The 140,497-nt window shown below is 36.4% G+C and overlaps 1 protein-coding gene across 7 annotated transcripts; it reads left to right on the top strand.

Moving 5' to 3' along the window:
- Positions 1 to 35,281: 35,281 nt before the first annotated feature.
- Positions 35,282 to 139,118, top strand: LOC149567550 (Haloacid dehalogenase-like hydrolase (HAD) superfamily protein). 7 transcript variants are annotated; one of them, XM_089820764.1, is made up of 11 exons: positions 35,348 to 35,465; positions 35,674 to 35,766; positions 35,897 to 35,923; positions 36,084 to 36,198; positions 36,311 to 36,435; positions 80,175 to 80,244; positions 80,478 to 80,637; positions 81,774 to 81,855; positions 107,420 to 107,651; positions 108,293 to 108,357; positions 138,619 to 139,118. In XM_089820764.1, exons 4-11 carry the CDS (start codon positions 36,141 to 36,143, stop codon positions 138,871 to 138,873), a joined length of 1,047 nt encoding a protein of 348 aa, XP_089676890.1. In that variant the 5' UTR covers positions 35,348 to 35,465; positions 35,674 to 35,766; positions 35,897 to 35,923; positions 36,084 to 36,140; the 3' UTR covers positions 138,874 to 139,118. The 7 variants fall into 7 exon arrangements, with proteins under 7 accessions (XP_089676893.1, XP_089676889.1, XP_089676894.1 ...); XM_089820768.1 differs by lacking the exon at positions 35,674 to 35,766 and having other exon boundaries at positions 35,322 to 35,465; positions 35,873 to 35,923; positions 107,420 to 107,639; XM_089820769.1 differs by having other exon boundaries at positions 35,360 to 35,465; positions 35,674 to 35,923; positions 107,420 to 107,639.
- Positions 139,119 to 140,497: the final 1,379 nt, after the last annotated feature.

Below are 140,497 nucleotides of genomic sequence, written 5' to 3'. Positions count from 1 at the left end.
AGTTGAAGTTGAAGAGAGAGAAACACTCATGTTCATACCATATTGCTTGTGTACAAGATGACCACAAGGTTATGGTCAATGAGTAATGCTCAATGAAGTTCAAGATTGGAAGCTACCAGCATGAGGTACTATGTGATATCATACTTATTGAAATATGTCATATGTTGTTGGGTAGGTCATGGCAGTTTGATAAGCATGTTGTACACAATGGGTGAGTAAATACCTACATTTTGACCAAGGATGGAGTGAAACATAAGTTGAAGCCATTGAAGGATAAAGAAGAAAAGTTATGTAGAGCTACCAGAATATGTTTTTTTGATGGAAAATAGTTTATCAAAGGTATGAAGCATGAGCATGTGTGTTTTGCTATAATTCCAACAAATAGTAAAGAAGAAGTAGAGGAGGTACCTGTAGAAGTTGCAAATATGTTGGGAGAATTTTCAAATATTGTATCAGATAATGTACCTAATGGATTGCCCCCAATTAGGAAGATTAGTCACTAGATGGATTTGGTTCTAGGAGCCAGTTTGCCAAACAAAGTGGTGCATAGAATGATACTAACCAAAAAGTGAAGAGTTAAACAGACAAGTTCATGAGTTGTTGTAGAAAGGGTTGATTCAAGAGAGTCTAAGTCCATGTGTTATACTAGTAGTATTAGAACCAAAGAAAAATGGAGAATGGAGGATGTGCATAGATTCTCGTACTATCAACAAGATCACAATCAAGTATAGATTTCTATTGCCAAGGATGGATGATGTTATGGAAGTCTAACAAAGTTGCAAATGCTCTTAGTAGAAGACAACTTTTACTAATAGAAATGTAGATAGAGGTGGTTGGATTCAAGAAACTTAGTACTTTGTGTCAAGATGATCCTAATTTTGGTGAAGCATGGAAGGCTTGTACAGAACCTGTTACACTTGATAGTACAAGGTGGTTGGATTTCATGATCCAGGATAGAATTTTGTTCAAAGAAAGCCAATTGTGCATTCCTAGAAGTTCAATTAGAGAGAATCTCATCAAGGAGAAGCATAGTGGAGGATTGGTTGGATATTTTGGTAGGGATAAAACCATAGCTTTGGTTGCTGAAAATTATTATTGGCCACAATTGCAGCAAGATGTGAAGAAGTTTGTACAAAGTTGCAAAGTATGTCAGATGGCAAAAGGTGTGAAGCAGAATACAAGATTGTATCAGCCATTACCTATACCAGAGAAGTTGTGGGAGGATGTTAGCATGGATTTTGTTCTTGGATTACTGTGGACTTAGTGTGGGCATGATTTTATTTTTGTGGTGGTTGACAGGTTTTCAAAGATGGCACATTTTATTCCTTGCAAGAGGACTAGTGATGTTGTTTATGTTGCAGAATTATTTTTCAAAGAAGTGGTGTGACTACATGGCCTACCAAAGAGTATAGTTTCAAATCAAGTTACAAAATTTGTTGAGTATTTTTGGCATACATTGTGGAAGAAGTTGAAGATAGATTTGAATTTTAGTTCATCACATCATCCATAGACTAATGGAAAGATAGAAGTTGTAAATCGTAGTTTGGGAAACTTGCTAAGATGTTTGGTTGGAGACAAGCCAAAAGGATGGGATTTGATTTTACCACAAGAAGAATTTGCATATAATAATTCTATAAATAGGAGTACTAGTAAATCACCATTCCAAATTGTATATGGAAGTAGTTCCATAAATACTTCCAAATAGAGGTAGTTGGATAAAGGAGAGATAAGTAGTGCTAAAGCAAAAGATTTTGTTGAACATTTTAAGAACATCTATGTAATGATCTATACCAAGAGGCCACTAAACAAAACCCTAAATTTAATACACGGCTAAAGTATATTGCTGAAATAAGGAAATAATAGTGCCAATGTATTCATTCAATAAAAACCAAATATTTTTACAAATGATATGTCAATTTTCAGCACTGAAACATTATGACTTGGCACATCATAGATAACCCTAACTGGCTATATACAATTGAGGATTTATTACAACTACAAACTGAAATGAGAACCTAGATTGATTAGATACTAGAGATTGACTGCTGAAGATGATATGGTGAAAGTGTGGCTCCACTTGAAACTCTAAATCAACAATTAAGCACAACTGAAAGGACTAAAATATCATTCCCACAGCTGCAATAATTTAGGTGATCTCTCACACCCTCAAAATTGCATACCAATTGAGAGTTTTTGTTCTCAAAGGCCAATTGTGACTACTTGCAGAAACCCTAGCCTCCACAACACACATAAGCAAAAATCAATAATAAATCTTGATGATAGGCAATGAGCCCTCAATGCCTATTTTTTTTTTTTTTTTCTTGATAGGTCGGCCTCCTTTTTATTTATTCATCGCTTCTTCCAGCAACCTCTAGAAGATTGTTTTATTTAATAATTTTATAAAATATCACTTTATTGAGTTAATTAAATATAAAGTTATCTTGCAATATATTTTTATTGATAACTTTATAAACAATTTAACTCTTCCAAAAAAATGGGGACATTACAGGTCTACCCCTCCTAAAATTGCTTGTCCTCAAGCAATCTTAATGCTGGATGCTGCAAAATCACTTCTCCCTCCCAAGTAGCATCTTCAATAGGTAAATCTTTCCACTTAACTAGATACTCTCTGATTACTCTCATGCGAAGCTGCTTCTCTCTACTATCCAGAATGGATTCTGGCACTAAGATCAATTTCCCCTCATCATCCAAGGGAGGTAATACTGTAGAAGGCATCACATTCTGACCCAACGCCTTTTTGAGGCATCATGCATGAAACACATTGTGAACTCTACTATCTATGGGAAGCTCCAACTCATAAGCCACCTCACCAACTCGTTTGATGATCTTGAATGGTCCATAATAGCGTGGCTTGAGTTTCTCTGCACCACTCTTCTTGAGAGTGGACTACTTATATGGTTGCAACATGAGGTAAACCATATCATTTACCTCAAAACTACACTCAGTCCTCTTCTTGTCTGCATACTGCTTTCGCTAGTTCTGAGCTCTAGCAATGTTGTCTCTGAGAGTAGCAACTATATCCTTACTTTCCTGTAATAGTTCACTTGCACGGGGTACTCGACTGTCTCCCAACAATAAATCTAAGAAACTAGGTGCTTCATAACCATAAAGTGCCATGAAGGGTGTCATTTGTATAGTCATATGATATGTAGTATTGTAACAATACTCACAAAGATATATCCATCTGAGCCAAGCTCGTTGTTGAGCTGCCACATAATTCCTCAAATACCCATCCACCCATTTTTTTACAATCTTTGTTTGACCATCAGTCTATGGGTAATAACTGGTACTAGGTGTAAGCTTAGTGCCACACAATCGAAATATCTCCTGCCAAAAGTGACTCATGAAGCGATTGTCCCTGTCACTCACAATGCTCTGAGGCAAACCGTGTAATCTAAAAATATCCCTAAACATATGATATGTAGTATTCTAACTGCTTATATGGTTGCAACATGAACAAAACCCTAAATTTAATACATGGCTAAAGTATATTGCTGAAATAAGGAAATAATAGTGCCAATGTATTCATTCAATGAAAACCAAATATTTTTACAAATGATATGTCAATTTTCAGCACTAAAACATTATGACTTGGCACATTACAGATAACCCTAACTAGTTGTATATAATTGAGAATTTATTACAACTACAAACTGAAATGAGAACCTGGATTGATTAAATACTGGAGATTGACTGTTGAAGATGATATGGTGAAAGTGCAGCTCCACTTGAAACTCCAAATCAACAATTAAGCACAAGTGAAAGGACTAAAATATCCTTCCCACAGCTGCAATAATTCAGGTGATCTCTCACACCCTCAAAATTGCATACCAATTGAAAGTTTTCATTCTCAATGGCCAATTGTGACTACTTGCAGAAACCCTAGGCTCCACAACGCACATAAGCAAAAATCAATAATAAATCTCAATGATAGGCAATGAGCCCTCAATGCCTATTTATTTATTTTCTTCTCGATAGGTTGGCCTCTTTTTTATTTATTCATCACTTCTTCTAGCAACCTCTAGAAGATTGTTTTATTTAATGATTTTATAAAATATCACTTTATTGAGTTAATTAAATATAAAGTTATCTTGTAATATATTTTTATTGATAACTTTATAAATAATTTAACTCTTCCAAAAAAATGGGGACATTATAATCAATGAGGAGGTGAGGAAGCACATCATAAAGATGAATACACAGTATAAGGCTAAGGAAGATGTGAAAAGGAGGTATAAGGAATTTTAGATTGGAGATGAAGTCATGGTTCATTTGAGGAAGGAGCATTTTCAAGTGGGTACATACAATAAGTTGATAAAGAAGTTTGGCTCATGCAAGATAGTGAAAAGGCATGATTCTAGAAATACTTATGAAGTGGAGTTGCCTACTAAATTGAATATTTCAATAGTATTTAGTATTTCAAATTTGAGATATTACTATGAAGGAGGTGATGGAGATGAAGTTGCAGAAGCACAATGGAGTATTCCACTAGCTAGTTCAACTACAAAGGAGATTGAAGAGATACTAGACAGTCATGTTGGCAAAAGTACAAGGAACAGAACTTATGGGGGATACCTGGTCAAATGGAAAGGAAGGCCAGTAGAGAATTCATCATGGCTAGAAAAGGAGGAGATTAATCATCCTGGTTCTCCTCTGAACGCTTGAGACGTGACACGGTCACTTCACAAATTACCTCGGATGTCTGATGCCGGAGCATCCTGGGTGTAAGAGCAATCTTGCATCACCCAAAAAATATTTGTATTTTAGTCGTTTATATTTTAATAAGGACTATTAGATAGGTTGTCATATGAGCTTGGATGTTCTCATTTTCTACATGAAGGTTCATTTTAGAGTTGTAAGCCTATCATAAAAATTGCATTGCTCAAGCATAAGTATCAGAGAAGTTATTGCAGATTTTTGGTGGAAAAATTTGTAGAAAAATCTTCAAGCTCACCATTGGAGGCCTTAGAGTGCCTGGATGAGGTTCGAAAACTCGATGGAAGGGCACTAGCACCATTCCAAGCTTTTAGATTAGGAGCTGGCATTTTCAAGAAGTGGTTATAGTAGCCAATCATAGCAATGTTTTGTGAGTTATGGCCTTTCAAAGTTGGGCTACTTGAAATATCTAAAATAATTGTCAAAGATATATTTGGCCAACTCTATATGTATTTTTAGGGTCTGTCGGCCCTAGATATTAAGTTTCAATATCTAGAACCTTCCCAGGTGGCATAAAATTACTTATTTAAGAAAGGCCTAAACATTATCTAGAATAACTCTAGGGTGATAGTTCATAGCTTGTCTTGCAAATTATTGTAATAAAGGCACCCATGTGGGTTAGCATATTATACTTGAGAATTCTATAATTCTACATTTGTGGTGCAAATAAGAAGTCCATATTTTGTTCTCACATTGGCTGTTGTTTCTTTGTTTTTGTTAAGAGTTTATGGTTTTAAGGAGAGCGTCCTTCATCAAGTTTTCAAACAAGCAACAATACAAATATTGAAGAGAAACTAATCAAAAACATTGAAAGAGAAAATAGTAAGGAACAATCAAAGATAAGAACTATGGCACAAAACATGGAAGAAGGTATATTGGAAAGCAGACATAAATTTGAGGAAGATGTCATAAATTTGCAACAATGTGAGCACTATATAAGTCATTATATTATTTTAGACAATATAAAGGAAAACATGAAGGAATATTATCAGCTCATTAATGAATTTCTATTGATGCATAATGATTTGCAGAATTAGATCACTTTGTGGAAAAATCCCATAAAGAACACTTGAACAAAATTCTAAGTAAATAAAGAACAAAAGAAAACAAAAATGAGAAGTCTCCAAGTATGGAACAAAAAACATTTGGACAAGGGGGAGAAATAAAAACAAGTTTAGAAATATGTCCCTTAGAACAAATAAGCACAAAAGAACAAACTAAAGAAAATCATGTAACTTTAGAACTCCCTAGCTCATCTCAAGAATAGAGTTTGTATTTAGATAAAAATAGGATGACACCCCTAAGAAACTACAAAGAACATCGAGAAAAAAGAAAGGTGATTGAACCAAATGTAGAAGATAAGGCTCTAAAAGAAAACATCAAGGAAGTACAAACACCACCTCCTTCAAATAATAATAGTTGCAAGTTCAAAAAAATGTTCAACAAATATAGACTGGTCAACAAGACACAATTTCTCCAAAAGATATAGAGGATCAATTATCAGAAAATGTAAAGGAAAGAGCAAAGCAATTAGGCCAGGTAAGGAAAAAACTTACTAAATTATGGCATACACCAGTTGGTGGGAAAAAATCATCTTGAGGAAGCTATCTTTGAACTAACATTAGGCAGAAAGGGAAGCATAATTTGTAATTAATTTCCTAAGAACATAGAAACACTCATTAAGTTACATAGAATAGATGACTTAGATAAAGAAGTCTTCCTTGAGGTCCTTGATTCTAAATTAGAAGATGAATAAAGTGAAGAAGCGATAAAGGAGAAAAGTTGGTTAATTGAAAGAATCATGGAAATGGATAAGGAGGAATTTAAAGATAAGGATTTAGAGGATAATATAGAAAAACTCAATTCAACATAGACTAAGGAAAATAGTGTATCAGTGTTAGATAAAAACAACCTTAGACATTCAAGTAGGATTAGGGGAAGAAGCTTGTAGATATGTTTCTATTGAGATAGATGCATTTTAAAGAGAATTTGAATTGATAAATCAAGAAGAGTTTCCAAATAATTGGAATTTGAATAATCTAGACAAGAATAAAGTAGGAAAAACCAAAATTGGGAGGAGTTTGGGATCCAAGAAATAGAAGAATTTTAGAAAGATATGGACAAAATAAATCAAGTAAATAATTAAATTAAGAAAATAATAGGTAGAGATTCAAACAAGGATGATAGAGAAGTTAGTAAATCAATTATGAAAGAATTAGAAAAAGAATATGCAGATAAAGAAGAACATGAATCTATTGCTACAAGTGTGCAAAACACTGGTAAGAATTTAGATAACCTTGGTATCGTAGAAAATTTGTAAGGCTTATAATATCCAAAATGTGGAAAACAAAACAAAAAGAGAGGAAGAAAATCCTTAGTTGAACACAGAGATACTACAAGTCTAGCTAGTAATCAAGAAAAGATTAACAATCTTCTAAATGTAGGGAAGGGGAAGTTCCTTCCCACAAAACCATGAAGCTAACAACATGTAATGTAAGGAACCTAAATGCCCCTAACAAAAAGTCCTTACTTAAGCACAATTTAAAAATATTTGAATAAGATATAATATTAATACTAGAATCAAAATGTAACAAAGAAGAATGAGAAGAACTTAGAATGAAACTAGGTGTTTGGAAAATGGAATTAGTTAATTTAGTAGGGACCTTAGGTGGGATTGGTATTATATGGGAGTTGAGGAGGGTAGATTTAATCCTACTTGTATCCAATAATAATTGGATGGGGGGAGAGTAAAAAGATTCAAAAGAAAAATCAATTGCTACTTATCAATTTGTATGGGCCATCACCAACAATGAATAAGAAAGAGATATGGAATGAGACTAGTAATTATCTAGAATTAAATCCACAAGAAAATGTTTTATTGGGGGAGATTTTAATGCAATTTTAGATTTAGGAGAAAAATTAGGTGGATCCATGACCATTAACCAAGTTATGTTAGACTTCAAAGCATGGTTTGATAAAGATAACCTTTATTAAAATTCTAACATCTAACAAAGTCTTTGCATGTAATAATAGATGAGCCAACTTTTGCAATATAGTAGAAAGATTGGACAAATTTATATTTAAAGGAAATTTAATAACTTTTAATCATCATTTCAATACAATCATTCTCCATTATGCAGGATCTGATCACTATCTGGTTAGACTAGAAAATAGGCAAATCACAAAAACCATCAAGAAATCCATTTAAGTGTGAAAAATATAGTTTCTAGATATAAAAAGTCTTAATAATATATATCAATGGTGGTACGAAGAGAAATTTGAAGGATCAAGGATGTTCTGTTTTATAACCAAATTGAAATCATTAAAGGAAAAAATTAAAAAATTAGAATAAAGACCATTTTGATAATATATTTAAAGAAAAATAAGAGAATGAAGAAGAAGAACTTAAATGAAGAAAACATTAGGGTAAGATTGGATAGTGAAAAATATTATAAAGAAAAAGAATTTCTAGCTAAACAAGAAAATATCCTAGCAAAAGAAGAAATAATATCCTAGCAAAAGAAGAAATATTTTGGAAACAAAAATCAAGAGAAACATATTTGTTAGAAGGTGATAGAAATACAAAATATTTTTATAATAGTACTATTAATTAATAGAAGAAATATAAATAGAATAAAAAAATCAAGGATAACACATGAAGGGTAATTGAAAACCCAAATGAGATAGCAGAAACTTTTGTGAATTATTGCACAAATATTCTTAATAACTTTGAATCTTTAAATTTAATAGTAAAACTTGAATAATAAATTTACTAAAGAAGAAACTAAAGAAGCCCTCTTTCAAATGAACCCTGATAAATCTCTGGGCCCTAATAGCTTTCAAGTCTTTTTCTTTCAAAAACGTTGGGATTCTTGGAAGATGACTTCTGGAAGGCTATTAAGGTGACTAGGTTTTCTAGATCACTTATAACTAAGATTAATAATACATTCCTAACTTTAATTTCAAAGAAAATAGAACATATGGATCCAGGAAATTTTAGACACATAGCCTTATGTATCACAATCTACAAAATACTTTCAAAAGCATTAGCTAACATACTTTAAAAAGTATTACCAAAGATCATTTTAGAGGAACAGACAAGTTTTGTTCCTAATAGGCCAATTCTTGATGGTATTATCATAATTGAAGAATTAACATTCATTTTGTTCAAATTATTTAGGAGTCTTGTATGCTAATGAAGCTAGATATCCTAAAATCCTATGATAAAGTGGATTGGAGATTCTTATGCAAAACACTTGATGATTTTGGATTCTCTCAGCAATGAGTCAACCTAATATACAATTGTATTTTGAAACCAAAAATTTCCCTTCTCATAAATGGCACCCCTGAAGGCTTTTTTAACATTTTTAGAGGTATCAAACAAGGGATCCTATATCGCCTTTTCTCTTCATTATTATGGTAAAAAAAAATTACTGAGCTATAATAAAGGCTCAAAATGAAAGGAAAATTAGAGGAATCATAGTAACTAAGGAGATACCTAAAATAAAACATCAACAATTTGAAAATGATACAATTATACTAGGAGAAAGCACTTTGGAAGAAGCTCAAAATTTTAAGCAAATAATAAATAAATATATGGAATAGTCTGGGCAAAAAGTAAATACTAATAAATCGGAAATTTTCTTTATTAATACCAAAGAGGAGATGGAGAGAGAAATTTGTAGAATAATGAAATTCAAAAAAAGAACCTTTCCATGCAAATACCTTGGTATTCAGCTTGAAAAAGGTAGTAGAGATAGCAAAGTATATTGTGATGTGATTTTAGAAAAATTGGATTAAAAGATAGGAAGTTGGAAAGGGAAATGGTTAGCTAAAGTTTGTAGAATGACTATGATCAAAGAAATAGTATCAACCATCCCCACATATCATATTTCATGTCTTCCCCTACCCAAAGGTGTAACAAGAAAATTAGATTCTAACTTTAAAAGATTCTTTTGGAAAGGAACTGAAGATAAGAAAAAACCAAGCTTTGATAAAATGAGACAATTTATGTAGACCTGAATATTTTGGAGGCCTAGAAATTGAATTGGAAAAAAGAGGCATTAGGGAAAATACTTATTTGGAGAATATTTATTGAACATAATAGTAAATGGGCCAAAATTTCATATCATAAATTGTTTTACAATAATAATCCTCTGTCTTTGTTCAAAACTAAAAATCCTCCAAAATGTTCAAGTATTTGGAACTTTATGTTGAACTATCATCCAATAATAGCTAATAACTTAACTTGGGATATCGATTTAGGGCATGATGATTTATTTTGGGATGGGCTCCCATCTCTAGATAGTGTAAATCTACTTATAAACATAAAAAAACACTTTATCATCTTTGTGGGGTAAGAATGTGAGTGATTATAAAATTAAAATTAATGATAATCATTATGGAGGATGGAAATGGAAAAGCATAGATGAAACTCCACTTTAATCATAGGAAAAGTGCATTTTTAATCAAATTTTAATAACCAGACAAGCAAATCATAAAGAAAGGAAAGATAAATTAATTTGGGGCGCCTCAAAAGACAGAAATTATAAAGTCAAACTAGGGTATGAAAAGATAATTAATGTTAGAAACTTACAATTGGAATAATTGTTGTTTTGTCATTGATGTCAAATCTATTGATGCGACATGTTACTACCTATTCTAAATGTCATATCTATTTGATTGATGAAAAGGATTTGAGAAATTTCTCATAACAATAGCACCTAGAGCAAAGGTTGAGTTATGAAAAGGAAGCTATAACGAACATTTGATTAGATACACTTTGATAAGGAAAAGTGATTGTTTATGTCTAGAAAGTTATGGCAAGCTGAGAAATAAGGTTAATGGAAAATGAATATTGAATGATGCTAGTGTCAACCAAGCCATAATTAGTGCTAAGAAAATCTAGCATTGACCAAGCATCAGTATCGACCAAGCAAGCTAGTCGATGCCCAACTAGAAAGTTTTATAGTGAGTGAGTGTTTAGTGATGACCAAGTGTCAGAACTTAGTGATTGCCAACTAACATTATTGAAGATGAATTCAAGGAAATCGTGATTCCCAGTCGACTCAGTTGATTTCTTGGGAGATGGAAACCATGTTGAAGATAATATTGATGAGTTGGATCATTAAATTCAAGGTGAGGATTAGGTAAATACCTAATAGAAAAATTCCAAAGAAGTTTCTAAAAGAAGATCAAGAAGATGGACATATATAGTGAATCATGTTGAACCTAATCATAAACCCTAAGATCTACAGTGATCATGGAAAATGAAAAAGCAAGAATTTTCTATTTAAAGAGGCACATAGCTGAATAATATATGTGTGTGCAGGTGCATATGTGAAGAGAGATATATAGAGAAAGGTGGATTAGAGACACACAAGTGTGAGAGTAAATACGAAGCTAAAAGTGATTGCTTACACAAATGTTGCTGATAGTGATAAGTGAAATCTAACCAAGAAGGCATAAGTGTTGTTGAAGAGGAAAGACTAGTTTTTTGAAGGGTTTTTGAATGAATCTGTTGGAATATTCAAATATGGAAAGAGTACTTATGAGAGGGGGGGGTGAATCAGAAGTATCACACTTTAGCCAATAAAAATTTTAGGTGGATGTAAATTGCATACATGTAAATACATCAAGTAAACATGAAACTAAATACATGCATCAACAACACATAACACTGAAATTTGGTAACCCAGAAACCCTCCAGGAATAAGAAGGTAAAACTAGGGTGGGGATGATACCCACAAAAATTACTGCAGCAATATTATTCAACCACTTCCGATGGTCTGCCCTATTAAAGGTCTGCCCTGTTAAAGGCTTTACACTGTATTAATAGTGACCTGGTTAGAGGCTTTACAAACACTTTACATGAAGTGTCACCCTGTTAAAGGATTTAATCACCTAATTAAAGGATCTACGAAGTAGCTGTTAAGCTAACCTATCACCATAGGATTTTCATTCTAATACAATTGCTAGAAATTATTAGGTATAATGAACCTGATAGATTACAATCCTTGATTGTTGAATGCAGGCACCTGCTCCGCTTTCTTTGATCTTGATCCTTTTTGTGATCTGATAACCCTCACTTCTGAAAATATATTTCCTTGTACACCCTTGTATGTCCACTCATATTTTTACAATGAAATTTTGTCTTCCTTATAAAGACATTTGAGAATATAGGGTTAGGTATGGATCTACGATCCACATTGAATCTCAATTTCTCGCTCAATACTTGTCTTTTGTTGATTGGTTGCATGCCTTTCCAAGTTTTCCAATTGGCTGCATGCAAATTGCATAGGAAATGTAAAAGATTCATTCTTATCTCTATATCTTTCGAGATTTATCTTATGTTGGCTACAAAAATAGTTTACATCATAATTTGTGCAATCACAAACTCTTATGTTGATATCTTGAGTTACTTGACTCCTGAGGCATTGCTGATGCTAGGCACATGTTATTTTTGGGATAGCTCGGCACCTAAACAAAACTGTATCACTCGGCACCTATTGTTACTTGGCACTTGTTAACACTCGGCTCAGCACTTGTTAAGTGGAAAAATGGTTAAGTGTATTGACACTTAGTTGTCAAAATTATTCTTTAAACTAACAATCTCCCCCTTTGACATGAGTGACAAAAACACTTAACTAAGATCCTTATGACTCCTTGTTAGTTGATCCTGTATGTACACTTCAGTGATTTCTGTCCTGTTTCTGCATTCTGACTAATCAAAATTTGTCAAAACTCAAAATTTTCTATCTCCCCCTTTTATCATACTTATCATTTCATTCTTGTACTTAACTCCCCCATACTTAATCTCTTCTTATCACTCCCCCATACTTATTCTCCCCCTTTTTGACACTTATATCAAGGGTCTTACAAGGAAATTCCATACTTGGCCAAAAATGTACTATTTACTTCAAGGATTACCTTCAGAGCTGCATCCCAATTTGCTAGTGCAACATCCAATGACTTATGTTGGATGGAAATCTCTGCTGCTAGGTGTACAAGTCCATCAGATGAAGAAAGATTGGGGTCTTTCTTGAGGACTGTCTCTGCATTTATCTGCTCCTTGTGAAGTAGTTCCAAATGAGGAGTTATTGAGGATTGAATTTGCATCAATTTAGCTTTTGTGGTTGCCTCCTCTACTGCTAAGATAGCTAACTCTCTTTGTGTGTGAAGCAATTGGGAAAAATGCTTCTCACTCTGAGCTGGATTTGTGGGGAGTTGCATGCTAGAAATCTTCAGATTGTTCTCCGAGCTCAGTATTTTTTGGCTAGTGTCCTGTGTGAATGTGGAAAAATCACACAACTTGTTGTACAGGGAAAAGATGTTTCCTAGTATAGTTTTAACTATTTTAATTTTCTTTGCCAGTTCTACTTGTGACAGTGTTATATCACCGGATATTTTATTATTTACCTTGCCTTGGAACTTCCTTTCTGACCATTCGAGCAATTTGGCATTTGTTTTCGAGTCTTCACTAGTCACCTGGTCAACTATATCAGATAGTTGCTCTATAATTGGTCTTGACTCATCTGGAGACTATAAGCAGAAAGCTTCTGTGAATATGTCTTTGATTTCATTCAAGGTAAGCTTATGCTTCTGTTCTTTTCTTAGTGCTTCTTTTCTCCTTCTTCTGTCCAATGCACTCTGAATTTCATTGATCTTCTCTTCAATGAGAGTGTTAGATTCATAATATGGGATCTTTATTTCTTCATCAAGCTCAGGAACTCCATAGTGAAGTTTCCTGACTGCCTTTGATGAGCTTGAGCCTGGTGTCCTGATTTGTAGTTGTAACCCATCAGTACTCGGCTGCTGAAGTACTCCTCCTTCTTCTTTGTCTCATCTTTTTCTTCAGCTTGGGTATCCCTTTTATGATTGCTAGGTGGGGTTGAACTTGTTGGTTGTTCAGATGTTTCTTTTATTTCCCCTGCTGTTGTACTCAGCATTTGAAGTGTATAAGTGACTACACTTGGTGGAGGTGGTGGTGGAAGAAATAGAATACCAGTAGTTTGTATGGTTGAGGGTGGTAATTGTGCTTTTACCTTGACTATCTTTGTTTTAACTTCTGGATTCTGTAATTCATCAACACTGACCAATATAGGATTTGAACTTAATTTTGCCACTAGTGATGATTGGTCAAGGATTTCTAAATCCTTTGTAGTTAATGGATTGATGTTTGGATTTGAAGTGTCTATAACATCTTTTATTTTTATAATATCTGCAGGTGTGATGGTGGCATGAGGAGGACTAGGAGGAGATACCTGTGTGTCTTGCACACTTTGATCTTGTGGCTCAGCTGTATCTTTCTCTTCCTCTTTCTCCTCTGTATGTGCCTTTTCTTCCTTTTCTTCTTCACTCTTCTTCTCCACTTGTTCCTTCTCTTTTTCCTTGGTTCTTGACACCTTCTTTTCTCTTAACTTGGCACTTTCCTTTGCCTTATATTCTTCATTTTACACATCTTCTATTTTCTTGTAAACTATTTTCCACAATCTTGTGGATTTTGTAACTACCTCTTCAATTTTATTCTATAATATGTTGAATGCTCTATGCTTGGGAGTGAATCTATTATTATGTCTTTTTACTGCATTTGTTACTTGATCTCTAGACAAATTAGGAAACAATCTTGCTAATGTTGACTCCCTTATCTCCCTTTCCATTTGTAAAAAAAAATGCCATTTATCCTCTACAATTTTGTACAATTCTTTAGGCATTGATTCATCTAATTTTAGAGGTGTGTGTTTATATTCAGTCATCATAGCATACACAAATTTTTCTAATTTATTTTGCTCTTCTTTTGTGAGCTTAGAAAAATTCAGGTTCTTTAAACCTTTCAAATCATCATTCCTAATTTTTGAACATAATTTATCAACAGCAGTCTGAGGTTTGTGTCTTACCACTTGAAATTGACTGTTGTCCTCTGACTCTGTCTTCTCCTCATCTATTTCAAGCTAGGCAACAAATTTTCTTTTCTTAGACTCGACAGTAGTCTTCTTTGCATCTTTCTTCTTTCCTTTTTCCTCCTCTTGGGCTTTTTGTGCTACAACCCTTGTTGTAGGTCTCTTTGGTGCAGGAGCAGCTACTTTCTTTCCCTTGGATTGAGGAGCAGGAGGAGTTGTGGCCTTTCTTTTAACTTGTGCTTCCTCGGCTTCTTCTTCCTCAGCACTTTCCTCTTTATCTTCTCCTAACCCTTGAGTCAGACCTTGAGGTTTATCTCCCTCTTCTTCAATGTCTTCTCCTTCCTCTTCCACTGTTCCTTCTTCTTCAACACCAAATTTTCTCTTGATTTGTCTCACCATTTTTTCTTTCTTCTTTACTACAGAAGCAGTCTTCAAATCTGTTAACACCCTTGATTTAACAACATCATAGGTTCCAAAAGCTTTTACATTTTTATCAGCTTCTTCTGCAAGGAGGGTTGTTATCACTGCAGAAGCTTGATCAATATCAAGTTCATAACCTAGTGGCCTAAGCCATCTTACTCTAGGTATAACTACTTGTATATAGGTATAATCTATATCTACAAGAAAACAAATGTCCTTTTCATATTTCTCAGTCAATGAGACTGGAATCCTCATTCTTTGTTTCATGGACTTTTTGAATTTCTCAAAGTAACTAGTCATTTGGGCATCAAAATTTTCACCCATCTGTTCAATGCATCCATTGATTTGTTCAACAATTGTTTTGTCTGGACTCCATCTTACCTTACCCACAGAAGGAAATTTTTTGTCAGATAGAAAAATATGCACACCAAAACTTATCCAAATTTGCACTGATCTCCCTTGCTCTTCCTTATAGCTCCCAGATTTTCATTAATCTGTTGAAACATGAGCTCTGCTAGATCATAAGTGTGATCCTTTTTAATTATCTTGTATGCAACATCAACTGCTATACAAGGTACATTGTTTAACCTGCTTGATTGATAGAATTTGTGTGAAATGATTCTCATAGCAAAATCTAGTAGGGGATCTGTGACTGTGTCAATAGTCATTCCTCTATTATTCCATTTAACACGTGTTTTTCTCTTTTACTTCCCTTTTGTCACTTCGCAGGGTCTTTGGCCGATCTAGGGTTGGAATACCAGTAACCCTATGAACAGTTTTCTTGGTGAATTTTACTGGCCCTGACTCTAACCAAAAGGCTCCATCGTGTATTTTGCTCAAAACTATCCGTATCCATTCAATTTTGAAAATAATAAGAAATTCTAGGGTTTTGGTTAATCCTTTTCTTTCTATTATTGAGAACTCATCTTTCAGTCTTTTGTTCTCACATAGCTTGTCATATGCATTGTAGATTTCTAAATCTCCTATGGCTCCAATTTTGCAGTTATAACATTTGCGAACATCTTGGACCATAACAACTTTATCAAGAATAACTGATAATGCACCTGCGGGATCATTCTTGTATGCTACTTTTGGAATGGGCTTGAATTTAGGTTGTTTAACTTCATTTCTGACCAGCCGTATTTCATGACTCTCTCTACCCTTAGTGGTTCCTGACCCAGATGCCATTGTTTTCCAAACTAGGGTTTACGATTTAAACAAGTTTATAAATTCTACATAGCTCAACACTTAAGTAAAATACCTCAAATCGATGAAACTTGTCCTGAATCGCTATTGAAATCTTCACAAATTGCTTATGAGCTGACCTTGATCTTCTCCGCTCTTCTTGACTTTGCTTCTCGTTTGAATAGTGGGAAAATGATCGAAAATCAAATTTATGTACCCTTCAAAATAGAGTAATTAATGCTTAGTGCGCTGACAACTATCTACTCGGCACCTGAAGGGTTTCAACATGACTCAGCACCCATTGTGTTTCACTTTGCTCGGCTCCTATTGATGTTTCACAGCTCGGCATCATCTATCAACTCGGTCGCTGTTAGCAACTCAACACCTGAAGACAACTTTGATAGATCTTGCAAAATTCTCAATTTTGACTTAGCATCTTTGCTTATGCTGATTTCTTCTTTGCAGTTCTTTTATGTCTTGGGACCGATGTATGATGTAACTTGGTTTATCAATCCCACACACTTATTCTTGCTTAATTTGATGACGTGTGATCACTTGACCTATTAGGTGAAGTGATCTCTGCACTTGACGTGCCATACTCATCTTTTTTCTTCCATGTCTTATTCATTTCACTTCTGATATGTCCAACATCTATCTTTGCCTTTCCATTGCTGAACTCAGAACTTGATGCCTTTGACCTTGTTGGATAGTTTCTGCTGATATGACCAATTTTCAAACAACTGAAACATGTAGTTTGATTCAACCATCTTTTGTAGTTCCCTCTGAAATGTGTTCTTATGTAGTTTTGTGGTATATGTCCATATTCTTGACAATAGTGACATTTATGCCTGGTGTTGTAATCCCAATGATAATGACTTTCATTCTCTTCTGTTTTTGTTGGTTGATTTGATGTCCACATATGTTTTGATCTGCACTCAAATGCCCTGTGTCCATACTTTTTGAAATTATAACAATGTCCATCAAATCTTTGAGTCCTTGTGACATTGGATCTGCAATTTTGTGTCATATGTCCTTGCATGTTGCACTTGTGACAGAAACTCTTATTTTTGGGTGTGTTTGATTGATTGAATCTTCTACTCCTACACACATTTTTTGTATGCCCCTTCTTATCACATTAATGACAAGTGGGTTTTGAATTCTTACCTTTGTCACTTCTTTGTTCAGCATTCTTTGATGATTCCCCAACTTCAGTGCTATTGTATCCTAGTCCTGATGTATCATGGGCAGATTTTGGGGATTTCAGCAACTGTTCAAAATACTTGATAGCTTCACTTGACTTGTTGAGATTCTCTGCTACCTCTTTTTCTCTATTCAATTCATTTTGCATTTGTTCATTTTGCATCTTCAAAGTAGAGATCTCAATATCTTTCACATTGAGTTCATGATGAAGGTTCATCATTTGGGCAAGTGTATCCATCTGCATGTTTGAGATCCTTGTCAATTCAGTACATTTTTCTTCAAGTCTGTTTGCAAGATTTCTTTTGTCATTTTCCATCATGACCTTATCATCAACTGCTCTTTTCTTTTGTTCAGTAATTTCACATATCATTATGGCCTATGATTCATGTTCCATCTTGAGAGATCTTATCTCCTCTGTTTGAACTTTGTTTTTCTCCATCAGTTCTGCTATTGCTGCATCAAACTCTTTAGTGTCTCCATTGGAAAATATGTTGTTGGTATCAATCTCCTTATAGTTTATCTCATTTTCAGCTATGGCTAGATCCTTCCTTTTTTTTAATGAATTTCTCAACTTGTTTCTAAATTCCTCCAAGCTATGCAGAGAAAGTTGCACATCTATCACCTGATTTTCAATGATCTTTCCAAGTTTGAAAGCTTCCATCTTTAGATCTTTTCCTCCAAGCTGTTAGGCTTTTCCTTGTGAGAACCTGAATTAGCTCTGATACCAATTGTTGGAATATTCAAATATGGAAAGAGTACTTATGAGAGCGGGGGGGTGAATCAGAAGTATCACACTTTAGCCAATAAAACTTTTAGGTGGAAGTAAATTGCATACATGTAAATACATCAAGTAAACATGAAACTATATACATGCATCAACAACACATAACACTGGAATTTGGTAACCCAGAAACCCTCCAGGAATAAGAAGGTAAAACTAGGGTGGGGATGATACCCACAAAAATTATTGCAGCAATATTATTCAACCACTTCCAATGGTCTGCCCTGTTAAAGGCTTTACACTGTATTAATAGTGACCTGGTTAGAGGCTTTACAAACACTTTACATGAAGTGTCACCCTGTTAAAGGATTTAATCACCTAATTAAAGGATCTACGAAGTAGCTGTTAAGCTAACCTATCACCATAGGATTTTCATTCTAATACAATTGCTAGAAAGTATTAGGTATAATGAACCTGATAAATTACAATCCTTGATTGCTGAATGCAGGCACCTATTCCGCTTTCTCTGATCTTGATCCTTTTTGTGATCTGATAACCCTCACTTCTAAAAATAGATTTCCTTGTGCACCCTTGTATGTCCATTCATATTTTTACAATGAAATTTTGTCTTCCTTATAAAGACATTTGAGAATTTAGGGTTAGGTATGGATCTACGATCCACATTGAATCTCAATTTCTCGCTCAATACTTGTCTTTTGCTGATTGGTTGCATGCCTTTCCAAGTTTTCCAATTGGTTGCATGCAAATTGCATAGGAAATGTAAAAGATTTGTTCTTATCTCTATATCTTTCGAGATTTATCTTATGTCGGCTACAAAAATAGCTTACATCATAGTTTATGCAATCACAAACTCTTATGCTGATATCTTGAGTTACTCGGCTCCTGAGGCATTGCTGATGCTCGACACATGTTGTTTTTGAGATAGCTTGGCACCTAAACAAAACTGTATCACTCGACACCTACTGTTACTCGGCACTTGTTAAAACTCGACACTTCTTAACACTCGGCACTTGTTAACACTCGGCTCAACACTTGTTAAGTGGAAAAATGGTTAAGTGTATTGACACTCAGTTGTCAAAATTATTCTTTAAACTAACAAAATGAAGAATAAGGATGAAAATGGAGAACTTATTAGTGAATCAAAACCTAAACTGAACAAAAATATAAACTTGCAAAGTGAGTTGTAATCACATAGATAAACACCTATTGTTTTCTTTCTAATCATTGTAAATAGTTTGTATTGAAATCCTTTTAACAAAGGTTGACCTAATGCTCATTTGAAAGACTTAATAGTCTAAGTAAATCCTTTCACAAGGTGACATTCTAAATGGAATGATCAAAGTCCTCTGACAAGGCCACTCCTAAAAGGGTGATTAAATCCTCTAATCAAGTCAAATTTAACAGTGTGTATTGTAACCTTTAATATGGTTAGCTCCTAATAGAGCTTACTTTGAAAGAGTGAAAAATTGGTGACATGTTGCTAATGGTTTTTCCCAAATTGGGTTTTTGTTGCAAGAGCATCATGGTCGTCATGTTATCCTGCTGATTCTGTTGGTCATCGCCAAGTTACAACAATTATTGAGTGCTAGCAAATTTTTAGTCATTGCCAAGTTGAATTTATCCCACATCATGTAAACAATAAGGTTAGTGTGTTATCCCATCTCACTTTGTAGTTTGTGTCGAGTTATCCAGTGTGTGTTGAGTGTTCCTTCATGTGTCAAGTGTTCCTATTGGTACGAAGCTTTCTTGTATGTGATGAGTGCCAGAATTAGTTTTCTATGTCTGTTTCCAGTTTGGGTTGACTTGGTATGTATTTAATTTTGTGATGGGTAAAAAATAGTTGTTGAGAGCTGACTTATGGATTTGTTATGCATTTAATGTAAGGGTTTATTTAGTTAGTCATTTGTAATAGGTTGACTTGTGGCCATGCAATTATTTAAGGGGATATTGGGTAGAGTCTTAATCATAATTTCAGTTGGAGTCTTAGCATGAAGTATCTTGAAGATAGAAGTTTTCATTTGAGTCTGGTGATTTGTTCTTCTTTGAGAGATTTATTCTTCTTTGTAATGGTCGTAACCCAAAAGACTATATATTCAGGCATGTTGGATGTAAATTTCTTGATTCGAATATATGAAATATTGTCTCTCTAGATCTGAATCTCATTTCTCTTGTTCATTTTTCTATTGTGTATTTGTTTGCTAGTTTCTGGATCACCATCTCCTTTGGGGATTCTCTTTCCTTGCATTGCTTTAGTTGGTATCAGAGCTCAATTTTTGTTGAGTGTGCAAGAAGATCACCAAAGTGTGAGGCAGTTTGTACTAGGACCTTGGTTGGGTGAAGTTTATTAGAGAAGGATTTTGATTTTGGAAGTCCTAGCTTGTTGGTGAATTTGGTGTAGGGTTACAGATCTGTGGATTTGGCCTACACTTATAGAGGACTTACCATTCAATTTTTGTATGTGCAAAGATGGTTTGTGGAAGGAGAGATGTGGATCCAGAATTATTTGACATGATGAGGAAACTTGCAGCTACAATAGAAGCTATTGAGTTAGTGCAAAATTGTGGGAGACATCTTGATGATGTTGAGAGCAATGAATATGATTCTTTTTGGGATGATTTACATTAAAGGATTGATGATCTGGAAGAGTCTGATTTGAGTTGGCATTTGAGGATTAAAAAGAAGGTTGTTTGGCCAATTAAAAAGATTATGAAGAGAAAAAGATAGATCGTGGAAGTGAATGATGATTTTTCTGAAATGGAGGAAGTATATTTTGGTTTTCATGGGCAAATGGATAGATCTGACATGGAAATTGTAGAGCATCTTGTTGTGTGCAATGAGAATGTTGAAGAAGGGAGTTTTCCTTATGTTGGTAAGGATTTGGATGTTGTTATTTAGAATGATGTTAATGAAGACTTATCTATTAATGTTGTTATGGATCTAGAGTTATATATTCATTCTGTTATGGATCTTATTGATCTAGATATTGCTCGTGATAAGAAGATAGATTTACTTGCTGGTAATGAGGTTGAGGGTTTTAGAGATGTTATTGATGTGGATTTACATGATGATGTTGTTGCTAATATGGATCTGCACTTATATGTTGCTACTAAGATGCTGAAGGATATAGATGTTGTTGCTAATGTGGATTTTCATGATGTTGATGATCTATATGTTGTTGGAAGAATGAATATATATACTATTATGCATATGGATGACATAGGGTTATTGTTTCATGTTCCTGATATGGATTCAGTTACTGTTGATTTGGTGGAGGATTCCTATATAATGAACTTATATGCTTTTGCTATGATGGATCTAAGTTCATATATTACTATTGATTGGGTTTATGATTTGGATGTTGTTGTTGATCTAGTTTTCATCTATGAGGATGTTGTTATGCATGATGGTGATGATAAGTTGTAGATGGAGCATTGTAATTTTTAGTTGAGTTTTTATGTTGATTGGTTGGATGAGATTCTAATTTTTGAATGGATGAAGCATAGATGGTTGATTTTCAGATTTGATCTTTTATTCGTGATGGAGTGGAAAATTTTTTTTGAAGATGAAGTTGAGTGCATAATTTTCTTTCAAAAGCAAAATGTGGGACACATTTTTATATTTACTTGGGGAGTTTGATATAGGAGTATTTGAGGTTTTTCCCATTTACCTTCACAGTCTGATGTAGGAGCATCATTGCCATCATGTTATCCCATTGATTATGTTGGTCATTGTCAAGTTATAAAAATTGTCGAGTGCTAGTAAATTTTTAGTCATTGCTGAGTTGAAGTTATCCCACGTCATGTTAACACTCGGGTTAGTGTGTTATCCCATCTCACTTTGTAGTGTGTGCCAAGTTATCCAGTGTGTGCCGAGTTATCATGTATGTCCTGAGTGCTAGTATTAATTTTTTGTGCTTTTTTCCAATTTGGGTCAACCTGGCACACATTTAATTTTGCGATGGGTATTTAATATTTGTCAAGAGCTAACTTGTGGCTTTGTTGTGCATTTAATGTAAGGATTTATTTAGTTAGTCATTTTTAATAGGCTGACTTGTGGCCATGCAAGTATTTAAGGGGATCTTGTATAGAGTCTTAATCATAATTTTTAGTTGAGGAGTCTTAGCATGGAGTAGCTTGAAGATAGAAGTTTGCATTTGAGTCTAGAGATCTATTCTTCTTTGTAATGGTTGTAACCCAAAAGGTTGTACATCTGAGCATGTTGGACGTAAATTCTTGATTTGAATATATGAAATATTGTCTCTCTAGATCTAAATCTCATTCCTCTTGTTCCTTTTTCTATTGTGTGTTTGTTTGCTAGTTTCTAGATCACCTCATTTTGGGGTACATCCAGATTAGTGACTAATTCTAGAGCTATTAACAAAATCACAGTGAAATATATGTTTCTTATGCCAAGGATGGATGCCATAATGGATTGTTTGTGTGGAGCAAAGTATTTTACCAAGATTGATTTTAAGAGTGGCTATCATCATATCAGAATCAGAGAAGGAGATAAATGGAAGACTACTTTCAATACAAAAGATGGTTTGTATAAATGGTTGATTATGCCTTTTGGTTTGACTAGTGCACCTAGTACTTTCATGAGGTTGATGAATGAAGTTCTAAAAGATTCTTCGATAAGTTTGTGATTGTTTTTTTTTGGCAAAAGTGGACTAACCGCTGAATATATTAATTTTAAATAAATATGATTCAAAGAGCTCATCTGGGAAAGAATCACTAAGAAAACCCAATATCCTTTCTCATACAAAATATTATCGATATTTACACCTTATATATCAAAAATTAACTATTCATCTTACAAATAAGAGAATATCTTTCCTCCCAAAGTTTCAAAATATGAACAATTGTAGATACCATCATCATAATTCACTAGTTTCAATCACATTTCAAAATTACAAAAACGTATTACAAAACCATTATTAGTCTTTTAAAATTTCACATTCTACCCTAAGAGAAGTCACTCGATCATCTATCACTAAATCCTCCCCTGACTTGCAAACTGAAACATCAGCAACCAAATGCAACCAAGGACGAAGACTAACACCCATGTTTAACATATTGGAATCTAACCCATCTACCACCTTCTTAGTCGATGTTGAAGCCACATGGTCACTAATAGCCTGCTCAACATGTAGACCTCACCTAAGGCTTTGAGAAGTTCTATGCTTCTAGGGAGAGACCCCTGCAACCATGTCCACACCAATTTTACCAGCATAACCAATATTGGATAAAACTAGCATGTCCAATATAGCATAGCCTATATGCTTCACCAGCTCTTGGAGCTGGTAACACATAGCCCTAGTCGTGGTTTGAAGAGTCGTCTTCGTAATGCGAGAATTTTGCATGGCAAATGACTTTTGTAGAGCATCATACATAACCAAAATTAATGTTTCCTTAAAAGTTGGGAATTTTGAAACAACCCACCAACCAATACGTGCTTGAACCCAAAATCATGCTTATGCAACAGCATTTTCAACTTGTTGTCATTCCAATAATGTGGTATAACAACCTTTCTTGCCAAACCTTCTAACAGGGGAATTGACTATAATAAATCCATGGCATTCGAGAAGAAGATGGACACCACATTAAAAGGAAAAAAAAGTGGTGACTAGGAGAGGATAAAATTTCATCCCCAGTTACTTGTCAAATACACCTACGAATTGAATTGGGAGTTAATGTAAAATATCAAAGCCAATACCCTATCGTCAATTTGCAAAGGCAAGACACCTTCATCTTCATTTGGGATTAACCAAACACGATAGTTCTTAGGTAATAGAGAACTATAGTAATGGCTACAAGACTCATATTTGAAGCAATAGTCCGTCGAAAATGCCATAGTTCAGAAGATGAAAATCAAGCAATGATCAAACTGCTAGAATATGAGAAATAGAATGACAAAAACCTCTGATATAAATGCAAAAAATGAATGCTTCATTATACTCGAGCATGTACCATAATTACCCAACACATGTTACTTCTCATGGAAAAATCAAAGGACAAAAACATTGTGAAAAAATAGCATTTTCAATCTCCTTGGTGATCTCACACCAGGCCAAGGTACAACACGTGGCCAATTCGTGATACAATTATATGCACATGACATCTGCAGGCAATGAACTTGACAACAAGGATATAATTGATATGATATTCAATCACGTCACCCATTATGCTTTATTGGAAAATTAAAATATGGGTCATTATTACTTACCATTGATAATCCACTAACTCATTAGAAATCAATTTTTGCAAATATTTATATTGCTCTATGGATGTGGCAGGATGTGATGTAAAATCTGTAATCACATCACAACCTAGATTAGAGAGGCAATCCACAACTTTATTCCCTTCTCTAAATGTGTGCAAAATTATCACTTCAGTAATTTGGTCAATTAAATGCTAAATTTGTTGTAGGATATAGTGAAGTTGCCACAATGAAATTTGCCTCTTAATACACACATTAACTATAACTAAGGAATCACCTTCAATTTAGACATGTTGAAATTCCCCTTTTCTTGACAAGAAGTAATCTTGAAAACAAATCTTTGGCCTCTACTATATTGTTGGTCCTAGAAGGAAGGGGGCCATTGAGATTGCCTGTACATAAGTCCCATCAAAATTAAGCTTCACAAATCCTAATTGTGGAGGTTGCCAATGGACTGAGGATCTATCAATTTTTTCTTGATTTATTTTTACTTTGACTCCTACTGGAATAGATATTCATTTCCATTCACGGATGATATGACCATCCCATGTAGTAATAGGTGGATTGATTTTACAATTATGTACACTGGCAATAGTAGTCTCTAATATCGATCCTTCAATGTCCTCTAAGACCTTTTCTAAGTTTGAGAAATATTTTTTGAAAATCCTCTTATTTCTTTCCCACCAAATCAACCAAATTACTAATGCAGGAGTGCATTTCTAGATTCCCCCAAAGAATGCATCAGGAAAGAGGATAGGCCATGCTTGAAAAAATCCCAAATTTTATTGTACAATGGGGTAGAGTAATTTAATTTTTGGAGAACAAACATCCAACACTGATATACAAATTGACAACTTGCAAAGAGATGATCCGTTGATTCATATTCATCTTCAAAAAGTACATATTTAAAAGGAGGAGCAACATTTAACCTTTCCAAACAATCACTTGTTAAGATCCTATTCTTAATAGCTAACCATGTAAAACACCCATCATTTGGTAACACCATATTATTCCAACAAAACATATATGCTCTCGAAGGATTTTTCTCCAATGCAATACTTTGAAGTAGTTTATAGCCTTCTTTAATTGAATATTTCCCATTATTAGCTAGTAGCCATATTAATTCATCCTCGTATTTGGAAATGAATGTTGTTCTACCCCTCAATATCATACGAAAGAGATGTTTGGTTTGGATATCTAAAGTGAGCTGATCCAGATCTTTCCAAATAACTCTCCTTGAATGGAGACAGACTACATCTATGAAATGAATAACAAGACTTCCCCAAGCTAATTCTGAAGCAGTCAACATCTCTTGAATATTTGGAAGAGTGATAAGTAGGGGTTGACCATTCCAAGAGTCTCTCCAAAAGTTAATCTTATCCCCATAATTTAATTCCCAAGAGATGAACTTGAGGATAAAATCTCTAGAGGCAATCATAAAATCCAATATAACAGATCCCTTAGGGGGTTTAACATGGAGAAAATTCTGTGTGGATCAATATTATCTAGATATTTCTATTGCATTATTTGACACCATGTGGATTGTGGTTTACAATACATCTGCCATACCAGCTTACCCCCAAAAGCTTTATTCCTCAATGCCAAGTCATGCACACCTACACCCCCAGCTGTAGGAGAATGGGCCATATCTTGAAGAGATATCAAGGGAATTTTCTTTTCATTTGTCATATTTCCCACCTAAAGCAAGCCTCTAATTAATTTCTGAATTTGAACTAAGACTACCAAAGGGGCCTGTAGGACTACCAAATAATAGTTTGGGATTTTTGAAAGTACTGATTTTATAAGTAAAATTTTACCTAAAAGTAAAAGCCATCTAACTTTCGAAGACACCACTTTGCTCTTAATTCTTTGGAAAACACTTTCCCAGTAACTGGTCTTATTAGAACCCATATAAAAAGTAATGCCTAGATAAGTGGACAGAAAAGTATCCTTAGAGAAGCCTAAAATTTAAAAAATCTTGACTAAGATGGCTCTATTAGTATTAAATAAAATGATCTTAGATTTTTGAGAATTAATTTTCTACCCTGATACCTCTAAGTATAACTGTAAAGTTTTCGTAATCTGCTTAGCCTCTGAAACTTGTGAAGCTCCAAAAAGTAGAGTGTTATCAGCAAACAAAGAATGTGTGGCCGAGATAGATGTACCCCAATTTTTTCTCCTTTCCTTTTATCCATCAAGTGATGATGCTTAATAATTTTGTTAAAAGCTTTTGCCATGATAATGAATAATGCCAGAAAAATTGGATCTCCTTATCTCACACCTTGAGTAGAGGTGAAGAAACCTGATGCAGATCCATTGATAATTACTGAAAACCAAGCTCCTGAGATGCATGCTTTTATCCACTTACACCAATACTTTGAAAAACCCATCTTCTAAAGCACTAGTTAAAGACAGGACCAACATACTCTTTCATAGGCCTTCTGCATGACTAACTTGATAACAAAATTGGATGACTGGTTAATGTTGATAGAATGAAGAACTTCATGAGCAACCATTGCTCCCTCCATTATTTCTCTACTTGGGACAAACCCTCCTTGTTCGGGGGAAATAATATGTGGGAGAAGATGTAAATAAATAGCTTTGGAGACAATTTTGTATGTTAAGGTGCAAAGAGAGATTGGGTAGAAATCAACAAAGGTTTTGGGCTCCTTAATTTTTGGAATTAATACAATATTTTGTAGAGTTGAAATACTTGAGCATAAATATGGTTTTATGAGATTCTTCAATAGCTACAAGTAAATCCCAACCAAGAAAATCCCAACAACTTTGAAATAATAGTGCAGTAAATTCGTCCGGGCTTGGAGCTTTCTCAGGAGGAAATGAAAATACAACCTCTCTCAATTCTTGCAAGGTGAAAGGAGCCATAAGTTATGTATTCTCATCCGCAAACACCATTATTGGGATAGAATGAAGGAGATCATCCAATTGCAAAGGAAGGGGATATGGGTATCCTGTAAGAGTGAGAAGATTTGAAAAAAACTTGACAATTTCATCTCTAATTCGCTAAGCATTAGATAAAATATTTATTGATTTTGATGCTTTGATTTGAAAGATAGTTTGAGCTATTCATTTTTTATGTATGGATGCATGATTTTTTTTTTGTATTTTTATCTCCTTGTTTTAACCATACTTCTCTAGACTTTTAACACCAATATTCTTGCTCCCTACTACACAATTCCTCCCACTCTTGTTGAAGACATTTTTGCTTGACATAGTTATCATAATTCATCCCCTGTTGAATGGTGATATTATAGATTTCCTCTAGTTGTAGCTTTACTGCATCATTCTACTTGAAAACATTCTTAAAAATGTGTTGATTCTAGTTTTTGATATGAGCCTTAACATGTTTTAGTTTACATGCAAATTGGTGCATCCTAGATCGTGATACAAAAGGAGCACTGCCCCACAGTTGTTTTACAAGTGGCAAGAAGTGTGGATGTCACAACCACATTCTTTCAAATTTAAAAGAAGCCTTATGCTGATCCTGATTGACACATACTAGTTTGTTGATATTGATGGAAATTGGAAAATGATTAGAGTCTGGAATTGACAATATTTCTGACTGAAATCGATAATTACCTAATTTCCAATCATTAGATAGAAAAATCTATCCAATCGTACTGCAATTTGTGTAAAACCCACCCTCCTATTTGTCCATGTAAAATTAGCATTCAGAGGTTTAAAATCCATGAGATCATTATTTTTCACAAATTATGAATTTTTTTGAATAGTTTTAAGAGGAGGGCAGATGTCGCCAACCTTCTCTTCATGATTTAGGATTGCATTAAAATCACCTTCCAAAATAACTTGATGAGAATTTTGCATTTGAATTAACTGAGAAAGCTTATCCCAAATTTTATTCTTATCATGTGAAGAAGAAGGACCATATACATTTATCAAAGTGTAGGAAATGTCAAAGTTTGACATCTTTAGCACTTGATAGTTGGAATGTTGAAGGATAATCTGTCCTTGAATTAATAATGGATTCCATAGAACAACAAGACCACTGGAAGCTCCACTACTAGGGGAATGAATTGAAGACCACTTCGGCCATTTAGCTAAGGTATTATCAAATGAGTCTTGTGATAATTTGGTATCTTGTAACATAACAATATGGACTTTCATGTTTACAATTGACTGGTGAATTAGATTCCTTTTGTCATATGCCTTTGACATTCCATGAGTTAATTTTCATTGTTGACAAGGAGAAACCTTTGCTCTCTTCATCACTCTTTTGGAAATAACAAACTTATCATTGAGTGACGATTGTATCCCTGATACAATCTCATATCTAGTTTTAGAACCTTTAGGTCTACCTCTTGATTTGGGTGCCTTGAAATAAGATTGATGTTGAGAAGGAGACTGAACAATTGAGAAATTTTGATGGTGATCAAAAGAACTCAAGGTATTATGGGAATGTAATTCAAATTGATCCCTAGAAGCCTCTATCTCCCCCAAGATTGTGTCCTCATGTTGATAGGCCAAACCGTTAGTTACTTGTTGAAGTAAACACTCCTCCACTCCTAAAGGGTCATTGATGGTGAGAGAATCCAATAATAGATCCACTTTATCAACTTGGCCTATATTCTCCTCAAGATCTGTAATCTTATAGCAGTTAGCATTCTTAGGAGTAATCTGGCTATTCCAAAACTTAAATTCCTTTAGCAAGTCATCAAGATCATAAGGCATCTAATTACCTATATTGCATCCTACTTTCTCTACTATCTCAAAAATAATAGTAGAAGTAATTGAAGAAACAATCTGATCACCAATTTGAAGTGCTTTCCAATCTACAAATTGATCTTTGACAATCAAATGCTAAGCTTTATACAAGACCAATGAAGAATCTACTTTGATGATTGATTTTGCAATAATGTTGGAACCTTGTTGTATAGAGGGAGTTTTAATGTCATAGTAGTATGATAATCCTTAGAATGGACAGGAAAGCCTCGAAGGAAAAACAAAAGAGTTTTGAAACCAAGAAAGAACTCAAAACCTGTAGCATTACTCATGACCAAACTATTATGTTCCTGTAATGAATCCTTAGGAGCAATGTCATGTTCTGGAAATACTTTGTTCACACATAAGTTGGGACCTGAACAATGATCTGAACATACAACTTGTACTCCTTGATTTGAATGTTGGCATTAAGAATTGAAATTCCCTAATCTTGTTTGAAATTTATTAACCATTTGCTCATCTTAAACTTTAAGGGACTAATTCCATACACCCCTGATTTTATAAAAATGTGTGTGGGGAAAGATTTCTACATGTCTAGAAGCAAGCAAACTCAAATATTGAGGTGTGGACGATCGTAAGGTCATGTTTAATAAAGATTCCTAATTTATTAGCTAGAATTTCAATAATTTGGTTGTCTTGATACTCAAGAGGTAATAATGGGAATGAGATCTAGTAAAGATAAAAATGAATATTAGTAGTCTGAACTTTGAAATTAGGAGTCCAAACCATAGTGAAAAGACTCACCCCACAACAAAACCAACTTTTTTGCTTATGAGCAAAATCCCTAGACATCTTAGAATAAAAAAAAGCTACAAAGAATTGAGATTCCAAATCAATATAAAAGATATCTCTAAGGCCTGACCATGAAGAAAAAGCCCATGCTTTCACTATTGACATATCAGTCAAGTTTTTTATTAGTGACACACACACTTATTCAGATTCTATACAACTACTGAGCTCTTTGAATAGTTTACAATGTTTGCCATGTAATTTAGTAGCCACTGAGCTTCTACACTTGCTACCGAGTCCTTTGGACCAGCTTCAGTGGTTACCAAGCATTGCAGTATCTACCGAGTTATCAGTTCATGCAATTTGAAGATAGTGCTACTCGAGCTACTCCATGGTAATGAAGTAATTCAATGTTTTCTGAGTTGCACAATATCTACTGAGTCACCAGTGTAGACCAAGTTCAAGACTACTTGAAAGTGATTAGTATGGACCGAGCTTCTACGTTTACCAAGAGCATGACGATGCCAAGCAGTGACAATGGATGCTGAGTATCAGAACCTCACTGAGTCAGTCTTTAGAACCTGAGTATCTTCATGTGGGCCAACTTTATAATATTTGTGTTAACTTGTGTCATGACTGACCTTTGTAATTTTGTAAATTGGATTGGTATATATATGTGATGTATTGTATCATATCCAACATTGTATGTAATGTAATATGCAATGTGTAATGCAAGTGCAAGATGCGAATATGAAATAAATGCAACAGATAAAGAATTGTAAAGGCCATATCAGCATAAGGAGTAGCAGTGACAAATCTATCACAGAAAGGTGATCAGTACACCAAGGAATCTCTATCAACAAACTTAGTTGCAAGTCAGAGATCTACTGCTTCATCCTAATAGGTGAATCCGTCAAAATCCTCTAACAAGGTAGACCTAATAGTCTTTTCTAAATCTCTTTATCGAGTGCATACTTCATTGTATGTTTGTAAATCCTCTCACAAGGTGGACCTAGTGGTCCTATTTGCTCCTACTAGGGCAGATCATTAGAAGTGATCAATGTAAGCCTTAACAGGCCAACTTTATGCTATAGTGCTAAAGTTTGTGGGTATCATCCCCACCCTAATTTTACTTTCTATTTGAAAGGTTTTTGGGTCACCAAAACTTTGTGTTCAAGTGTTGTGAATTTTTTTATATTTTTAGTTTCTCATGCATGCAAATTAGATCAGATATGATGAATTAAATGCTCAATGGTTTATTGGATTAAGAATTGAAATTGGTGAAAGTTTTAGAAGTTACTTATTCACCCCTCCCCTTTTAGTAACTTAGCATAGTCTTGAATATTTTCAACAATTGGTATCAAAGCATCTTGGTTCTTACAAGAAAGTATAACAGCTTGATCAAAGATCAAGGATATGGAGATATTTAGACTTGACAAAGCTATTGACAATGAAAAGTTGGATTTGGAAATGGCCATTGCACAACTCAAGAAAGCTAAGGAGCGACTTTCCCAATCCTTGAAAAGAAGAAAGGAACCTGCAAATCAAATAAATGATAATCTCTACATTGAAGAAAGAATTAAAGATTTTTTTCCCTTCAAGCAGTTTAGATGAAGCAAATGATGCAATCAAAGAACTCCTAGAAAAGAATGGCTCCTTGCAAGAAGAAGTAAGAGAACTGAAAAGAGAACAAGAAATTTAGTCAGTAAGGTTATGTGAAGTCTTGGAGCAGAAAAACAAGATAAAAGAAGAAATGGATGGAAGAAACAATGAGATCTAGAACCAATCCATTTAGCATGCAGACCTTGTTGATCATTAGCTCTCCAAATGAGGAAATCATGAGCCAAAGATAGATCAATGAAAGATTAAGAAATGATCTAAATTTTTAAAGACAAATCAATGAAAGAATAAGAAATGAGTTGAGATGTAAAAAACAAATTAGTGAAAGATTGAAAAATGACCTAAACACTGAGAAGCAAATCAATGAAAGGATGACGAAATCTCAAGCAGACATGGTTCAACTGAATGAGCAAAACCTCTATAGGCAAAAAGGAAAAGTAGGAATTGGATACAAAAAAGAAGGTGAATCCTCCAAAAAAGGTGCTCAAAAGAATCAAAGACCTACTTGCAATCACAATTAGTAATAATTTGAGGAATAGTTTCAAGAAGCTCCTTTCTGTCTAGTAGAATCAACATTCAAATCAACATAAAGAGAGAGGAGAAGAAAGAAACCATCTCCCTTGTGATTTCATTTTCATTAGTTATTTTATCCATTCCCTTTTCTAAGCTAGAAATTTGATTCCTAGCTCTATGCTTCATGGTAGTTAGATAAAAAAAATTAGTATTTCAGTCACCTTCCTTAAGCCATATTGATCTAGTTCTCTGCCTCCACAAGGTTTCTTCTCTTGATACAAGATCATGGTAACTAACTAGCTTCTCATTCTCTTCCTTTAACAACTATGCTGAGTAACTATCAAACTAAATTATGTCTTGAATGTTCTTTAATTCCATTTTCAAATTAGATTTACCTTTAAAGATATCTCGAAAAGAACTCTTGTTCCACTCTTTTACCTTGTTTTTCACATTTTAAAGTTTTTTAGCAACACAGAAAAGGGTCGTACCATCAATATTGATATTCCACCATCCTTTAAAAAATGTAAGAAAGTTAGGATGTTGCATCCATGTTTTCTCAAACCTAAAAGGAAAAATTCTTCCTTACTTGAAGAGGATCCACTTCAATCAGTAGTGGAAAGTGGTTAGAAGCAACCTTCTGGATGAAAGAAAGGGCACCAACAAAATCTTGGGTCCAATCAAGGTATATAAGGACCCTATCTAGATGGGCTTGAATACAACTATCTCCAGTTCTTTTATTACTCCAGGTGAAATCTATCCCTTGGAGGTCCATATCCATTGATCCCTCCTTGTTAATAAAATCCATTATATCCAATATTCCTTCTAGCTAACTTGGATTACCTCCCTTTTTTTTCATGTTCATAAAGAGGAACGTTAAAGTCCCCTAGCATAATCCATCTACCATTATAATCTAAAATTTTAAGCTTAGATACAGAATTCTAGAACTTTTTCCTCACACTTTTATTTTTAGGAGCATATATATTTACCACATACCAGTAGGTTCCCAGAGTTAAATTATGGATCTTCACCGCAGTAAAGTGTTTGCTTGAATCCATCAAAGTCCCAGAGATCATAGAATGTTTCCACATGATCAGAGTGCCACTTGAGGCCCCTTTAGAACTACTAGCCAAAAGACCATAGTTATTCAAAGATTTAAAAATTTCTGCCTTTCCTTTCTCCATTTCTATTTCCTGAATCACCATAATATCCGACTTGTGATCCCGAACAAAATTCCTAACTACATCTCGTTTATGGATGCTATTCATCCCCCTTACATTCCAAGATGTGATATTCATTACTTTTTAGGGGTAAAATCCATAATAGTAGCTTGTTTCCCATCAACTATATTCTGCGTACTTTCTGTTTCTCTCTTATTTTTAATAGTCTTTCTACTCACTTTTCTTGGAGATCCAACATTAGCTTTAACTTTTGGTAATGCTATCTCCAATTTCTTTCTTCTAGTTGCAACTCTTGATGACAAGACTATTGAGGAAGCCTCCTTCTCAACCTTCTTCCTTTGTCCACTTCTCTATTTAAGTTCTTCTTTACCAACTTTATGTTCCCTTGGTAAGATTGGATTCTCAAGGTTAAAACTAGGGACATAATCAGTCGAAATTGACTCCTCAAGTAGAGGTTCCAATAATGGGGGGTTACCTCCATCAAGGGAATCCTCCACATAATCATTCAAGATATCATTTAGATCTCCTTTATCTTCCTCTTAAATTTCACCTTCCTCAAAATCCCCTTCCTCTTCATCATTTCCCAGTTCCTCACCCTTATTCAGAGTAGTAACCATTTGGTCCTGTGTCCTCACCATTTCCTCATTTACCTGTGGGATAGAGGGAAGACTTTCCTCCACTCCCAACACCTTACTACCATCCTCCGATTACATCCCACTCTCATCAGCCTTATCCTGATTGCTTAGAGTTCCCCCAAGTTGTATCACCTTAGATATTGACTTTCCTTTTGTTAATTTAGGTTTCATACCAATTTTGGAGCCTTCTTTTCCACTATCCCCACCTTTTTTACATTTTCGGTTTCTGTGGACAATTTTTTGCCTAGTGACCCATCTTCTTGCAGAAGAAACAAGCATTTAGAAGATCTTCGAAAACAACCTCTTGAGTCCATTTTCCTAGTTTAGAGATTATGTCCACCTTCTGAGGTAATTCTTTTAGTTGAGCAACCTTAACATAGATCCTAGCAAACATAAGCCTCAACCTCAAGGTAGTCATATTGTCAATTGCAATAAGTTCACCAAAGGATCTAGCAATCCCTTTAAAAATATCTTCATGCCAAAACTCCAATGGGAGTCTAACCCAAACATGAGTAGTGAGAAAGAAATCATCCGACAGGTCTAGATTTGGTTCCCATTTTTTGGCTGTAAGGGAACTTCTTCCAAAGTACCATGGGCCCCCACATAATAATTTATTTAGATCCTCCTTACAAGTGAATAAAAAGAAAAAGAAAATTCTAGTCATAATAGCAATGTCAACCTGACCTCGAAGGGCTCATTTCCTTTTTATCATATTCCTCAAGGAATCAATATCTAGTCGGGCCTCCAAAAATTTCCCAACTAGGGTTAAATCCATTGATGATATAGAGAAACCAATGATCGGGTCCGGAACAAATATCCGGAACTCACCTTTCTCCTAGCAAGATTTAGATGTAATAGGGGGGAAAGTTGACTTACTTGTTGGCCTTTTTCCAAAAAGGGAAGACCACTTCCGTCCTCCAACTTCATTCGCATCCTCTTCACGAGCCGGATCACATGAATTCTCGATGTCTCAACATCCCCATGCCTTCTTGAAATAAACCCCAGTAATACTTTGTCTTCTTCCTTCTCATGGGAACCACCTAGAATGTCATTCCCAACATTGCCATTACTAGAGTCCACATCCACACGCCCTACAATTCAGTTGCCAATTCCTACAGCCAAATTGCCGCCAAGAAACTCTACCATTCCCGCATAAGATTACGTCATTATGGTGTTATGATTGTAATGTTCTAACATATTACATCATTATGTTATTAATGTTATGTTAAAAAATGTATCATGTTTTTTATTATAGAATTGGTTGTTCTAGTTCCCTAGTTGAACGTTACAATACTTGCCATAGTGCTTAAGCTAGACATGATGGAAGTTCATGATTGTGTCAACTGGTCATTCCTATTTTCGGTTTGAGAAGATATAGTTTTGAATTGAACAGGGTAAAATGGATATATACTAAATTTTGTATGCACTCACTATTTTGTATCGACTCTCAATTAAGTGCAGTCAATTACACTTAATACGAAGGAGAAACTACAATATAAATACGCAGCGGTCGCAAAGAGTGCACGTACAAAAATCTTGCTGCTCGCCGGCCTAGCAACCGGGAGAACACTACCTTTTGATGACGGAATATTGTTGGACTGGATTTTGATGCTAATCACAGTTGAAGGTGAGTCCCTCTAACTCCTTGTTTCATTTGCAGGCACTTAAACCCTTCCAACAATGTACTTCGTCTGCTGACTTTGCGTCAATTTAGTGACAAGTATCTTCGCCACACGCGCTAATAACTTGTTCAATAAGATTGTCTTCCTTCAATGTTGAGCTCTGCAACAATCGCACGACGCTAATATGTATCAGCACGGAACTTCTAAATGCAGCAATTAGCAAATGATGAACCTTGTGCATATAAGTTTAGGTCTAATCACCTTGACTCCGCCTCCTTAGTCTACCAAAGAGAGAAATTTGCAGACGTATCTTTTTAGTGAAAAGATTTCAAATCATTGAAAATGTTGCTCTAGATTACAAAAATAGTAATTATGCTACTGAAGGCTTCGAGAAATTTATTTCCTTAATCAGACTTCAAACCTTTAATTGACAAAGACAAAGTGAAATGGTCAACAAATACAGGTATCAAGCTCCTGGAAACTCACTGCACACCTGTTTCACGTTATTAGTTTTTATAAACTAGTGGGCTCCTATTCACTTCACTTTTACTGATTTTGAAATAACTATCCACCTGCACTAACTTTTGTGTCAGCTTAGTTTAATCAATAATTTTGTGTTGCAGAAAGTACCACCATTATCATTTTGGGGCCCTGTTTATGCAGAATTGAACCTCTCTCCCATGACATTTGCTGTTCGAATAGGCTCTTTGGTACCGGAGCACAGTCATACTTGTCCAAGTGAGCACAATTTTCAGGCATAATCTTTGCCTATCTGGAGGGTGGATCTCTTTGGGCATACGGGACTACTTTTATTGAGGAGTGCCTAATATAATGTTATAATTAATGGCAGAAATACATCAGAGAAAACATCACTTTAGAAGCATGCCGAAAACATTTGCTGTTGCAACAAAAGAAAATCAAAATTTTCAAAGTTTGAGTGGTCTTAGGGACTTGGCACAGTCTCATCATTATAAGGTACGCTTATCTGAAAGCTAGACCTTTTGGTTGAGAGGCTAATCTGTTTATTATATATCTTACTGTAATCAGTTGATTTTTGTTTACAAACTTCTAGTTTATAGGCAAGTTCAGACGTTGGAGGGTAAATTTTATCTGTAACTATGACAAGGAATGTTACGATTTAGGGAGACTTGTCAAATCATCATTAGTAAGGAATTTTACTGCAAAGATTGAAACATGAACATCATCCAAGAGATAGCTTAGATGTTTAATCAATTTGACCGTAGTTAATACATTATGACTTGGGCTGTTACAATTTGAGGTGGCTCGTCAAATTATCATCACCAAGGAATCATACAACAAAGATTTTTATATATGAACATCATCTAAGAGATATCAAAGATCTTTAATCAATTTGATCATAATTCAAAAATTTGGACTTGGCAAAATCTCTTTTAGACCCAAATTTTATTTGGGTCTGATAATTTGCTCAAATATTTAAATAATAAAATTCACATAAATTTGTATACATTTTTTTTAGAAATATGTATAAAGCTAAACTTAAACAAGTCACAAGTAGTTTGCCTTGTTATATTTACAAGTCCTATTAATATAAAATATGGGTTCAAAACAATTTTTTTGTTTTGTTCTTTTCAAAAGCTTAAGAGCCTGAGGACAGAAACCTGTTGTGGAGTAGAAGGGCAGCACCCCTTGTGACAGTTTGAGGGCACAACCAAGGTTGTGGGATTGAGAGTTCTCATTTTTAGTGTGTTCCCATTGCGGAATATGGCGAGGTTGAAGGGTGGAGCCTTCTCCGCCAAGTCTAAATTAAAGCTCTTTAGGATCACATAGAACTTTAGACTTGTGAGTATTTATTGATTTTGTTAATGTGTAGGAGGAGTGAGAACTGAGAGAAAAATGTGAAAATTGGTTATTATTATATGACTGGGGTGAGTTTTTCCCATTGACTCACAAATTTTAGCAACTAAATCTTGGAAACTTGTCTTTGAAACTCAAAAAGCTCGGGGTCAAATAACACAGGACAAGAAATTTCTCATGAATACTCAGTGGGTTTTCATTCTATGAATGTAAACCATCAAGGAATGGAGAGACTACGTGAGACACTGTTTAGAAGAGATGATTGAGAATCTTTTTAATCTATTCCCATTAATACGGTTCTTCTCTTGTAAAACAAATTTATGTACGGTATTGATGGTTACATCGAAATCTGAATGACTTTATATTCAACAACCCTTTTTTGCCATGAACAACCTTTGGTTTCTCAATTGATTTCTCATCTCAGAGTAATCTTTAGCTTTTCATTAAACAACACAACTTTTTTCACTTCGAATCTCACATGAACTACAAAACATTAATAATTTGCTTGGAAATGAATGTTGATATTTGATATTAAATGGACAACTTTTGTATTGATACACAACCAACTCAACCGTGATACACCATATTGTTGTACCAATCATATAGATGATAAGAAGATACATGGTGAATATTATATGATAATATGTAAAAGGTTGTTATATTTTTAGCTTAATGATAGTGGTAGCAGTTTTGCAATTCACCATCTTCTTTTTTGTTCTTGGTACAAATATGAATCATTATCAGGTAAGAAAATTTAGACCAAGAATGAAGGGAAAAACTAAGTGGTGTATAAAGAAAACTCTTTTGAGAATGGAAAGAATAAGACTAAAATGGAGAGAATGATAGTTCTTCAGTAAAAGAGCTCTGCAACCCATAAGACACCAATCGGAGAATGGCATTTGGGGGAAGAGCAAATCATGGAGGAAAGATACATCGTCAAACAACAATCTGCAAATACTGGCAAAGGTGAGTTTATGGGAGTTTTCTGCAACCAAAGAATAAAGGAATCCTAGCTGGGCAGACAGATCATAGTCGAATAATTTCAAGGAATGTTTTGGTCCCCAGATATAGAAAGCTTGATCCTAGAAAGACAAGAAAAGATGAAGGAAGATTAAAGGACGCACATAGGAAAATAAATTTCACAAATCAAATTTTCTTTAATTTCAGGGCACAAGGCTCGCTTGAGAAAGGTGAGAAAGAGATTAGAACAGAAAGTTAGAAAGGAAAATCAAATAAAACTCAGAAGGGCAGAATGATGGACAAAAATTAGGAAATCCCCTACATTCGTTCCCTAATAAGTTACCCATCTTTCCAACAACAAAATCTGGACATTTGTTTAATCCCTGTTTTCCAAGGAAGGCATGGTCACTCTACTATTGGAAGATTTTCTCTAGAAGGAACTTTATTATGAAACAAATAAATGAAAGGCATGGTATTGCAGACAAATCTCAAGTAGGTAGCTTTGCAAATAGAAAGGGAATGGTTCAAAATGAGTGGCAACAATCAGATTGTAGAATGGGAAGGGGAGGATATTTTGAGAGCAATTCCAAAAAAAAATCAAAACTCCACTGTTTACTTTCTCAATTGGTGGAAAGATCAAACAAGAAAGAATAATGGGTCAAAAAGATGGATTGAAAAGAAAAAGGAAATCGATGAAGATAAACAACATTTGATTGAGGAAAGATATAATGGAGATAACTTAGAGGGTTTGGTCAAGGATGCTTCAAAGAGGAAGAGAGCAGATGAGTCAAACCATATCAATTCAAGCATATCGTTCTTAGAAGAGCTTCTTCTTGCACATAATAACCATGTGAGTCAAATGGCATTTAGCTGCAAGTTTTGGAATATTTCCATTTCATTTAGTGAGCTTTCCTGATTGATTGGGGAAAACTGGTTAGATGAGGAAAAGAAAGCCTTCCTAGATAGTAGAAGAAGTATGTTTATAGTTATCTTCAATTCTAAGGAAGAGAAAAATAGAGTTTTAAAAAATAAACGTTAGTTTTATAGAATTTTAGGACTTCACATGCAAAATTGGACCTCAAACTTCTCTATTGAAAATATTAATGTTAATTTTATACCATTTTGGGTTCAGTTTCATAATCTACCCATGGAATATAGGGATGCAAACATCCTTGAAATCATAGGCAATAAATTGGGGTTTTCTTAACAATTGATCCCTTTGCAATTTTTTAAAATTTACACCTAGGGTTTACATTCTTCTAGATACTGGTAAAATCCTTCCATCCTCCTTCAGAATCACTTCCAGATATGGTGAATGGGTATAAATGATCTTCTGTGAGAAAAAAGAAAACGTTTGTAGCAATTTCAATCTACTAGATCATTTATCTACTCAATGTGTTGGAATGCTAGGCAGAAAGGTATTCCCTGGGAATCAGATTTCTCCTATATCAGTGACTCAGATTTAGATATAATTGAAAGCAGAGATGCAGGTTTATATGTTCCTAGAAATCCAAAAAAGGGAAATGGTTAAGGACATTTTTTTCAAGAGAGTTTTGTTAGAGAAGAATGTCAAGGTAGAATTTTTTCAAGATTCATCAAGTAGCAGTTTGGTGTGGAGGAATAAGAATAAGATCATTAATCTATCACAAGCTAATATCTTACCACTTTTGTGGACAACATATTGGAATATACAAAGATATCAAGATATGGCAATGAACGATTTTATAATGAGTGGAAGTGATCAAGGATACGAGAAGCCAAAGTGGGATACTAACAGGTACACACTTTTTTAAAGTGCGATAGCAGTAATGTTAAGAAATGATGTAACATTGAAACAATATGGGAAGGAAAAGCAAAACAAAATTTTTCATGCAGATCTAAAAGTTATGCTGGAAAATGCTTAATAGGTCTCTGCTGTGGACAATTTAAGTTGGATAATAGATCAAGGGATAATACAAATTCAGGGTTATTTTTTCAAGCATCTGGGTATGCCTTTAGTAGATGAAGGAGATGCATTGTTAACCATGGTTATGCCTTAAGGGGAAAAGAGGACTTTAAACAATCCGGGTAGCAAAAGTTCTAAATTCAAATTGACAGATAAAAATTACCAAACAGATATTGTGTCTTCCCTTTTGGAAGATCATGAAAAATTATTCATAACAGAAATAGGAGTAAACTGGAATTTAGAAGATAAATACATGAGAATAAGATTATGCCTCAAAGATTCTAAAGGTTTGAAAATTTGCAGAATATCTGCTTTTGTTTAGGGGTATTAAAGAAGAAAATTTCAGATTTCTTCCACTTAATAAATTGTCCTAAAACAACACCTAAAGCTCTAGGGTCTCCTTCATCACATGAGCTTCTTGCCCAGTTGCTTCCCCTCCCAAAAATGTATCATCAACAAACTAAAGGCGGGTAAGGGGATCTACCCCTTTCTGCAACCTTAACACCCTTCCATGCCCTTTGTTCATTCCGTGCACTTACGATTCCTCCTAAAACCTCTGCCATAATAATAAACAAGAAGGGGGATAGTGGGGTCACCTTGTAGAATCCCTTTCTTTGTTTCAAAGAAACCTTGTGGGTTCCCATCAATCAAAACCAAGAATCTAGGAGTTTCAATGTAGCTCTTAACCCAATCATCACCAAACCTTTGCAAAATATCAATAAAAAAGCCCCTATCCACCTCACCATATGCTCTTTTATATCCAACTTTACCATCATCCTTTATGCTTTTGTCAATCTCATAGCGTGAATTGCTTCATGAGCTATGATAACACCTTCAAAAATAGACCTGCGTCGGGAGAAGCCACTTTGTTTATAAGATATGACCCCATCTAACACCTTCTTTAGCCTATTAGCAATAACTTCAGAGATAACCTTATAGATTGTGTTACAAAGGGAAATCAGTGTGAAGTCTTCAAAGGTGTTGATAACATTCCTCTTTGGAATCAAAGTAATGAAGATTTTATTGAAGTCCCTAAAAGAAAAGCCACCTTTACGTGATTCTTCTACAATATTGAGAAGGCCAAATTTAAAAACATCCCATAAATGCTCAAAAACATAGCCAGAAAACCATATGGACCAGGAGCTTTGTCACTTTCCAACCTAAACAAAGCCTGCTTCACTTCCTCCAAGGGGACCACATTCATTGACATCTGATTTTGGGCTTCAAAAATACATTTAGGGATAATCTCTAAAATCTCATGCCATTGCTAGTTACTTCCTCATCCCTTTCCTTATAACTTGAGACAAATCTAAATGCCTCCCTCATGATTTCTTCTACCTTCTCTAGGTCTTGTACATTCTCATCTTTGATAGATATATATTTTTTAAATTTCTAGCCCTCCTAATCTTTATTGAATTGTGGAAAACTTGGTGTTTTTGTCACCGTCCTTTAACAATGGTTCCCATGATTTTTGCCTCCAATATATTTCTTCACTAGCTAGGATTTCCTTATATTCCTTGTTCAATTTTTGTTCTAATTTAAAACCTTGATCACCCATACCATTTTCTATCACATGTGTATGCAAAACATTTAACACCCCCTCCAATCTAAATTTTTCCACAAAAATGTTCTTAAAATGAACCCTGTTCCATTCCTTTAGCTTCTCTTTAAGAAACTACAATTTTTTGAGAAAAAGAAAGCTTTATTACCTATTGTCCTTGGGGCTATTGACCACCAATCTCAAATTAGAGCATCAAATCCTTCCATCCTCAACCACATTGCTTCGAACTTAAAGGGACACCTATCAGGGCTTCATCCTCCTGAATTCTGAGATTGATTGGATAGTGATTTGAACTTATTATAGGTGAAATATATGCCTCACCTATCCAACCACTGTGCTGCCCAATCCACTGCTATTAAACATCTTTCCAGTTTCTCAGTTATATTTTCGAATCTCACTCTCTTATTCGTCTAGGTGAACTAACCCTTCTTGAATGATACCTCAATCAGCTCATTCTTTGAAACAAAGTTGTTAAAATATATGCTGCCCCTCTTTAGGCATCCCCAACCTCCTTTTTTATCCAAAGGGTTAAGAAGAGCATTAAAATCTCCCCCTCCCCCAATATAATAATATCCTCTTGATTCCTTTCCAAAATCTCAGATAACTCATTCCACAAGACTTGTTTAAGGGCACAACTGTTTGAACCATATACATTAATAACTAGAAATATGAAATTTAACTTTTTTGATTCTAGTCTCAAGCATTGCCATCCTCTTGCTTGTTTAACCACTTTAATGTGCACTCTAACCACATCAGGTCTTGTTTGATCAAGACATCTTTTGATCAAACAAATCTTGTTAGGGGCATTGTAGCCCCTGACATTCCATGAAAGGAGATCTCAAAAGTTTGGTTTGGTTTGCAACATTCCCAACCATCTCCAATTTCATCTTGTGGTTTTTGGACCCCTCTTCCACTTTTTCACTTTTGGCTTAGAGATAGAGGAAGTTGTTTGTTCTATAGAGCTATATTCTTCAATCCCCAGAGTTTCAAAAAATTCCCATCTCATCTCCCTCCTCATCTTGTGAGCCATAGTTTGAGTCCAAATCAACACTATTCCTTGCATTATCTTTAATTCCTTCTTGAGAGCTCTCCAAAGTCCACATAGGGGATATCTTAGTGTCTTTAAAGATTGGTTCCACTATCTTACTTGTCCCCCTCAGCTTGCTAAGGCCTCCATTTTCCACATTTTGCAAAAAAATAAAACATACACCTTGCTTTAGTCTTGCTACAATATCTTCAATTGGCCCCTCATCCAACTGCTTATCTTTACTATTGCCTTTTGATAAAGTATCTAGGATATCCATATTCCTTCCATCTACATAAGAACCTTGCTCTCTATTCACCAAAATGTTCCAAACTGTTCCACTAATCCCTTTATCATTGCTACCGACTTTTTCATTTGGCATCTTTTCTTTCCTATCCTTGATCAAATCCAAATTTTCCACCATCCTTCCCCCCTCTACCTCCAAATATTGAGAGAAAGGGGTTTCCTTAACCACTTGAATTGAACTATCCCAATCCAAGACTACATCTCTCCCTTCTATCACTAGAACAAAGGTTTGATCAATTGCCTCTAGGTGAGACCATTCCCTTCCTTCAATATCTTCTATCTTACAATAAGTATATTTCAATGTATGGTCCTCTCATTCTATTTGGTTCCTTTTTGATTGGCCTTCCCTTTCATCCACAAGCCTTATTATTTCATCATCGAGTCTATCTAATTCTGACCCTTTTCCCTTATTCTACAAAACCCTATCCCTTCTTTCTATCTCATCCCTATCTCCATTTTCTGCAATAAGAGTGTCTCCACTCCCCTTTCAAGGATCCTAATATGAAAAAATTAGGATGTACATCACACATCTGCCTCCATCCTAATATCCTAGGGCAAACCTATAGAGGTCCTTGGAATCCAAAACCTCCTCATGCCTAATAAGAGTTCCTATTGAATCGCCTATCATTTTGATCATCTCTTTTGCCCAATATTCTTGTGGGAGGTTATGTAGACAAAACCATATAGGGACACTCTTCAGGATCAAAGTTTTGAGACCACTCTTTGATGTAAAGACCGTTCCCATCAATCAAATATGGTCTATTTGTCATAATCCAATCCCTGTCCTCCTTTGAGATGCAAATTAGCAAAAGAAAACGATTGGCCAGTGTCCTTAGAGAGATCACACATCCCTAGTTCTCATCACACCATTCTTTAACTCTAGCCAAAGATGGCTATGGACTTAACCATATCATAACTAAAGCCTTTTCCTCCAAAAATTCTACAAATTCCAACCATTGTTTATTGTTTATGCTATGCGAAGGAAGAAAATCTACATATTCCGACAATTGTTTATTGTTTATGCTATGCGAAGGAAGAAATTCTACCGATTCCAGCCATTGTTTATTGTTTATTCTAAGAGAAGGAAGGAATTCTACAGATTGCAACGATTGCTTATTGTTTATACTAAGCGAAGGACCTTTGGCATAAATGATGTTTTCGCTTACCTCGATTGTTTTTGGTTCACTTGGCTTCTTCGAGTTTGGTTGCCAAAATTTTGGAGTGATTTTTTGAAACTTGAAATCCTTTGGAATATGAAAAAAATCTTCTCCCATAGGGTGCCCTTTGGGCACATTCTCTCGTTCCTTGCCATTCCTAGATTTCGGGTAAGGGTTCCATTGATGCAACTTTAACCATAGACACCCTCTTTTTTCCATCCTTTATTTGATCCAAAAACTTAGCATGCCCTCATTGGTTGAAAGGCCATCTGCTTTGCATTTGGTTTGCATAGTGCCAACCTCCATGTTTTTGAAAATCACCTCTTCCTTGCCATTGTAGATCCTCCATCGCAGATCCAATATACAACTAACAATTTATCTAGACTTAATTATATAAATACATTACATATATATTCATAAGTATACAATTAATATATTCATAACAAATTGATAAACCTATATATTTCCAAGTCCTATTACTATTGACTTATAAAAGGGAGATTGTAATGTTACCAAGGAGGGGCTTGTATAAATCCAAATCCCAGAATAGGGTAGGGATCAATGACCCCAAGGCCTTGTGGGCATTGTGTCAAGAAAGACTTAAGTGCTTGGATTTGTAAACTTTGAGGGAATCCCTTGCAAAGTTGGTATCTAGGCAACTTGGTTAATACCTACTCCTTTTGTCTTGAGCTGGAATAATAATAAGGCTGGATATGAGTGTTAAAGATAACATAAATCTAATGAGATGATTGACCAATCCTATTAGAGACTTAACAAACCAAACCCTAATTGAGAAATATAAGATAAATCAAGTCAGGTTCCATCAGGGGATATTACACTAATGAGAAATGAAATAGTTGATTTTACTCAATTGCTTCTTCCTTGGCTATGAGGATGGATCCTCATCCTTTCCCTTACCCTTGTTGTTACCTTTTCCTTTATATCCATACATATATTGAATAGGGCTAAATTATCACCACCACTCTTCTTGTTGGCTTTTTATTCCATTTGGGTTTCCTCTTGCATAGATTCATCACATAGACTTTCGAAAGAAGGAAGATTCTCTTGAGCACAAATGTCTTAACAAATGATTGCCATGAAGATGAGAACTCATTCAAAGCCAAGTTTGCCAGCTTTGCATCTTCAACTTTCTTTCCAACTACTTCAAGTTGGTCATGACATTTTGTGAGCTTGATTAGGTAACAAGTAATTGAATTTGATCTAGACATCTTTACCAGTCCAAGTTTATTTTGCAATATCATCTTCCTATTAATGTTTTCAATCTGGTAAATACTAACAAGAGTGTCAAACATCTCCCTAGCTGTTTTCTTTAATACCAAATGAGGACCTAAGTGATCCTTGATCATCTGCTTTGCCTTCATCTCTTTCTTCATGTGAGTTGTCAACTACAGTGCATTGGTGGGTGTAGGCTCTACATCGTTAACTTTTTGCCAAAGACCATTTTCTTCCAACAACAAAGTCGCCTTGCCTTTCCATGGCAACAAGTTTAATGAACTGTCTAGTCTATCCTCAAATCTGAGGTTACTTGATGCCATTATTTTTTTTGCTCCACTGAAAAACTTCTAGATTAAGAATTAATAAACTGCTAAATGAAATTGCATATACCCATTTCAGTGCCCTAGTTATTGCTGCAGACCCTAGCCACTTCCATAGCCACTAGTTTAAACTTTTGTCGAATACTTAAACCCTAGGTGTCACATCATAAAGTTTTGCACAAAACTAGCAATCTAGATGCTTTTAGTCATGGTCTGCTGAACTCTTACATATGAATAAACCAAGGTTGAAGTTAACCAAAATATATTAAAACAATGACATGGATCTTTGTAAAAAACTGTGAATTTTAATTGAAATATTCTTGCGTTTTCTTAACAAAGAAAGTTGTGATTTTATATAAAACCCCACCCTAGATTTTTATACAAAACTTGCATGGTTTTCCATGGGAAAGCTTGCATCATTTTCAATTTATCTTGGCTGTGATTTTCCTTGAAAAGAAGTTTGTTAATTTGCATTAAAAAATGGCTTGTTTTTCGTAAAAATAATTACAAGATTTTAAACAAAAAAAATCCTTAAAGTTCCTTCTCCTAGATATGTGATTTTTCTCTTGCATTTATTTTCTTTGATACCATGTAGAGTTTTCAACAAGGTGACTAAAGACCTGATGTTAAATAAATCAAATTTATTTTCTTAACATTTGATCAACTACGCAACAGCTGAAACTTCAAAATGCAGAAGCATAAAACAAATACACATTTGCACCTTCAAATCAGCTTTTCATTCCTATAAAAAAGTACAAGAAAACCTTTACGTGTTATTCAATACTCAGCAGGATGGTAATCTACAACATGTATTATGTTGTATCTGTATATTACATTTTTCTATCTTGCTTCTATCTCTATACTATTCAACTAAAAATCTAATCTTCCAAAAAGCAACCTTATCTCCTACAAGAGATGAGTTGGAAGATAAATCTAAGTCATTAATGTATATTGACACTTTTTAAGACTCATTTGAATTAAAGAATTTCACATTTGACTAGAATTGAATTGTAAAATTGTTGTCCTCAATTTTAGCTTCACAAAATTGGGGCAACCCTATTCAATTTTCTTATGGATTCGTAGGCACATCCTCTAAATTTCAAATGTATTGATAAAGAATCATAAAGTCAATTCGTTATACCCTGAATTGAACTCAGCATTGTTCTATCTTGCATTTCTTTTGAAGGTTGCTGACGAGTTGAATCCCAAATTATTTGCTAGTAAGAGTTTTTCTTCTTTGACTACAAACACTCGATATTTGACAAACTTTCGCATCCCCTCTTCATTTTTCTTTTTTGTTGTAAATAGTTTCTAGTCTTGTTTTTGCCTTAGGTGAATATCCCTGGGAATTCCCCTCGTTTCGAGCTAACTTAGGTCGAAATCCGAGTTGTCTAGCTCAAGTTATAAGAGAAGAAGTGGGGTTTTTAAGGACAACTACATATCTCAATTTTAAAGACCTCGTAAAAGTGGGTTTTTAATTGGTGAAAGCATGATAAAAATTGTATTTAATAGTTAAAGTGGATTTTGTGGCCCATTTTATAATTTCAACTCATTCTAAGTTGATTTGATTATAGTTTTTATGTTTTATGAAAAAAACCTATTTCAAGACTATTTTCATTTTACTTTATTAAAAGCTATAGTTAGTTATTAAATATAATTGCATAAGACACTTGAATGCACTTAAGTGGGATTTTTATTAAATATTGCATATATCCACATGCAAATGCCTACATGAAAACCCACTTTCAGTAAATTATAAGTCCCAACATCATTAAAGTGCACTTTTCAATGCAATAGCACATTTTAATGTGTTAATTGGGTTTTTAATATGCATATATTTAAAACTTATTAAATCAATTTTAAGTGTCAAAGTCTAACCCATTTACATATGTTTTTGCATATATAAGTTCAAATGTTTTAATACATTTTAAGTGGATTTTTTCAAACATATTAATATGCACTTTTAAAATTGCCACTTAAGGGGACTTTTGAGATCAATTTACATGTTATTATAACATGCAAATACATGTTTTAAGTGAGTTTTCACTTAAGTAAACTAAAAGTGGTGTTTTTTTGACTCTATTGCATATGTTTTTGGTAAAAGAAAACCTATTTCTATAAGCCAAAACTAGAAGTGGCGAATTTTGACCCCATTACACACATTTTAAATGTTAAAAGAACATGTATATGCATTGAAAACCCCGTTTTTCACTTAAAGAACATAAGTGGTGATTTTTCATGCAATAACATGTTTTGTTTAAAACATGTTTTTAAGCAAGAGTTGTGATTTAAGACCCATTTGCATATCATTTAAACATGCAAATGGCTTCTAAAAAATCCATTTTTATGGCTTGTAGTGCATTAAAATCCAAAGTGGCGATTTTTCCAGCCATTGCATATGTTCTGAACATGCAAATGCAACCAAAAAGTGGTTTTACTTCATAATATGAGGCTTTTCGATCAAACACCTCAAAGTGGCGATTTTTTGCCCAAAAACACATGTTTTTGGCTCTCAAAACTTCATATTTTGGGTGTTTTTCTACAAAAATGGATTTTGCAGCCTTCAAATGCTCGTATCTTAAGCAATACTTGGTTGTTTTTGATGGTCTATGGGTCGTTTTTGCCTAAAATCACCCAAAGAACACATTGGGCTACTAAAAAAGGGAGTCTGTTGAGTGTTTTCTTCATTTCTCAACCTATCTAGGGCACGTTTTTGCTAAATAATGCCTTACTTTTGAGCAATTTGCACCATTAAAACAGAAAGTGTTTGGATCAAGGTAAGTTTGAAAGCATTTCCCATCCTTCCTAGCTTGCATTCAAGTCTTTTAAATCACTTGATATGCATTGGATGCCTTTTTCCAAATTCTTTGCATATTGCACATTGCTTGGTCAGTTGCTAAAGTGCAATTTTTTGCTCTAAATTCCTACATGTGGCAAGCTACGAATTTTGACTCATCTCTTGCAAGGATTGAGTCAAGATTCAAACTCTATTTAACACTTTATCTTGCAATCTTTCTAAATCCAAGAAATCTCGTTGATTGCATTTTCAGATTTTTCACAAGTATTTAAACCACTTCTTCTCTTGCCTCTTGATAAAAGGGTATGATTCCTTATTATTTTTCATAAGTTTTTTGTTGTATATATTTTTTATGTTGTGTATGCAAGTCTCATCATTTCCATTTTCAGATTTGCATTTTTTTTGTATATGTCAAGTTGTTTCTTCTATTCTTTCGTCTGCTTCTTCAAGTTGCATATGCAAGGTCCCATTTACTTGCTGCATATGCAGTCAGGGTAAAATCCTGTTCTATTATGGAAGCAAGTCCCTTATTTTCCCTCATGAGAATGCAAGCGTAATTTCCACCAATATGCATTCCATGAACATACATGTGGCAGCTCTATAGTTGAAAAAGAATTTCTCACATGCTTACCGGATACATAGCATGACTTGTACCTATTAAAGAATGTTATGTTTCCATTTCATTACACTCTATTCCTCATTTGCACATTTTTAAGTTCGTTGTCCGCATATGCAATCCACTTCAAACAACTCGTGTTTGGCTATTCTAGCCATCTTTGAGCCATTCTGAGTGACCCATTTGCTCATTCTCTCTCTGCAATCATCTCATACACTTTCCCTATTCATCCTTTTCCGAAATCCGTGTTTCTACACAGCAAAAGCTTGCTATGGACTCTTCATATGATGATGTTCTTACACTATGGAACTTCCATATAACAGTTGCACAAGTACATCACTCTGCAATGTCAAAAGAGCTTGCATCAGCAAAAGGCAATGATAAGAAAAAGATGAAGTGCGAGTATGACCAGTACAACAACTCCATCCCACCATCACAAGTAACTTCCTACAATGTTGAGGTTCGAGATACGAATGTAGCGCACATGGATATGGAAGATTTTCTCATAAGAGACAATGCTAAAGTCACTGAGAATATGACTTGGATCAAACAAAGTCATATTCATTTGCTATCTACCTTTTCCTATGGCAGCTCATGAACCTGATTCATCCTTGCATGCGCTAGACATTTTGATGCAACCTCTAGAACTATCAGGGACTAAGATGACAATACCATCAATAATCTTGATCCAGAGACTATTGATCGGATTTTTCATGTTCCTCAAACTCCATTTGTCACAAGCATCACTAGACAAAATGTTTGGAGTGAAGATAGTTCTTACTACATCAAACTCATTAATGACAACCGGCTGATTCAAAGGAGACCTAACCTTTCGCTAAAGGCATTCGGAGGTCAGAGTTCAAGAAGGAGATCAATGATCTTATCACATTGCTTAGCCGTCTAGCTGGGCTCAAGGATTCAAATTTTTCATATGCTTTAAGAAAATAGCAGTAGGAAGATTATATGTAAAGAGCAATTATATTGTAAGTACATATAACATGTCCGTGTACAATCAACTCATGTAGTCAAATTGCAATAGAATTAGGCATGCAATTTTGAATAAGTCAATTAGTTAGTTAGGAGTTTGTTAGAGAATAAGTCAAAGTGGTTGAGGAGTTCCTCTTTTCCTTCTGTTTTTCTCTGTCCTATTTTCCTATATGAAGGATAGAGCTCATTGTAAATAATCATCTTTTGCTTTATAGAAGAAGGCTGGGCTTGTATCGGCTTTCTATTTCTTGTTGTAAATCACCGAAGTGAATAAAGAAGCAAGTTTTCCCAAACTTTGTGTTGTGAGGCTTGGAATCAATCTTTGTTTCTTATGTTGCATTGATTAATTTATCTTTGTTACTTCTCTTTTTGTGAAGCATTTGAGCATTTGGTGTTGTTCTTGAAAGACTTTGAGCTTTCAGAGACAAGATTGCTAAGTTTGATAGTGGCTGCAATTATTAGGATTTAAAGACTTTGAGCTTTACTTCTTAGTATATTACTTCATATCAGAATAGTTGAACAAAGACTTTGAGCTTTGTTAGCTGTTCGCCCTTTTGTTTCAAGAAGGTTGCCTGTAAGAGACTTTGGGGTCTTGCTCTCACCCACACAAGTCAAGCTATAACTGCTGTCTTAATGTTGTTCTTACGTCAATTATTAAGCCACCGCTATTATTGTAGCAATAGATTCATTTTGTTAGATTGCAATTAGTAGTTGTTAGTGTAAGATCATTCCTGAAAGAAGAGGAATAGATCCAGCGAATCATCCATTTGTCAATTCTAGTTGGGTTTTTGTTGTAGCCACCTACAGTAAGAAGGGAGCCTCCCCTATTGCTGAGAGGAGAGATTTATCTCACTACACTGTTGCCTAAAATTCCCATTTTGTAAGCTATGGTCACAATGGCTTACAAATTTTTAGCCGACAAAAATAGAATAACTTGAATTGATTGAATCATTTCCAACTTGTCCACATTTTATCCTATACAACCTAAAGCTCAATAGTAATTTGGAACCCTACTCATAGTTAGCTGTAGCTCAACCCTTGTCTTAGAATGTTGTAGCTGTACCTTTATTCTATAAGGCAATGACTCCTTTGGCTCAAAATAACAATCTATCTTTTGTAAAAATGGTGGTACCTGATGGAGCCCAAAAATTTAGGTCTCTATTTGTGAAATAATGTTGAAAACTTTATAATATTATCATTGAGTGGGATGCCACAACAACTAATACAAATATCATGATTTGATGAAGTTCCATATATATCAGTGATAGCAGAAGAATGAAAGAAGTTACAAGAGTTTCACATAATATAGGCGATGAAGAAGGGTTGAGATATAATAGTCAGTGATATCACCGGAGGCAAACACTTGGGCAACATGTATATACCTCAGCATTTCATCATTCATATTTATAAGGATGTAAAGGACTGTGACTTCCAGATTTGTCAAAATAGAAATATCACAATGTAACTATGAACAAGTCAAAGCATATACAAAGATCACCATGAAAGTAAAAGCATCATACAACACCATCCTATACATATCTGATATCAGGCAACCACCTGTGCAAGGTGATATGATGATCATATCCGATAAAGGAGTAACAAGCACGCTGAAAGATCCAGAATTCTATGTGATTATCCAACATTTTAGTCAATATTTGTGTATGATGGAAATATCTGCAATCAGGATGCTGTAAAGAAACAGAGATGAGCAGATTTATACACAATATAAATACAATTGAAAGAAAGAGAATTGAAATTAAAAATCACAACGATGAAGATGGGATATTATTATCCAGATCACCAACACAGAGTGTGCAGCGATGAGACAAAATGCAGAGGATGGCAGTATATAAGACAAAATTATAACATAATCCAAGTATTGTCAAGGATTTGGAAAATAATTCAGCGTATAAAAGACGTGGTAAGAGACAAAGGCTGCAATAAATTGAGAAAGGCATGATTGAGAAGGGAGCCACGAATAGAGGCAGACTGAGCATGAATGAGACTGAAGATAAAAAGCACAACAACAAATTTGTAATCGAGAAAAGGATGAGTTCTTTGGTTGTGAGTCAGTGATAAAATAGAGGCCTGGCAATAAAGATCATTGTGCCCATCATGAAGATTCCATGTGAGATTTATGATTGGAAATTTTTTCTATCACCCAATAATAATTCCACAAATATTCTGCGATTACTGAACCTGGAGATGCTCGGAGGAAAAGACTAGATTTTTTATGGAAAATACCTAACAGTGACTTGAGACCTATTTCTGATCAACTTGGGAGATGTGATACTAAGAGTTTGTTCATGCAGATAACCAAAGGTCGTGTGTAGGCATGGTTAATATTTGCAATTCATTCGCAATGGACAATCAAGAGATAATAATCGTCTCTATTTAACATTGAAGAAGACTCCTTGAAAATGGGGAAAATCACGGAACTATTATGGGTTAGAAGAAGAGAATTCAAAATGTTCTCAATTGTTGATGACTTGATTCCAAAGCTTTTATATGTGCTAGCAGATAAGTAAACCCAGAGCTGTGATGAGAATGAACAATATCACCGTGAAGTGTTAATATTAAAATCGTGCGCTAATCATTGGGGATGTGTATGCGGCGTTTCTAATTAAGATCGAATTATAATACATGATCATCCGATAGAAGATAATTAAATTTGATAAATCAAAATATAATTTACTTTGGTCAAGAGACGATGTGACTTTTAATTGTGAAAAGTCATGATTTATTATATTGGCAAATATGAATATTGGAAAAAAATGAGACATTCAAAGGGAGACATATTCGAACATTTTATATTAAGTAAGAAGCATTTTATATTTATTCGTATGGAGGAGAAATAAGGGCTTAAATATGACTTGTAATATAAATTCATTTATTTTATTTTAATAATAAAATAAAATGTCTATGTTTATTTCTAAATGGCATGGAGATTTAAATTGCAGATGATTCGTCCTTTGTATTTTTTTTTAAAAATTCTGTATACAATTTAAATATCGGATAAGTGGACATAGTGATTTAGCATCTTGAATAGGATCATCATAGATATAGTGATATATAATTGTTTCCGTATCTGTGTCTAGCTTGTCTCCCTACCAGAGGAGTTAAAGTTCAATCTGGACTAATTTAAGATTGCATAAATATTTGATCTGTCACATCTTGATTATTTAATTGTTGGCAGTATAAGTGCATAGAACATTATAAAGTTGTATGTGAAAATTGACTGAAGTTGACTCTATTGCCCAAATGAGTAGAGGCATTGGTCTTTTTATTATTGAAGTCAGAAAATCTATATCTTTCTTCCTACAAGCATAAAATTCATTATTGTGAAACATTATACAAAACATCCAACTATTTTAAACACTCGGCATTCAGTTTCATATTAATTGAGTTCGAGGACCTTGCCAGCTAGAGAACTCCAAAAGCTTAAATTTACTTTAGAAAAGCTTTGAATCAAGTGATCAGGTTCGAGGAGAAGGTCTACCCACCTAGTTGTAGCGTACCCGAAGTGCAGGAGAATCAAGGTGATTCTCGTTCGTTGGCCAGAACTGATTACGAAATCCTATCGGAGAAGTGGTAGGCTCTTGGATTTCTAGTCTGCGGTTTTGGGAACCGATAGTACCCTCATTGTGTGTGTTCTAGTTGCTATATAGATTAATTACATCTAAGTTAGTTCCTAAGAAGTTGTCTTCTTTTTTGAGCTAAGGAGAAGGTTGTATCTTATGAAGGTGAGGTCATTTAGGTCTTTTGTGTCAATTTGGTGTGTTCTTTTTTTTGTGTGAATGGCCTCATTCTAGTTGTGCACACTTCTAGAAATACAAGGAGGTTGAGACAAAATGTGAAGGGTTAGCTTTTGAATATTTGAGGCATTTCCAATCCAATCTTCCCAACGATCAACTACATAGAAAATTTTCAAAAGTTGGTTAGCCCGCAATAGCTGAAGTTACAAGTGAAGACTCACTTTTTTGTTACTTGGTGCTTGGGTGGTTCTCCCTCAGATAGCCAATGGTCAAGAAAAGGTTTTTCTCTAATCTACTAGTAATTTATTAGCTTCCCCTAATTAGATCCCTTGTAACACGCTCAAGGATCATATCCTTTATGTATGTTGAGAGACCCTCCATAACCTCTCCATTGATATCTGTAAAGTCCTCTTAAAAAGATGGGTTTAAGGTGGTATCTTGCTACATGAATGGGTTTATGGAATTGATTGTTCCACCTCCAATCAATTATCTCCTAAACAGATTCAGATTTGGTTGTCCCCTTTATAGTAGTTTTGGATGGCCTATTTGGCATTGTCAATGGCCTCATTAATGTAATCTAGTAGATTTTGCTCCACATCCACTAAGCACAAAACCCTCACTGAAGCTTTGTTCTCTACAAAATAGAGTTATGATTGAAATAATTATATTTAAAGAATAAAAATTAAAGGCTACAATTTAAAATTTCAATTCAAGTTTGAAGTTCCCTTCTTTATCTTCTTAGCTCTCTTCCCATAGATATCATAAAAAGATCTCTGTGTTCTTTTCATGAATCTTCTTTGAATATGTAATAATCCTCCCGAGAAGGCATTGAACAATAGCCTATTATATGCTATCCAGCCTCCCAAAAGGAAAAATAATTAATAAAACCATTTTCTATCTATGTGAAACACGGGTTATAAGATGTGTCTAAAGAAAGGATTTGGTAAGGAAGTTATTCGACCAAGGAGGATTATTTCTATGTTCTATAATTCAATTCTTGAAGGCTTGCTGAGTCTGGGAATCATATCAATTTCGGTGGTATGCATAGGGACCACCCTGATTTGGAATACACATTATATAGAAAACACGTGCAAATTTAAATAAGACAACCCATTACTTATATACTGATACTCGCGAATTCAAAGAAGTCATTCCCTGCATATTAATGCAAATTAGCAATGATACATTAATAATAATTGGTGAATTTAGGACGCATGCAATAAGATTATTGCTGCCTAGGAGAAAGGCAATCAGTTTGATCAAAGAATTTATCAGTTAGTTAATAGTATTGTTAATGAACAAGGAATAAATCTGATTAGGGAAATGATTAATTAAGCTGTTTTAAAGAGACATGGTTGAGGACATACAACTCCTCACACCATGCCCACTTGATAGCTATTACAGGAAGTCTCAGTTCATAAAAGAGGGATGGAAGACTTGTGCTTGTTAATCATTGAAACTCAGATCTCAGTGCTCAAGGAGCCTATGATCTGCTATATATTTGGAAGGTTTATTACCACCAACTACATGGCTTTGGACATATGAAGAACGAAAGTATCAAGCAGAAACAGGATCCAAGAAATCGCATTATCACAAAGAAATCATACTGGAAGAGTGATCAGTTTCAGGAAATTACACGATTAGAAATCAATGAATATGGAAGACTGATAAGTTCCAGGATCCCATTCTTTCATACACCAAGACCCATTCATTCATATGATCATAAGAAAGTAAACCAGAAATGGTGATCGTATCATCATTAGGATTGGGTCCTCTATTTCTTCACATAGTAAGCAAAATCTACGATCATTTCCTTGTCTAATTACTCTGCAGATCAGAACTCAGACGTATTCATATTAAGATAGAATCAAAACATTTATACATTGAAACGATAATCCTTAGCAGCTTCATGCTTTTGATAAATAGTATATAATAAGTTATTCATACACTCAAGAAGGATCATTGCTAGATAGAAATTGTATGACTCATTCTGACTCCTATTATTCTAATCAAGTTGTTGGTACAATATCATAATTGCCTCTTGATAGCATTGCTTAACCAACTATAGATAATTTTTTCAGAGAGCCCACAAAGGCCATTACAGAATAAGATGATTTGAACTCTTCTTGGCTCACAAATATGTGCTTCAAAGATTTCGGTAATGTACAAATTCTCTGCAAGATGAGGAATTTAGTGTCAAATTGTCTCACACTTGCTCTGCTTTCCTCTTTGTGTGCTCTTTGATAATACTTAGAATTCAATAAATTCAATAATTTTTGCCTATGCTCTCGAAGAGAAAGTCAAGGCATTAGGTGCAAAAATTGTGGAGTGCCTCTTTTGTAGTAGTTTCCTTGTGACAGCACATGTTTTTCATTCTCGATGACCACTTGCATTACATTTTAATGTCCACCACTAACAAAGTCTCCTCCAACATTATACCCATGTTCTTTGCATTCTTTACCTTATTTGAGAGGTTTATGGAATTCACTTTCATTTTGTCCACTCGTACAAAAGTATGGTGTAATCCACTCTTGCACAACTATTGGTGTGGTCCTTTTATGTTTTGGATTTGTGATTGCTTTCTGGAGCAGCGAGCCACTTATGTTGTATGTAGAGCGCACCCTTTTACTTTTTCTTGCAACTGTCAACGCTATGATTTAATTGTTCCAATCGAGCTCTTTGCAATGTTGAAAAGAAGATTCTTGTAGAACCAATATTCAGCACAAGTCACGTTTACTTCCTTGTGCTTCTCTTTGTTCCATGATGTACCATCAAGTGAAGGTTGTGATCCATGTGGTTTCATGGAACGACAAATCCTGCAAGTGATGAAGCAGATGTGTTGTGAATAGAGGGACCACAATTGAAGCCCACAATTTTTGTTATATCCACCTTGGCTTCCCTCACCATGTGAGAATTCATGATTACTACTATTCCTTACTGGTCTCATAGTTCTTTTGGTCCAGTGGTAGAAGGGCCACTTTCATCTCATGTTCTACCTTTGGTGCTAGGTCAGGACACATTTGGCCAATATAATGTGTGAGGTGGTACTGGTGGGCCATGGCAATCACTGTCTCAACTCATCTTTAAGCTTCAATAGTCGCAAGTAATAGTCCTCATGGTTGGTTGTATTATGCTATGCTTCCAAGGAGTGTCATTTCCTCCAAAGGCTGAGCTTCCACTTCCCAATGCTGTTGTGTGCTAAATGCAAACCTAACATTTATAATATTAGACAAAAACATTTTAATCTAGGATAAAAAGGAACACTTGAAATTAAACAAAGATGCTTTAAACCCCACACAACAGCATCAATTCAAATTTCAAATCATTTTGAACATGAAGTAAATAATATTAAAATTGAAGCAAAACAACATTTTATGATTCCATAAATTAATTAAAGCCTAAACAGGTAAAAATAAGCTTTTTCCCTCGAATTATAATTCATTAAAAGAAAAATTAATTATTCAATCATAAAAAAAATAGACCGGTCCTTGGAGAGGTTTAACATAGCCAAAGAGATGCTAAAAAAATGTCAGATGCGTCAAATCCTTCAAGCTCTGAAATTTCAAACACGAGCTGAAAGGAGGCTTAACTGGATACCTTCATTGCCTTTCTTGTGAGCTAGATATTTTGATTTTCTTGGAATCACCTTAACTTCTTTGGTCAGAGATTTCAAGTATCTTTGAAACCTGGGTAAGCAAAGATGAAACTGAAAACAGTTGAATGCCTGGTCGCCTGAGAGGCATTGAATTATTAGCTCAGAATCCTAATAAATCATTAGATTCTGAAGGTTCTTCTATTGTGAGAAGGCGGGCAAACTTTCAGCCCTCAAGCTTAACAACACTATTTTAACCATTGAACTCTATATGCAGTGGCAGTATGAGGTTGGATTTTGAGGTTTCATCAAAGAAGAGAGCAGGATATTACACACATATTTGCAGAGGGTGACAGCCAACTGAAGAGTTGCTTATATGGACGGAAGCCACAAGCTTCTATTTTTTGAGAAATCGAAGCTCTGCTCTAGATAGGTCTGTCAGTTTTTTCTTTTTTCTGAAATGGACAATAATAAAATGCAAATACCATTCAACAACATGAAAACTGTTTTGAATAGTTTGTGACAGTGTAAATGCAGCCTTTAAGAATGAAATAAAATGCTTGAAATGCTTCGGAAAAAAGAAAAGAAAAATTAATCTGGAACTCCAAAAATTGCGTGATCTCAATCCTTGAATCATCTTCATAATTGTTTGATTGTTAAGCAAATGCAGTGTGAGGAGGGTTAAATTCATTTTTGAAGAGCAAAGATCCCATTTTCCTGCTTTTTCGCTATGTTTTTCAACATTTGTGTTTGACAAGACTGGTGATGACTCACTGATCTCTTGTAATGAGTTGCCTTAGTGGACTCACCAAAATCAGGTTGCACATGTGTCTGTGAGTTTCTTGTTTGTCAATTGACCGAGTACATGGTGAGTTCTGCTATGCAAAAGACAGGTATAATTTCTCAAAGAAGGATGATTCCTTAAGGAGAAACTCAATTTTGATTGTGAGTCACACAGTAAACTACAGTCAATCGGTAGGTTACACTATCCAAGTGTAGTGACTTTGAATCCATCTTAACTTCACAGACCACTAACACATACAAAATCACCTCTAACTGGATCTTCCCATATGCACTGTTACATCCCTATATTTTCTTAATTATGAAATATTCATTAAAGCCGTTGTGACTTCATGCAAAATTGAGTTGATTGGTTAAATTAGTTTATTGTTATGGATTCATGTGAAATGGAAGTGGTGGTTATTCGTTATAATTTCATGGTAACTTCGAATAGTGGTTAACTGTTATGATGTTATGTGAATTAGAAATGGATAGCTAATATAATTACTTTTATAGTGATTTTGATTTTATTAAATAATGGGAAATATGTTATTACCATGGTAAACCTCTTTTCGAGGAATGTGATGAGGGGGGGAGCATTGCCTGAGAGGGAATTGGGCATGAAGGCACCACCTACCTTTGAGTTAACAGGTACGAGTCCTAAACCGCCATGGTCAAGGGAAAACTTGACTAAACAAGCAAGGGTATACCAAGAGATCACCATGAGCTAAACGGGTCAATACACTTATTAAAATAATGAAAACAAATGAACTAAGAACAAATGTTACCTTAAGGGAGCGAGTCAATCCGTCTGATAGACATACATACATACATACTTACATACATATATATGTATGCATGTATTCGTATATTCAAATATGACACAATGTAGGTATATGTAAACTTAAAATATAATGTATACACAAGATATGTTATACAATATATACGTAAATATAACGTAAACATGTAGGAATAATACATGTATATATGTATGAATATATGTAAATATGACAGATACCATAATAATAAAACATGAAGAGTAAAGTTATTAATTTTATTCCATTTTATGACAAGTTTTATTATATTTTCCATCGGACTATATTTCTATTTCTTCCATCTGGCCTTTTTTTAATTTTTTTTTTCCAATGGCCTATAATGTTTTTGATTAGATAAACAAGTTTTACAGGGACCCTGAAACCCAAGAGTTCAAACATTAACATGGCTGATAATAAGCATGAAAAGCCCAGCCAAAAAAGTTCCAGTTCAAAGGCTGAAAATAAGCACAAGGCCCAACCGACAAACAAAAACCAAAGAAAAGACTAGGAACAGAAACAACAAGAAACGACCAGGGCAAAAGCCCTTACAAAAAGCCAAAGCACAGAAAGAAACAAAAGAACAGACAGAGGATTAGTCCTCGTTCTTTCTCTCCAGGTCTTGCATGACCTGAGCTGCCTCATAGGCCAACTTGTTCTCCTCAGCCTCTTGTTGGTGTGCCCTTAGATCCTCCTGGCCCTGACCATTGTTGGTGTTGTCCTTTGCAGTGTCGACCCCCATTCTGGCTTCTACCCTGTCTTTACCATCCTCATCATCCTTCATAACTCTGCCTTTGATCCAGCCCATTAAAGATATGAGGTTGCTGTTAATGGAGCTTAGCATCGAAATCATCTGATTCGAGAGATTATGATTGTAGACTTCGAGGTTGTTAATCCTTCTCTCCACCAGACTAAGCCTCTCACCGTTGCCTTCTCTTTTATTAGAGTCCGCTCCATTCCTGTTGTCCTCCATATGACCCACCTGCTCTTTGACCTCCTCCAGCTCATGGAAAAGCCACTTGATTGATCTGAAGTTATCAATCATGCTATTATGGGCATTGTTCAAGAGGTTCAGCTCGGTTTCCCTAGCTTTGTCCGAAATAGCCACAATCGCCGGGTCAATGAGTTCTTCAAGCCTCATCTCTTCTTGGTCATCGACGAGGACCTACAGGATCATGGCCTCTCTAAAAAAGCCCATTTTCGAGGTCCTGACTTTAAAGTTTTTACAAGCTTTCCTCCTGTTATTTACCTGCACCTCTCCACCCTCAGTCTCAGAAACCAAATTATGGTCCTCGGGATGAGCATGAATATGGATAGGAGAAAGAGGCAGCAAAGACATGTCCCGTTCTTGTTGCATTTTCTCATCCTCCAAACCCTCCCTTTTGCGTTTCTTCTCTCCCCGGTCATCCTTATTTTCCACCTGCATCTCCATTTCCTCCTCTTTCATCTCCACATCCTCCTCCTCATCACTGTCATCCTTCACATCCTTCACAGTATGCTTCTGCCCTTGATCCCTAGGACTTTTTCTACTGGGGGTGATGGAGGAAGGCGAGTTCTTGACCAGATGGGTAGCTTTTTTATCAGCGGAAGAAATCACGTCATCCTCAGAGTTAAAGCTCTGAATGTCATCCAAATCAAAAGAGAATTTAGAGCTTCCAGAGGTCACATTCTCAGTCTGAGGGGGAGCCTTGCTTATAGTCTGAGCCTTAAAATGCTCATAAATAAGCAACAGGAGCCCCTCATGCAATGCGGGGTTATCAGTAGGCTTCTTTTTGAAGCTAACCACCGCTTTGCTCAAAGAAGTTAACAAGTAAAAAGGAAACGAAATTTTACGACTCTGCCGAAAATGATTCAAGAGAACAAAGTGGTGGGTACGAGCCCTATCAAACCTAGGGTCCAAAGTAATATACTCTATAACAGCTCTCAGAACATACCTCCACAGTTTCTTCATGGTGTCAGGAACATAGTACGTGTCAATCTTCTTCAGGGCTTTCAGTTCCTTCTCATCCTTAACAAAATCCCGCACAACATTATCCGAGAGCTTCTTGTCCTGGAAAAACTTAAAACCCTCAATCGGGATTTCAGAGACGGTCGAAATCACCTCCTCAGTGATCATGAAAGAAACCCCATTCACCTTCATTCTACCATCCTTCCATGAACCAACCATACTATTGGTCACCTCCTGATCAAAGCCATGCAATTTCGTGATGTATCTGGTAATCCCGCCCTGATCCAGCTACTCCCAAACTTTATCCCTGCTCTTCCATTTCTCAATTTCACCCACTAGTTCCTTTCTAGACCTTTCGCCAACCATATTTGCACTCTGCACACCCTCAATTCTCATATGCACCTCGCACTGCAACAGATTGGAACCTCTGTGAATAAGTAGAATGTAGAAAGAATTAACCCTTCTGTTGCTCCTATTGTAAATGAAATAAACGACCCACAAAGCGTGTCGATTATTCTATAATAAATTGCAGTAATTACAAATTCCCATGCTAACTTTTTGGGAAGTACCCTTTCCCCTTAATCCATTCATACTCATAATTGCCCATTGATCTTCTCTGTACTTCCTTGGATCTTGTCTAGTTCGATCATGCTTTTAACTTTCGCCGGCAAAGTTATCCCGGGATGCCAAGTCATAATTTGGCTTGCGTTGACCCCAATATTAGCAAACTTGTCAGCAACCGGGTTAGCTTCTTGGAAAATGTGAGTGATGTGGACTCTTCTGAATTTGGCAAGAGTCTCACGAGTCTCATCAATAAGATTCGCAATCGACCATGATGGCTGAGAGTTGCCATTAATACATTTTATAATGTTGTTCGAATCCCCTTCAAGCCAAAGATTAGTAATGCCAATTTCAAAAGCCAGTTTGACGGCATTACATGTAGCATTCGCTTCCACAAAGTGGTTAGTTTGATAGCCCAACGGAAGGGAAAAAGCCGCAATACCATCTCCATTTTCGTTCCTTATTATGCCTCCACTTCCCGAGGAACTAGGATTTCCCTTGGACGCTCCATCGAAGTTGGCTTTATGCCAACCTTCCGGGGGGAGAAGCCATTTGGCTTCCTGTCTTTTCATCTTTCTGTCTTTTGCCTTATCCTTATTTCTGCCACCTAATTCTATATCTCCCCCTTTCCTTACTGAATAGTTTTCCTTAATGTTAGCAAATATTTTCTTTCCTATAACTTTAGCCGGCTCCTCTTTATCTCTGAAGATTCTGTTATTTCTCTCCTTCTAGATGCTCCAACAGAAATGAGGTAGGATCTAGGAACTTAATTCCTGAAGATGAGACCTATTGAACATACAATTCCATTGACAGAAGAGATCCAGAAGGTTAAAAGGCACACACCAACTGAAGCCCAAGTCCTGGGTAAGGAAAACCCAAACCTCCCTGGAGAAAGAGCAATGAATGAACAAGTGATTGCCAGTCTCCGTCTGATCTTTACATAACACACATCTGCTAGGCATTATATGACCTCTTTTAATGAGGTTATCCTGGGTAAGGATTTTGTCTTGTAGAGCTAACCAATAGAACATATTAATTTTTGGAATGAGGCCAAGAATCCAAGCCCTCGACCAAGGAGGAATCTCTTTTAATCTCCAAAGGGCCAAGTACCCAGAGGCGGCAGTATATTGCCCATTGGCGTTATCTCCCCAGACCAACTCATCCCTGTTGTTATTTAGGGCCATAGAGTTAAGCTTAATCATAATAGGGTTAAGATCTTCAGAGATGACGGAAAGGTCTATCCATCCCTGGTCGTTCCTATAGTTACTTTTTGCCCAAAAAGGTTGATGCAGTCATTAACCCAGACCTCATAGCTGGGGTTGTTCAAAAGGGGGCCCTGGATAAGCTAGCTATCGGACTAGAACTGGATATCCTCCCCATTGCCCAGTTTCCAAGATACTCTAGAATTTGCCAGGTCCCTGGCTTTTAAAAAACCATTCCAAACAGCGGATCCTCTTGGGATATCTTCGCTGAAGAGGGTAAACTGTTTAGAGGGTCTCTTAATACTGTTTAGAGGGTCTCTTAATATACTTATTCTCCATAATATCTCTCCATTCCCCTGTGCTGCTGAAGATACACCATATTTGCTTAGCCAAAAGAGCCTTGTTGAGATGAGTTAGCTTCTTGATACCTAGACCCCCATATTTCTTAGGGAGGCAAACTTTTTCCCAAGCAACAAGAGGATATCTTTTATTCTTTTCAGCCCCCATCCATAAGAAGTCTCTCTGAATTTTTTCCATTCTCTCAGCAAATTTCACAGGGATCACAAAGAGGCTCAAAGCATAAACAGGCAAGTTCTGAAGGGTGGATTTAACCAGTTGGCATTTTCCAGCTTGGCTAAGAGAGGCCCCTTTCCAACCAACCAGCTTCTTACTAAATCTATCCATAATACCATTCTAGAAAGAATCAGGAGGATTCGTGCCCAAGGGCAGCCCAAGATAGGTAGAGGGAAGCTTCCCCACACTGCATCCCAGAATTCTGGATATTTTCTTCTGTCTGTACTTAGGGGTGTTGTTAAAGAAAATAAAGCTCTTCTCCCAGTTGATGAGCTGCCCCATCCCTTTGGAGTAGATATCCAAGATGTCCTTCATAGCCTTAGCCTCCGTAGCAGAAGCCTTCCCTCCCATGATGGTATCATCCACAAATTGTTGATGCGAAAAAGGGGCACTTTTAGAAGAAGGTTTAAAACCTTTGATTCTCCCTTCCTTCTTCTTCTCAATAAGTTTGCCTAAACATTCCGCCAAGATAATGAAGAGAATAGGCGAAAGAGGATCCCCCTGACGAAGGCCACGAGTGGGTTTGGAAAAATCGAAGGGGGATCCATTAACTAAAACTGCAAGAGATGAAGTAGACACCAGCTGAGATATTAGTTTACAAGTTTTGTCTTCAAACCCAAAAGCCTTAAGCACCCTATCTAGGAAAGACCAGTCGACCCTGTCATAGGCTTTAGAAAGGTCCAGTTTAAGTAACATCCCTTCCCTTTTGCCAGCTTCCATAGAGTGAATCACTTCATGCACCATCATTATGGAGTCTAAGATTTGTCTGCCTGGGACAAAACCAGTTTGTTGATGAGAAATAATCAGAGGGAGGAGTTTAAGCAGCCTGGAAGTAAGAGCCTTTGAAATGATCTTGTAGAAAGAGTTGCAAAGACTAATTGGTCTAAACTTGTCCAAGGAGTTGGCTCCAGGAATTTTAGGAATGAGAACTAAAAAAGTTGAGTTAATCTCCTTAAGAATGCTTCTTGCCCCAAAGAATTCCTGAACAGCTTGAACCACATCCTTCATCAAAATAGGCCAAAACAATTGGAAAAGAAAGACAGGAAGCCATCAGGGCCAGGCGATTTATTTGCCGGCAGAGAGAAGAGAGCTTCTTTACTTCCGACTCAGAGGGAATGGCTCGAAGCAGTTTATTATGGTGAGGAAGGATGACCTGAGGGATACAACAGACAAGGTCATCCTGATCCACTTTGGAAAGCAAGGGATCCCAAGACAACAGGGAGGAGAAGAAAGAAACAGCCTCAAATGATATATCCTCATCCTTGGTCAGCAATCCCTGTCCTTTCTTTAAACCTGTGATTCTGTTGTTTGCACGATGTTTAAGAGTAGTGAGATGAAAAAACTTCGTATTCTGATCTCCCTCTTTGAACTAGTTAACCCTTGATCTTTGCCTCCAGAACTTCTCCTCTTTACTGATAATATTGTGTAAATCTGAGAGGATAGACAACTCAACCTCCCTGTTTAACTCATCATACCCTTCCTCCTGAATTGAGTTTTGGATAGCAAAAAGATTGTCAGTTAGGACTTCCTTCTCTAAGAAAATGTGACCAAAATCAGTCTTGTTCCAAGCTTTAACCATCCTTTTAACATTGCAAAGTTTTCTAGCTACCCTGAACATAGCTGTTTCTTCCAAATCAATACTCCACTAGAGCTTAACCTTGTCTAAAAGGTCAGGGTGGGAGGTCCACATTTTTTCAAAACGAAAAGAGGGATGCCTTTTGGGACCTATAGGAACAACCGAAAGGGAAATAGGGGAGTGGTCAGAACCCACTCTGGGAAAAATAGCTAATTTACAAGAGGAGGTCTTCAGCCAATCGGGATTGATGAGAGCCCTATCCAGTCTGACCTGAATACAGTCCTGACCAATGCGTTTATTTGACCAAGTAAAGGCACCTCCCATGAGGTCCATATCCAAAAAAGCCAGATCATTAATGAAGTTTGCAAGGTCAGTTTTGCTTTCCCAGTCTGGAGGCAGACCTCCCTTCTTCTCCTCATCCAACAGAGGAGTGTTAAAGTCACCCATAATAATACCTTTCTTTAAATTGCTGTTCTGCACTAGACTTCGAGCTTTGGTCCAGTAAATCTTTCTTTCTCTCTTATTGATGGGAGCATATAAGTTCATCAGGAACCAGCATTCATTGGAAGGGATATGGGAGACTTTGCACAAAAGAATATTACCATCATTGTAGGTTGCTTCCATTCTAAAATTTTTGGTATTACAAAGGGTCAGCAGACCCCCAGAGGCACCATCAGAGTTCGAAGCCTCCCCACTCATCCAGTTGCTAAACTTAATCTTCCCCAAAAAATCCTTTTTCATCTTAGTTTCCTTGATCATCAAGATGTCCGGTCTCTGATCTCTGATCAGGTTCCTGATAATTTCTTGTTTATGGGCTCCATTAAGGCCCCTAATATTCCATGATATGATCTTCATGATAAATTCTTGGAACACTCCTGAATAGTTCTCTGGAATCCATTCGCCAAGCTTCTTCTGGTCTCCTCCTCTTTGGCTTCCTTCTCAGATTTTTTGCCTCTTTTGGCCGCTGAGCCTACATCCAATTTGTAGCTGCTTCTAGTCTCCACCGGAGAGGCCTGAGAAGGTGCTCTAACATTTTTCTTCTTGGGCTTTGGGGAAAGAACTTCACCCTTCATGCCAAAATTCAACGATCTGGAAGCCTTGAGGGTAGACTTTGGATTGGTTGGATGAAAATCCCACTGGTCCAGTTCCGTAACCAATACATCCAACATTCCTGTGCTGGTCCCGCCAGCTAAAGAGGAAACAAGATTTTCCTCTGGGTCTTGATAGATGATAATATCCCTATTAACTCCATCATTCTCCACCTCTATGGGAGCCAGGGGCATCCTACCCCCAAAAAGTGGAGAACTTAACAACTGTCACCTGAGCAGCCTGTTGAGGGGTAATCTTGCCTTCCTCATCTCCAGAATCCAGCCTTCCCTCTGCCAGAGCACCCTCAGTCAGTTGGGGTTGATCAATAGTTTCTTCTCTAATGACAAGAGAGGAGATCGGGGCAGGCATCGACAGCTCAGCCTGAGGACCCGTCTTATCATCCGTGCCCAGAGGTAGAGAGGAATCAAAAGGTTGCATTTGATTTACCTTCTGAGAATCTTCTGTCACCTTAATGATCGCCGAAATCGGAGCCTTTTGGCCCTGGATGGTGGTCTTTTTTCTCCAGACTTTCTTGACCCTAACAAGAGAAGCTGCAGAGGGATTCTTCTTCTTAACTGACTTTGCTTTCGGGCGTTGAAAAGCCTTATGGCCTGTCTTAAAACAGTGAAAACATCCAAAAGGGACACTCTCATAGTCCAATTGCTGAATATGAGTGCCAAGTTTGGACTGAAAGCACACCACTTCAGGCATATCATCCCCTTCCCTAACATCTATACAGATCCTTGCATAGGTCAGCCTGCTCTTAGACGCAGTAGTTGGGTCAATGGAGAGAAGCTCTCCAAAAGAACTGGCCACACCCATAAACACATCCTCACTCCAGAACTCCAAGGGCAGCTCAGGGAGTCTAATCCATACTGGAGCTTGCTGAAAGAAAGATTCATTTAAATCCAATTTAGAGGACCATTTTTGCAGCACCAGGGTAGCCCTTTCAATGGTCCAGGGTCCTTTACACAGGATGTTAGCCATATCCTCTTTACAAGTGAATTCAAAAGAAAGAAATCCCTTTGCCATAGCAGTAACACTGACCTGCCCTTTTAGACTCCATTTCTTCGTTGTAAAGGACCGGACTACATCAATGTTTTGTCTCTGACCCATAAACTTCCCCACAAGAGTGGCAGCCATCATAGTTATGTTGTGGTCAACAATTTCGTCTGGAATGGCAATCATGCATGATCCTTTTTCCAGACCAGACAATCTTAATCGGAGGGAAAGAGGACTTACCTGAAGGCTTAACACCAAAGAGTGAGGCCCATCTCACTGGGAGATTCCTTGGACTGTCCTCCTTGGAAAGCGATTCTGGCACATGCTAGGTACCATCGGCATCACGTGAGACCCCATTCCCAGACTCCACCTTGCCACAGTCAGCCTGGGTACTATCCTGTGAGACTGGGATCCGAGATCCACCTCCCTGAGATTTCTCGCCCGACGCTAGGTTTGAAATTTGAGCAAGCGCATCCCGATCTCTCCTATTCCCACTCCCCAGTCCGCTCCCCTTACCACTAGCTCCACGTGGGTCCCTATCCCCAGACTTCGCCTCTCCACAGTCAGCTTGGATTCCATCCTGCGGACCTGGATTCCGAGATCCACCTCCTTGAGATTTCCCGCCCGATGCCAGGTTTGAAATTTGAACATGCACTTCCTGTTCGCCCCCCTTACTGCCCATTGTTCGCTGTAGATACAATTGTTCTCTCTTTATCTTATGTGCTCATTTCCTTTGAAATGTTTCTCTTCTTGGGGGCATCTCACATTGTAAATGTTCTTGGTAGATGTATAATGGCCTATAATGTTATTGCTTTATTGGCCATGTGTTAATATCGGCCTTCTTGTCGTGACTCTTGAATGTAACTCCCATCTTCACTACCTTTCCTCTATTTTGCACATAACTTTCTTCGGGAGAGCTTATGTTTTTACAGTGCATACATTTGGGCAGAAGCTTTTCTTATCATACCTACAAATTGCCTTCATAGCAGTGAACACTTCCATATTTGTGATTGCATTCATATTAGCCATTATTCATATCAGTGATTTGCATTCACAGTGCCGTTAATTCATGTTTACCGTACAGGTAAGATAAATGAATGCATACAGACCATAGAACACGAACAACAAACTCCTTTTATTATATTCGCATATGCCAGAACATTACATTATGCTTCCTAATATCCGTGATAAAGGATTAATGATAGAAGATGATTTACAATGATCCCAGATGGGATATAAATACTATTGCCGAACCTTCCCGAAGGAGTCCATCGGCCACAACATTACATTTGCTACAAACTATTTACCCGTTGGCTACAAAATACAAAACACCGACGACAGTCAATCCGTCGGCTACAAAAACACCGTAGGAACCATCCAGTCGGCTGACACCATCCGCCCCAAAAAAACAGTCATCTCCTGACGACTAACAAAATTAGGAGACAACTTACAGACAACAGAAGAAATACTAGAGAGAAGGGGGCGTCCCAGAAGTGTGCTGCTGGCGATGTAACTCATACACCTGCTCTGTCCTGATGTGGAGATCTGTCTGAATCTGAGACTTAACCTCGACGGCCTCCTTTAGAAGAAGCGCTGCATCCATAGCTTGCCTCCTAGCTAACTGCATCTCATGCTCAGCCGCATCCTTATCTCGGACCGCCGCCTCTGTTCCTTGCCTAGCCACGGTCCCTCTCCTATATCGCTGCTGCCATATTTGCCAGTAGGGCTGCCCGCTCTACAGCCCATGCTGCTTGCTGGTTGGCCAAGTCGGTGGCTAGCTTCAGTCTAGCCTCACTCTTAGCTGCCAATGATCTCTTTGCTGCAACCCTGTCCGCCTCCGCACGCTGACGACCATAGTAAACATCCTTGTACAATCCCACAATCTCATGTGCCAGCTTCATCATAGGGGTGTCACTGGGTCCCAACTCCAGCTTAGTAGCCCAATCTGCCAACATCTCAGCTGTCTCCACCGTCGGTTAGCCCCTGTCTACAAAACAAGTCTGAAATCATCGAGGACAGATCCCATGGATATATGCTCTGATCAAATGCCACTCCCTCCGCCGAGTCAGGGCCTGAATTGCCACATCGTGTCCCTTCTTCAACGTAGACTTCATAGTCCTGAAGTAATTCGGGCACCTGTCCTCATCCGACTCGTAATCCTCTTTGGCGAAGTCCTCCAATGACCATTCCGCATCACTGTTCTCCTCCTCATTAGCGGGAGTCATGCCCACATCCGGTGCCGCCTTCTCTACTGTCGGCACAACCACGGCATGTGGCATTCCCTCCTCCTGAAACTGAGGCTCTGGTACTGCCGGTGATGTTCCCGAATGCCTAGGAGACTGAATGGACGAACCCCGCTTGGCCGGAGTGAGTCGGAACTGCTGCCTCAAAAACACACTAGCTCTATCCATCACCTCTGGTTGGTCTGACTGCGCGAGCTCCATGTTCTCCTCCGGTACTGGCTGGGCTGACTCGACCTCTGCTAAAAAAGATGACGAAACAGTGACAACTGCATCACAATCAATGACCTCCAATCGAACTTGTAGCTTAGGCTCCGGCGGTGGCAACTGTGCTCTCTGTGAGACTGCGACGGTGACATCTGCTGGTACAACTGGAATCACCTCCGCTATAGCTGTCGGCAATATCTCGGCGACTGTCCGCGGGACAACATCTGTTGCTATCTGTGGGACCATCTCCGTCATTGTCCATGGGACACTTGCCTCCGCCGGAGGAGTCATAAGGACTGGAGCATGGCGCTGACCAATCGGCGGAATGACTGTCGGAAAGGTAGTTAAGTGCGTTGAAGTTGACAGCTGAGGAGGGGTAAAGAATGTGGGCGCACTACCCCTTGCCTCACCACTAACTTCCGCCGATGTGCTCACCTCTTCTTACACGGACTCATCCTCGTCACTCACCGAAGTGCCCTCCTGTCCGCTATCTGTCTCACCGGAAGCATCCAGTCCGCAAAGTACTTTCTTGTGGCCTGCTGCTGATCCTCCTGTATCCAAATGTCGCCAATAGAATATGGGAGGCTCCTTGTCTGCCAACTTGCCCTTGGGAGGAGCCTCAAAATCATCTAGTGGAATCTAGCTAGCTGCAGCCTCCAGAAACAGCCCGATGGCATGGTGCGGCATAAAAAATGTTTGGTGCTGAAGCATCATGAATTCCTCCATCCTGTCGGCAAGCACTGAGGCCCAATCATATACCACTCCCTGCATAATACCATTCATAAACACAATCTGTGGCAATGCTATATCTGAAGCTCGAGTGGCGCCTGTCAACCTGCTCTTGATGACGTCCATGATACACCGCTAGTGACCCTCCCAAATAAAGTCCCTGCGAAGCCCTCTACACTTTGACCCCTGAACCGCTGCCTCCCTCTCCACGGGTGTAAGGTCCCTGCATACTAGATCTATCCAATGCTCCTTCCGTTCTCGTGAGAGTTTATGGTTCTTGATCTCCACTTTCTTACCATCTGGGCTAGGGATGCCGAACACCCTGGTGAAATCCCTAGGTTTAAAGGACACCGTCATCTGCTGCTTCTTGTACAGGAATGTACTTGTTTTGCTTGTGGCGCTATATGTCTTTATCATGGTGCGCAATACTGATTCGAACAATCGGATGGAGAAGATGGGAAGCTGGATGGCCCAATGCACCTGTGCCCACGTCAGAATCTGTTTAATTTGGTCTACCTCCAGGGTCTCCTGCCACCACCTCCAGCATTCGCTCCCACTAAGACTCTCGAACTGGACGGTCAGATCCTCCTTGGTTTTTTGTTTCTTGCTGCTGGAACCGGAGGGGCCTGCAACTCGAATCCTAGATGCCAAAACCCTTGAATTCTTTTCCATATTTGCTGCCAATTGACTCAACTGACTCTTCCACGGCTTTCGCTTGCCTGCTGACTCCATGCAAAAATGGCTTATTTCTCCTTTTATTTGTTTCCTCTGTCCATTACAAAAAATCTCACTTTGGATGTGTCGAACTCACCTTTCCCACGGATCGTTACGGTAGCAGATAACCACTGGAGTAGTCCGACCCAAATGAGAAACCCAGGCAATTCTTGGGGCAGTGAAAACAATCAAAACGTCTCCTTCGAATTTCCTCCCTGCAACCACGATACTATCTCGACATGCAATATCAGAACCTCCAATCCCGTTTCTTCAACTATTACATCTCATGGGCAAGGCCAAGTGAGATCCTCCAATCAAAACTAGCACTTGATAACCCATTGACACAGTTCAGTTCAAGATTTTCAAAACCCGCCGGTAGAAATGCTTGCGTTGATATAGCCACCAAAAAAAAAACAGACATTAGGTTGCGTATAAGGTGCTTGGGTGAACGTCTAGGCTTTGGTGGAGAAGACGTCACCAACTGCTCATCATAATGTCTACTAATCGAATGCTAAGTGGTGAAATGGATGTTCATGCAACGGTATGAATAGCTTCAACGCACTTATGTCAGAGCGCAGATCCGTCTTGACGTCCTGTGCGATCTCTTAGCCCCTGTTACTGACGCAGACTTCTTTGCTCCTCCCGTTGAGAACTGCTACCCCTGCACGATTCAATTTCCTTCTGGCAGCGAATGGCAGAAAAAACATGCTTTTTGTTTTATTTGTCTCTATTTCCCCGCGGAGAAGTCTGGCACAACTGGTTGGAGGAGGGAATTGACCGGCAGGAATCTGGCGGAGGAGTTAAAAAAATTGGAGCCTGCGGACAGGTTGCCTGTGGGGCTTTTTATTTACCCGCGGACAAACTGTTTGCGGGCCTTTGCCTTTCCCACCTGCGGACAGACTGCTGCCCGCGGGCTTTTCATTTACCTGCGGACAGACTGTCCGCGGGGCCTCTTTTTTTTTATTTTAAATTTAAATTAAATTAAAAAAAAAAAAAAGAAATTAAATAACAGAGGTACCTCCAGTTGGCGTCGCCGCGTCACAGTCCTTTAATGACAACAACAGAGGATTCATGTGAGCACTAGGCGACGACGACATCCTTCTTGTGCGGCATTTTTTTAGTTTGGATCCGTTAACCGCCTGAGCCATCTCCTGTCTGTCCAAGGTCGCAAGTTTGATTGCTCCATTGTCGCCAACCTCCCGGATCTGGTATGGTCCAACCCACCGCACCTTGAATTTTCCCGGCTTGATTTCATTGCGGCCATCATACTTCAATACTAACTGTCCCAGTTGGAATCTGCTACGTTTCAGATGCTTATCATGCCAGATCTTGCGTCTGTTCTGTGCCACTTCCGTCGCCCACTGTGCCAGCAATCGCTTCTCCTCCAACTTATTCAGATTGCTTAACCGCTCTTGTAAGCTTCCATCGTCATCCAACTTGTTTTCCAATGCTATTCGGAGACTCGAGATCATGAATTCTGTTGGGACTACTGCTTCCTGTCCAAACATTAACTGGAATGGTGTGTGCCCTGTTGTCACCTTGTATGCCGTGCGGTAAGCCCACAGGGCAGCGGGTAAGTTTTCCTCCCAATCAGCACCTTCAACCGCACAAGATTTGTAGATGATGGATACTAGGATTTTATTGGTGGCCTCCGCCTGTCCGTTTGCTCTTGGATAGTACGGACTCGACAGTGAATGATAAATCTTAAACTGAGTGGTGAGCAGTCGAATAACATGATTAACAAAATGACCTCCCCTATCACTTGTTAATTGTAACGGGATTCCATACCTGGTAATGATCTGTTCATAAATAAATTTCGCAGTGTTGACGGTCGAGTTATCTAGTAACGCACGTGCCTCCACCCACTTGGTCAGGTACTCCATTGCAACAATGATGTACCGGCATCGTCGAGTCTTGCTCACCCTCAGTGGTCCAATGAAATCTAATCCCTATCTCTCAAAAAGTTCCTGCACATGTGAGGGGTGAAGTGGCATGAAATCTCTCTTCAGCGGCTTCCCGGCCCGTTGGCAAGTGTCACATCTGACGACCCATTCCCACGCGTCATTGTACACCGTTGGCCACCAGAGACCTGCGAGCAATATCTTCCTTGCAGTGGTGTCGGGCCCCATGCGTCCTCCCGCGGGACCCTCATGTGCTTCTTTTAACACTTGCGGTATCTCCTCTTCTAGCACACACCGCCGAAGAATATGATCCGGCCCCATTTTGTAGAGCAATCCATTGATCAATTGAAACGTACAACTCTGATTATCATCTTGCGCCTATCATTCGGTGATATCCTCATGGGAAACTGTCCTGTTGACAGGTACTCGCCAATATTCCTGTACCATTCCTGCAGTACCCCAATTTGAAACAGCTGCGCGTCAGGGAAGTCATCATTCACACCCTCCGCTGGTTCCCTTGTTTTGATCCGCGACAGGTGGTCGGCACTGACATGTTTTTTTCCTGGCCGAACAATGATTTTGAAAGTGAATTCCTGGAACAAGAGTAGCCATCTACTGATCCTCCCTTGGATGACAGGTTTATTAATCATGTACAATAGGGCCTGGTGATCAACATAGAACACAAATGGTGTAGCAAGCAAATAATGGCGGAATTTTTGCACAACATAGACCGTTCCCAATGCTTCTCTTTCAGTTGTGCTGTAGTTTGCTCGGCCTTTGATAACAACCGGCTGGCAAAGTATATTGGGTGATCCAGTCCGTGATTACCAGTTTGTGCCAAGGTCGCACTGATCACATAGTTGGAGGCATCCACATGAACATGAAACTCTTTATTCCAGTCCAGATATGCCAGGATGGGTGCCATAGCCAGTCGTACCTTTAGCCCTTCAAATGCCTCGTTTTGCTCTTTATCCCATCTAAATGATTCTTCCTTGCAGGTTAACTTATCTAACGGTTGGGACACCTTGGCAAAATTTTTAATAAATCTCTTGTAATAACCTATATGCCCGAGAAAAGATTTTACCTCCGTCACATTAGTAGATGGCTGCATTTCAAGAATGACTCTCACCTTGTCGGGATCCGTCTTTAATCCTTCCTTACAGACAATGTGTCCGAGTAGTCTTTCGTGTGGAACCATGAATCTGCACTTCTTGGGATTCAACGCTAGCCGGGCTTTGCGACATCTCTCCATGCATTCACCAAGTGCTGCCAGGTGTCCGTCCTCCGTGCTAAATATTGACTAATCATCCAGGAAGGCTTTGAAGTTTCCCATGGACATCCTGTCGAAGATATGCAGTATAATCCGCTGGAATGTGGTTGACGCGTTACACAACCCAAATGGCATCCGGTTGTACGAGTAGACCCCATCTTTGACGACAAATGTTGTCTTCAACTTATCCTCCTTCGCTATAGAAATCTGATTGTATCCGGAGAACTCGTCCATAAAAGAGTAGATTTCATGTCCTGCGACCTCCTCCAGAATGCTATCTATGAATGGAATCGGAAAAGGGTCCTTGATTGTTATTGCATTCAGGCATCTGAAATTGACGCATATCCGGATCTAAGTAGTATCCTTCTTCAATGAGATGACTATCGGCGACACCCATTCGCTGGTCTGTACCTTGAAGATAATGCCAGCTTCTAGCATCCGGTTGATTTCCTCCGTAACCCATGCCGCATAGCTCTTGTTCATCCTGTAGGGTCGCTTTCGTACAGGTACAACTCCCTCCACCAGCGGGATGCGGTGCACACATAATTCCGGCGGTACTCCCTTGAGGTCCTTGTATGTCCATGCAAACACATCCTTGTAGTCCATAAATATCTTGAATGCCGCGGCCTTGAGTACTGGATCCCAATTATCTCCGACTAGTATGTTCTTCGGCTCTGCCTCGTCCCCCAAATTCATCGTTTGCAACGTAGCTTCATTATACTTGATTGTCTCCCCTTCACTGAATGCATGGGCGGGTGTAACATCCAATGGTGCCTCCCCCTCCTTTACTTCACTAAACTCCTTCGGATATTCGTTCTCAATCGATAGAACATTGCAGCTGTGAAATAATTCATAGTCCTCCATTTGCCAGTGGTAGAGACCGTTGACGGAATCCAAGTCGTCATCCGTTGATCCCCCGTCCAATTGGAGGACGCCCTCCTGATCTGGTTCCATCCGTTGTCTACCTTCATCCTCCTCTCCCTCAGAATCTAACGACAGGGCCTCTTCCCCTACCATTTGGGTATGCAGATCAATGACGAATCGGTGGCCTTTACTTTCCAGTGATAAGGTGTTCTTCTTCTAGTCGTGTCGGGCTCTTGCTTCGATAAGCCACCCACGGCCCAGGATGGTGTCATAGCCTTTCCTCTTCAACGGAATCCCCGCGAAATCCATTAGGAACGGCTGAGTGCCAATGGTTACCGACTGTGCCATGAGAATACCCAGTGGTTTAATGCCATGTTGATCGGCGGTCAGCAGCTGAAATCTCGGAGGCCACCATGTCGGTTGTCCAAGTTTCCTCCAGGTATCTTTTGGTAATACATTTACGCCGGACCCTCCGTCAACTATTGTGTCTGTGAGAACATGTCCAAGGATCCCCATCTCGACGACTGCAGGGTGCCGTCCGGATGTCAGCGCTAGCAACATCTAAGCTTCTTCTACAGTAATTTCCTTTTCCTTCCCTCGACTTGGTTCTCCCGGTGACTTTTCCTTCCTTTGACTTGATTCTCTTGCAATATTTGAAAGAGCAGATCGAAGTTGAGGCATGGTGAGAAGCAAATCATTTACCTTTACTCGCACCTCCGTTTGCAAAATTTGCCGAACTATGTTTTGTTTTGCGGAATTCCTCGCTGAAGTGCCGGTAGTGTCCGGAAGTGTTGCTGCTTGGGATACTTTTCCAACCTCTGCCTGTGCTTCCGCAAATTTCCTCTTTTCTTCGGCGGGGTCCGGGTATTCTTTTGCTTGTTGCCGCGTAATTGCCAGAACTTCTTCCTCATCCGCCTCGACAGTGATCAAGTTCACTCCGGATTTCAGACACTTTGAGTCATCGTGATCGCCGGGTCCGCACCATCGGCATAATAGTTGAGGTGTATTCGCCGTTGGACACTCCCGCGCAAAATGCCCCCACAAGTTACATGCGTGGCACTGAATAATCGGCCGTCCATTTGCATCATACTGGATCCGGCTTCTGCTCGTATTGGTATTGTTATTGTTGTTGTTATTGTTCTGTCCACGCCGATTATTCCTGTATCCTCCGGATGTAGCACCGGCGGTATTCGTGTTTCCGCTACTACTCGACGGGGAAGTCTCCTGTGTGAGAAGCACTTGCGGAGATCCTCTAGTCTTCATGTTAAAGGGGCACTCTTTTGTCGAATGGCCCATGATCTAACAAATGTCACAAAATTGGTTCTTTGGACACGATCCTTTAGTATGACCGTCGGTCTTACACTCCGTGCACCACAACTCATTGCTTTTTGGCTCCTTTTGCATGTTTTTAAACTCCTTCATCATGCGAACCATATCCTTTTGTAGGGCACGAACCTTCTTGTTGTTGCCTTCGTCGTCGCTGCTATCATCTCTGGCAGGCTCGTCGTCATCAGAGTCAGAGGAGCTAGTTTTCTTCTTCTTTGTCTTCTGCTCAATTTCAAGGTCCAGTGCTCTGTTATACGCATCCACATATGACGACGGTGGCACAATTTTCATTTTCCTCCGCAACTTCGAGCGTAGGCCGTCCATGAACCATCTTTTCTGCAATCCGTCCGCTGGCTTGCTTTCCATTTTGTTTATTAAGTCTTTTAATCTCTTGGCGTAGACGCGGACAATTTCGTGGGTCCCTTGTTTGGTATTGAAAATCTCTGCTACGGTTTCATTATCATCCCGCAAGAGTTTAAATTCTGCCAGGGACTCCTTTTTAATGTTATCCCAGCTATTTAGCTTTTGTGGATCTGTATCCGAAAACCAATCAATCGCCACACCTCGTAGGGTTGCCGAAAATTGCCTGACCCATTCGTTGGCATCTGTGATTCCATTTGCCCGCTAGATCATCTCACATGTCTTACAATGTTGGATGGGGTTGGCTGTACCATTGCCCTCAAACTTCGGCAGCTTTTCTTTGGGTCCTGCCATCACAACTGAATTTGGTAGAGAGGCGTTACTAGGTCCTGCAACACTGGCACTATTTACTCCAACACCGAAGGTTTGCACTCCCGCACCGACGGTCTGCACTTCCACACCGGAGGTCTGAACTCCCACACCGGCAGTCTGAACTCCCACACCGACGGTCTGCACTCCCACACCGGAGGTGTCAACAGCTGCGAACCTTGGTGAAGAAGAAGGATCTTCTGAAGTTGTTTCCCGCAGAAGTCTATCTTGGACGAAGAGGTCACTCCACGCTCGTGCTCCCTCGGCGCTGCGAGCCGTGTGAGTTGATGCTCTTCCGTTTGAATTTTCCTCCGTCGGCAAACACAAATTCAAGAACTCCTCCCGTGCTTCTTCCACCAATTCTACCCGCTGCCGAGTCTCCTCCAACAATTCTTCGACGCTTCGGTTTCCGTCGGCAATCTTCTGAAATCTCCGTTGGCGTTCGGCTTGCTGTGCCAGAATTAAATTCTCTTGCGCAGTACGGATTCCATCCTTTCCCTTGACCTTATTCCGATCCTTGTTAAGCTGATTTGGCATTAATCTTCATTCCTCCTACCTTCCAGATTCATAAGGCAACGACGCCAAATGTTTATCGTACAGGTAAGATAAATGAACGCATACAGACCATAGAACACGAACAACAAACTCCTTTTATTATATTTGCATATGCCAGAACATTACACTATGCTTCCTAATATCCGTGATAAAGGATTAATGATAGAAGATGATGATTTACAATGATCCTAGACGGGATATAAATACTACCGCCGAACCTTCCCAAAGGAGTCCGTCGGCGACAACATTACATCTGCTACAAACTATTTACCCGTCGGCTACAAAATACAAAACACTGACGACAGTCAATCCGTCGGCTACAAAAACACCGCCGGAACCATCCATTCGGCTGACAATTCATATCTGTGATTGCATTCATTTTAGCCATGTTCATATTGATTTGCTTTCATAGTGATGTTGATTATATTTGCAATTACTTGCATTGGTGATTATTTTTAGTACCTGCATCTTTCTTATTGGTGATTGTTATCACACCTACGATTGCTAGAGGCCTGATATTCTATAGTCAAGGAGCTGTGCCAAGCATTACAAGTTTTTACCAGCATTTGAGAGTGACCAAACCTTTGTTCACAAGCCAGGTCATGCATTCTTTCTGCACATCTCCTCTCTTTATTTCTGATTTTAGGCTCTGAGTTTAAGCACTTAGCATAAATAAATGTTAATGACATGAATAGAGCCAGACAGACTAGGGTCCAAAGTTGGCTGCTATGACTGCATAGATGATTGTTAAAGTACATAAAATCAATTTGAATTCTTCTGCTGTATATGATTCTTTTTTTTTAGAATTTTAAATTAAAAGAGGAACAATTCAGTACTGTGCAATTCTTATATAGGGCCCTAATCCATACGTCTCTGAGATAAGGAGAGGCACCCTTAGAGAGAGTCAAAGGTAAAAATTTATGAAATGCCAATGAACCTTTCTTTATACATGTGTCATAAGCCCAGGTTGGGCAAAGAAAAACTTGTCTGTAGTAATCAGACTTTAATCGACAGCCACACCAAGATTCATCAAGAATGACCAACAAGGTCGAGATGAAGAGTGTAGGCAGATAACAAATGATTTATGTGAATATAAGCTGCAAGATAAAAGGTGGATAATCAGTACTAAACTAAACTGGAAAAAAAAAAGTAAGCAAACCAAACGAAGTCAGCTCATGGAGGTCCAAGGGTACAATTCTCGTTGTCAAGTCGAGCGGTGGGTGATTGAGCACATAGTGTCCATGTAAATCCCTGGCTAGGGCAGGTTTAGTGGCTTGATATGCTGCTGTTATCACTGGATGTCAGGATAGCTTGCAGTCGGATGGATGGGTTGATGAAAGGTATTCACAGCCTAGCCGGCTGTGAGTTGACTCTCTAACACCAAGATGCTCAGTGGCAAGATAGGGGTGTTCCATGCCTAATCCCAAGCAGGGAGGACTTTTCCCAATAGAGATTGTGTGGATATACTCAGGGTCCGCGGTCGAGAGGTTAAGCCCTTGACAATGCTTCTCCTCTCCTAATGCCAGGACTTGCTCAACACAAAGGGATCTGCATTCATGTCACCATCTTTTACCGGATATTTTACTTATGTATTTATTTTTCAAAGTTTTGCTGAAGTATGGTCAGTTAGTTGTTAATGTTACGATCTTATTTTTCCAAATGTTAAATTAAGTAATTGAATTAAACTGTCTTTCATTCTAATAATATGAGTAGTTAACTAGAATACTGTTAATTTCTGTTGTAACCGTTAATCCTTTTCACATAATTATGTAAAGTGGCCGTTGTGACTATCTTTCATGCATATAAATTAAGGAAAGTGGTGTGTTTTTATTTATATTAAATTGTTGGAAAATTAGCTTGTTACATGCACTTATTGACTGACTAGATCTGAGTTTAACCGAGTTTCACCTTTAAGTAGATCTAGATAATTAATTCTCTACTCACTAGACTATTGTCAGTTACTAACACTAAACCTTAATTTAGTCTTATAATGCAGTGTTATGGCTAGTTTACCTCTCTTAAAATTTAGAAATAACTTCTGAAAAAGAGGAACCCTAAAACATCACCAAAAATGGTAGTCTAATAAACTAAATAATATAAAGTAAGCTCTAATGTATCTATAACATTATGATCTTCTTTTTGCACTTATCAACAATGTTGAATTCATTTGATTGTCAGAGAGAGTAAGGTGCTATGTATCTACAGAATGTTGGTTTGAATGGACAGCTTCTGATGTAAAATGTCAGATATTTTCTCATAAGTAGATTTAGTTGAAGTTGGTGGTGTGTGAGTCAGACTCTAATTCATATCGGCTTATGCAGACTGCTATTGGTCCCCAATTAAGAAAATGAAGTTTCTAAGAAACATTCTAATTGCTACATAATTTGAGTTTGATGGTTGCATAATCTATTCGTTACTTAAGTTTGCTTGAGGTTTGAAATGATCTGAAGTTTAGCTTAGACAGTAATTCAGTCATAAAGCCGCCAATTCAAACTCTTTCTGCCACCTAAAATTGTTTACTGAATATGTCTCATGCATAGGCAGGCTTGGCTTCTGGACCAATTTGGAGTCCTTCATGATGGGCAGAGACCTTATCCAGGAGCTGTTGCAACTTGTATGTTCAGCCCACCTAAGAATGTTTGCCTCTTTGTTGTAGTTGAATTCCATTTAATTAGTTCTTCAGCATATTCCAAATAAATTGATTTTTAGTTCACTGACAGATGATTTTCATAGGATTATAACCACTTACATAAATTGATTTGCATTGTGTTAATGAAATATATATTCAAAATTAAGATATAACCTCTTTATAAACCTTATATCCACTCTAATGAGTTGATTGGACAGTGGAACAGCTGGCACATTCTGGTGCACAGATGGTTATCGTGAGTAATTCTTCAAGGCGTTCGTGGGTAACAATGGAGAAGATGAAAAAACTAGGATTTGATCCCTCTCTCTTTGTTGGTGCTATAACCAGTGGGGAGTTGACTCATCAGTTTCTTCTGAGGTAGTGTCCTGACTCTTCTGTCTAATTAAAGTGGATGAAATTCACTTTATTCTTCCTAGTAAAAGTATATTGTTTTGTTCTAAATTGCCAAAGGTAGCTTATAGTGCCCAGTCAATGTTTTATGTGGAAGACAAGTACAGTCCACCATGAACTGCACATAGTGTCTTATTCAAACTGAAATTAAAAAAGTATATCAAATTTTAAACTTAAGAGGTATATATTGATTTTTTATTGTTGCTATTTAAGGAATTATGGGATGTAACATTGTTATTTATGTTTTATCCAATGAATCCAAAAATTTGACCATATAAAACTGATTGGGGGTGGTTTTGTAATAGTTTTTTACAGAATTTAAGTGCTGCTTCTTTTCGTGGAAAATAAATGATTTGATAATGACTATAGCAAATATGTATCAGGAAAGTGAAGTTGTCCAAAGGGGCCTTGGGACTATGGAGGCTTTGTGTGCTAAAACAAAAGTGAAGAAAGCATTTTAAAAATATATTTGTCGGGAAGAAATTATTTTATTATTTGCTTTGATATCTCATTAGCAGTATTCTCTTTAATTGCATATCCTGATTTAGTCTAATTCCACACTTTCTGTTTGATATAATTTTCCTCTAATTTGCCAAACAAAAGCAGATAATATGAGCATTCTAACTTCTAAGTTCTTAAAAATGGTCATATTTCTTTGGTTGCAAGTTGCAACTGATTTGGTAAGCCTTGTACACATATGTTCATTTCATTGGAAATGCCATGTTGTACTTTGATGCACTTTTCATTCTGCAAATTATTCACACTTGAAAGACACAATGGTAGTATTTTCACTTATTAACTGCAGAAACTATTACCTTTATGATATTATCTTTGGTAATCAAGACATTAGTATAGTTGTTACACACTATGTCAGACTGTTGTGGGGATTATGACATGGGCAGTATGCTTAAATGAGACAATGCCAGGAAATACCAGTTAGCTTATCAGAATGATGTCCAAACAAGTCCAGTCCCAGTTGAACTTCATAATGCTTCTCTAGTACTTTTATTTCCCTATATTAGTGTACCATGATTATCTACTAACTATGCCTTGAAATGAATTAAAGATTCCTCTAATGCCAATGCTTTATTTTGTAACAATAGGAGGGATGATCCTTGGTTTGCAGCGCTGGGCCGACATTGTATTCATATGACATGGAGCGATCGAGGTGCAATATCCCTTGAGGTCTGTCTGTCTTCATTGTCTTTGGAGAATCTTATTTCAAGGTAGATGCTTAGTCAACGGAATCTGTGAGTAGGATTAAAAATAAGTTCTGACAGATAAATGTAATAGTATAACTTATTTTCTAGTGGAAAACAACTGAAACGTGGTAATCTATTAATTATTGGGTTAAAAAAAGATAAGTCAATAGCCAGAAGATTGTGCCTCTTATATGCAAAATAGGTCAAACCAATGTAATAATCCTTACCAGAAAATATAATCATTCATATAGAGATGAAATAGAAATGGCAGTTAATTGGAGATTTGTTCTAGTTTAATTCGTTTGGGACAATACAAAGCGGAACAGCATGTGAGGAAAAACCTTTCTTGAAACTAGAAGGAGAAGCTCCCTTGTAAGATAAAGGCTTAAATAAAAATCCTTAAATACTGAACCATGGACAAGGCCTTTACTTTCTTACAATGTGCACATGATTTTTTTACTGGGATTTAAAATATGCAATGCAATAAGCTTTAGTTGCACCATCCTTGGCTCCCTGGTATCAACACAAGCCTGAAATAGCTCACCCACTTACAAAGAAAATACCTTTTTCTAATGACCTAAAAATACAATTAACCTAATGTGTAAATACAATCTCTGGCTAGATATTTAGAGACCAAAAGTTATATATAATCATGATTGAAGAGAAGCCTTCAAATTGAAGATCAAACTTGATTCTATGAATCAAATCAAACACTTGGACATAAATACTCTTGCCATCAGTATTCTAATTAATAGTAATCACAATACAAAGCTTGCAATCATCATTAGCCTTCATTCAATTCATAAAATGAGTCACACATAATGTAACCTAAAGTCACATGAGTAATAAACTCATGTATATTATAACAACTCTATTCTAATATTCAACTCTGAGAGTCTGAACAATGATTTCAGCAGCTATTGTAGCAGAAACTCACCTCTAGAAATTTTGTGCCGATAGTGCTCATTTATAAGTTTTGACAAACTTTGCATGTTCATGCAATCAATTAGTCAACATATTTTGCATGTCCGTGCAATTTATTGAAGATCATTACAAAAGTAAGTTAACTAAATGTTTGTCAAAAGTAGGTTGCTTGGAAGCAATCAATCTCTAAATATCAAAAACTTAAATTTTTTTTTTTTTTCAAAATGAGAAATCTAGTAATAGAATTCTCCCAACACTAGCTTCCTGCGATTGACAGCTATAGCTAAAAATTGCATTTCTGAAAAATCATATGGCCTTTTCTTTTCTACAAGTTACGGCTCCACAACTAACTCTTCTGAAATTTTAGAAATATTGAATTGCATTCTTTATCTCTGATTCTCTTGGCAACACAGCAGAGCTCATCTGGACAACCTGAATACCTATCACATCTGCAATGTCCCCTTTCTGAAACTTTATATTATAATAAAATTAAAATATAAAAATAGACAATAATAAATTATAGTATATATAATTTAAGTACAACTCAACTAGTTTTCTTTTCTGATTAGAAATGATCTCGTGACGGTTTCTCCAATATATCTCAGCTCAGACATATTGGTACATAAAACAAGTTAGATTAACCAAGAATTAAGAATTTGATGTTACCCAATTGACATAAATAACAATAAATGTTGAGCCACTCCTCATCACTAAATATCCCGGGAACTATCATGTATTCTAAAGATTTGAGAATAAGATTATTGCTATTTAGAAGGACAGAGCACGTGTGATTAACCAACAACTATTACTCATTGAAGTACAATAAGGAATTACTGCAAGTAAGTTGGCAGTGATTAGAACTACAAGAGTGATTTGTATTATTCATGATAAGGTGTGCTACTGTAGGGAATTGCATTTAAAGATTGCCACCACAGTTTTGAGAACTCAAAAATAAATTAAAAAAAACTAAAAATAAAAATAAAAATATATGGAGAGAGAGAGAGAGAGAGAGAGAGAGAGAGAGAGAGAGCATCGCTGGTAGACAGGCGGCTGCTGGAAACTTATGGGCGACTAAATTGGCTAGTACTATTAAAGTATTCTGGTTTATGTATTAAGGAAGTGTGTGACTCCTTGGAAATTATTATACTGTTGAAGTAGACTCCTTAGGCAGAAGAAGGAAAAATCCTATATCTCATTAGATTACCATTGTTTGGAATAGTAAATTCATTTGTTAATATTTATGAAAAGATATGTAACTCCTTATAAAATATTGTGTCCCTTCAAATTATAACTATTAGCAAAAGAGATATAATTTGAGTGAAGGACTGTGAAGGAAAGGTATGGGGGAAATAGATAAGCGGAGTATGGATCAGAATTAGAATATCTAATCAGATCAACAAAAGGACAATAGTAGGAGCAACAGATATAATGAAGTAAATTAATATTATTATAGCAGCCATCCTCATTAGGGAATGATTAAAATTCATAAAGGGGAGAATTTATCATATGAAAACTTGTTATTAGCAAAGAGGTATAATCTGGACCCTATATGAAAGGTTGTGTTTATTATCATCAAAGAGACATACAAAAATAAGGATCAATATGGAATGGAATGAACACTTATCTCTTCTTTTAAACCATAAGGATGAATATCTAAGAAGAGAGAATAAAGACATTTAATCAATCAGATTAAAAGATAGATATCTGAATAAATGCAGCAGATCAGACTGCTGTTAGGAAAACAGAAGACTGATATAATTGGTCTCTTGTTTGTTAGGAAGTATAATATTACACATTGCTACTGTTATGTATATATATGTGGGTGTGTTTGTATATGTATATATATGTGTGTGTATATCTATCTATCTATCTATCTATATATATATATATATATATATACAGTAGATATTAATATACTAGCCATTCATCACTTGCTATAGCTCCTCAAGAGGATAGGTTGGTGTTTTGTAGGGAGAGGCATGGTAAATCCTCACAAGGTAGGTGAATCCCAAGATGCGATATGGATAGGGTCTTGAAGCCTTGAGGGAGCCTATTTGTAGATTGGTGTCCAAGTGCCCTATGACAAGTAAATCCCCATTCTCCTTAAAGTTGATGTTTAGGAGAGAAGTAAAGAATTGGGGCTTAAGTATGTTAATTGTTAAATGTATTACGAGTCGTTAATTGTTAAATGTATTATGAGTCATTAATTGTTTCTTAATTCAATCTGATTTAAATGCATAGAAATGTATGTTAATCATTGGATAGTGGTAGTCTTCTAGTAAGGGATATTACAAAGACTAAGTTGAATTTCCATGTGATGTCCCCTTTTTGAATTAGGATTTAACAATAAATAACATTAATAAAAAAAGAATATAAAAACTTAAAAATAAATAAACAAATAAATAATAATAAATTATAATATAATACAATTACAAGGAAACTATGTATCTCAAGCTAAGTAATGAGAATTGGAATCGGCAAGGCTGAATCAAATCGCGAATCAGCCATGAATTGACCACTAATTGGCAAAATAAAAGAACCCTTGAACAATTTAAAACTTATTTCATGCACCCTTTATAGAATATAACTTAAACACACTATAACATCATCAAATAGAAGTAAACATACATAAACATAGAACATAAATGATAACTTCATCACATATGTAACTACATTACACGTAACATGTAAATTGTAGGCTATAGCTGAAGTAAATAGAAATCATAGGATCATAATGATTCAAATCATAGAATGTATGTAAGGTGAAGATCCATAAGACACCAAATCATAAATGTATGTAAGAATCTAAGATGAAGATCCATGAAACGTATGTCTATTAGTATCTGTAAACAAAATGAAAAAACAAGGCTCTAGCTCAAGCCTCATCATCATCCTCAGCCTCTGAGTATCCTGTCTACCTTCTAGAAAGGCGTCTAAGGTAGGTCCTTGAGGATTGCTGAGCCATAGCCCCTGCATATAAGATGGGCTCATGAACAACGTCACCGGGCCCTATGTTTGTGCATGCACTTGTGCGTCTGCCAATGCCTGAATGTGCTCTAGCTGCCTCCTCTGCCACAACCGCAACCTCAATCTCAACCTCTCTATCTACCTAGTCAACCCACTCATGGTCTTCCTTAGTGAAGACTGGATCCACAGCCTCAATGAGCCACTCTAATTTTGGATCATTCTTCTCTAAAATGATCGGAGAGGAGTTAGCGCACAAAATATGTCTGATCCTAAGATGGAGGTTGTAATGAATAAAGACAAGATCATTTGACCTTTGCACAGACAACCTATTTCTCCTCTTCGTGTGGATATGCTCAAGCATGGACCAACTGCGCTCACATGTAGAAGTGTTGCTTGGCAAACTCAGAATACAGATGGCAATTTTCAGAAGTTTTGGGTTGTGGGTTCAAACATTTCCCACCATCTATTTGAAATTAGGGAAAACAAAAAGAATTAGCCTCATTTACAACTTAAAAATTACAAAATTAAAAATTAAAATGCACAACTTATAAGCCATAAACTTAAGATTCAAGATTATATTATTTTTACCTGGTTGTATTGTTGTCCGAGCATCTATGGCCATCCCACTAGAGAAAATTGACCCTTCTTTATTATTGAATTTGTCTAGTTCAATAGTTGCAGTTGTGCTATCCTCATCACTGCTCAACCTCTGGATCATTGTATATAGGCCAGTGAGAACCTCCTCATCCGCCTTGAAGTCAGGACGGAAACGAAATGCCAGATTTAGATAATAAGCTACTGCATGGATGGGTTAATGGAGCTGATTCTACCATCTCCTATCAATGATCTCCCAAATGGGGGCATACTTCTCCTGCACTCCTACATATTGGGCTCTAATGGCCTCCTTGACCCTATCCATGCCCTCATATATGTAGCCCACAGAGGGCTTCTCCCCATCAATAGTTCATAGAGGAGATACGAGGGGCTCAATGACTTACATATAATTTAAAAAGAACATTTGAGTCAAAACTTAAATATAAAACTAAAAGTAAAACTGAATCATTGAACAATTAAATAATAACTATTAAATACTAAATACTAAATGTTAAATTGTAAGAAATTTACGTCAAAGATTTCTTTAGCAGGTTTCCAAAAATCATCTTCATCAAAGATGCAATTCACCACATCTACCCCTACAATGGTCGTAGCATAGGAAGATGTAATCCACTTCTGCCCAACAAACATGCTCCTCAATTTTGCCCTTGATGTCAACAAGGACTATAGTGTGATGAAATTCGAGGCAAACCTCGTGATGCCTAGACGAGCTAACTCCTTGCCTCTTGTGTAGTCTCTCATTTTGCTAAGGACGAATGAATGATTGTAGATAAACTTGCACATATTTTTTACCCTTTCTACACATGATTTGACCCACTTGAGCTTGCCAATTTCATCCAACATTAGGTCAAGGCAATGTGCCGCACAAGGAGACCAAAATATGGCGGGGTGCCTCTACATCAAAAGCTTACCTACAACAATTTTAAATTAATTAGAAATTCAAACATGTTAGGAAATTTAGAATTAGAAAAAGTTCAAAATTCAATACATTTATTTTTAAAACTTGAAAAGTTAAAAGTTTACTTGCAACAACGTAACTTGCTACATTATCCATCACCACCTGCACCACATTATGTTCCCCCACCTCTACTATGAATTCCTCAATAACCTCACATAAGTATGTGTCATTATTGATATGAACGAAAGCATCAATGGATATGAAGAACATGGTATATCCTACAAAACAATGAATTATAATGGATCATCAACAAATTAGCAATCAAAAAATCAAAATTTGAATTATTCAATCACGATTCACAATTCACAATGCATGTAGGAAAGTAGAATGATTAATCACCTCCACAGGAAACAAGAAAATTGAAGAGAGTTCTATTCCTCCTATCCGTCTAACCATTAGTCATGATAGTGCAACCCTTTTCGATTCACTCCTTTTGGTGGTCCTCAAGCTCAACCTTCATATCCTCTACTATTTCATCTAAGAGGTATCCACTTAGCTCAGTCTCAGTTGGGGCTTTAAACCTCGTACCACAAGTAAGAACCACATCTATCATGTTTTGCCAATGAGGAGCTTTGTCAACAAATAGATTATGATTAGAAATTTAGATGACAAATCATTATGTAAGCTTGTCAAGTGAATCTATGATTAAACAATGGATCATAAAACAAGTAGATGTAATTAAAATTTTACTTTAATCTTAAAGAAAACAATTAAAAAAGAATTAATTACCTCGCTGCAATAAATGGAATGTTGCAAAAGTACCAAAATTTGGAAATTTCTTTTCTGGCAGCATCATGAATCTCCTTGTTCAAACTCATGCCCTCAGGTGTGGGTTGTGAGCTAGGAGTAGTGTGGGGCACAAAGTAACTATCCAATCTATTCTTTCGCACTCTAGGCTGCAATAGGTTGGACTCAATCTTAGTATAAGAATGACTAGCACTAGCATCAACATTAGCACGAGCACTAGCACTGGGACAAAAAGGAGGCTTGGAAGAACCCTCTCCAACACAACCTACAGATGCAGATGCGGATGCAAGTGCAACTACGACAGCATGGGAGCCAATAGCCTTGTTGGTTCCCAATATCGTAGATTGGAAATCCAAGAGCCTGTCACTTCTCCGATAGGACTTCCCAATCAGTTCTGGCCAACAAACGGGAATACTTCTCGATTCTCCTTCACTTTAGGCTCTGCTACACCCAGGCGGGTAAACCTTCACCTCAAACGTTTACTGTCTAGTTCAAGGCTTTTCTATAGCAAATTTAAACTTCTCGAATTCTCCGGCTGGTGAAATCCTCAAACTTAATTAAAGTGAAAATTGGATGCTGGGTAATAGTTGAATGTTTTGTATAATTGAATAATGATTAATTTGATGTTTGTAGAAGGAACATATAGATTTTTTGACTTCAATAATAAAAAGACTAGTGCCTCTGCTTATCAGAGCAATAGAGTCGACTTCAGTGAATTATCACGTACAACTTTATAATGTTTTACACACTTTACTGCCAACAATTAAATAATCAAGATGTGACAGATCAATTATTACTCAATCTTAAATTAGTCCAGATTGAATTTTAACTCCTTTGGGAGATAAACTGGACACAGATACGGAGACTATTTAATATTCATAATATCTGTGATGATCAAATTTAAAATGCTAAATGATTGCGTCCACTTATTTGATACTTAAAATTGTATACAAAATTCTAGAAAATAATTACAAAGGACAATTCACCTGCAATTTAAATCTCCACGCCTTTAATAATAAACAAATAACATTTTATTTTATTATTAAAATAAAATAATAGAATTTATATTACAAAGTCATAATAAGCCCATTATTCCTCCATACAATAAAAAATATGAAATACTTTCTCCTGAGAGAATTAAAAATGTTCGGATATGTCTTGTTTTTGTCCTCTCAATATTCTTCTACTACTTATATCTTTTTCCAATTTAAAATTGTGACTATTCAAATGAATGGTCATATCTCTCTAGAAATATATTTTACTCTCTCCTTAGTTAATCACATCACTTCAAATATTAAACAAGTAGTCAACGACACCTTTACAATAATTTCTTTTAAGTAAATTGCACTTTTAGTTTGTCTTTGATTGCGATAACTATACTTTGCAATAGTATATAAGTCACTTTGGATGCATAATATATGATTGCACGTTGCATAAAACCTTTAATTAATTTATACCGTAGGCTAAAACATTATTACTAATTCTTTTACGGGCAATCTTTCCTATCATGGACTTCACCGTTGATGCATATTGGAACCGATGATAACTTCAAATCATTCCAATTTGGTGGCTCTCGATATTGAATGGCTCTTTGTTTCTGGCCCTCCATGCAACTTTTGTCTTCAGTGTGCTGTCGGGATGGCCATTGCTATGTGCTTTTGGCCGCCGACAAGTGAATGGCGAGGTTGGGTGAGAACAGTGAATAGAGTTTTCATGTCTGCGATTCAACTATATATTTCTGCCCATGCTGCCTTAGGCACCATCTATATGGTTCAATATATTTTATTTGTGTCAGCTTCTTCCAAATATCTGAAATTCAGATCTGCATACACAAATAAGGTTTATGTCAAGTAATTTGACAGCTGTTCTTGAGTATTAATCTCCTTAGACCCAAGCCACGATATGTCTCGATGTATGCTGAGCGTATTATTTTCCATATATGATCTATCTTGAATGATAAGTGCTTGGACGGCTGGATATGCGATTCTAATTGCAACTTTACACTTTTTCTTCATTGACGACTACCACTAATTTACTGACAATTTAATATATAGAGATGATTTTGGGCAATAGAAAAAGCTATAGTGCAACTTCAGCATAGAAAAGGTCACTGCATTCTTCTGACTGTGAGGAGTATTTTTCATCAATAATACTCAAAGATGATTATAATGCAACTATAATTATTGCATCTTAATCTGATCATTGTACTTCTGCATCAGCAAAATTATATATCTGTTTAGATAATGGGCATATGATCAGTGCTTGATCATCGTTGTCATCTCTATCTTTTATTTAGTATCTATGAGATACTTAGAGTATTAATTGTATTGTATGAATTAAGAAAACTATGCATGAACTCTCAAGGAGTTGGTAATATCTGAATTGTTTTGATAATCCACTCAAGCTTTAAGCTCTTTGTACAGAATCTTTGATTATTGAATAATAGGATCAATTTCGAGTGTGATTGTGCTTTTCCTCAATTTCTTTTCTTCCATATAAGGAGTTTTCCCATCTTTGCTTAGTCTTCATAAAAATGGAGACTAAAATTAGGGTTCCATCAAGCCCTTAACCCTTCAAGTTGCCTTTTCTTATTTACTTCCTCTTATTCATATTTTTCTAATGGCAGTGCATTTTGCCTCAGCAGTTTGTTTAGTGCAAATTGTAATATCATGTCTAGCTATAACAGCAAAGTGGTATTTGAATCTATAAATGCCACCAAAATTTACTTCTTTACTAAACATGCATTTTGTTTGAAATTTTGTTCTTCTAGGAAAGTCTTCGATATATTTCCAACATTCATTTTTTTTACCCATTGTGGAAAATGAAAGTTAAGGTTGCTGCAATAAGAAAATTCAAGTAAAACCTCAAACTAAGTTTCAAAGTTCAAACTAGTAAACAAAACATCAAAGCCTACTTTGCAATTTAGTAAAACTAAAAAACATTCAAGATATGCAAATGAAAACTAAAAAGATTTAACAAAAAATGAATAATAGACTAACATGCAAAAAAAAATTAACACTTACCTCTTGAAAATGAGTTGAGTGTTGCTATTGATTCCTTAATGCTCCCAATGCAATCTTATGGCCTCCCCAAATGGATTTTTGATCTCTTTGGTGCTCTTCCTTCTTGCTGGTTGCAAACCTATGGCTTTTCTTTTCTCTTCTTCTCTCCCACTTTTCCTCTCTCCTACTCATGCTAAACAATTAGAAGGCCCTTTAGGGTTAAATCAAAGAGGAAAGACAAAAAAAACATTAAAAAAAAAGTTTTTTTATTAATTTTTGACTGGATTTTTTCTCCACCCGTGCAACTGATTTTTTGCGATTCCTGGAGGTGATTCATGCGATTTTTTGCATGAAATCGCTCAACCGATTCAGCGATTCATAAAAAATTGGCAGCCATGAATCGAATCACCAAACTGGCGATTCAGGCGATTTCATGGCGATTCTAGTTACTATGATCTCAAGAGACAAAATGCAAAAAGATGGTTGGTTCAAGTATAATTGGCCATTATAGTAACACTGAGGAAATATGAAGGATGAAGGTCATATTCTTATATGAATAAAGATTGTCCACATCAAATTTAATACAATCTATCGGTTGTTAATTATCATGAATTAACAGCCAAGGTGGCATGTCAACAATTAAGTATAAGAGGGAGAGGAAAGAAAATGCAGCAATTGTGTAAAAAGGAAGTTGGAAATGAGAGGCGTGAGTATTAACGACATATGAAGTTGATAGTCAAACATATCACTACAAGGTAACTATGTATCTACAAGGCAATAATAGTATAATTTATATAATAATAAATTGTAATATAATATAATTACAAGGCAACTATGTATCTCAAGAGACAAAATACAGAAAGTAAGCATAATTGGCCATTATAGTAACATTGAGGAAATATATCTAAGGGTGAAGGTCATATTCTTATATGAATAAAGACTGTCTACATCAAATTTAATACAATCTATCAGTTGTCAATCATTATGAAATAACAACCAAGACAGCAAGTCAACAATTAAGTATAAGAGGGAGAGGAAGGATAATGCAGCAATCATGTAATAAGGAAGTTGGAAATAAGAGGAGTGAGTATTAACGATAGATGAAGTCAATAGTCAAACAAATCACTTGTTGCAATGAAAATATTGGAAGTTTATGTTTGGTTGTCTGTTGACATTGATGTCAAACACTGTTTTTTGGATTTGTTTGTGGTTCTCAAATACCTTGGTCTGGATGTATGCTATTCTTGGATGAATATGGTTGTGTATTGAACCTTAGAACAGTGGAAGGCATGTATGTGTTTAGAGCTACAGTACATTATGTTTTTCAAAACAATACTTTAGTGCTGTGGAAGATAGTTATACCTTTAGGACAGTGGAAGACGGTTATGTATCTTGTGATCTTGTGAGGATAATATTTCACAGCGCTTCAGCATTACAATTGTATATTTTACAGTATATTATGTTTTTCAGAACAATATTGTACAACATAATGTTTTTCAGTACATTATGTTTTTCAGCATAATGTTTTACAGTACATTATGTTTTTCAGAACAATACTCTAGTGCTGTGGAAGATGGTTATGTATCTTGTGATCTTGTGAGGATAATGTTTTACAGAGCTTCAGCATTACAATCGTATATTTAGAAGTCTTTGTGGTCCGGATGTTTGTGCTTTAGTAATCATCGTATTTCACTGTTTTGCAGTTGCAGTTAACAAGGTTTCTTTTTGTGCTCTTCAGAAGGTTTCTGCTCTGAAAATCAGGCTTGAAGGTGTACCAATACTTATGCAGATGGACTAAGGTTTTGGTCTTGATTTGGCATTCTTCGATTATCTGGAAATTGGTTTTGGTCTTGGTTGTGGCATTCTTTAATTATCTGGAAATTGTTCCTAGTGTTCTGGAAACTATGTTATTTCACTTTACAGTTCTGTTCAGCAATTTTGGTCCGAAGATATGTTGTGACGACTTCTACTGTGGACTACTGGCATGTGCCAGTATGGATCTTACTGTGGTTTGTGGAGGTTGGGATTTAGTTGACATGTTAAGTGATTTTTTGGCCGGCGTGTTTCTACATGTTTGGGATAGCTTTAGTTGTTCCGCTAATTGTGGATTGGCCATTGGACTATGTGTAACGTGTTCACAGTCCCTCTCTCTCCTAGGGTGGATATTATTTTTTGATTAGGTCTAGACTATTGCATTTAATGATTATCTCTTGTTTGGATGGATTTGTGCTATGTGTGACCTATGTATTTAATGTTTATCTCTATTTGTTTGGGTCCACTCTATGTTTTCGTTCAGATGCTTTTGGAATAGGACCTTATTGCACTTTTCTATTGCCTGGTTGACTTGTAACTTAAATTGTAATATCCCTTTGGCATGGCCGACATTGTTGTAACCTCTAACGAACTATCTTGTATAGAAGTAATGTTTATGTTTTGGAAAAATGTAAGATGTGAAACAAGTGAACAATATGTGAACCAGTGAAGATCTAGAGTTAGCAGAGAAGAGTTTAGTGTCAATGGTGATGAAGAAAAGGCAGTATGAGGTGTTGCTAAGTTTAATAGTGCTATGTAGATCAACTTCTTTGTTAGATGAATATTTATTCTTGCAAAGAGTTGTACGTTCCTTATTCATAAGACAATGAGATGGGGGTGCACAAGTTTGTTGTTGTATCTTGCTACATTTGTAGTGAGCTTCTGTTTGCAAGTCTAGAGCAATGAGCTTTAATTTGTATTTGTTGTTGTATTGACAGTGAGCCTCTGGTTGCAAGTCTGAAGTAGCGAGTTCCTACCATTTCTCATAATCAAATCTGTACATCAGTAAACTATTCTTTGTGGGCAAGTGCTCACTGTGATTTTTTCCAGTTTGAATTTTCCACGTATGAAATTTGAGTGTTTGTGTGCTAGGTCTTTTCATTACTTGCTTATTGTTTTATGTGGAGATTATTTTATGTGGAGATTTCTGAGTAAGTTTTGGTTTATGCTCATTCACCCCTCCACACCCCTCAGCATCCAAAGTGTGTTCAATAATTGGTATCAGAGTTGGGTTCCTCTATAAGAAGCTTAATCTCTTGAGGTAGATCTAAAATGGCAAAAAACTTACATTTTCAAGCTTTGATATTTAATGGCACTAGTTTTCCTGATTGGAGAACAAGATGGAAGCATTTTTGTAAACTTTGAAGAATGGAATTTGGGAGGTTATTCAAATTGGTTTTTATCCTCCTTTTGGAAGACCTTTGACTGCTGAAGAAGAACGGCAAAAATAAGCTAATGTAAAAGCAAGAGCAATTCTTTTTTAAGTAGTTTATAACTTTATGTGACACAATGTTCAGAAAGGAAAGAACAAAGGTGTAGTCACAAGAAGTAAGGTTGTTGAAGAACAAGTGAACTTGTGCTTGATTTCTAAAATTGAATTGAAGATTGTGAAAGAAGCTTGCAAGGATGAACATTGGATGAGAGCCATGAAAAAAGAATTGGAACAGACTGAAAAGAATCTGACTTGAGAACTTGTGTCAAGGCCAACAAGAAAAAATATGATGAGAGCTAAGTGGGTATTATGGGATTAATTAGATGAAGATGGACATATAGCAAGAAATAAGGAAAGACTTTGTGTGCAGGGGCTGCTCACAAATGGAAGGGATAGTTTTTGAGGATTTAAACAAGCTCCCAGAGCTTGGCATGCAAGGCTAGACAAGTATTTATTGAAAGAAGGATTTAACAAAGGTACCGTATATAGCAATGTTTATTTTAAAGTTGAAGAAGATGAAATCTTGATTGTTGTGGTAAATGTAGATGATATATTCTTGGGAGGAAATGATGTAAGAGGAATTTGAAATGTCAATGATTGGGGAATTAAATTTCTTTCTTGGTTTACAAGCCAATCTAAAAGATGGTGGTATCTTAATTTCACAATCAAAATATGTTTAGGAACTGTTGAGGAAGTTTAGAATTGATAATGCTAAACCGGTATGTACTCCACGGCTACTAGTTGTAAGTAGAGTAAGAATGTTGAACCTCTTAAGACTGATGAGAGCAGGTATAGATTAATGATTGGAGGATTATTATACAAGACCGGATATCATGCATGATGTTTGTCTTGTAGCTAGATTCCAACAAGATCCCAGAGATACACATGTTGCTGCCGTGAAAAGAATATTTAGATACTTGAGAGGCATTAAAGGCTATAGATTATGGTATCCCAAGAAATCTAACTTTACTTTGATTTGCTATATGATGCTGATTGGGATGGTTGTGTGGCTGATAGGAAAAGTTCAAGTAGGGGTGCATTTTTCCTTGGACCCTTGTTGGTTGCCTGGTCAAGCAAGAAATAGGACTCAATATCTTTATCTACCAGAAAAGCTGAATACATTGTTGCTGCATCCTATTGTACACAATATTATTGATAAAACAAACTTTGAAGGATATTAGAATACTATTTGATGAGCCTATTTCTTGTTTGTGTGATAACACTAGTGCGATAAATATTTCAAAGAATCTACTACTGCATTCAAGGACAAAACACATTTCAATCCGGTATGACTTTTTGAGAGAAAGTTTTGTAAAATGAGGCAAAACTTGAGTATGTGTCTAAAAAAGAAAAAATTTCTTACATCTTTACCAAGGCTTTTCTAAGGATACTTTTGAATATCTATGAGAGAAATTGGAAGTTATGGCCACTCCATTTCAGAACTAGATACTTTAGTTCAATGGATTCTATGTACAATCTAAACCTCAACTAATGGTGGAGGCTTCCTCTGGGGAGAGCTAACTGTACTTGTAATTTGGCATGTGTTCTTAAGGTCGAGTTGAGCAAAATGAGAAAGTATCTTTGGGTTTTTCCTTTTCCATTGATATCAAAGGTGGAGAGAATTAGGCATGAGAGAGTTATTATTGGGAGAGAATTAGGCATGAGAAAGTTGCTATTGTTGATGTGTTGCCATCAATGACAAAGGAGGAGATTGTTGCAAGTTCAAGCAAAATGAGAAGTTGAACGTGTTATTGATGTTGCCATTGATGTCAACATGTCTCTGTTGTCATTTTTGTCAACATATCTCTTTGTCATTAGTGACTATTTATTGTAGATGTTATGCTTTTTTGTGCAGTGAAAATGAGAGTTACACTCCACATATCTTCTATATTGGAAATCTATTTATGTGGATTGGATATGTTGTTAAGCAGTGTTTATAGGTATTTGGTTTGGGTTTTTGTTTTTTGGATCATAGTTTGAAGGAATTGGTGTTCACTAGTGTGCAATAGTGTTTGGTAGAGTTTCCTGCGAGAAATGCATGCTCCACATTTCTATGCTTGTTGATTTTTTGTGTTACAAATTTGGAATTATTCTTATTATTTTTTTGTTTTCATTCGGTTCAAATGGTGCGAGTTGTTGTGTTTCAGAGGCATGTGTTCAAAATCCAATGGTGTTTTTATAAGTTTGGCAATCCTCAGGTAGTTACACTTTCACATAACAAGCACCAACAAATGTAAATTGAAGAGCAATGTGTATGTTGTATCTTTTGGTCCTAGTTAAGATGTTATGTGGTCCACTTTTCATTACTTTCCACTACGGGAATGCTTATGTGCCAACCTAATTTAAATCATGTTTGGTTAAGATGCTTCACCAACTTTGGAAGATTTTGCAATTGTGAGAATGGTATAAATAAAGGATGAATTGTTGACAGAGTTGGCGTGATAAGGATCTGATCTATGAAAGAAAAAATGTTTCCTTGTATGCATGGAAATAAGTGTGAAGTGTCACAACATGCAGTGTAGACTTTCATGTTTTACCTACTAGGTGTAGCAAGGATGAATTGTTGACAGAGTTGGCGTGATAAGGATCTGATCTATGAAAGAAAATATGTCTCCTTGTATGCATGGAAATAAGTGTGAAGTGTCACAACATGCAGTGTAGACTTTCATGTTTTACCTACTAGGTGTAGTGATCATAAGATATCTTCACATATTTTAGTCAAATTGTAGAGGTGAACTAGTGATGGATCTTTCTTCTTTTACTCTTTACCATTTGGGCAGTGAGCCCTCCGAAATTGAGCTTTCTTTCAAGTAGTGAGCCTTTTCTTGCATTTAGCATTCTGTGTAAATATTACCTTAATTGGTGTCATCTTAACAAATGTTGTATAATTGAGAATTTATCTTCTTCGTTTCCACATAAATCTGGCATCTCAATGTGTATGGGGTGTTGTGATTCTTGATTCTCACTTGTTCCTTTCATGTTTACATTATTTTGTTATTAAGGATTGAAAAAAGTTTTTGTGGATTTGATTCAAGAGAAGATTTTTAAGTTTTTATGGACAATTGATTCGCCCCCCTCTCAGTTGTCTTGTGCATTTAACACAATATTGTCTACTAAAAAATATAGTTTTCCTCAATTTCTTTAATGAGTCCAACCCTAATAATTCTTTCTGTATGGTCTTTAGACACTAACAAGCCTTCAAAAAGAGATACTTTGTCGAGCATTCTTTGTCCTATCTTTGAGACAATTATTCTATCTGTTTAGATTTATGATTTTTTCTATAATTTTGTAAGATATATTGCTTCACATACCTTGGTCCTAAACTTGATTGATCAATTGCTGATTATCTTTTATGTAGGCAACCTTGATCCAAATGCTTCCAATAGGTGTTATTTTCTTGCTCCAAAAAAGGGACATTACAACCTAGTCAATGATGAAGCCTAAATGTTGAATCTATCTGAATGGTGTACGTTATATACTTATAGTGTACATTTTCTTGAATGAGCTTCCAATTTGTGTTGACACAATGTGGTTAAGATAGGTACGATGTGTTGTACATGCTCCTCTTAAATCTTGTTCAATTTGATAATATCATTCAAGTAAATCGTGGCAAAGGAGTTGGTAAAAGTTTAATATAATGTCATGATTAGGTGCATGAATGTAGTCGGTGCATTGGTCAAGCGGAAAGGTAAAAATAACCTTTCAAACAATCCCTTAGTTTTATTGAAAGCATCTTCCTTATATCTCCAAGGTTCCTAGAATTCGAGTACGTGGCATGCAATGTGCATTGTAGTCCTTTTTATTCTAAGGCGGATGGAATAAGTGCCTATGTTTCTAAGTTCAATATTCAATATGCTATTTAAGTCTATTTTATGAATTTATGTAATTTTAAAAACTTGTGTGTTTCCTAAGTCTCAAGTCCAGTTCAAAATTTTGGCCTGCTGATTTTATGCCAATTTGTGTTTTTGAACTATAATCTAACCTATTTGAAGGATCCCATTTCAGTCTTTATTGGTTTGATTTAAACTTTTGGTCATGTTCTAAATGCATATAGGTTGGCTTTCATCATAGTCGTATCATCTTATGTATATACACATTAGATGTTTTAAAATCTCATAATATATAACAATTATGCTCATAATTGCCAATATGTCAATGCTAATGTTTTTTTAAATAACTCATAATTTGTAAAAATGAAAATACTCATAAGTTCACAATTCAATGATTTGTCAAACGTCAATACACAATGAAAATCACAATCAATATCAATTATTTAATAATCTTGATATTGATCTTCATCAAAATCATCAAAGTCTAACATTTGGTTTAATGTCACTTCATCCACAATGAATTACAATGCCACTTCCATGGCCACATACTATACAAGGTGCCTAATCTAGAGATTTGCTTTGGCTTTGTTTTACCTACAATACCATCTAATTAACAAGAACAATACCATCTAAGTCAACACAATTAAGAGTTAGATTCAATTCCTCATCACCCTCTCATTGTATTCAAGTTTCTTAAAGCCTTTGAAACAACGAAAACCTTCATGACATGTGGCATTTCCACAATTTTATCACTTGAGGGAAAAATAATGTAATGTCCCCATTTTTGCTAGCACAGCCTATTATTGTGATCCTTGTGCGAATTATTGTGGATAGAGAGTCTTCGGTGCATTCCAGTTTGGTCTTCGTTTGGCTCAAATTGGACTTTGTTTTAGCTTAGTTTCACGTACTTACTATTTACGGCAAGGTTGGTGATGATTGAGATGGACCTTTTCTATTTTCAAAAAGTGCATTTGGTCATGTAGGGAAGTAATAGGTGTGATTCATTTTTCAGATGGTATGTTAAAATGATAAGTATTTTGGGAGTTATTCTTATTTTAGTGACTTGATTATTATTAAATCATTAAATGATTATAAAGTTATAATTTAACTTTATAATTTCACTTGAGGGTTGAGTCATCATTGTAAGGGGCTATTTATTTAATTAATTCATGGAAGCATATGCCAAGGTAATAATTAAAAAGTACATGGAGTGTTTTCAAATATTCAACCAAAAAACAAAGTTTGCATTTAAGTGAAAAGTGTATGGAAGAAGCTATTAGCTGTTGGTATGTTGAAGAAGAATTTGGCCTTAATTATTATACAGGCAAGCTTCTATATTTGTTTTGTTCATCCCATTTGCTTATTCATTTGTGAGTTTGGAGTTCTTCAAGGGTTCAAAAGAGTTTGATGTTCGTTGTTGAGAGAACTGTAAATTCTTTCAGACTTTGCACTTTGAATTGGTTAATCATGCCAATGAATTGTGCCTATTCTGCTGCTGAGAATCGAAGGATTTTTCTAACCAGAATTGATCAAGGAAGAAATCTGAAATTTGTAAGTGCTGAACATTAGGGTTTGCATTCTGAATCACTGCCATATACTAAGGCAACTTTAGCATATTCTAAAACAGATTTGGACATCTATGAAGGCTGCGTTGGAGTCTAGGAAGGGCCACAATCACATAACAGGCTGTGTCTGAAGTTAAAAGGCTGCTTTGAGGGATTTATAGTGGGCCGCGTTCTTTGCCAAGGAAGCTGCGATCATTATTTGTGAAGATGGTGTTTGACATAGAGAGGCTCATTCATCATATCTAAGGCAGCCAATGCCATTTGCATCATTCAGGCTTTTTATATATCTACTTCTAAAAATAACTATATGTTGCATGTTGATAGTGGCATTGTGATTATTGCATTCATTTAATGGAATTATAAGTTTCATGCCTCATGTTGTAATGCTCAAAATGATAAGCATATAGTCTTCATGCTAAGTGTTTGTGAAAATGACAGTTGCCTATAGGTGCACAATTTTACATGTGAATTTCTTATATATGCATTTGAAAAAACCAAAAGAATTTGCCTTTGCACCGAGTTTTTCACTTAGTCATTCTAGTGTTAATTTGCAAGCATTTGAACATCGCTTAAAACCATTTCAAGCAAGCAAATACAAACTGAAAATAAAGGACAATGAGATAGAGGTTTCATGCAAAGTGTTTGACAGAATGTCATGATGGAACTCTCAAAATTTAGAGTCCCAAATACCATGCCAAAGTGAGAAATATAAATGATGGGTATATATAAAAACATAATGGACAGACATATAACCGATAGTCCCATCTCATTCTTGGAGCACACACAACTAGAAAATAATCATATTGAATGAAGAACAATAAGGTTGAAGATCACATGCTTATTTGATAAACCCTTATTCAATCCTCTGTATTGAGATCAAGACCATGTTCGTAAAGTTAGAATTGATAATCTTGAAAACAAGAGGATGCCTGAGAAGGTCATTTTTGGACATCTCATTATATATACCTAAATGAAAATATACTACCGTCTGCTGGAAATCATGAACAGTATTAAGGAATCTATTTTGCTACATTCAATTTGGTTATTTTGAAGGGGATAAGAGGTGCTTGTTTGTTTTTGATACAAATCATCAAGTCTACAAAGCAAAGCTTCCAGACTGTCTTTCTATACTGCTGTGGCTAATTAAGGAACCAATTTAACTCCAGAAATACAGTTCCAGACGTTTTTGTGAGCTTCTCCCAACCTACACACAAACTCTACACCCAGCAAAAGACATTTGAAGCACCCAAAATAAAGGAATCGTCAAGTATGAAGACAATCTCCATTCCTTAGTAGCGATTCATTAAACTAAATGGTGAACATATAGCTCCTTTAGAATCAGACAATGGTTTAGCCAGTAGGAAATGCTTCAGGAAAGGAGTCAGTTCTTTGTACCAGCTTATCATGTCCAATCATTGACCTTTTGAAGCTATCTACGTTTCACCATTCACAATGTAGCTTTTTTTGGAGTGAATGCAGAAGGAACATCTTTAACAGTTTCAGACATTGAAGACAGTGAATCGCAATCTATGTTTAGAGTTACATGGCAATGAGACTCCACTCATTTGCAAAATGTGAAATCCCATCTCCAGTGATATTAATAGACAAATGAAAGTGCAATCTTGTGAAGCTCGTGCAAGATAATGTTAAGCAATAAGGAGAACATATGGTGATCATCTAATGATTTTTACAAAAACCTGTGTCAAATAATGGTTTCTACACAAGAAAGATGCAAGCCACGATGCTGGTAAAAGTATATGCAGGAACAACATTCACAGACTTTATACGGAGTCAGAGAGATCATTGAAATAAATGGAAATAGCCTGCTGTAAAAAGGAGTAAAGAATGATAACCAGCATTGATAAATATCCCAATATATATGAGCCAAGTGTATCATGTTGACGTTAAATGTAGAAGGGCTTAAGGTAATATATGTGAGAAGGCTTCCAACTTGCGTACGAAGCACTTGACCCATCGACGAGCAGCATCTATAGTGGTGGACTATGTTTGAACAAACAACCAAATCTATTATTAATAAAACCATACCAATGTTGTCGAGAGTTGGAGATCAAACAATAAGCAAGACCATGCCATTCATATCGAAACCTCTGAAATCATAGACTACCAATATTATCATTTTCTTTTTAAAATGATTAAATCAACAATGGACAAAGATTTGTTAAATAAATCTTAAGACAGAGATAGGCTTAACGTCGTTAGTTATAGTTAGAGAAGATACAATCTATAATCTGAAAAGTCATAACCTTTACTTGAAAAGTCATGCTCTCTTATGAGGAGGATATAAAAGATAAATGAATAATTTTTAAGCAAGACATATTCCGACATTGAAAGCATTTATACAAAGATATATTTTTGTAAGGAGGAATAAGGGCTTAAATATGACTTGCAATATAAATTCATTTATTTTATTTTAATAATAAAACAAAATATCCTTTGTTTATTATTAAAGGCATGTAGAATTAAACTACAGATGATTTGTCCTTTATAATCATTTTTCAAATTCTGTATACAATTTAAATATCAGAAAAGTGGACATGGTCATTTAGCATCTTGAATGTGATCATCACAAATATTGTGAATTATCAAATTGATTCCATATCTGTGTCCAGTTTGTCTCCCTACTAGAGGAGCTAAAATTCAATTTGGACTAATTTAAGATTGCATACACATTTGATCTATTGCATCTTGATTATTTAGTTATTGACAGTATAAGTGCATAGAATTTATAAAGCTGTATGTGAAAATCTTCACTGAAGTTAAATCTATCGCTCGAATGAGGAGAGGCATTGAGTCTTTTTATTATTGAAGTCAGAAAATCTATAACTTCCTTACAAGAATTAGACCCATTGTTAGAACCCTATACAATTCATTTTAAACACTCAACATTTAATTTCATTTTAATTGAGTTCAAGTACCTTGCTAGCCGGAGAACTCCAAAGCTTAAATTCACTTTAGAAAAGCTTTGAACCAAGTAATCAGGTTCGAGGAGAAGGTCTACCCGCCTAGGTGTAATGGAACTTGAAGTGTAGGGGAATCAAGGTGATTTTCGTTCGTTGGCTAAAATTGATTGTGGAATCCTATCAGAGAAGTGACAGGCTCTTGGATTTCCAATTTGCAATTTTGGGATCCAACAGATTGGCGAGTCTACTAGGGAGAGTTGTTGACAACAAGTGATGTGCAGTTCCCTAGAATTATAGATTTCGTAGATCAGAATCAAAAAGTAGTTGTAACAATTTGTTTGGAAGCATAGTTTGTTGGAAGAAAGAACCCGAAAGATCAACAAATCAATATATTCCTCGAAAGAGGTGGCGACTATTTAAAAGAATTTCAGTTGGTAGCTTTGCTGTGGGAGAAGACTCAGAAGGAAATGATTTGATTACCTAACATGGAGAATATGTACTATGATTAGGAAGTAGATCAATGTTACACCATGGAGGAAGCACATATAAACCCATTTGACTTTTTCAATTTAGAGAAATATGAAGGCGAGACATCAGCACATTTGTTTATAGGGATGGTGAATATATTTCAGGGGGCACCTTCAGACATCATGGCTTCACGCAAGGAATTGATAAGAAAATTTCGTGAGTTGGGAATCTTGCCATATGACCCTGATTTGAAGCTTCTATTCCAAATATTGGATGAAAGTCCGAGGTATATATCTCCTTTGGATACATATTTGAACTTAGAAAAACAAGAAGAAGAATCTCCAGTGGAGTTCTTAATGAGGATGTTTAATGCCTATCAAGAAATATCTTCGGAATGCAAACCTCCATCCTTTGATCGTCTCAACAAAATGCGAGGTCTAGGTCTCTTGTATGATAATCAGTTTCTTAATGTCTCAAACTTATGGACAATGAGCTGGTTGCAGAGGAGAATGAATGCAAGACTGAAATAACATGAGTAAAGTGAAGTTTTAGATTTAAATGGAGATAAATTTTTTGAACATTTTGAAGGAGAATCAGCCCATGATGATACTTATATGCCCACAAATGACGATAAATGTAGAAATGAAGAGAATGATTCTCTCAACGTGGAAGAAATTTCAGCCTCGTTAGATTTGGAATATCATAAACATGTTGAAAGAAATGGTCCAAATTTTTTCTCATTCCACCATGGTAAACAGGTTGAAGGATCAAATTATATTCAAGAGGCACTTGATGGAAATGATCATTACGAAGAATTAGATAGTGGAGATGAAATAGAGCAGCATATGGTGTATCAACAAGGAGAAATTTCAGAAGATAATGCTGATGAAGATATGTCTGATTTCTCTGTATTCTTGAATCCATCATTTGAAGAAAATTTCCAATGCAACCAAATTAAACATGTATTCTTGATAAAGTATGTGATGTCAGCAATACATTTCAACACAAAAAATGGAATAGGTTTATTTTTCAATAAGCATATAAATTTGAATATTCTTTGAGCGTGATGAAGGATTGTATGGATGTATTTGACTGGGCAATATCATACAGAGTAGCAATATCATTACAAAACAAAAAAAAGAAGATAATTACCCTCAACAACATTGTGAAGTTTAATATATGCAAAAAACTAAGAGCTTAAGAGAATAATATGCATCGCATATAGAGCCACGTCTTTAGTGAACGTCCAGTGGAGTATGGGAAAAACGATTATCAAGAGATTCATGATAGTTAGATTTTCACCCAGAGGAAACTAAAAAGACCCTTGAGTCATTGACCATCCACCATCGATTTCAATGTCTGATACGTTTTTTAATTTTGTTGTAGGCTCATGAGCGTTCAGGGAACAAAGGATGAGATTTTCGAAGGCAAATGTTACAAAATCAAAGTGCGGAGGAGAAAGGATTTGCACGGATGAAGAATATGGGACTCTCAACATGCTCAATTGTGAATTGAGAGCCTCACAGGAGGAATTGAAAACAAGTCACAAGTGTATATGAAGGCTATGTGTGTTGTCGGGCATAAAAGTTTCAAAGAATTCATTATCATTGACAAAGCATAAAACTACATAACTAACTCCTCGGTTTTTACTATTAAATCCAAGCAACATTAGAATAGTCAGTTATTAGTTTCAAAGGAGTGCATTGTTTTGGAAGGGTTACATACCCTTTCATTGGTTATAAACACGAGATGTAAAAAAAAAAGACAATATATATTGATATACAATTTCCTAAAAATTTATACTCAAGCTTTCATTGCACATTTGATATATTATATTTTTTCATTGGTAAAGGAATGAATTTTTGAACTAAGCCTGTGAATTCCGGATTATTTAATAAATATATTTAGATGCGATTTTGGAGTCAAACTGTATTGGATAGATCATCCATAAGGAGTGTCTCCAGTGCAATTTTATTTCCCGCATGATCAGTAATAAATATTTATTTATTTTATTTTCATGATGCTTTGGAGTTGAAATATTATATAGTTTCGTCCTTTATAATTTTAAAATTTTATTTTATAAATAATTTATATGATAGACAAGTGGACAAGATCAATTATAGCATTTTAAAATCGAACATCATAGATATTGAGAAATATTTAATTGTTTCCGAATCTATGTCTAGTTTGTCTCCAAACCACAGGAGTTAAAATTCATTCTAGACTATTTTAAAATTGCATTCGTATATTTGATCCGTTGCGCCTTGATTACTAAATTGTTTATAATTGATGTCCGTAGAATTTTATAAAGTTGTACGTTTTAAACTTATAATATTGACTCTATCGCTCATTTAATTTTTGTAGTAGTCTTTATGTTATTCATAATTCATAATTCATATGTTGGCAATTATTTCATAGCTTTCCTTTGAAGAATTAATATATTCATTTGTTGCAATCATCTATAATAATAATTTTTATTTAGAACATTCTCACATTTTTACAATCATTTACTTTTGTTATTAATTCATAATTTGCAAGCTTAAAGTTCGTTAGGAAAACTTTCATTGGATTTGTATTCTAATTGATCTACTATAAGGATCTTGGATTTAAGTGATTTATTCAAGATTAGGTACACCCGCGTTGGCCTTGCAGAGCCAAAAGCGCAAGGAACTTGGATTATATTATTCAGTTCTGTCAAGTTGGCCATAACCAGTTGGATATCTCAGCATTGAGTTGGCAAGACTCGTAGGATTCCAATCTGTGATTTTGGGAACCAACACTTCCTTTTGTTTGTTTTTATTTTTTGGGCTTCCCTCACTGGCTGCCCCTTTCTTTTTATTTCTGCACCATGTTTTGGATGCTGCCACTCTTGCTCACGACTTTATGGCTTTGCGGCATTTCATGTCCTTTCTCCTCCATACTTCAACGAAGCAACATTTTCAATTTTTTTCTCAATGCAACAATTCTGTAAACATTTGAACAATGGTTATTTCAAATGGTGTTGATTCATACATGTGCAACTCAAGTTTGTTCTTTGAAAGAAAAGGTTAATGCCAGTAACATCTTAAAGAAAGTTCTTAATTCAAATATGCTTTATCCTCACAATGCCTAGAAGTCAATCCAATTGCTTTAATGCCACCTGAATTCAGCACAGGTGGTCTCTCAACCTTAGGTCAGGTAGACAAATTTTATTGAAAGAAGAGGAAATCAAAGTGGGTGTCTATAGACATTTTAGTAGTTTTTCAAATTTGAAATTTATACTGCACAAGAATGACAATGCCTGCAGAAAGCCAACCATCATGACCTTTCATTCTCCTCTTCCATCTTAAAATTTTATTTCCGTAATTTTTACATAGGGAGTCTCGAATGAGGTGAATGTCTCACTTGCAGTTATTTAAATGTGCATGAGAATGACAACTTGTAGAAAGCCAACCATTACAACCCTTCATAAAACTTTGCCATTCTAAAGTCTTAATTTTGTTATTACTCCATGTTTGTATTTTGTTAATTTTAAGGAGTCTCAAATGAAGTATATATCTTATATAGAAGTTACTAAATAAGACTTACTCTATTATCTTTTGAATAGCTCACATCACTGGTGCAGATCCCAGGATTAAGGATAGAGAGCCAATGTTTCTTTGGAAAGGGTGCTAATTCATGCCCTGCAATTATGGTTATAGATTCAATTTTTGTTTGAAAGGGGACATAATTATTTCCCTTTATATATGTTTCTGTACAGAGTTTATCTCAAATTTGTGTAAGCCATCTGTACAATTGTCTTGAATGAATGTACAAGATTTGATGCTTTGATGGGGCAATCACACTAGCAGCTAAATATTTATGTTTTTGTGTTAAACAGTAGATGGCCATGGCCATATGATTTTGATTTGGTGCTCTTGTAAGTTCTCTACTGTTTATTCATGTTGGTGAATGATTCAATTGCGGCAGTTATATTAGTAGTGGTAAACTATATGGACCTTGGGTTTGGTGCTAAGTGATGGGAACTTGTACCTCTTATATATATATATTGTTTAAATGAAACTATGAGTATTCATTGAAGTTCAATCATGGCAAACCTGAATCTGTTTTTTGTTTTTAGTCTGGGATACATCATGATATCTATGTCTTGTCAATTTGTATGGCCATTTTATTCTTCTGTATTCTATTTTTATTGCAGCACCAAAATAAAGTCTCAGTCTAAGAGACATCTTAAACTCCAATAAGAGTAATATGATGAAATTTGAAATGGGATATTCATTTGTAGTTTCATTGTAAAATCTGTTAAGTTAGCAGTTTGTTGTCACAGGGCCTGGATTTACAGATTGTGGAGCATCTTGAAGCTGCTGATTTTATTCTGGCTCATGGTACTGAAGCAATTGGACTTGCAAATAATTGTGGTGTTAAGCCAATGAAACTGGATGAGTTGGAGAAGATCTTGGAGCATGCCGTGGAAAAGAGAATTCCAATGATAATTGCCAATCCAGATCTTGTTACTGTTGAGGCAAGGGCCTTGCGTGTTATGCCTGGTACAATAAATAGTAACACATTCTTATTAAAGACACCTGTATTCCAGTTGGTAAAGTCATCATTTATAACAAATTTAAAATCGGATATCATTCTAGAGAGGCATACTCCATTTAATCCTACTAAAAAATATACATCTTCTAATGGATGCTTGAGATGAACTTTCCTTGAATGGGATCTTATATTTGAGGAATGAGATTTTGCTAAATCCCATTCAGACGCTTCTTCTAAATGATCTGTAATAAAATTGAGAATAATCAACTCTAGTTAGTTAGATATTTAATGGACCTTGTGTAGTGGCTTATGGGCATGTCTTCATAAATTCAATGACAAAGCTGGCAAAAAACTTCATTTGTTTTCTCTGAACTGTTCCCTCACTGATGAATTAGTTGAGTGCTGTGTTACTGGGGAATTATGGAATCAAATTGCTTAGTACTTACATTAACTTCTATGATTAATATTATGAGATTCCAAGAAAGTAATCTGAAACTGAAAGTGCTATTTTCTATATTTTAAAACTGATTTTGTACTTTTAAATTAGCTATTTTGCTCTAAGGGATCAGACAGTCCATAAGATCATGTTTAAATTCTAGAGGACATTTGGTGTATTCTGTTTCTTTATCCAAGGCTTATACCATTTTATTATTTCTTTTAGGGGCTCTAGGCTCAAAATACGAAAAAATGGGAGGCCAAGTAAGATGGATGGGAAAGCCGGACCAGGTAAATAAATGTTGTAATATGATAAGTTTCATCATGCGCCAGGAACTAGTGGCTTCTATTTTCATTGCATTTGTTTCCCCTAGCATATATTTTCCTTTATGTTTTTTGTAAATAACAACCACTTGTTTGGAAAAATGTAGGCATTCAGTAACTATAGTATTTATGAATACGAGGTGGTGAAATTTTAAGTGGGACACATAACTTTGTAGGCACATTACATTTTATGGCACAAATTTAGTGATATGCTATCATCAAACACTACCTTCTTCAAAACCAACAATATCCTACAAATGTAACCCTCATTTCCCTTCCTTTATGGCACAATTCTGCCGACTGAGTTTGTGCCATAAAGGAAGGGAAGTGAGATACATTTGTTTGATATTGTTGTTTTTGAAGGAGATAGAGTTTGATGATTGCATAATGATTGGGTTCGTAATTTTAAATGAATACAAATTCTTTTCTTCTTGCTGCTGCTCTTATGGATTGTGTTCAAAGGTGGATGTTAAATGATAGCATTTAAAATCCTTGACAATTTTAGGTGCAAATTACTTGAAAAATATAAAACTAAAACATAACAAACTCAAAAATGCGGCAATAAAATTTTCTTCACATTAAAAAATATATTACATCAATATGCACAACCATGCACGTAAAATGAAATATCACAATGAGCAGTAAAACATAATTACTGAGTAGACTAATAATTGCAAAATGATTGCATAATGATTGGGTTGGTAATTTTAAACAATGTGATATTGCTATCAGGATTTAACCTAGTTTTTGAGTCATGTTTCATGAGTACTGATTCACACGAATCCATCTCTCATGAGAATAAACGGAACACTTAGAATCACTACTCATGAAACATGGGTCAATGAGTTTCACTCAAAAACTACACGGTTAAATCCTGATAGCAATATCACAATTTGATTCGCTGTGGAAAATATCTTCTACTTATCAATTTTAAATGAATCAGAAGCCTCCATGAATATTAATTCTTTTCTTATTGCTGCTGTTCTTATGGATTGTATTCAAAGGTGAATGTTAAATGATAGCATTTAAAATCCATGATAATTTGAGGTGCAAATTACTTGGAAGTATAGAATTAAGACATAGCAACGTCAAACATGCGACAACAAAATTTTCTTCACATTAATGAAATGTATTACATCAATATGCACAACCATGCATGTAAATATGAGCAGTAAATGTAATTACTGAGTAGAATAATAATTGCAAAATGAAGTATCATCAAATCCAACTCAATTCCTCATATAATACAATGGGTCAAAAACTACAACCCCTCATTATTATATTATATACACATGACTATCTTTGGCCATGAGCCGAATATTCCACATCCATGTAGAGTCTCACAAATTTCTATCAGAGTAACAAGAAACAAGAACAAGTCTTCTCTTGGAAACTTCATGATCTGTCCTAGTCTTTGTTGTGGATCGGGAAAGGTATTGAACCCAACTTTAGAGGAAGTAGTTTTCATCGCCATCCATTAGTCAAGACGATAGAGTATCCATTCATAATCCAAGAGTGTGGTACATCACAAAACTAGTGATTATCTTTTTCTTAATTCATTCCTTTGATTGATCCATACCATATGTGTGAATCATAGATCTCAAAACACTAATGCATAGCACAGAGTTCAGAACACTCATTTCCAGCGACATTAGCGTACTAAAGATTCATTCCAGTACAAACAAGCACTCTCAACACTTTAGAACATATAACTTTAAACACTAAATAGTAAATACACACATGAACTTGAATACATTAAGGGTCCATTTGGTTGCTGGAATAGGAATAGCAAATTTGGAATACGTTTTCTATTTCCTGTTTGGTTCGTCAATTGGAATAGGGAATAGGAATACATATTCTCATTTTGCCTCTAAAATGAGCTTATACCCATTCCAAAATATAGTTGTTATTGGAATAGCCATTCCTATTCCCAATATGCATTCTTATTCTCCATTCCTATGCTTGCAACCAAATGGGCCCTAAGATCAACATTATATGACACAGGACCAAAAGATGAATGCAGACATAAAGAACACACAAATATAAGGGTGCTGACATATAGTGCACAATCCTGATACATAACGCAAGTCCCATACAATACTAATGCACAGATCTCCAAAATAGAAGTTCACCACCTTACAGAATACTGACATAAGTAAGCAGAGTTTGACCAATAGCAATCACATTGCTTCTTTCCACCAAATCCTATGAGGCAAAAAAATGGTTTAGCATTTGAGCCACAGGTCTTCAGTCAAAGATATTTTGGTTTTAGTGATGCTAAGGGATGTATGATGCACCTCTATGCATGCTTATGAATTCTTTGTGCATCTAGAGCACTAGAACACGGGTGTTCTGAATGTAAGGTGAGCTTGGAATCTCAAAAAATCTTACTTAAAAAGAGATGATCTTCAAGGGTGCTGGACAATAGGGCAGAGAAAAGAGGTGTCAAAGGTGATCTGCCTTATCAAGACTTCAGTTTTTCTCAATCCAATCCATTTTAATACCTATATAGCAACCAAGTACTTTTAGCCTCATTGGAGACCATAGGTGAAGACAAGCAGGGAATAAACTTCCACTTGTTCTACACATGAAAAACCTTAAACTTAACAGATATATTCATAAATGAACATAATACATGACCAACACTTCTGGATGCATATATAGTTAGGTTGGACAATCATTCTAACCTAAATCACAAGATATGTCGAATTTCATCCATGAGATTCAAATTTCAGCAAATTTTAACCCTTTCTGAACTTCATCTGAATTTTATGATATTTAAAATAATACTGTTATTTAATATAATACTTTCTTATTTTTAAAAGATATTGATTTGTTTAGTTAAATTATTGAGCAATGTTAAACTATCTTGACAATTTTGTGGATATATTACTAATATTTAAAAATACATAAATATATATAACTTATATTTAATGTCAATTTTGTTTTCTGAATTTTTACCCTTGCCGAATTTCATTCGAATTTAATGAATGGCAAACTTGAATTTGAATTTGTACCTTTTGACTTAGATTCTAACCATCAATACAATAATCACATGCACGACCCTAACTTAATGTGTTTCTTTCTGCAAGAACATTGACTGGCAGACATCTAGGATTAGAATGCAACTTTTGAGTTATTATGCATAGTAGCAACAAGTGACCTTTAGGAGAATCAATGCATGTTTCATGCGCTCAATAGTATAAGATTTTAAATGCCCAATTGTGATTTCATTTAAACTATGATAGTTCTAATGAGTATTATCAGTGAATCATCTAGCTAAGTTGATATATTATATGTGTGTGGATGTGTGTGCTAATTTAGTATTATATTCAACGCACAGTGAAAAGCTAATTTAGCTTGCATGACCTCCATTTTTGCACCGATTACCAAATTAATTAAATTCAAACTTTCCAAGATAAATATGTCTTGTTTAAAGGGAAATTACTAGTATGAGTTATGTCTTGCAATGTTGATGCCATCCATACAATTATGAACAAATTCTCCTAATGTAAGGTAAGTGAGTTTCATTGTGTGGTCCATCTTTCATTTAACCTTGTAAACATTGCAACAGTTGTTACATATGATGATCTCAGAAATTTTCTCAAATGCTAGCCTACAACTTTTCCTCTCTCCATACACTAACCTGCAATTTCCCTCGCACTGTATACTAGCCAAACATTCTCCTTCCCTCCCTATGGATGTCCACTTTCAACATCTATACAGTCCATATAATTTGCAGAGCTCACTCCACCATACATGTTGAAGAATCCTCCACCATATAAGTTGCGAAATCCTCCACCATACAATTGTTTGATATCCAGCGGCCAGCCATATAACAAAACAATCAAACAATTCTACAGTATTCATAAATTTGTCATTTATAGCTGTAAACTAATTATTTTCTATTGAACAACAATGTGGGAACATTCAAGGTACAAGATCCACAGCTGGGAATGTTGTGTGGGTATTTAGTTCAAAGCTAAGTTTTGAATGGACATAGATTGCAGGTACTAAAGTGAAGCACAAGTGTATCTGTGTTGTCTAGAACAATGAATTGAGTTGTACGGGTACTGACATCTCCATGCATTAACTTGTGCTGAAAATCCTAGGTACAATGTAGGTAGGGAATAAATAAGTTCAAACATTTATTTCTAAAAGAGTGTTTAGATGAAGTTGCAGAATCAAAGCTGGTGGAGGAAGCAAATCGGCTTTTCCAGGTTTTTAGAAAATCTTATAGAATCTAGGGACCAAAACAAGGAGTGCAGATGGCAAGCAACCAGGGTTTCAAGAAGTATTTTATTCTGGGAAGTACTGGTTTTCCTAGCGTGTCATAGCGGAAAAGGGCAATAATCAGCAAAAAGCCAAAAATGTAGATATCTATGAACAAAGCATTCAGGAAGTACAATGCTCCAAAGGGAGATTGGTTGCAGCACCTGCTCCAGCCTCTTCATGAAAGATGATAGAAATTTAAAAATTGTTTTACTCGTAGAAAATACCAGTATCAATAAAATTGGACATACCAAGGCAAGGGCAACTCCACATGTTTAACAACTAAATGACAACTATTGTGGGAAAACAATCTGGAAGAGTGTGAGCTGAAAGAGGTCCCTTGCACAAGTTGTATAAAATATTTCTCATGCCTTACTTCAATATGGGAGTTTGAACCATACTTGGTTTTGATTTAAATTAAGTTTCAAAGCCTGCCACAATTTTGAGCAGAGGCATAGGTTGTATTGCATGAAGATGAGGTCAGTAGACACTTTTGTGTCAACTTTGTGTGCTTTCTTGTGCGAATAAGTCAAATAAGCTCCAGCTGTGCTCATATTTAAAAGCACTATGAAGCTATAGGGTAAAACTCACTTCATTCCCCCTTTTTAGAATCAGTGACACATAGAAGATGTCTAGCCTATCCTCATTTCCTATTAGCTAAAGGATAAAGCAAGAAAATGGTTGACAAAAATAGTTTAATTTGTGTTATTTAATTTATAATTTAAGAGACAACTTAGTGATATCATTACACTAAGAAAAGGAAAAGCAACTTAAAACATTAATATTAAAAAGTATTTTTAAATACTCTTGGAGAGATTTTATTCTTTGACCCAATTTGGAAAGCAACTTAAAGAGAGACATGAATTTATTGATCATGTATCATCATTTTGTAAATTTTCTTTTAAAAATTTGTGCATCTTCAATTTTTACAACCAAGGACAAAACCCTCAAATGATTGGAGATATTGGAGGACAAAAACCATCTTGATTTTTACCAGTGGGTTTTCATCATTGGAAATCTTGGAGGACAAAAACCCTCTTGATTTTTAACATTGGATTCAAAGATGAAAATTATTATCTCCCATGTTTCCTCCGTAGGATAACTAGTTTAGTGCATATGAGAATAATATAAAATGTAACAGAACATAATATGTTAGAGAACTCACAACTGCTTGTTTATTAATTCATCATGTTCTTTACAATGTATGACAAGAAGCACTCAATAGCAACATGTGTAATGAACCCATTTTGGGGGTCTTTCGTTTTTATTATTCTGCTGTCTCTCTTCTTATTATTTTTCTATCTCCGCACTTTTTCTCCCTTTTCTTTTCAAAACATTTCTTATTTATATTCTATACAATATAAGATGTGACTTTTCATAATTAAAGGTCATGTCTTTGCTTTCATACAATATTTGCAAACTAAACTCACTCACATTTCATTATATTTAATCAATAATGTTTTATTTCAAGAGTGCCCTATCTTCAATAATATTTTAAAACCTTACTGTTATGGTTCTTTTAATATTATCAAATTATGATTATTGAGTTCCTTTTATAGTATCACCATGTCCCTCTTTTTGAAAGTATTATTGGTCATTGCCATCAATTATACCATTCAGATGTCATGTATCTGTGTAGACCTTCAAACTCATTATTGTTTATTGTCTCGGACACGTAGGACATAGAGATCTAATGTATTCATATCTTTTTTTGGTACTGAGCACTGCCGTAAATGTCCAGATGCTTCTGGTTTCTATCGAGGCCATTTTATATATTAATGATAATGTATCGCTGAGGTTCCCTATCATTACCTCTGTATCATAAGTCAGTCTTTGCTTCAAGAATTTTCAAACTCTTGAGACTCTTGTATTGTGCACAACAGGGTACTTAGGTTGCTGCTGAAAAACACAGTGTATTCTTTCTCAGTTGCTGTTGTGTATCTGAGGTTGACAGCTGCCAATCTTCTTGACTGAATAAACAGTAAATAGTATAGGACTCTAACTCGTAATTCATTGTACCAAATGGTTCAATCTCTTCACCGGCTGTGTCTCGATATCTTTCCTTCAATGATTCCAGATCTATATCCAGGTTCCTCTGTCTGCCGCTCATTGGAGATTTTCTGCTGAGTCAGATGCTCCTGCTTGATGTATGCCTGCTGATGAACTTCCCATACTCTGCGTATTTTCTTTCTATTATGGCTACCTTTTGTTAATATCCTGTACTCTGATTGTACCGGTAGCAAATGGTGGTGATCACATACGTGGATGGTCCTTTGGCTATGTCTGCAAGGAACATTTATTATCATGTTTCCCTCATTATATTTCATGTCTTCGACCTGAAACTGATGTATGCTTTTTCTTGTCTGCTGCCCGATGATCTACCTTCATCACGTTTTCTACTCATTTATATGAGGAGGTCAGAATAGTCATGTCCTTATTCTTAATTGTCATTTAATTATTTAATGCATCCTTTCTTAATGTTTTTTTTTAATATATATTCGTTGTTTTGAGTAATAGAGAATGTAATATATTATTTCCTATTATTAAGTATAATCAATTATTATTATGCTTATTATTCTTCTATTATTTGATAATAATAACATATTATTGTGTTAATGTAATTGGTAGATCTTATAATGATTTATGGTTCGAAAATATTCATTAAGATTGAATTAACATTTTAGTCATATATCATTAGGGGGTTATGTAATATTACTTTATAAAAATATTATTATTTTGATATCATTATTAATCAAAATATTTATTTGTTATTTAATTTATTTAACTCATTAATATTATAATTATAATTTACATTACAATTATGCAATAATCTTGTATATTGTTTATTTTTATATTGTCAAATATATCATTATTAAATAATAGATTATAATATATTTTAATTTAATATTATTATTCTTAATTATTATCATTATATAATATGTTATTTGAATATTCATATATCCTTTTAATTTGGGCTCATGACAACATGACAGTGCCAACAACCATAATCACTATGCCAAATGTAGTACATAACATTTACAAGGGTTGAAGGGGTGTAAGCGCCAAGCATTGCAACCATCCCCAATTGCCTACCCCTTTGACCAACTAACAATTAATAACAACTCCTAATTACCTGACAACATCATACCTCCCAAAAAAGGAAGTCGCCTCTTGACTATGCACAACAAAATGGGAATGAAAACAAAACCAACTATACAAAGAAAGCGATCAAGAAGGAGGTTGAGGAAGCATCCTTGATGAGGGAGGATATGGTCTAGAATTTGCAAGCTTCTCTCTTAGCCTGTACACCTACTCAGTTCGAAACATTAGGTTGCTCTCTGCGACCATCTGCCATTCCTGTGTTGACTTCACCATGTAGCCTACTTCCAAAATCTCCTTATCTTTCTTATCCATCAACTCCATAACACTAGCAAAGCATGTCTCCATCGCCCGCTTAGCCCTCTCTTAAATCAACAATGCATTCCTCTTAGCCATATGGTCCTCATACTTGGTCATCTCATCTCTACGCTGGGCTAGTTGGTCCTCTACTTCCTGGAGGTGTGTGGTCGGCTCCTCTTGAGCTTCAACCACTGCCAGTCGTTGGGCTTTTGCTCATGGGGCCACATATTGAGTCCTCCACTCAGCATACCCTTCACAGAAAACTTGCTTGACCCTTCGTGATAAGGCCTGATTACAACTCTCTCTCGCATGCTTAGGGAGGCCCCAATCCTCCAACATCTTGAGTCTTAGTGATAGGTCACACCCAAGACTCGAAGCATTGAGAAAAATCTTGAGTCATTTAACCTACTAGTCTACCCCCTCACGGGTCCATAACTGAACTGAAGCCACTATCCTCCTTGCACCTGCCACCATGTTTGCAGATATTGGTTGAGATCTAGGTCGCTAGACCCTCTAGGAATCTCCTTGTGAGGCTTAGATATTTGCTGAAGAGGTGTCTCAACTTGTTCCACACATCCCTCACAATCATCTACAACAGGATCCATTTGTGGCTTTGGCTCTCTCACAGGTGAGTGTCCAACCTGCAAGTCCACAATCTTGTTAGACGGTGGTACCTATTGCTGTGGTGAATAGATTGTGGGGCTAATAGGTTCCAAGAACGCAAGTTGAAAATGGTTGAGCCAGGTATCCATGGTCATCTCAGACTTCATAGTGGTATTGACTAACATCTTAATTACACAATCCCTTGACATGTCCTTGTTGGATTTGTTAAAAATATCAATGCAAGAAAATCAAAGATGGTGAAGGTGTTAAGAACATTGCTTATATTTCAGTATAGAAAATTTCCAAGGCATAGTTTTGAGCTTGGGAATCCTCATAAAGTTTTGTTGCAATTTGACATTGAGCCTTCTCAAATCAATATTTAAATGGCTCTTGTGGCCTTTGTCCCCACCCTGTCTCTGCCACCTCAATCACCTCAACAACATCCATTTCAACAGGCTCCACCATTATGGTACATGGGGGTGTCAAGATGATATACCACACAACTTGCCAAATCTTGGTATCTTAGATGAGATAGGGCAAATCAACAAACTCCTTTCAGAGAGAAGGGCTTGTATGAATGCAAAATATGTAGCAATACTCATTATTGAAGGTCCTTCAACACCACCCTCAGACTCGAATGACTAGAAATCAAGTGCTTTTCACCTTTTCCCACCATGTAGAAACTACCTTCACTCACTCGTGATGTGTCTCCAGACTCCTCCCATCCACTGTCAATACCCTCCTCACCGTTCATATTAGACTCATTCTTGGACACCACCACTTGCCTCTTACATTTCTTTCTTGGTTGCACTTTTTTCGTTTGGTCCCAATATGTCCAAATGCAACCAATAGAAGATGGGTGCCTTGTCAAGATGTACACTACCCTATGACACTAGATGGTGCAAGTATGGAGCTACTTGGATATGCACAACCTCAATAAAAAGTTTGATGACATGGTGTGACATATAAAATGTGTGGTGCTCCAATGTCATAAACTCCTCCATGCGGTCCGCCTGCACTGAGGCCTAATCACATACGATACCATTCCTCAATCCATTCCTCAATTCTATTTCGGCTATGTTGATGTCTAACATACAACTTGCTCCTGTCAGAAAGCTCTTTAAAACATCTAGGATGCCCTTCCTCTCGCCCTTACAAAGAAAGGACTTCTTCATGCCTCTCCCTTGCATTTTTTAGGCTATTCTGTTGGATGGGTGTTAGGTCATCTCTACACATCAGCTATAAGAGGGTATCCTTATTTTTAAGTGATATATTTTACACTTTCTCAATCTTTTTCCCATTGGCTCCCAAAATGCCAAAAACTCTCGCAAACTCCCATGTACCAAAGGGAATAGTAATATGGTGTCGTTGGTAATCAAATACGGATTGTCGTTGGTATGTGTGTTGATTACAAAAAATGGGCATTTGAATAGCCCACTAAACTTGCACTCACCTCAAGTTCTCTTTGATGGGATGGTCATGTGGGTTACCTAGCCACCACTTCCTACAATCAACCCCATTTAAACCCTCGAAGATGATGGCATCTATCGTCAAGTTGTCCTTCACAATTTGATTATGAACTTTTGGCCTTATCTTCTTTCTCTTGTTTTTGCTATTGTTGATTCTTCCTGCAGCTCGTGCTTTGGAAGGTAATATGGTAGTTCCTTTGTTCATGGACGGTAACACCACTGTTGTAGCTAACCAATTTCTCCAATTTGCCTTTCTTGTTCTTGCATCTATCAATTGTCAACTTTGTTTGTCGTGTTGTGCAATTAACTATAAGATAATAGAATTTAATTAGGGATGTACACTCTTGTGCAAATCCCAAGCCGCATGGTCCTTTCTTGCCATACGCAAGTACCTTTTGTTTCCTTGTATGACTATGCTTCACTTGAGCTAACTTATGTGGTTTCGTTTGCCGCATGGTCACCCTCTCTACTTTTGCTTCTTGTTCTATTCTCTCTTGCATTGTCCTTCGCCGTTCTTATCTTTCAATTTACGGTCACCCCTGTGCGACCCTATTTCCTCATGTGCGGTTCTCACTTCTTATCTTTACTGTGGACCATCCTGCAACCTCTTTCCCTTATAGTGGTCATGTTTGATATTTTTTTAAAATTTCAGCCAGTTTGCTTTGTCTTTGTACGACACTTTTTCTTTTCACCATAGGCTTAATCTCTATAATCACATTGGATTTTTCCAATTGTCATAGGCACAAAGACTTCACCATACGGTTTGCTTGGCATTGTTGTTGATACCTTTCTCCACTGTAGGTTTTTTGATTAACGTCTTGTGCTCTTTAACCATAGGTATTTTCCTTATATTTGTCAAGAAATGTCATACGTTACTATGTGTTCTTGACATGATAGTTTAAACTTTATTTGTTCCCTCTAATATCACTACACGGTGATGTGTAGGCTTTAGGAGTATATATATTTGTTTATGAATGAGCCGCATACATGATATTTTTCCATCACATGGTATTCGGATCTCCATATGGTGGTCCCACTGTATGGTGACAATATTCACTGGCACATTGATAACATTCACCCGTTCAGTGTGGCCATTGTACGATGGTGAGTTCGCCTCTTTCTTCTTTTTTTCTTTTGTTTACAAATTTATAATTTACCTCTCATGGGGTGTTTCCGAGGAAATTGTGTCATTCCTCCTTTGTTGTTCATGGTACCACTTTAGCTTCAGCCGATTCATCTCATTTAGAACCTCCTTCCCATCAAATGTCCGCAACTTTATCGCTTGTTCTTCCAAACTTTACGGACTTCATAAGGACCCGACCATCTCACTTTAAACTTTCCTGGTACATAATCTAGGGACGCGTTCCCACCCAAAACGACCAAGTTTCGGAAACAGTGCATCCTTGGGATGGGTGACGGGTATGGGATGTCCTTCTTGTTGGTTCCCAAAACTGCAAATTGGAAATCCGAGAGCCTACCACTTCTCCGGTAGGATTTTGCAATCAATTCTAGCCAACGAACGAGAATCACCATGATTTCCCTGCACTTTAGGCTTCGCTACACCTAGGTGGGTAGACCTTATCCTCAAACTTGATCACTTGGTTGAGAGCTTTTCTAAAGTGAATTTAAGATTTTGGAGAGTTCTTTGGCTAGCAAGGTCCTTGAACTCAATTAAAATAAAACTGAATGCTGAGTGCTTGAATTGAATGTTTTGTTAATAATGGGTTTGATGCTTGTAGAAAGGATGTTATAGATTTTCTGACTTCAATAATAAAAAGACCAGTGCCTCTACTCATTCGGGCAATAAGTCAACTTTAGTGAAGATTTTCACATACAACTTTATAATATTGTACGTACTTATACTGCTAACAATTAAATAATCAAGATGCGACAAATCAAATATATATGCAATCTTAAATAGTCCAGATTAAACTATAACTCCTCTAGTAGGGAGACAAACTGGACACATATACATAAACAATTTAATATTTCACTATATCTGTGATGATCGAATTAAAAATGTTAAATGACCATGCCCCCTTATCCAACATTTAAATTGTATATAGAATTCCAAAAAATAGTTACAAAGGACGATTCATCTGCAGTTTAAATCTCCATGCCATTAAAAATAAACAAGACATTTTATTTTATTATAAAAATAAAATAATTGAATTTATATTACAAAGTCATGTTATAGCCCTTATTCCTCCAGACAAATAATATAAAATACTTCTTGTAGATTATGGATGTTCAATGTTGAATATGTCTTACCGCCTTTTCCAATGGATAGTTTTACATCTTTATAGCTTGGAAACATGAAACAAGGTGTCCTTTCGTTTAGGAAAGGCTATGAGTTTTCCTTTACATATCATATCTAATATTTTTTAATCCCTAATAATCGCATTTTTGGTAAGTTAGAAAATTTATCATATTGACTTGGTTAGTGTTCAAACACCACTTTATTCCTGTGTGATACATCGCAATAGGAGACTTTGAGGTTTGGTGTTAATTACCTCCTGACACTAACTCTCGGGTGTGTGCACTCCAGCACAGTCTGTGAATGATGTGAAAATAAGCCTGCCAATTCATCGTTGGGCATTGGTTATAATATTATCTCATACAAAGCTTCCCTCAACATCCTTTGAAATAAATCTAACTTCAGGAACGACACCACGGCTAGGGATTCACAGTAGTCACATCTTCCTTGTGATTGTCATAGTGTTGGAACGCTATGTTCTGCAATAACTGTAGTGCTTGATACCACTACTTTCTCGTCGCATCATGCCCTCATTTGCTTCCTCATAAATGAAGCTATACGTGTGTCCAGGCTGGCTTTTGGTTGTATTGTTGTCGGCTATTTCCGCTTGCTTAAGATCTTCCAAGTTTACTAGAACACGAGTGGATCCCATCATATCAAATATCCTTGCTACTGATAGTCGCTGCTATAGCATGTAAACTTTGTGATGGTTTTTGTTGTTATTAGTTTCAGTAGATCTTTCGTTGATATGTTGCAATTCATTTTTTATGTTTCATTACAGTTCAAACGTAAGTGTATTCTTCCTATGATACAGACCATGAATGATGCTTCTATAGTGTAAATGAAGAGTCATGATATCCTATAAATGTCTTTGCATCATCAGTTTGTTTCTCTCCTGTTACAAGATCTGAATCTGTATCTGTAATAAACTCCATCTGCTGTTCAAAGTTGCGCTGTCTGCCTGTACGCAGGGTGATTTATGTTCATCATTATCCACACTTCTCAAGCTTGATAATCTTGTGACTATGGTCATATCTTACTGCTTTAAAGGGTTTGTCACAAGCTATCTGCTGTGTCACGTTTGCTTCCAGATAATTCCCGTTCATATGACTGAGATTTTACATTCATAATGTACAGACCTGAGATGCATCTACATTCAGGATCAATGCCATCAATAGCACAAGCCAATACTGATATACAACCATGTGTATGAGCTGAATACTTGTGAAGAATCAGGTTATGGGAAAAGGAAGGATAGGCAAAATAGTATAATAGTCAATCCATAGAATGTGGTTTTCATTTCAGGGCCGAAATAGAATACAAATCAAAATATAGATTTTCAAATATCCAGAATGCTGAAAAAGCTAGTTAGAATCTAAGATTCACTCAATATGAAAGCTTATCTTCAAGGGGAAAGGGTCAATAGTTTTAAAGATAAGATTCATAGTAGGAAAAGATGAAAAGGGTGGTAGACAAATGGAGATCCTGATTTGATAAATCAGGGTCCATCACCTCCCACGTCCCTTACTTTTCAAAAAAGCTAGGAGACGTCCCAAAAACATGGGGACTTTTGGTGTGAAAAAAGAGGTGTACAGATGTCCCTAGTAAGGAAGGGGACGCCATAGATGTCCTCGTCCATCCTAGGTATGGTTGTTTGTCCCCAATTTTGTGTGCCCAAACAAAAAAAAAAACAAAGCAAAAAACATAAAAGTTTCTATGCATACTTGTTGTCTAGTGGGCCCTAGCTCTCCAATAGCCCTAAAAGGTCAAAAGCAACCACATATTGCTAGTTTTGACATTTGTTTTGTTTTGCATGAGAAGTTGGAGTTTATAGCAGCTCGCTGGGGTTTTCATCATGCAATAAGAGGAGGTGATTTTTTTGCTTTCCAGAGCTTGAGAAGGGGTTTGAGCTTCCTCTATTGTGCACCAAGTAAGTATGTATGTCTTTATGTGTCTATTTTTCATTTTTAAATAGATTTGTAGCTTCAAAGAGTCTGATTTTATTTTATTTTTTCCATTTTTTCAGCTCATATTTTCATTGCATATTTAAATCTCAAAAGAAAGAACATTGAGCAACAATGGAAGCACTAGTTGTAGTGGTGGTAATGAGGAATATGTAGTTGGGGTGAGATTGTTAGTAGTGAGACTAGGAAAGAAGTTGAGCCTAAAACTGGTTTATTTAAATGCTCTTCCACCATCACGAGCAAATATGAGAAGGGTCCTTTCAATAGGGATGTCACACCTAGGCAACAAAGTAAAAGGGATGTAGGAGGGACTAGGGTGTGGGATTGCCATGTTTGTTATGATGATTTTAGGGGCAACTATAAAAGGGTGAAGTTACACTTTTTAGGTGTTGCATGCCACAGAGTCAAAGCTTATCCTTAGTTGATTGATGAGGAGAGAGTCGAATGTCAAAGATTGCACTTAGAGGCTGAAATGGAGGGGCAAAATTTGACAATGACTTCTCTATCTGTTCACTCACAATCATCTAGGCATATGTCATTTTCCATTAGTAGTAGTGGCAACCCTACTGAGACTAGAGGGAAGAGGAAGATGGGTAATGGTGAGAAGGGGTCGGTGGAAAGTTTGTTTAATGCATAGGCAAAGGAAAATTGTGAGACATCCATGGATAGATTCTTTAATGGTATCCCATGTCATGCCGCCTGTTCCACTTATTTTAAACAAAAGGTGAAAGATATGTTGACTATGAACCCCTCTTTTGTACGCCCTGGTGAGTATAAGCTACAAACCATTCTCTTAGATAAATGAGTACTCTAAAGTTGCTTTGTTGTTTGAGGATATGAAATGTACTTGGGTTAGGACGGGCTGCTCTATTGTGATGAATGGGTGGACCGATGTTAGACATCGGCCTCTTATCAATATCATTGCCACGTACACTGCTAGCTTTTATTTTTTGAAAGCCATAGATTGCTTAGGAAAGGGGAAGGATGCAAATTTCTAGTTCACCATTTTGAAGGATGCCATAGAGGAGGTTGGGCCAATTAATGTACTACAGGTGATCATAGATTCCGCACGTGCAATTCATCCGGTTTGATGGTAGAGGGTGCTTACAGACACATCTTTTGGACCCCTTGTTGTGTTTATGCATTGAACAATGCATTGAAGGACATAGGGAAGATTGAATGGGTGAAACCGATGGTGTTGGAAGCTAGAGAAGTGCAAATGTTTATATGGAACCACTACACTTCACTTGCTCTGTTCAGGTCCTTCTCTAAGGAGTTCCTCAAACCAGCCAAGACAAGGTATGCCAATTTTAATTATAGTTTACTACGCTTTTAGTTTTATTTAATTTATTTATAATTGTTACAAACTTATATGCCATGTGTTTAATGTTTAACTTTATTTTAATTTATAATTGTTTCTATAGATATTACACATACTTCATCTTGATGGAGATGATGATTGAGGTGCAAGAGGCCCTCCAATTGATGGTGGTGAATCTAGAGTGGGGATGATGGTCCAATTCTAAGTCCTCTGAAGGAAAAGTGGTGAAGCAAAGGATCCTTGATGACAAAATGGTGGTCCACAATGAGATAAGTTGCTGATTTTTAAATTAAATGTTAGTCTTTTGCTTGCTGATTTTCATACTAACTTTAAATTTCTAATTCTGATTTTTAATTTTTGTTTGCATCTTGCAGATATATTTGCTCTATCATAGCACTCATTGTAGATGTCATTAGCTTTGCTGATATTGACGCTCCTAGTCTTGGAGAGATATATGAGACTTTTGACAACTTGATGGGGAAGATGAACAAAATTGTTGTAGCAAAGGATCTTAGATTGGGGTTTTATGAGGAGCATGTTAGGCGTATTTTGATGCAGAGGTAGAACATAATAAATACCTTGCTTTATATCAAAGCCTTCACTCTAAATCCCAAGTGGTATGTAGAGTTGGGTGGAAGGGGCCTCCCATGTGATGATCCTAAGTTATTGGATGGCTTCACAAGAGCCATTGATAAGATGTTTTCAGCTTAAGAGGCCTCTACTCTTCGTGCACAGTTCCTTGACTTCACAAACCTTCGTGACCCAAACTTGATTAAGCCACAAGCGAGGTTGGATAGAGCAGTTTTGGCAAAAAAAGATCCTATTGGATGATGGACTTGGCATGGGAGAGATACACCAATGTTGAAAATACTTACCACTTGCCTCCTTGCACAGGTTGATAGTTCCTCAGCTGCATATAGGAATTGGTCCACATATTCATTTATCCACTCTGTCAAGAGGAATAGACTTACCTCTAAACGAGCAGAAAAGATAGTGGCAGTGCATCATGCTCTTCAACTTGTGGATCGTTAGACTCCAGAGTATAGGCAGACTCCAACTTTGCGGTGGGATGTTGAGCCCGAGGATCTGGCCCAAATAGATGAGGATGAGTCAACACTTTGATTGGTTGGGGCTCCATTGGATGAGACTACGTTTCCTATGGAGCATGATAATGAGGACGAGGACTCTGATTTTGATGCCATGGTGTTAGAAGTAGAAAATGAGTAGTAGTTTGCCTCATTTTTCTATATTCTATTTTTAATATTGAACTTGAACATGACATTGAAACTTTATGGCAGCCCTCTAGTCTTTGGGCATAATTAGATTTCAATATTTCTATGATATTGTTCACTGCTAAACTTATTTCTTTGTTCCCATATTGATATGCACATTGACAATTGAGTACTGAATCGGTTATTATTTCCTAGATGGCATTCAAATAGTGTATGTTAAGGTTCTTTAATATTTAAATGACATGCTTTGTGCTTAGTTTCATATGAATGACATGTATATTTGCAAATTTCAGTGTAAATTTTAAAATTTCCCTATATATATAGTTATCCCCATTTGTTGTCCTCCCTGTCCCCAAAATTGGCAAAATTATTTGCCATCCCAAAAACCCGTCCTGCCATCTCTTGCTACCTCCATCCCAAAAAATGGGAGGAACATAGTTTTTTTGGCTTTATCTCATTCTAACCATTATATTTCAAAACTATGCCAAAGCTTCCGGTGTTGTTGGGATGCCTCTATCACCCATTTGCGCCATCATCTGTCATTCGTCCAACTTGTTAAGGACGTATAGTCGCTCCCTCAAAATCTCCATGTCGCCTAGTCTATTTTCGATGGCTATTTGAAGGTTTCACACCATAAATTTTGTTGGCATGATAGCATCATGACCACACATTAATTGGAAGGACATATGACTAGTTATTACCTTATAGGTTATCCGATAGGCCCACAATATCAAAGGCAACTTCTCATCCTAGTCCTCTTGTTCCACTCCGCACAACTTGTAAATCAAAAACACCATAATCTTATTGGTAGTTTCATCTGTTGTCTATTGGCCCTCAGGTAGTAGGGACTTGACAAGGAGTGAAAACCTTTGAACTCCGTTGTTGACAACTTGATCACATGATTCATGAAGTATCCTCCTCCATCGCTTGTCATCTAAATGGGGATGTCATATTGCGTAATGATTTTTTCATAGAGAATTTTGGTTGTACTCAGTGTCGAGTTATTAGGTAAAGCCTGTGCTTCTACCCACTTAGTTAAATACTTCGTGGCCACGATAATGTAGCAGCATCTCTAGGCACGACTAGCCTTCAACGGTCCAATGAAGTCCAACCCCCACCGTTCGATCAACTCCTAGGCATGAGAGGGGTTTGAGAGGCTTGAAATCTCTCTTCCATGGCTTTCCATCCCTTTGAAATATTTCACACCCTAGAATCAATTCTCTAGTGCCATTTTACAATGTGGGTCATTGTCAGCCTGCTAGCAACATGTTTCTTTCCATGGTGTCCAATCCCATATGTCCTTTTGTTAGGCCTTCGTGTGCTTCTTGCAAAACATTGGGAATTTCATCCTCCATAACACATTTGCATAGCACCTGGTTTAGTCTCATCTTATACAAGAGCCTATTAATGAACCAAAATGTTTTCTCCTTAGGATGAGCTTCCTCCTTACTCCCTACGACTTGTCTTGTGGGAACTGTGACATCACAAGATACTCTTCGATGTTGGTGTACCATGTCAATAGTACAACAATGTGGAACAAGTGAGCATCTAGGAAATCATCATTAACTCTAGTGGTTCTCCAAATTTTATCTGTGTTACTTGGTCAACAATCACATGGCTCTTCTTAGGCCGCACAATGATCGTGAAGATAAACTCTTGCAACAAAAGTAACCACTTGCTAACCCTTCCTTGAATGATGGAGTTATTTTCTAGGCACATGAGTGCCTGGTGCTCCACATAGAATGTTAACGAACGCTAGTAGGTAATGTCTAGATTTTTGGACGGCATAGACCATTACGAGAGCCTCTCTCTTGGTCGTACTGTAGTTCTCTTCTACCTTAGACAACAATCTACTTGGAAAGTAGATTGGATGGTCTAGCCCATGGTCACCCACTTGAGCCAATGTAGTACCAGTTGCATAGTTTTAAGCGTCCACATGGTTGTGGAACTCGTTGTCCTAATTAGGGTATGTTGGGATCGACACCCACCACACTTGTCTTCAAATCCTTGAATGCATCACCTTGTGACGTCCCCAAGTGTATGGCTCACCCTTCTATGTCAGTTTGTTTGAAGGGTATGAGACTTGCTAAAAGCTCTTTATGGACCTTCTATAGTACCTAATGTTGCCAAGGAAGGACTTTTCTCAAGTGATGTTTATGAAAGGCTCCATCTCCACGATCATCATCACTTTGTTAGGCTGTCTTCAATCCAACCTTACATACTATGTGGCGTAGCAACTTCCCCTTAGGCACCATCAATCTACATTGTTTCGAGTTCAATGCTAATCCGGCCCTCTGACACCTTTTTATGCTCTTCCATAAGGCCCATAGGGCTACCAATGTATTGTTCACTATAAATGGACCAGTTGTTAAGGAATGCCTTAAAGTTCCCTACAAACATCTTGTCAAAGATGTGTAGAATTATCCTCTGAAAGGTAGTTGGCACCTTACATAGTTCAAAGGGCATCCAATTGTTCACTTAAACATCATCCTCCACCACAATGTGGTCTTCTGCTTATCCTCTTTGACGATGGAGATTTGGTTATACCCCCAAAACTCATCAATGAATGAATACATTTCGCGTCCTGTAACTTCCTCCAGGATGGTATCCGTGAATGGTATGGGGAAGGGGTCTTTGATCGTGACGATGTTCAGGCACAGGAAGTCCACATAGATGCAGATTTAGTTGGCCTCCTTCAATGATTTGACTATGGGTGAAACCCATTTGCTGGTTTGGATCCGAAAGATAATGCCCACCTCCAACATCTTCTCTATCTCATTCACCTTGGTGGAATAATTTGTATTCACCTAATACAGTCTCTTTTGTGTCGACTGAGCTCCTAGTACTAAGGGAATGCAATGTACACACAACTCGAGAGGCACTCCCTTCAAGCCTTTGTAGGTCCATGCAAAAACATCCTTGTACTCCATGAAAGTTTTAAATGCCCTAGCCTTCACTAAAGATTTAAATCATCCCGTACTAATATATTATTGGGGCTTGCTTTGTCACCCTAATTTATCACCTTCAGTGAGGGCTCTTTGTACTCTATGAGCTCCTTATCAGGCTTGTGCATCGAAGTCTCATTGACTCGAGCCTCTCTTTCCTGGTATTCCTCGTACTCCAGTGGGAGCAAGTCCTTCTCTCTCCTTGTTAACTTGTAGCATGTTACACTGAAATAGTTTGTAATCTTCCATTTGCCAATGGAAGAGCCCATTCATGGAATTTGTGTCATCTTTAGAGCATCCTTCAAGTTTCAGAACAACTTCATCATTGGGCTCCATCCTGCGCTCTCCCTTGTCTACTCCACTCAATTCTCCTTCTGACTTCAACTTAGAAGAAGATGCAAGTTCCCCACTCACCATCTAAGCTCTAAGGTGGATGACATTCTCTTCCTCCACTCTCGATGAACAAGGTATTCCACTTCTATTGTGGTTTACTTTACCCTGACAAGCTGATCCAAATTATATAGAAGATCTAATTTTTGAAAGTATTTTTTCATATTTAAAAAAAGTTTTTCTATATCTTTTTGTTTGGCCTTTTCGGAGGTCTTCTGCTCAAATTTTCAAGCCAAAAATGTAATCGGTCCCTAAAATTGGGTAGTCGTAGGCTGTCTGTTTTAGGGCTTGAAACTTGATTTTTAGTTCTTCTTTCCAATAGCGTAAGCGGTTTCGAATTCCAAGCTCTAGGTCAAAAGTTATGGCCCCGACAAGTTGGGGTAATTGGACACCTAGTTTTGAATAGTTTAGTTTAATTTTGTTGTTTTTTATTTTAGCCACATAAACATTTTGAATTCATGGCTATGGTGGCTGTTGATATTCCATCATTGTATACACTCTTTTTCATTTTCAATGAATAAGATGGCTTTTGGTTTGCATACAACTCTTTGGAGTTTTGTAAGATTCTCCAGAACTTGAACATTGGTATCGCAGGTAATTGATTCCCCAGTTATAGTGTTTGCAGCCCACTTCATCAATTCAGATTAGTGGTATCAGAGAGGGAACGCTCCTGTATGCCAACTAACACAATAACTTCCTATCAAAGACTAGGATTGGCTACAAGGAATTTGTTGGAATACATTCATTCACAATGCACAAAACCAAAGATGTCGAAAAATTCGACAGACTCTGTGAAGAAGATGGTGGAAGAGGCTTTGGCCAGGTAGCAAGACAATATGATGAGTAAGTTCTCGGAAATTTTAAAAACCCAACAAGTGCCAAATTTAGTACCACCATTCCATGGGAACACCCCTTTTAAAGTACAAGTGAATTTTGATATCCCAAATTTTGAAGGAAAAGTTGATGTTGATGCTATTGATAATTGGTTATCCAAGTTAGAACGATACTTCTCTGTAAACAAGTTTTCTGATGTGGAAAAGATAACATTTTCCCTCTTGAAAGCTGAAATCCATGTCAAACTAGCATGGGAGACTAGAGTATTGAATAAAGAAAGCGAAGCGGGAGAAGAGCTCGAAATACTCTCTGATAACAAACCCACTTGGGGAGAATTTGTGGAATACATAAAAGAAGCATACTTGCCTGAAGATGTATATGAATAGAAATATATAGAATGATAATTGATTCGACAAAAGAGGGACCAATCTGTGCAAGATTACACCAATACATTCCATGCACTCTCTGCAAAACTTGGTATAGAAGATTTAGAGAATCATCGAATTATGAAATATCGTAGTGGGCTTCATAGATACATTCAAAATGAAATGGAATTCTTGAATATTGAAACATTGGCAACTGCTTACGAATATGCTACAAAAATTGAGTTAAAACAAAAAGGAAAAAGGGATTACTTTTCAAATAATAAGCCAAGGGGTGAAGACAATAATAAATTCGGAGGAAAACTAGTGGCGAAGGACCCTCCCTCAAATCCACCCAAGAATACCTAGTGGACTACCAAAAAGACACAAACAAATATGGGCATGTGGTGTGAGATACATAAGAGTCCAACTCATAACACAAAGGATTGTCGAAGAATTAAGAACTTGATGATAGAAATACAAGGAGAAGCTAAGCCTGAATCCACACCAATAGAAACTCCTAAAAAAATTCAGTAATAGAAGAAGACCCCTATGCCATAGTTGCAACAACGAAAGTAGTTCCACAAGAAGATAAAGAGAGATTGTTCCATTCACAGATGTGGGTTGATGGAAAGCCTTTACATTTTAATGTTGATAGTGGTAGCCAAAAGAACTTAATTTCTATGGAGACAGCCAAGAGATTAAGTTTAAAAATGAAAAGACACCCACAACCATACTCTATGGGATGGGTTAATGAAGGAAAAGACATTTAAATAAATCAGCAGTGTCGCCTATCATACTCAATCAAACCATTCAAAGATGAAGTAATCTGTGATGTAGCACCTTTAGATGTATGTGATGTTTTGCTGAGACAACCATACATTTCTAAAAGGCATGGAGTGTATGAATCTAGACCACATAGTGTCACAATCAAGCTTGTTGAAAAGAGACATCAAATACCAGAGGTATGCCCAACTCAAGCTGCTTCTTTAATTAGTGCTAAACAATGTAAATGTCTAATTGCTCAAACTAGAACTTTTGTACTCATGATTTGTTTTGAGAAAACAAAGTCAGTTTTCCTTAACACACATACTAAGGTGGCCACCATAGTAGACCAGAAAAAGGAGATGGATAAAATCTTAGAAGAATACCATAGTGTGTTTAAATCACTGGTAGGGGTCCCAACACACTGCCAAGTCAAGCATTCTATTGATCTGGTTCCAAGAACACAATTGCCACATGAACCAATATATAGCAGATCAAGTTTTGGAAAATGATGAAATCAAGAGAGATTCAGGAATTGATTGAAAAGGGACATATCATGCCAAGTGCTTCACCTTGTAGCAGCCCTATTGTTTTGGCAAGAAAGAAAGATGGGACATGGAGACTTTGTATTGATTACATGACACTTAACAAAATTACTATGAAAAATAGATATCCAATTCCTTGAATTGATGACCTTTTGGATCAACTTAATGGGGGCTAAGTTCTTTACAAAAATTGACTTGAAATCTAGATATCACCAAGTACCAATTGATCCAGCGGACGTATGAAAGACTGCATTCAAGTCCAAAGAAGGTTTGGTTGAATGGCTGGTTATGCCTTTTGGCCTGATAAATGCTCCAGCCACATTTATGAGGTTGATGAATGGTGTGCTTAGACCCTTCATTGATTCTTTTGTAGTTGTTTATTTGGATGATATCCTCATATTTAGTAAAACTTGGTCTGAACACATGCAACATGTTGAACAAGTACTCTTGAGTTTGTAGAAACATAAATTCTATGCCGACATAGACGAGTGCTCTTTTGGTATGCGAAGCATCCAGTACCTAGGGGACACCATTGATTGTGAGGGTGTTCACGTGGATCCTACAAAGATACAAATAATCAGAGATTGGTGACCTCCTAAAAATTTCACAGAACTTCGCAGTTTCTTGGGTCTAGCCAACTTCTATCGTAGATTTATATTTGGTTTTTCACATTTATCATGGCCTCTTAATCATCCACTGAAAGGTGGAACACAAGCAAAATTTTGGTGGACAGAGGACAAACAAAAAGCATTTGAGGAATTAAAACTCAGACTATGTTCAGCTCTAGTACTGGTCCTTCTAGATTTGCAACAGTCATTTGAAATAGGAACAGATGCATCAGATTATGCTTTTGGTGCTGTACTCATGCAACATGGGCATCCTGTTGCATATCATAGCGAGACATTTTCTGAAACAGTTTGAAGGTACCCAATCTATGACAAGGAGTTGTGTTCCATTGTTCAGGTTTCTAAACAGTGGAAGCACTATATTTTGGGAAGGGAAATTTTGATACATACAAATCATAAACCTCTGCAATTCTTGCAAACATAAGGGAAGTTGCAGAATGATAGGCATCAACGATGGTCAGCTTATTTGCAACAATTTCACCTCAACATTCATCATAAGAAGGGAAACACTAATAAAGTAGCAGACTGTTTGAGAAGGCCTCCAATCATAGGTTTGACAATGGTGTTGGGTTCCTGTGGCCATCAGACAAAAATTTGGGCTCAACTATATGATAAGGATCCTGATTTTTGTAACATTTACAATGCAGTCTTAGAAGGGAAGAATGTTCCTAACTTTTATATATAGGATGGGTTACTTTGTCATATTGGTCACATAATGTGTCCCTAGTGAAGAAAGAAAGAAACTGATATGGGAAGCACACTATAGCCGGGTGGTAGGACATTTTGGTATTGGTAAGACTATCGCAATTCACCAAAATTATTTCTATTGGCCAAAAATGAAACATGATATCATTTTATATATAAAATCTTGTGTTGCACGTGCAATTGCAAAGCCTTCAAATTGTAAATTGGGCCTCTATCTACCATTACCTATCTCTGATAGACCATGGCATTCTATTTCAATGGATTTTATGTTTGGGCTCCCAAGTAACAGAAGGGGAAATGATTGTATATATGTGGTAGTAGATAGATTTTCTAAAATGGCTATCATGGTGGCTTGTAAAAAAATGATTTCAACAGAGGAGACCACTAAGCTATTTTTTGAACATGTTTGGGTTCACTTTAGGTTGCCAAAAAAGCATTATTTCAGATAGGGATAGCAGGTTCCTCAACAATTTTTGGTCTTCATTATGGGCTAGAATGGACACTAAGTTGACAAAGTGTACAACATTCCATCCTCAAACAGATGGCCAAATAGAGTTAGTCAATAGAATGATTATCCATATGCTTCGAATGTACCACTCTAAACATCCATGTACATGGGATGAGAGCTTGCCTTATGTGCAGCATAGCTACAACTGCGCACTCCACACTACTATAGGATATAGTCCATTTGAGGTTTTTCTTGGGTATCAACCATTGGCACCTATAGATGTAGCATTACCCATCTTGCAATCTACTTAGCCGCTCAATACTGAAAAGGAGGCAGATAAAGCAGACAAATTTATTGAAAAGATCAAATAGTTACAACAACAAGTTCATGATATTTTAGAATAGAGCAACTAGAAGTATAAGGAAAGACATGATCAACATAGAACTCCCCATCATTTCCAGATTGGTAACAAGGTATGGGTGCATCTTTAGAAGGAGCGCCTCCAAGGACCTTATAGAAAACTTCGTCCTATTCAGTATTGGGCCATATACCATTAAGAAACAAGTTGGTGAGAATGCTTTTGAACTTGATCTGTCATAGTTTTTGGGATTACATCCAAATTTTAATGTAGAACTATTGCGACCCTATTTTCCTCCATAATTGGACATCTTTCAAGTTGCTGAACATATTCATGCTACAGAATTGAATCCATCCACTACTACGCCATTACAGTGTGATCATGTCAGTGAAGTCATGCTGAAATCTTTAAGAAATCAGAAAATTCCGCTTTATAGGGTGTTTCGAGCTGGTCAATTCTCTCATCATGGCAAATGGTTAATCAAGGAACAGATTGCAACACAATTCCCTCGTTTATTGCAGAAGATTGATGCAATGGGACCCATTCCCTCTTAAGGGGGGAGGAATGATCTAGATTATATAGAAGATCTAATTTTTGAAAGTATTTTATCATATTTTTTGAAAGTTTTTTTATATCTTTTTGTTTGGCCTTTTCGGAAGTCTTTTGCTCAAAATTTCAAGCCGAAACCATAATCAGTCCCTAGAACTAGGCAACTGTAAACTCGTTGTTTTAGGGACTGAAACTTGATTTTTAGTTCTTTCCAACAGCATAAGCGGTTTTGAATTATGAGTTCTAGGTCAAAAGTTATGGCCCCGACAAGTTGGGGTAATTAGACACCTAGTTTTGAATAGTTTAGTTTAATTTTATTGTTTTTTATTTTAGCCACATAAGCATTTCGAATTCATGGCTATGGTGGTTGTTGATATTCCATCATTGTATATATTCTTTCATTTTCAATGAATAAGATGGCTTTTGGTTTGCATACAACTCTTTCGAGTTTTGCAAGATTCTCTAGAACTTGAACATTGGGATCGCAGGTAATTGATTCACTAGATATCTTTTTTTCAGCCCACTTCATCAATTCAGATCATGAGCCACCCTCTTGCCAAGATTGCATCATATCCTTCTTCAAGGGAATCACCACAAAGTCTAGGACAAAGGGTTGGGTACCAATTGTTATTTGCTATGCCATCTATGTTCGTATCGGCTTGATGTTGTCTTGATCGGTACCCACGAGATTGAAGGTTGACAACTATAGTGTCAGTTTCCATAGTTTCTTCCATGTTTCCTCCAACAACACATTTACCCCCAATCCTTCATCAACAATAGTATCGGTGAGAATGGTTCTAAGGATACCCATTTCCACCACTACAGGGTGTCGGCTATTGGTCACTGCCAATAGCATTAGGTCTGTTGAAGTTCTAACTAGAACATTTGTGTACTTTATTGTATGCGTAAGTGCTTGTATAGTTCGTAGTATGGTCACCCTCAACTATGACATTGTCTTGAGAAGGTCTTTGATATTAACTAATACGTCCATTTGCAATACTTACCTCATAATATTTTTCCTTGCTTTTGTATGCGTACGAGGTGTACCTTCTATGTTGTGGGTTTCTCTTCTTTCTACCATCGTCTCTTGTTCAATGCTTGCCTTTGCTTCCCACACCCTTTCTTTTTCCATTTGGGGGTCTGGGTACGTTGCTTTTTGGCTTGTGCCTGAGTGATTGCCAATACCTCTTCGTCTTTGCGTGACTTCTCCATGTTCAATATGTTAACCCCACGCTTGGGGCAATTGGTATCGTCATAGCCACCCGTACCACACCATCTACATTAGTGAGGTTTCTTCCTTTTGGCATTCGCAAGCAAAGTGCACCCACTGGTCATAGGGTTGACACTGAATCACAGGGCGACCCTTCGCATCATATTGGATCTAACTCTGAATATTATTTTTATTGTTGCCTCGGTTGTTGCGTTGGTTGTTACAATATCTACTTGATGATGCATTGGTATTGGTTAGTGTTTGTGTTTGAGAGGTGGCTTTTGCTACAGACGCTAATGGTTATTCCTAAGTGAAGAGTATTCGTGGCCCCTTCATCTTCATATTGCATGGGCATTCCTTGTTGGAATGTCCTATCACTTGGAAAATGTTGAAGGTTTTCTTTAGGTATGTGATCTTAGTATGACCTTCCTTGTAGTCTGTATATCATAAGTCACCTTTGTTCTTTCTCGTGCTCCTCATTGCTTTGAACTCCATGATTCGGGACATATCCTCCTGAAGGGTTTGCACCTTTTTATTGGATTCTGCATCGACACTGCTTCCCTCTGAGGAGTCCTCATTTGATGATCTATTCTTTTTCTTCCGAGAGGTTTCACTCTTGCTCTCGATGTCCATTGGTCTATTATATGCATTCTCGTACAATGCAAGAGTTACAATCTTTATTTTTCTCATGAGGGATGATATCAGCCCCTCCACAAACCCACACTTCTTGAGGTCATCACATCCGCTGCTTGGTTTTCCACTTCACCAAACAAATCCTTCAGTCACTGGCTGTATGCTCTTACACTCTCGGTCTTCCCTTGCTTCATGTTGTAGATTTCCACTAGGATTTCATTATCATCGCGAAGTAGTCTAAACTCTTCTTGAAATAATTTATTCAAGTCATCCCACTTACTTTTGTCTTATCTACTTCAAAGATGCAATCAATGGCCACTCTGCATAGTGTTGTGGGGAACTGTACTACCCATTCATACTGGTTGATCACCTAATTGGCCAACTAGATTATCTCACATGTATGATAGTGTAATACTAGATCCTCCTTTTCGTCTCTAGTGAACTTACACAACTTTTGCTTATACTATGGTTTTCCTTGTAACCAATACTATTTGTACTCCCAAACTGGGTATACTAGAACCAAGCAAATTGTTTTAACTCTTGTGTCATTGTGTCCTCCCAACACCCTTGGCTGCATCGGTATCCCAACATATTTTGTGTCATTATGTCAGAATAACTATATTCTGACATAGATACGTTGTTCAATTCCTTGTTCCAACATATTTTTATAATGATTTGTCAATCCACATAGGGTATAGGGATGTAAGTCCGAACTCTCGTCATTTCTATGCCCTTTCTCTTTCCAATGAGAGCTTTGCATAGTCTTGAATTATTTGTGGTGCATAGTCTTGAATTATTTGTGGAATTTGTAACATTTGTAACATTATTATTTATAAATTTTTTCTTTCGTCTATGACATAACCTAGGCCTTCATACTTTGACCTCATTGTTAGCTCAATTGGCTCTCTCATTGCCTATTCATGATGTCCTAATCCATGACCTTCGTATCTCATTCTTTTCATGATTTTCAAATCAACTATGTCTTTACAACAACTGGCACTACTTGCATAATGAAATACATTATCGTTAGATCTAAGAAGATTTGTGACTGAAGTGTATTATGAACTTGCTTACAAACAACTTCAGCAAAATAACACCAGCCAAATAAAGAACATAAACGTTCTGTGCTACATGAAACATCATAAACTAATGGTTTTGATCATAGACATTCATTTCATGCCATCAAATGATCTTTTTTTTCTTTCAATTTTGATATTTCTTTTTATGATCTCTTTTTTCTTCCAAATCATTATTCTTTTCCTTAACCTCATCAAATAGTTTTATTGTGGCTTCTAACCTTTTATTGGTTTTCATTTTCTTATTGTCTTAAGATTATTTTTTCTCCTCTCTTTGATATTCGATATCATTTCTGAATTGTATTTTCTATAACATACATTAATTCTCTTTTGAAAACATCCATCTCACAAATTAAAAGTTTAATCTTTTTTCACCATTTTATCAATCTTACCCATTGAAAACAAACACTTTCAACTCACCTTATTCACGAGATTCTATTAAGATTTCAACCTTGTTTGGATTTCCTTTATCACGTCAGTTAACAGATCTTTCAACAACACATTCACCTCCTCAGACTCTTCGCTATCAGGCTCTTCCTGTAAATAGATTCTGAAATAAAACAATTCTCTTTAAAAAAAGAGCCAATCCACCTTCACCATTTCCTTCTGAACTTCTCTTTATCAGAGTCTAGTTTCTTTTGTAATTTCTCTAATACCAATCTTTAGTGTCTCACAAAACAAACATCTATAAACAGGAATCTCCTCTTGCAAATTTTAATTTTTTATCAACAAGTTATTAGTTTTATAAACCCTCTATTATCATAAAATTAACAATTTCCCCCTTTTTTATGATTATTTGAATTTCATTGAAAGATTTTTAAAAAATAATACTTATCTGAAAATTCACTCTTTGCTGACCGGTGGCTACACCTTTTATTTAATTGTCTGGTTGTACATTTCTACTCACCTTTCCAAAAATTCGGCTGGCTATTGTAGAAACGGACTTTTTTCTTTAAACAATGATCAGTTTGAACTTTAGTCTGCTCCCTTTTCTCATATCCGCACGCTCAATTTTCTACGCAACCAACAAATGTCTGTTTTCAATAAATTATTCTAAATTTATCCCAGTGACTCCTCTGCCAACGCCAAATACAACCACCTCTCCTCAAGTTGTGCAGTCTTAGCAACAGATCAGTGGCAACAAATTTTTAATGTAAAAACAATAGCTTCTTCTCCTATTATGCACGGGGCTGTGGTAAAATTCAACAGTAACTTATTTTCTTCAAAGACTTTTATTGCTCACTGGTTCACTCTCTATCTGTTAATCAAAACCCAGAAACTCTCTTATCAATCCTGCACATGTCATGGAGATCTTAGGCATTTTCAAATTTAATCAACTCTTCGATGAAATTCCACATGAATTCCTGCCTTCCAGACTTAAACAGCAATTTGATCTTCAGTCCTCTACAGGACCTCTCGACCTAAGGTCCGAGACAAATTGAAGGAATATGAATGCTACAATAAAGCTGAAATAAATACATAATTTACAAGAGGAGAAATGTAACAAACTTAAAAATATTCATTGCATTCATTCCCTATTTCATTTTCATAATATATTTCCATATATATAGATACAGGAATATAACTGAAACCTAAAAACTACCCATAAACAAATAGCTAATTATATTTATCATTGTTCATTCTGCATATCCATTGGTTATGGTGGCAAAGTCTTGTGCATGACTTAATGAGCTTTTTGCTGTGCGTTTATAATGGTTGTGTTTGGGTCCATTGACATTTTATTTGTTGTCCGAGGATAATGTCCTTAAGGTGGCTGGTTTGCATTAACGCTGCACTCAGAAGTTTTCATTAATAAATGAATGATAATGAACTTGTTCAACTTTTAATCTTAATGGGCTTACTTGTCAATCCTAAGCGCTTTCTTCAACGAAGAGCAATTGGTGGTCAGGATGTGGATATAAATTGCAGTTATTCAGGGATGGAGCATATAAGAAATTTTATAGTTGATAACAGATAAATTGGTTAAAGGTAGATGGCTTTTTCTTTAAGACTAGGATCGTCAAGAGATCAAATACCATGGATAACCTACTAAGCATACAATCCAGTCATTAAAGGCTGTGATGGTTTTATGAAAGTGAATCAAATTTCGTCGAAGTGCACCATAGGCATTAACTTTGGAACTTCTTTCCCGTGGGTCACTGTTTACTATGTTGGACTCCAGATGTCTGAATTTGTGCGTATAAAATGGAAGCTTCAGGCACACATAGACTTTTACCTCTTCTAAAACTTTAATAATACTGACAGGTCATCTATGAAACGGCCAAGGAAATGACAGGGGTAGATGCTGCAGAATGTATTGCGGTTGGGGATTCCCTTCATCATGACATCTTGGGTGCAAATAATTCAGGTATGCAATCAGTATTTGTTGCAGGGGGCATTCATGCCAGTGAGCTTGGAATTTCTCAATTTGGAGTGGTTCCGGAGACGGCAGCTTTACAAGCTCTCACCCAGTCATATGGTGCTTTTCCATCATATATAATTCCTTCATTTACATGGTGACTAACATTCGTTTCTATATTCATGTTATTGTAATTTGTCAACTTGCCGAAAGCTGATAGAGTCTGATTTCATTGATTCATAAAATAATTAAGGTTATTATTAAACTAGCACTTGCACCTTTGAAGGGTGCAAGGATTATGCCGATAGTATTATATATGTTAAATGATGTCACTGAATTCATATAGATAATTTTTTATGTAAACTATTTGATAGAATAATTTAATCTTTACAATTATTATACGTAACATTGATTTAACATCCACTATAACACAAAATATGTGATTTAAAAAACACAATAATACAACTTGATTATCCCCATAATTGAAAATGGAAATTTCTTATAGTCCAAAATTTAATTATTTTTAAAATGCATTGGTGAAATGAAGCTATTTATTTGGTGATTATTTCTTGATAATTTAAGCAATGACTTCGTTCAACTGCAATCTATTGTATACCTCTTCTAGAATGTGTTTCATTCAAATGAACATATTGCATATAGTTATAATGTGGAAACTTGACTTCTGAAGACATTTAACACAAGTGCGCACATAGATCATACTTTGGCCAAGAATTATTCTTATATTTTCTAAAATGTGCCATATTGATTTTTTTCCCAAAACCAAGATGTTGTTCTTGTTAAAGTGACTATTAAATATATAGTGGACTACATTAGGTGCAATGACATCATCAATGATGAGTCAAAAACATTGAACCAAAATAGCTTCTCGAACATTGGACATCATAGGGTGCAAAAACCTATGATATGATTTGGATAAAATTTATAAATTGATTGTGTCCAAATTCATATTTTCTCCCTAAATTTTTTGCTTATCCGTTCAAGTATGATGGTATTAAATAAACTCCTTGTGGTCCCCATCTTTGTACAACCTTGCAATCTATGCAATATTACTATTCACTTGAGAAAAAAACTGGATCTTAATCAAAACGATATAATTTCTTATTGAAGTTAGTTGATATGTAATTAGACCACTTTCCTTTTATGTAGTAAACAATCTCCAAAAACGTATGTATCCATTTCTTCATTAAGAGTCATGTATAGATTAACCTGATGCAATATCAATGTTCTTTGAGGGTATCATACTAGGAATCCAACATGGTACAGGTCATTTTCTTAACCCATTGAAACCTCTTAATTTGGTATGCCTCTACATGTAGCTTTGAGCCCTCATTTCCAAGGTGTTCTACAATGTCATCACACATTTCTAAAATTCATTCATGGAGAGATCAAAATTGTCACTAGCTAGATTGGGCAAGTTGATTGATATTGATCCCATTAATGAGTGGTGTGAACTGCTAAGTATGTTGAAAATTTGTTGTAATACTACTTACTAAATGACACAATCCAGATCAAAGATATTTGTTAGAATTGAAATTAATATCACTTTCAATCTACCCAAAGTAAATTCATTTTATCAATTATTAGACTGATTCTTCTAAAATTTCTCTCTTCAAGAAAACTTAATAAATATATTTATAATTATATGAAATGATATTTCTAAAAATGTAAACTAAACACTAAATGTTTAAAATGTTAAATGATTTCTTAATCAATTAATAGAGACAACTCTTTCTAATATTTTATGTTCAAATAAAACAAACAAAT

Source organism: Cupressus sempervirens, chromosome 3 (genome assembly GCF_028749045.1).
Source record: "Cupressus sempervirens isolate cs-2001-9-10 chromosome 3, ASM2874904v1, whole genome shotgun sequence".
Classification (NCBI taxonomy): Eukaryota; Viridiplantae; Streptophyta; class Pinopsida; order Cupressales; family Cupressaceae; genus Cupressus; species Cupressus sempervirens.
This window is presented reverse-complemented; position numbering and strand designations above follow the sequence as displayed.

What these genes read in the sequence shown, in the direction of transcription:
- LOC149567550 (XM_089820763.1), top strand. Translation starts at nt 36,141, where the DNA reads ATGACATTTGCTGTTCGAATAGGCTCTTTGGTACCGGAGCACAGTCAT. An exon ending in GCACAGTCATACTTGTCCAA is followed by an intron (nt 36,199 to 36,310) that starts GTGAGCACAATT and finishes AATTAATGGCAG; the next exon opens with AAATACATCAGAGAAAACAT. An exon ending in TATGCCTGGTACAATAAATA is followed by an intron (nt 107,652 to 108,292) that starts GTAACACATTCT and finishes TATTTCTTTTAG; the next exon opens with GGGCTCTAGGCTCAAAATAC.